The 144,179-nt window shown below is 38.4% G+C and overlaps 5 protein-coding genes across 14 annotated transcripts; 2 read left to right on the top strand and 3 right to left on the bottom strand.

Annotated features, from left to right (window-relative positions):
- Window positions 1-448: 448 nt before the first annotated feature.
- Window positions 449-42,745, top strand: LOC105222391 (ataxin-1). Of its 4 annotated transcripts, none has more exons than XM_049455492.1 (4): window positions 449-1,778; window positions 37,300-39,251; window positions 39,322-39,541; window positions 40,838-42,745. In XM_049455492.1, exons 2-4 carry the CDS (start codon window positions 37,558-37,560, stop codon window positions 41,753-41,755), a joined length of 2,832 nt encoding a protein of 943 aa, XP_049311449.1. In that variant the 5' UTR covers window positions 449-1,778; window positions 37,300-37,557; the 3' UTR covers window positions 41,756-42,745. The 4 variants fall into 4 exon arrangements, with proteins under 4 accessions (XP_049311449.1, XP_049311450.1, XP_049311451.1 ...); XM_049455493.1 differs by lacking the exon at window positions 449-1,778 and adding an exon at window positions 18,978-19,132; XM_049455494.1 differs by lacking the exon at window positions 449-1,778 and adding an exon at window positions 19,020-19,144.
- Window positions 42,746-43,796: 1,051 nt separating this feature from the next.
- On the bottom strand, window positions 43,797-44,523 carry LOC105222390 (uncharacterized). The gene is made up of 2 exons (XM_011199707.4): window positions 44,178-44,523; window positions 43,797-44,114 (listed from the first exon to the last, which is right to left on the bottom strand). Exons 1-2 carry the CDS (start codon window positions 44,455-44,457, stop codon window positions 43,861-43,863), a joined length of 534 nt encoding a protein of 177 aa, XP_011198009.2. The 5' UTR covers window positions 44,458-44,523; the 3' UTR covers window positions 43,797-43,860.
- A 1,552-nt stretch (window positions 44,524-46,075) lies between these two features.
- On the top strand, window positions 46,076-69,599 carry LOC105222408 (serine/threonine-protein kinase Smg1). Its single transcript, XM_049455447.1, has 10 exons — window positions 46,076-46,245; window positions 46,347-46,788; window positions 46,847-49,217; window positions 49,277-52,936; window positions 63,115-63,452; window positions 63,524-64,319; window positions 65,087-65,662; window positions 65,727-66,773; window positions 67,871-68,336; window positions 68,396-69,599. The coding sequence occupies exons 1-10, from the start codon at window positions 46,206-46,208 to the stop codon at window positions 68,599-68,601; spliced, it is 9,942 nt and encodes a 3,313-aa protein (XP_049311404.1). The 5' UTR covers window positions 46,076-46,205; the 3' UTR covers window positions 68,602-69,599.
- Window positions 55,061-60,548, bottom strand: LOC125778361 (histamine H2 receptor). The gene is made up of 3 exons (XM_049455514.1): window positions 59,753-60,548; window positions 59,342-59,663; window positions 55,061-55,896 (listed from the first exon to the last, which is right to left on the bottom strand). The coding sequence occupies exons 1-3, from the start codon at window positions 60,385-60,387 to the stop codon at window positions 55,465-55,467; spliced, it is 1,389 nt and encodes a 462-aa protein (XP_049311471.1). The 5' UTR covers window positions 60,388-60,548; the 3' UTR covers window positions 55,061-55,464.
- A 32,732-nt stretch (window positions 69,600-102,331) lies between the features above and the next one.
- On the bottom strand, window positions 102,332-141,647 carry LOC105222406 (TSC22 domain family protein 1). 7 transcript variants are annotated; one of them, XM_049455470.1, is made up of 14 exons: window positions 141,507-141,647; window positions 136,892-137,451; window positions 136,128-136,822; window positions 127,159-127,231; window positions 126,215-126,255; window positions 122,909-124,496; window positions 122,121-122,383; window positions 121,704-121,932; window positions 120,007-120,201; window positions 118,371-118,433; window positions 118,084-118,196; window positions 117,883-117,963; window positions 114,716-115,137; window positions 102,332-106,019 (listed from the first exon to the last, which is right to left on the bottom strand). In XM_049455470.1, exons 2-14 carry the CDS (start codon window positions 137,431-137,433, stop codon window positions 104,997-104,999), a joined length of 5,328 nt encoding a protein of 1,775 aa, XP_049311427.1. In that variant the 5' UTR covers window positions 137,434-137,451; window positions 141,507-141,647; the 3' UTR covers window positions 102,332-104,996. The 7 variants fall into 7 exon arrangements, with proteins under 7 accessions (XP_049311427.1, XP_049311426.1, XP_049311425.1 ...); XM_049455469.1 differs by having other exon boundaries at window positions 118,063-118,196; window positions 121,692-121,932; XM_049455468.1 differs by having other exon boundaries at window positions 136,128-137,451.
- Window positions 141,648-144,179: the final 2,532 nt, after the last annotated feature.

A 144,179-nucleotide genomic window follows, 5' to 3' on the forward strand; every position in this document is an offset into this window, starting at 1 on the left:
CTGAAGAAATATTTAATTTTAATATTATTAATGAATATTTTCAAATTTATTTCTTATTGGAACAAAAAATTAGTTTACTCAACGATGAACCCAATTAACTTCAATGGCTGCTTTGAATAAAAATCCGAGGCAGAGAAAATGCCGCCACAACCCTTTTCTATGAATTGTAGCATGTTCAACATGTCACTATGGAGCAGCGCAGAACTCTTTTTTGAGCAACAACGGCAACGCGCTAACTCATGCCGCGGGTGACGCCAACGCATTGGTCTGCTCACACAACATAACCACATTTTTATACGTGTGTGTGCGCACCTAGACTGGGGCAAATGTATTCGTTTAATGAGCATGAAACCGGCGCGAGTTCGGCTGCCGCGACCACGACTACTAGCACACATGCTCCGCTGGCGGCTCATGTGGAGCACGAGCCCGAGCGCAAGCCGTACGCGTCACTAGCAAACTGTGGGCGCGCGCCTCAGTTTGGTCGAAAGCTCCCAGCGATAATGTCGTGCTGTGAGTGAGCTGCTGCCATATGAGCGCAATCTAATCGAAGTAAATTATTTAATTGTGATTTGTTATTTTCCATATATACAATAGTAGCTGCATAGTAAAACAACGAACACGGACGCTGCTGGGACGCGCGCACCAATCGCATATATAGTAATGTGGTTTAATTAGAAAATGCTTTCAATATTTGTTAAACGCGTACTTCATATATGTACATATGTATATACTAAGGCGTATTCGATGTGACGCACCGCTAGTTTAAAAAAAAATTCTCAACACGAAGTGCGAAAACGTTGCAAAATTTACATATAACGCGGTGCCTTTGTTGTCGCAGTGCAAATGTGTTAACCATTAATTATAATAATTCTCACAAAACACGCAAAGCAAATTTAGATTCGAAAAAAAACCACACAACACCATAAAAATATTGAAAGTGTTTGACGAGCGACGCGTTTGCAAATCGCGCGGCGGGCGACAAGCAACACATCAACGATCGCGGCTCCCACAGTACGCTTGTGTGCTTAAGCGCGTGCGCCAACCCCGCGCGCTCTCGCGCTTTCCCTCCCTATATGGTGCATCTATGTGTACTCTTTATTAATTAAGGTAGCGCGCACAGCAGTCGGTCAACGCTGAAGAGAGCGCGCTAGTTATTGCAAATACTAACGCCAGCAATCACTCCACCAATTGACGCGTCGCGATCGCCATTGTCCAGTACTTTGGCTCAACGATAGCAAACGCGTGTGCAATTACGTGCGCGCCTTATACGTGCTTGACGTCAACGCCATAACAACCATATTGTGGTCTATGCGTAAATTGTTTGTAACATACCAGCGTCAAGCGCAGGACCATACTACAAGCGTTGGCGTATTCGGGTGCGTATGAACGCTATCAGCGCGATCAATAGTAGCACGCTTGTACGCGCCGGTTAGTTGAGTGTGTTGAGCGACCACCAAAAGCCACCAAATATAATCGTCGATTGATATTGACGTTAGTGTGTAAAAAAACACCAACAACAAAAACAAAAAAGCACTGCCGCAGTCACCGCCAGAAGCCATTGTCATCATAACCATTCTTATCGCCAACACCAACGCGTTTGTTGTTGTTGTTCTATGTGCTGTGTGTTATTGTTGTCAACTGAATAATATTTATACTCATTATAATTCGCCGATTAAGCATTGTTGTCATTTTACACACACACACGCACACATACACAACCAGCTGCATACAGGCACACATGCGGATGGATGGAGAAGTCGTCGAACATGGAAAATCGTGTGAGTAAGCTCTTTTACATGCAATAAATAGTATGGTATAACAACAAAAACAATAATAAAAGCTATACAATTCAAACCGGCATAACAACAACAGCAATTTGATGAAGCGGCCATAGCTGAGACAACGCCAGCGCTAGCGTTCGCGGCCAGAACGCGCTCAGTAGCCCGTTGAAATGCTTATTTATTTTATGCGAGTATTTTTAATAGCTGGCGTTTCTTGTTGTTTTTATTGTTGTTTTTGTAATTGTTGTTGTAGCTTATATTGTTGTTTTTATTGGCGCTCGCGTATACACAATCGTATTGTACGCGCACATATTGCTTTCGGTTTTTGCTTGATTTGTATATTTGTTGTATGTTCGTTGGCTTTAAAAATAGATTTCCGAGTATTTCGATGTCCTGAGGCGCAGCACAGCGACTGAAATGAAATTAAAAAAAAAAAACCGCGACGACGAAAAAACCCAACTATATGGCTGATAGGCGCTGTTCAGTGTTGTTGGGTAAGCGCTCCTACAGCGTCAGTTGGTTGTGGGGGAACCATGCGCGCACATACACACACACACGTCACGCGTATGTGTGTTTGTGATTTGTGGTAGGCGCGCAGACAAATGTCAAGAATGCGAAACGCGTTGAACGTTACGCGCAAGATTTGTTAGCGCAGCGACATACAAACACACACACACATACACAAGCTGATATTTGCCAATGCTTACAAGTGTACTATAATGACATGCAAATGCCCGCACATACATACCTACAAACAGTTGCATTTATATCAGCGTTTATAAATATGGTGGCATTTGCTTACAAATGTTTGCAATCACACATACACACACACACACACCTACGCCGCACATTAAGTCACACAAAGCGTCTGTTTTGTTTTGTACTGTCTGGCCAGCCGGCCGGCCGGTCTTTCGCTCTACTTGCACGTATGTCTGCCTGTATGTAAGTTTATAATAATATTTGCAATCATGCATTTGTACACACTCTCTTACGTCCGTCTGTCAATGATCGCGCCGGTTTTAGATTGCATTGGAAATCGTACACTTAACAAGTTCATTTGAGACTTTGAGTCTTTTTATTTAATAATTTATAAGCAAAAATTATTTTCGAAAATTTTTCCATAAACAAGATTGCCTACATATTTACATATACATATACATATACATATAGATAATGTAGTACAAAGTGTTGTGCAAAATTCCTTGTAGTATGTGACAAATGTATTTAGGTTAGATTGAGTTTAGCTGGCTCAGCAAGAAATTCACTTAAATCAGCAATTAACGGTATCACGGTGTAAATGCAATACCATTTGAGCAATTTGACAAGTCAGTGACTTTACCGCATAGTGAAGGCAACACCGTTGCTGTCTTTTTCTCTTTTATTGGCGTAGATACCGCTTACGCGGTTATAGCCGAGTTTACAACAGCGCGCCGGTTGTTCTTCCTTTTCGGTGTTTAACATCTATTCGAGATCCCAAGTATAGCCAGGTTCTTCTCCACCTGGTCTTTCAAACCGAGTTGAAGATTTCCTCTTCCTTTACTTCCACGGATACTGCGTCGAATACTCTCAGAGCTGGAATGTTTTCGCCCATTCGGCCAACATGACGTAGCCAGCGTAGCCACTGGCTGTTAATTTGCTGAACTATGTCATTGGCGTCGTGCATCCCGTACAGTTCATCGTTCCATCGACAGCGGTATTCGGCGTTACCAATGCGTAAAGGACCATACATTTTTACCGACTCATCAGTTGCTGTCATCGTCCATACCTTTGAACCATATCATCGGCCTACGCCAAGAGCTGTAAACTCTTATAGAAGATTGTACCAACTCGATTACGTTCTGCAGCTCGAATTATTTTCTCCAGGAGAGGATTAAAAAAGTCCCTTGATAAGGGGTCGCCTTGTCTGAAATTTTGTTAGGTATCGTACGGCTCGGACAAGTCCTTCCCGATCCTGACGGATTGCTCAACGTCTGTTTACACAGCCGTATTAGTTTTGCGGGGATACCAAATTCAAGTATAGCGACATAAAGGCACCTCCTTTTCATGCTGGCGAAAGCAGCTTTTTTCCAAGATTTGGCGCATAGTGAATACGAGTATCTGGTCGATTGTTGATTTTCCAGGCTTAAAGCCACAATGATAACCTCCAATCAGTACGCTCGATAGAACCTTGCGCGATGCGATGCTGAGGAGGCTTATCCCACGGTAGTTGGTGCAGATTGTGGGAGAAGTGTTCCCTCCATAATTTCAGTAAGCTTTGGGAATCAGTCAAAAGGAACACCCTGACCAGGGTATATTAATTTTGCGACGATGTTTGTAACACACAAACAGAAACATTATTGACCCTATAGAATTTATAACTATACAAATGTCCGTTCGTCTTTGTACACGTATGTCAACCAGTCCCTTAGCTTTTGAGATATCAATTTGAAATTTTAAAGTCGTCATGAAGAAGCTACCCAATTATCGAAACCCTATATCGACAAACTAACCGATAAACCTAAAGACCTTGTACGGACGAGACTTTTGGCGAGATATTTTCACCAAATCAATCTAGTCGGCTTGGCGGCCAAAAATTAATCATATTTTTGATATGCTATATCCTATCCTATAATTTTTTTTAAATGGCTACTCGAGGGACTCCCAAATATTCTGCCTGCTTTTATTGTGTTTGGCAACAATCTCCATCGAATAATGCCTCCAGTTCCTACTCTTCAAAATCCTTTGGCCGCCCAGGAGGCTGCACATTTTCCAAGCCAAGATCAGCACTTTTTTCGTGCAAAATCAGATTTGGTCTGCTCTAAAAAGAATTTTATTAAAAGTTTTCTGCTGTTTAAGGAATTATTTTCTCTAAGAATACCATCAAATCAAAGCGGTGTGTGAGTTTTCAATATTCTGATGAAAATAAAAATGAAATCATAAATATTTTTTATCAAAGTTAGTTTTATTTAATAATACGTACTATATTGGTCGCCCTTTGTTTCCTACAAGCCCTTAAACGATTCGGCTATTGATCAACAGCAGCACATACTATTTCTATTAGTATTGACGGGGCTGTTCAAACCAGCAAGTTTTTGAGACTCTCCAAATTTCTGTTTGGTATTCAACAAGCTACGGTCTCCAATTTTGATCACAAACTATAGGCCAATCCATTCAAATCTGAACTTCCAGACGTCCCGTCATCTGCACCTCTGAAACCAGGAATATTGCTTTAAAGCCACTGTTGGGTGGTTTTTGCTAACTGCTTTACCATGCCAACTAAAACACTCTGCAGGAGACTCCCCATAAAACCATTACTGCAACTGGTGACCACTTTGAAGCCGGGAATAAAATTTTTTGCGCCTTTCGAATGTTTTGCGTAGATTTTGTAGTCAAACGCGTTGGCAGTAGAGTTCATGTAGCGATCAACTCAAATAAGTCTTGACATTCATCTGGTCGATATATGAAGGCATTTCCCTCGACATAATTTTTTGTTTTCGAAAGGGTTTAGTCCTCGCTGAATGCACTGTAAACTTTTAAACATAATTTATGCCAACTCTAAGCTAACAAGTATGTAAAATTGAAATATACCTGATCCACACTCATCTATAGATTCATATGTGTATTGCAAACCCCTCGGCAAATTTGAATGAAATTTGGTTTATGGTTTACTTATAGTAAAGTCTCTTTAAATATTCACAAATGGAGTACGAATATAACCAAGTTCCATATAATGTTACTCTAAAAACAAATAACAACAATACAATAACATATCTGATAAAGCGGCTTAACATGAAATATGCAGACCAAGTGCACTGAGAGTTTTTTTCGGTACATACTTAAAATTACATTAAAGTCCTAAGCCACTCTGCCAATAAATTTCAAAATTTCTACAGATTAACAATTATTCCACAAAATACTTCTAATTGCATTTCATGCACTTCCCACCAAAGCCGTTGCGGTAGTTTTCTGAAATTGTTGTTATTATGCATTTAGAAATAACCTAGCTTATTAAGTTTTAAATTAGACGTACTGGACTTAATATATACAACTACAAATACAGACATAGCAAGCATTTAGATTACAAAAGCCCCCTTAGTTGACCCGATTGCACAGAGCTCGCAGCTTGCACTTGGAAACAGCTTGGAATTGTTACGATTAATACAACTAAGTGAAAATTCAAAACAAAGCAAAAATAAAATGGAATAATTGATAATAAAAATAATTACTCAGCTAGTTGCCGAGTTTAGTGTTTGCAGGCAGGCGCCTCCAAGCCGCCTCAATCAATTATAAACCACAAATACTTATTAATACACAATAAATACACACTCACATATGTACATAGAGGCATATGTATGTATATGTATATAAAATGTATGCACATATTTATTTATTTGTGCTCGCGCAATAACCAAATCATACATATTTAGATTACGTGCCGCTTGGCTCTGCCCACACATAATCATGCACAGCCTCGATTCACCTTCCCGAACCCGAGTTTTCCCGTGCACAATATATGCCAGTGATACATACTTATATATATATGTATGTACATATGTTGTATGAACACTTTTAAAGGGTGTTCCTTTAAGCGTGGTAACCTTTTTATAAAATAGGCGGGTTTCTGTTGAGGATATGCCATTTTCAGCTTGTTTTAAAAGTTATCAGATCTTCTCGATGTATCAATATTTATACACTGAACAGGGCTTATTAAGTTTACATACTACGAAGTTTGCAATACCCATAAGTAAATTTCAGAGACCGTATAAAATATATTTATATAAATGATCAGCGTGAAGAATTGAGTCGATTTAGCCACGTCTGTCAGTCCGTCTGTCTTTATATCCGCGAACTAGTCCTTATTTTTTGAGAAATCGATCTGATTTGACGTCCGTCATCCATTCGAAGAAGTCCCTCATTTTTCGGAATCGCTCTGAAAATTTGCACTCATGTAAACTGATCTATCCAAGAAGTCCTCATCTGTCGGAAAAGTCTTATGTTTGAAGGGATATCTTTTCAAGCCAATGCTTGAACCTCCGAATAAATTGTTTAGATCGGACTACTATAGCATATAACTGCCATACAATCTGACCTATTGCAGCTTGCAACGAGTACCCGCATGACACTAACACTCTTTGCATGACAAGCTAACCCTACACATCTGACACCCCTCTCCCTATGGTCCAACCCGTCGAAACAGCACGTTTAATGAGGCTACCATTGGATGACGTCGATGACAACTTATCTGAAGCTTACTATCCTAACTGTGTCTAGATAACCGTTACAACAACAAGAACAGTCGATCAAAATTTTCGAGCCCCTGTTAAGAGGATTGTAGCTTCGATGCAGCTGAAGTTGCCATTTTCCTCTTTTTTTATTAAAAAGATTGACAAATGGGGTATCCAGCAGCTTGCCGTGATTATCTTTCGAACGAATGAGCTTTTAGAAAGCTTCATGAACAACGGCCCACTGCCTTCAGTAATAAAATTCAGTTAAAAAATGTACTCTGGAGTTGTAAAGCTCGAATTGGAATAAATCCATAATGGGGTGCTTATAGTTATGCAAGTATGGATCTCAGATAGTCGTCAATAGGGGGCATTCTCATCCGCGGCTGTTTTATTCATATCATGGGGGTCTCATACCCAGCGCATAGCCCTGGGGAGTGATTTTTCGCCTTCTTACTTTAGCCTTCAAACGGATGTTGTTTGGCTAACCAGAAGATACTTGGTCTAAGACCGGTAGAAGAATCTCAGATGGGTCTGATAAAAGTGGATAAGCCAACATTAACGCTGTCGGTTTGTGAATTTTGCCTCAAAAAAGCTTACAATACGAAGACCTTCTTCCGATTTGACCGAGTTAGGACACCGATACTGAAGATATCCTAAAATTTATTCTCTAGTCCAAGGCATTTCAAGGTTTTTTAATATTCAGAGAATGTTTGATATTTTTTTTAACTTTTGTCTCCACAAAGTTTGCAATATGAAGATCTTCTTCTGCTTCATTCGATATCGGTACCGCGATATTGAAGATATCGCAAAATTTAGTCTCTAGTCCAAGGCATCTCAGGGTTTTCCAATAATTGGCGAATGTTTGAAGAAGCTTTTCCTTTTTGGTGGAGTTATCTATACTAAATTACCGAAGTTCAAGTCAAATGATCCAACAAAGACAAGTTTTTATTAGTTGCGAATGACTTAACTGAGAAGTCGTCTCAAATTAAAAGAGTTTTAAATAGAAAATACAGCAAAATTGAAAAATGCAAATATAAACAGAAAGAAAATAATTATAAACTGGGAACTGATTTAAGCTAAAAGCTTTGGTTTGTTTTTCCACTACGAAAAGAGTGACCTGAAGGTCCTCATATTTTGTCGATTTGGTTCTCGGTCTTCAGAGAAGCTTCTTGTTCGGTTGCTCCCGTAGGGCTTAGTGGTATGCAATATCCTTCTACTGGACTCAGGTTCTAGTTGAGTTTTCAGTAATGTATGTTTTTTTTTTAAGTCTTACGACTCTCGGCAGACAATGTTGGAGATTTGAATGTTGCTCGTTGGTGAAAATCATCAAATATTTGGTGGTGGCTTAAGACTTATAGAACATACCAGTTGACAGTTAAAATCACGTCTAATACTCAAAATCTGAGAATGACGAAACCTAAAAACTGACAACTGACAGCTGACAACGAAATACTGACTCAAAGTGTTACATACCTATTCTAATACCCTTTAAGTATGCGCACAAAGTTATAAATATGTAAATATACACACACACACACACGCCCATATGTACCATTTGTGCAATGAGAATTAGAAAAAACATAAACCAAATTTCAATTGTCTTCCTTTGGCAATGCTGGCGCAGCTCAAAGTACCCACAGTTTCAGCACGCAGGCATTTACATATATAGATACATATCTATGTATATGTGTGTATGTGTGTGGATGTCGGCAACTGCATTAGGAAAAAATCTCCGCAGTGATCTCATTGTTTTATAAATAGAACTCTTGCAAAAGCATTAAAACGAAATCAGACGCAAAAATACGGCAAAAACGAAAATATTCAATAAACGGAAAAAAGTGGATGCCAGAGCACAGAGTCGCAGTGTTGAGCGTGATTGTCGGCTATATTTGTATGTACAACTTTGCGTATAAGTTTATTTGAACGATCTATTTTCAAAACAAAAAATAATGGAAAAATTTAAAGAAAAGCACAGGAGAAAGCCAAAACTACGGGCCTGTCTGCGGGTCTGCGGTATTGCCGAAGAACCATTGAGATTTATTTATTTTCCTGACTGCTTGGTATTGCCGTTTCATATATGTACATATGTGTGTATGTACATACAGGCTTTTAGTATATGTACTATGTACCGATTCATACTCATAGGTGCTACTATTTGATTTTTTGAAATAAAATTTTAATAATAATGTGTGTTTGTATGTAAAGCTTTGCGTAGAATTATTTGCGGTTTCGCGTTAATTTTTGTTTGTTTTGTTATTGTACATCTATTTTTGTCACTTCATAACAGACATTCGCACGCGATTTGCACAACAATTTTGCGTTAATTGTTTATGGCTTTTATTAGGGTGGACCGTATTTTACGAGAAAAAAATTACATTAAAAAAAATATTGAAATGTGTGACATTGCTAAAAAAACCAAGTAAGGAAGAGCTAAATGCCGGTCCGAACATTTTATACTCTCTGTGCTAGCTTGCAAGAATCAAAACCTGGAAAACATCTTCTTCACAACAGCGTGCCAGTCGTACTTCCTTTTCGCTGTTTGGTGGCAATTGGAGAATCCAAGTGTAGCTAGGTCCTTCTCCACCTGGCCTTTCCAAGGAAGTGGAAGTCTTTCTCTTCCTCTGCTTACCCAGACAGGTACTGTGTCGAATACTGTGAGAGCTGGTGTGTTTTCATTTATTCGGACGACATGACTTAGCCAGCGTAGGCGCCGTCTCTTAATTCGCTGAACTATGTCACTGTCATCATATATCTCATACGTTCCATCGAAAGCGATATTCGCCGTTGCCAATGCGCAAAGCACCATAAATCTTCTGCAGAACCTTTCTGTCGGAAACTCGTAATACCGACTCATCAGACTTATCATCGTCTTTAGCTCTGCACCATATAGCAGGACGGGGATCGTGAGTGACTCATGAGTTTGGCCTTTGTTCGTCCAGAAAGGACTTTACTTCTCAATTGCCAATCAGTCCGAAGTAGCACCTGTTGGCAAGAATTATTCTGCGTTGGATTTTGAGACTAACGTTGTTGTTGGTGTTAATGCTGGTTCCAAGATAGACGAAATTATCTACGACTTCGAAGTTATGACTGTCAACAGTGACGTGGGAGCCAAGCCGCGAGTGCGACGACTGTTTGTTTGATGACAGAAGATATTTCGTCTTGCCCTCGTTCACTACCAGACTCATATGCTTCCATTACTTATCCAGCCTGTAGAAAGCAGAACCAACGCTGCGGTTGTAGTTGTTGGTAGGCGTGTTTGCAGTCCGATTCTGATCATTTCCACAGTGTTCGGTAGGAATAGGAATGGTTGGGTAACCTTATTTATCAAATCTAACTAAAATTGATCACGAAGTTCTCCAGGTCTAGGATTTCACCCAAAAGTTTCTAATCCAGTCTCGTCATGCTGATCATTTATATAACCACTGCAAACCAGCCATCGGTTAAATAACCGGTTAATTACCCAATAGCACTATCAGAGATTTTGTTAAAGGCTATCTTAAAATTATACAACCCTTCGAAGAAAAATATCGATGTAGAGCTTGTGGTTCTGGCAATCTTTAAATAATTTTCGCTCCGTGTATGTACCACCCTAATGCATATATACACATTGGTATCATAAATTACGAACAAATAAAACACACCCTTGTGTTTATTCATCAACTTTTATAGATTTTGTTAGCATATGCGAATGAGTGTGTGTGTGTATGTATTTGAGCCCATCATGTGAATTATCAAAGTTGTTTAATTTGCAGCCACTAACAGACGCACTCATTGGAGCATATCGCACAGGTGCCAAAAATATGCTCGTTTATCGCAGCTTAATAAAAAATATATACATACTTATATTCATATGTATGTGAATACACACGCTGTGTATTACACACATACTTATAGTAAGTCGATTTAGGAGGTATTTGTAAATAGACGAGCGGAAGACTGAAATTTGTGTTAAATTTTAATAGTGGACGTGAATTTGCTTACAGTGAAAGAGAAAAATAACAAAATAATAATGTTTTTATGGAAAAAACAAATCGCTATGTATTGTTGTACCAAGGATTTCTATATCGTTATATTGCTAAATGAGAAAGTTAAGAGGGTTTGCTCTGTTTTCGTTTATTATCTTTGTATAAATTATATTTATTTTTTCACTTTTTAGGAATTAGAAAATTATATTTTTTGTTAAGAGCTACACTATTAAATATTTATTATCACCATGTTAAGTATGGGAATTTGCTGAAATTTGAGCTTTCTATTGCCGTTTCGCCTAATTGTAGGCAATTGTTTTTCAATATGCTTATTTTTTGTCGAAATGATGAATCGAATAAAGAGTTACATAGGTTTGGCGGCTTCAAAAAAATTTTTTTATTGCATTATTTAATTCCACATTATCTTTAGATTGTTGTTCCAAGGTTTCAAGTTGATCCGAGTAAACGTTTTGGAAATACAGCCACTTAAAATTTTTAACTTTATTTTTCGAACTGATACTGTCAAAAAAGTTCCCCAAAATTGTAAATAAAACGCAAAATATTTAGTTTTTCATCAATATATATTTAGTCGCCTTCAAAGCAATCTTTGACAGATGTAATACGCTTATGCCAACGGTTTTTCCGAAAACACTTTTCATAAGCACTTTTTGGGATGGCCTTCAGCGAATTTTGTTTTATCTCTTCGATCGACTGTAAATGGGTTCCACGGAGCATAAATTTCAGTTCGGGAAACAAGGAAAAATCACATGGGGGCCAAATCTGATGAATACAATGGCTGATGGATGGTATTCATTGCGTTTTTGGCTTTAAATTCGGTCACTATCTCGGTTTGATGGTGCATTATCACCGTGTAAAATCCATGAATTGTTTTTTCCACAATTACGGCCATCCTCGACGGATGTTCTCACGCAAAGAGCTCATTACGGCCAAATAAAACTCTTCATTGATTGTCTGTCCTTCCGAAACAAATTCATGGATGAACCAAACCATAAATAGTGAAGGTATGAATCCGTAGGCTACAGGAATTAAGCAAATTATACATATATCTCCATTCACATACTGTGGATCTGAAGAGCAAGGTTTTCAAAGTCTTTCGAATCTGTAACTCCTGCAGAAGTGCTATTATCCCAAAGTGGGTTTTACGACACCACTTGGTCTATTATACAGCTGTCATCCGCACAATACTAACGTATGGTGCAGTGGTATGGTGAATGGAATTATCGAAAAAGTCCAAAAGTTGAAACACGAAATGAAAATCACGTCAATTAAAGATCTGGAGGTTATCCTTAACATATGAGGCAATGCTTACGGTCAGTCGGCTTATGATTTTAGGCCATTGGAGCCAATCAGACTTCATTATGGGCATTGTATTATACTGAGTAAGACAGATCCACGAATAACTAAGCATATCTATTTCATTCCCAAGTAGAGAAGATTAAACCAATGGTTTTGTGATCAACAGTTCTTATTGCGAAATCTACATATTCACTGACGAATCAAAGGGTGAAACAGAACCATTCTATTGCATAGCCAAGCGGCAATTAAGGCTTTTTGTAGCGTCAATACTAAGTCTTATTGTGTTAGGTTATGCAAGCAGGCAGTAACTAGACTTTTAGTAGGTAACTCGGTTAATATCAGTATTCGGTCATATAGGAATACTAGGAAATAAAAAATCAAAGACAAAATTCTTCTAAGCATCAGTTCATTCAGCTTCTTCATATAAAATAGATGGAAATGATAAGGCAGACGAGCTGGTCCTCTCGAGGACAGCTGAAGGCACAATTCCGTTAGCGCCAGACCATTTTGATTCTTCAAGATTTGTTTGAAACAATAGATCCTTCACAGGGCACTTGCCCTTAAGACCCCACTTACAGAAAATGAGAAAAGTATATTCAGCGAAATGCAGCGTATGCGCGGAGAATGAGGAGCGTCTGTAACATTATCTAATCGAATGCCCAGCCTTCAGCGGGAAGAGAAGACATATTGTACGGCTCCCAATACTCCAACTTAAGAGACATTGGGCAGTTGCTGTGAAAAGAATCAGTTTTTTCCAAATTTACTTAGTTGCTGAATAAGACTTAAATTGGTTACCACCTGGGAGCACAATGATTTCCTAAGTGCGGCAGCTGGTGGTCGGGCGCTCATGAGCCTCCTTTTTCAATCAACCTGCCAATGGATAAATAACAATATTCGGCATATATACATACATACTAATCGGATGTCAATTATATATATGTATATCTGGGTCGATCTGTTATAATTTTGAAAAACTCCCTATTGTCAACTGAAAGCTAAAGGATACTAAAAAGTTCTTCCAACCGCTTTACAAGTTTTTTCCCTCAAATCGAAGGTCTGATATTTCACACAGAACGGTGGCCGTCAGATGACTCTTTTATCTATAAGTTTAAATTTTTTTATTTTCTAGTAAGATATTTGTGCCCTTCAATGCCAATATCTACCCATATTCTTCTCTAAACAAAACAAATAAGCTTTAGAAATTTTGGGAGATCCTGACAATTAGTACTATTTGAAAAAGTGGTAATATTTATGAAAAAAATCAGTATTTTGAGAAGCCAAAGGAATGGAGCTCTGCTTGTCGCTTGGCCCTTAGTTTTTGAGATATTTATATGAAACTCTTGACTCCCTAAGATTCAGGTTATTTGTCGCGGATATCGGACCACTAAGTATACCATATAGCTGTCATAGAAACAAAGCAATGAAAATCAAGTTCTTGTATGGAAAGCTTTTTTTGTGAAGGACTTTTTTGCTTCGGTGCAACCGAATATAATATTACTAATATATTTGGCTACCCGAAGTGGGATTGCTACACGCTAAAAACTGAAAAGTATTTCTTACAAAACATATTTACCGGTTGATGTGTCAATATATATTATACTTATATTTATTTATGAAAAACTTTCCGTGGGTTATCGAAACTTATGTAAGTCATCTGGTAAACAAACAACTTTTAGGCAATCGAAGATCTGGTCTAAAAATTCGTGGAATTGTTTTTGTCACTGGGTGACCTTAAATTGTGTGTGTGCGTGCTTATCGAATTGTCATCTCAAAGTTATTTCGCTTTGTTTTGGTTGTTTTCCCTACTCTCATACTCTTTATTATTTCCCCTTTTTTTTTTTGTTTTTTTACGTTTTTGTTGTATGACTGAATGAAATTTTCGTTTGCCTTTGACTACTGTTGTGTGCCACGTGCCAGTCATCAAAAGCCGCACTTCCCGGCAGCGCCCTGCGAACCTCGAGTGAACTTCGTATTTCTGTTTCGTTTTTATTTCAATCAAAAATGGCATGGCTTTGCCACCGTGTGGCGCATGGCGCACAAAACTATGCTATATATAGATAGTACATACATAAGTGTGTGTGGGTGACCAAGGCCCATTCAGAAGTGTCGAAGCTGTCATCCAGGACCACGCGATGGCGCGTGGTCGTGTGTAAAAATAGTAAAAGCTTTCGCAGCAACAAAAACAATAGCAAAACAACAATCACATCAACAACAAAACTGAAGAGGAAATAAATAAACATTCCGAAAGGAAACGAATGAAATGCTCAAAGCAACAAAAGCTCGATGGAAAAGTATTTGCAGACGACAAGGCAAAAGCAACAAAGATTTTAAGCATTCGTGAGGCATGCGCAAATCAGTTCCGTAGTAATTGTATGCAAAAAGAGCGAAAAAGGCAGCAAAAACAAATAGCAACAAAAGTGAAGTTGGTCTCCATAGAAATCAGCTGGAGGTCACACATATTGGCGCACTTTGTATACGGTCGGCATGTGATTTCAAAGCGGTTGTCATATGACAGCGTTGATTTGCCCTAAATGTACCCACATGCTGATGGAAACTTTTTCACCATTGAATTGATTTGTTATTTTTGTACTTGTATGCATTGATTTTCATAAATTTCTGGAGATGGAATGACTTTCAGTTCCGGAACAACTGTCGACCAAGCAGCTTCACAAGGAAGGCATGAATGTGATCCGTAGTACGGTGCGATATGTAACAAAGTAGCAAATATAGTCTATGAACATTTTACTATATTATTCGCCATGGTTTAACCAATTACAAAAGGACAATACCTAGCTTTCGACTTTAATGTACTCGCATCCATGGAACTTTAAACTATATAGACTATAGATTCGTAGTTTATTCTTCAAATCTACATACGTCGTCCGCTTCAAAGTATAATAATCCCGCTACATATGTGCCCACTTTTTTTCCAATCCTCGAAGCAGTTGTTAAAGTCAATTTCCGGATTGGCCTTCAAGGCGCGAGCGATTCACGTTTAATATCTTCAGTTGAATCAAAACGGTTTCTCCGGAGTGATCTTTTGAGTTTGCGGAATAGCCAGAAGTCATGCGGAGCTAAATCAGGCGAATATGGTGGTGGTGGCTGCACGATATTGGTTGAAAATTTGGCGAAAAACTCAAAAAGATTTAATGCAGTATGCGAGGATGCATTATCATGACGCAAAAACCAAGAGTTGTCGGCCCATAATTCCGGTCTCTTTTTACGAAAAGCTTCCACGACGCATAATACTCAAGTAGTATTCCTTTTCCACAGTTTGGCTGACCGGAAGGAGTTCGAAGTGCACTACACTTCGATAAACGAAGACAACTGGCAACATCACCTTGAATTTTAATCTGCTCTGACGTGGTTTTTTCGGCTTTGGCTCACCTATGCCACTATATTCGGCCGATTGATCGTCTATTTCTATCGGCATAGATCCAAGACACTGGCGATGTGTAGTATTTACATTTTTCAAAGTGCTTAGATTGGTGATGCGAAAATATAGCCTACCCCTTCTAAATGTCAGTCTCACCTACCCGCGGTAACCCTCTTTCACTACGGTTGAGTTTCTGGCGATACCGTCAACTCCGAATTTAGGCTTGGATGCAAAAGGCCAATCACCGCTTAGTTCCCAAAACCGATTATGCTAATGATCCCCAAAATCCGTGTATTCGTTTAAAACAATGTGATGAGATTACAGCAGACAATAGCCTTTGAAAACAAACGACGACCACATAAAATCGGAATTATTACAGCAAAATCCCTAGAACATTTGGCACGAAACGGTTAAAGGAAGTCAAAGCTAAACTGCACCGTCCACGATCGTTCCCACGGTAGTTAGGAAGATTCGAACTTATATTCGCTAGTTACTGCCAACTTGGCAGCCTTCATCAAAATTATTTTGGGAGTGCTCTTTGGTGTTCCTACAACCACGCCAACCTTCCTTGTGTTTTCTGGAACACGTTCTTGGAAGACACTCCAAAGAAGGACCTGTAGGATTTCGCATCTTTCTGTAGAATATTAATCATTTCAGTGAAGTAATAAAGCTTTGATTGTAGTTTTTTGCTTACCAACAGAAAAAAAAATCTGGACTACATTACTCGAACTCGAACTCGAACTGCCGAAAAACATTTATCTTGATTAGAAATTTTTTTCGGCAGTTCGAGTTAACACACGGAGGATCCATCCCTACAGTCCAAAGTTTATCACTGCCGGTTTTTCCTCAATGCTACTAAACACCTTTATCACTCTCTCCTTTCACAAGCAAAACTCAATGTACCGTTAAGCAACCACGTGTGGTGCCCAAATCTGCCCTTGAGGTTATATTACCAACAAAAATAGATTCAACCTTTATTTACTCTTTATATCGATTGCATATTTACACTCCTACACACATATAGACACAGACGTATGTAACTATGGCATGTGCATGATATGCCGTTATCCTTTCATGTAATCTAATCGGCGTGGCGAGGGGTGAGCTGCATTTACGTAACAAGTAGCTAATATTTTTCTTGAAATACGTCGCATATTGTGGCCTGTACCGCTCCATTATTGGATGCTCCAGCCACTGTGAGTCGGTTCGAACCGCCCAACGCCTACACATGCACACACACACACGCGCGCATACAAGTTTACGCACACCGACGCTGCTTTGTTGATAACTGCGATAGAAATTGAGTATTGTTGTTTTTGTGCACATTTACACATTTTTTGTTGCTGTTTGTGTGTTTGCGAAAAAGTAACAACAAAAATAATATGCCTTCGAAGACTTTGTATGCCTTGTTTGGTCGGACGGATTCGGTTACGCCAGCGAGGTGCCACCTCGTTTACCAAGTTCGTCCAGTCGAACGTCATTCTCGCGCACTGCCTAGAAGGCTTAGGCTGTGGGGAGTCGCTGACTGCCACTACTTGTACGTGTGTAATCAAGTATTTATAACTGCGCCCCTCACACGCGCCACAGTCTATGGCCCGTTGGTAGGGACTAGTAGGGCGCACACCAACTGCCAAGAGGCAGCCATCGAGTTGCTATCGCCAGCGAGTGCGAATTCATTTCGCTTCAATTCAGAAGTCTACGCGCCGTGGATGTTGTAAGGCGGCGCGCATGTTTTCATCTCGGTCGGCCAGCTCGTTCGGAGTCATGCTCGTGTGTGATTGCTGATTGCTCAGCAGAAATTATTTCGTGGATACGCAAATGAAAATGAAAACCAGCGACAATGACAACAAAAACGCCAGCAACAATTACAATAAAGAAAACAACAACAACAAATAATAATAATAATAATAATAGCAACAACACGAACGCCACTAGCATTAATAATAACATTATTCACCGCATTTGGCAGTCACCAATAAAATAAATAAATAAAGAACTCCATTGAGGCAACGCTGGCAGGCAGTGGCTAACGGACGGACGGACGAACATTCAGACAAAGCAGCCGACTGTTGTATTGTGCGACTTTGTACTACGACAGACAGACACACAAACACGCACTCATAAGTGGACTTAAGTGGCCGCATTCGCCAGTTCGCAGCGCACGAATCTCAATTCCAGTGGCAATCATATTGTCCGGCACAACGTGACGTGACGTGTGGAGGCGCGCACAACAAAAATCAACAGACACAACGACACAGCAAACATGTTAGCGGTGGCGGCGTCAGCCACGACGGATGCGAATTATAACGATATTCAGCGTGTTGTTGCCGACAGCAATTGAGCTAGTGTGTGTGTGTGTGTGTGTGGTTGATTTGCAAAAATGCAAAGTAGCAGAAAATAAACAAAAACAGAAGCAGAAAGCACATAAAACAAAATTAAAAAAAAAAATTTGAAAAAAACAAAATTAAAAAATAAAACCGAAAATTGCGAGAATTAAAAAATGCAATAAAAAGGCTATAAACAGAAAAATTGTATAAAATATGCGGACACACAGCGTGGACGTTAAGAATGAAGCAAAAGCTGAATAAAGGCAAAAATCTTGAAAAAAAAAATAAAAATACAATGAAAACTCAATAAAACTGTATAAAGCGTATAAATGAATGCAAAGTAATACAATAAGAACGTGCAAAGCGTTGAAAACGCGGTTAGGCGGACAAGAAAGCCGATCGAAAATATGAAAACAAAAAATAAATCATATTGAATTCACACAAAGCAGAAAAAAGGCAAAAAAGAACAGCAAAAAAATTGTGTTTAATTTTTTTGTATTCAATTTTTTTAAGAAAAAACACACTCATAGCAAATGATTGCCTGATGGATGGCCGGTCGCTCGCATTGAAAGCGCTTAGATTGCATAACAAATTGAAGTGTTTATTGCGTATAAATAAATGTGTAAATGTATACAAATTGTGTGCCATGCCGTTTTCAATTTCGCTTACCGATTTTGTATTTCGAAAAATTGCGGCAGGCAAAAAATATAAAAAAAAGTTATAAATTAAAATAAATTGCAGCGCTAAAAATTGCAGAAAATCAAAAATAAATACAAAAAATATTGAAATTAAAATAAATAAATTAAAAAATATTGTAAAACTTACAGTAAATATAAAAGAAGTTATGAAGGAAAAAATATTATATTAAAATGAATTAAAAAAACAATAATACAAAATAAAAAAAAAACTGATTAAAAAAAATAAATAAGGAACGAAAATTAAAATTATAACTTTAAAATTAAAAAAAAAATAAAATTAAAAAAAAGTAAAACAAATAAAAATTAAAATTTTGACTTCAGAATAATAATTCGCATAAAATATGACATGAAGCGCAACAACAACAATTTGCATAATTCTAACGCCAACACAGCGACTTCTTGCACATAGCTTGTGCAAGCGAGTGACGGCGGGGCGTATGAGTGGCATTCAACACATGTACTAAGTATGTATAAATGTAAAACGCAGGCGGCGCTTGTTTCGCCGATTATTTTTTTTGCAATAAGTGGTTGTTATTTTGTTATGCTACCTATTCTTGTATTATTTCCATTTTTTTAATTTTCTTTAAATTTTTTTATTAATTTTTAAAATTTTATTATGCTACCAAATTAACATTTTTTTAATTTTAATTTTTAGTTTAATTTTTCTAATTTTTTTTAATTTACTTTAAATTTATTTTATTAATTTTTTTATAAAGGTGAAAATTATTCTACCAAATTAGTTTTTTTAATTTTAATTTTTAATTTTTAAAACTTTTCTATTTTTTTATTTACTTTAAATTAATTTTATTAATTTTTATAAATGTCAACAATTTTTTATGCTACCAAATTAAATTTTTAATATTTAAAATTTTTCTAATTTTCATTTTAATTTGCTTCAAATTTATTTTATTATTTTTTATAAAGGTTAAACTTTTATTATGCTACAAAAGAATTTTTTTAATTTAAATTTTTTTTTTTAATTTTAAAATTATTTCCATTTTTTTCTAAATTTTTTAATTTTTAATTAAAAAAAATTATTATTTTAATGCTATGTATATTATAATACATATATGTATATAAGTATATTTTTTAAACAATCTTTTTTTTAATTTTCTTTAAATTTATTTTATAAATTTTTTATTAGAGGTTAAAACTTTATTTTGCTACCTAATTAATATTTTTTGAATTTTTAAATGCTTAAATTTTTTTTTAATTTAATATATTATGTTACCAAATTTATTTTTAAATTCTTTCTATTTTTTATTTTCTTTAAATTTTTTTAAGTTTTTTTTTATTTTTATAAATTTATTATGCTACAATTTTTTCTTAATTTTAAAATTCTTCCTAATTTTTTTTTTAATTCCTTATAAATTTATACTATAAACATGTATATATATATCTAACAGTCTGTTATTGTTATTGTTGTTGCTGCTGTGCCTTGCTAGTAAAAAAAAGTAATTATTATTACCAAAACTTCAAACTACGCAGCGTAAACAAATTTAACGCCATACTCGTACATACATATACTTATTACTACAAAAACACACATATACATACATACATTAATAATAAAACGTATAACCATATTGTGCCACGCTTTTATTGTAATGTAAAAACGTATTGTATGTGCGCTGCGTCGTTAGTTGGCAGCGCAGAGCCCGGACACTTCCAGACAAACATTAAAAGTTACACTGATTAGCCATGGCTTTTGGCTAAAAATAGACCGGTTCTGTGCAGCTGAATACTCCAATCAGAAGCAGAAGCAGCAACAACAATAACAACAACAACAGCCAGCCCACAGGCAAGGCTAACCTGACGACGGCCAAGAAAATTCGTTGAGTAGCAACTGTGTGAATTTGTTGAGCATAAAAGAGAGCAAGCATGCGGCCGAGAGCGTGAAAGCACTCGCGTGTGTGAGGCGAATTGTTGTAAATACTTGCCAGTTGTTGGCATGCATTTATTTTGTAGAAGTTGTTTGTTTTCATCTTTCACTTGCTTCGTTTGTGCTTTTTTGGTGGGGTTTTTGTTTATTGGTCAGGATATGTAAGCATTCTTTATCGCATGTGTGCATACAGGGTAAGGCAGAAAAATTTCAAAATCACATAATAGACAATAAAAGAAGAGGGGGATAACATTCTACAATTTATGAATTTATGACAAAAGTTTGAAGAAAGTTTCAGTAATATATCCCTTTTTTCATCCTTTTTTGTTAAATCTATGGCAAGTAAGTCTCAAGCACACCTCCAAGATCTCATCGCCAACTTTTCTGTACGTAATAACTATTAGGAGTACATATCCGTATAAAAACCAGATATTATATATCCATAAGATGAGAAACTTCATTCTTCAATGTATTATGTTTTTCGTCGAGAGAGGGGTTGCTTCTCGATTGACCACTTCTACCCAAAGAAGGCTTATTGGCAAGAGTGAACTTACATTGCATTTACGTTCTGACAGTATTATTAGTATTGACACCTGTTTCAAGATAGGTGACTGTCATACATGCATCATGCATCCAAATCACGGTTAGGGTTACGTGAAAAATTACCAAGTGATCAAATTTGACCCGGACTGGTTTATATAACTGAAGCAAAAAAGTATAATCCTTTTAAGCCTCTGAAATCTTACCATCTTATTATCTGATCAAATTTGACCCGGACTAGACCATATAACTGAGTCAAACTGGTATAACCTTTTTTATGCCGGTTTGTTACGTCTACCATAGAAAAAATTGTATTGAAGAACAAATTTTCTTGAAATTTGAGTTTCCAATTGAGTCACAGCTACGAATTTGTTAAAAATGTTACTGTAGTGTTTAGTGGAGTCTAATTTATCACGAACCCAACTACTTTAGTGGCACAAAACATATAAGGCCGTCAATCATCGAAGTCATCGAAAATCTGTATTTTTCGAGATCCATCCATCCCGATGTAAAGACGTTAAGAAACAGCGCTTCAAAATCATCCTGAGAATCCCAACGTCCCATATGGATCGACTCAATACAATGTTGTTTAATGTTTTGGATATAACAAAACAGCTGAGGATTCTATATTCATCAAACGCATCACTACTGGTGACGACTCCCGGTTAGGTTAGGCCAGATCGTAGGGGTGATCCATCGATTTTGGAGAGAAAATGATCGTTTGTCTTACCCTTAGGGTTGATCACCAGATCCTCATCGATCGACAAATCATTTTGTGCTTACCAAAAATTTAATTTAATATGGTTAATACCAATTCCAGCAAATTCGCTAGATTTGACAAAGGTGTGTCTACCGAGATATTTCAAACTCAGTCTGGTAAACGTTGAGAATGATCGTCGTGATAAGATGATTTCACCTAGCTCATAAAGAGCTGCTGAGCAAGTGTAATTTTACTTTTAGTAGTTCAGATGAACTCTTACGGTTCACTCTGGGACAGAAGCATCTCGCAGTCGCACAAGTTCTGGTTGTTGATCAACGCTTGCTGAGCTCACTGCAGACCGAACGGTCCAATGCCAGAACGCAGGCAGACATTGGAGAACCGACTAGGCTCCAAACGGATGAAATTGATGAAATGAGCCTAATAATTTTCAAATATTGTAGAAACCGATCTCACCAAAAGTGTTTTTTATAATCTTTCATTTTGTATATACCGTTACTTTCGGAAGTCCCTTAATAAATTAAGTCAAATGTTGGAGACAAAACACAAAATTACTATCACTGGTGAAATGAGTTTCGAGAAGCTGACATGTTTGCCAATTCTTTTAATAGAAGCCGTTGGCAACAGGGTGCTTCCTCATTCTTCCCTTCAGTGTATATTTGTAATCAGCGTCATAGCGAAGTAGTGCGACTGCGGCATAGAGGTCAGAATATTCCAGCTAAACACTGTCTCCACCCTAAACGATTAATTCAATATATTTTTGATATTATTGTGGCCCTAAACACACTTGATGTCAACGCTTAACAAATAAATAGTCTGACGTTACGTGCAACCTCCACCCACTTTAGTTAATTTATTACTTACTTACTTAACCTAATCGAAATAATTACCCTGTATGCTACGTTGTAAGTAAGCTCCACTTCAAACGCACTTACGTGTTATTATTTCCAGCTACTGAACTATACTCTTCCTCGTTTTCTTCTTCTTTTGTTCAAGGCCATTTTATTGCCACCAAAACAGCATGCCACACTGTAATGCCTCACCGCATTCCATCACTCACCGCCCTTCACTTCCCTTCACCTGCATACACACGCGCATTTACTACTACCCAACAACAACAAAAACAATAGTGGCGTTGTTGTGCTTACGCCACGTTTACGTTTCGTACGCATAACAATAACACACTTACACACCATGCGGACTCGGCATAGTCGTGGAGTCGGCGCGAAGCTCCACAAAATGCCAGCGGGGTCCGTTGATTCCACGGCACGGTTTGTGGCGTGTTCTTTGGCTTTTCAGTGCCAGAACCCGTTTCCGCAGCTTTCATACATACATACATTCATACATGTATAGTTATCTACCTACATACACATGTATATTGAGCAAAGTCATACTCGTACCCAGTTTTTCCACATACCAAGCGCGCTTTAAGCGTAAATGTAGAAATGATTAAGTTAAGTGTTTGTTGTTTGTAAAAAAGTAGGCATTTTACCAGCCACTGTAGTTGCCATTGTTGTTGTTCTTGTTGTTGTGGTTAATGTTGTGATTGTTCGTATGGTGGCTTCGTTGCAAGAAACCTCTTCAAGCGCACATTGGTGTGAGTGCAAGTGGGGCGTTTGTTGGGCTGCACCAGCGCAGCGGCGTGTTGTATTTGTAGTCGAAAAGATAGTAAACAAAAAATTACGTTACTACTTAGATTATTTATCATACACACTTACAAGATATAATTGTAATGTGTACGAGTAGTTACCCAGTCGTAAATTTGACTGTTTCAGGATGAGCGCTGGAGTGTGGTGGATGGTTCCTGGAAAAGCTGTGGACTGAGCGCTGAACTAAAGCTCCATTTTTTTATAAATAATGTGATATTCTAGATCATTCCATCGAATAAGCAAATAGGTTAGATTAGGTAAATCTGGTAGGTCCAATAACCACACATAGACCAGTTTGGTCCTTTGCGATACCAGATGGAGCTTACTTGCTAAGTCCAAGAGCAGTAGTCATCGTTTAGGATGCCTGCAATTTAACAGACTCTATGACATCACTGTCGCTACCTCCTCCAGTGTATCATACTGTAAGGACCTCAGATGCTTACAGCGTAGCTTTACCAATGCGAGACAAGTGAACAAAAGATGCTCCATTGTTTTCTTAGTGCCCTGCCTAGGCATTTCCTGAATTTTATTAAGCAAATATACGATTATCAACAATATTTTTCACTGTTGGCCGTATCTCAACAGGCAAAAGATAAGACTTTTTGTACGGGTCTATCATAGACACGCTTCACACTACTAATATTAATGTGTTGAGTCGACACATTAAAAGTATTGAGATCTTCTGCTATCTGATTCCAGTATGAAGATTTGCAACCACTGCTTATTTAAGTTTTTCGTTGTTATCATCATTAACAGAGTTGGATAGACGACACGCGTGAAGCAAATTTCCATGACTTCTGAAAGATTTTTAATGATTCCGTAACCGGAAGCACAGAATTTTAAGGAAACAAATTGTAAATTTTTCCCCCCATGATAAAAATTTCAGTCCGAGTCAAATTTGATCAGATGGTATATGTCGATTAGGTTTAAGGATAAACCCCAGAAAAGCTAGTGAAAGAAGACTAAGGACCGACAACGAAATCTCTAAAAAACTCTCGTATGACACAAAATTTTAGACCTCGCTGTCAAAAAAAGGGAGCGAGAGAGAGGTGATATCCACTTACAGTGCCCCCAGTAGTAGCAGTAGTACAGTAGTATTCTAAAACTTTGACGACACACCTTAAAAGATCTCGCTGAATCCAGCACTTCCAAACGAATCAAATTGTAACTATTTTCTCATTTACAAATCCTCCCTACATTCTACAGGTTAAATACTTATCCGTTGTAGCGTACAAACAAATATGTATATTGTTTGTTATTATGTGAACCACGCTTGGCATTCCGTGGTTACCAACGACCAGGAGTCGGCAACGAACGGCTTTGTCGTCATCGTCTTTGTTGTCATGTAGCTGCCGTCCATTTTATGTTAATGTGGGCGCATTGTTAGTTTAATCGTATTTCATGAGCAAATAGGGGGCAGTGACTGTGTCAGCACATGTTGTTGGCTTTTGGAGTCGGTGAAGTGAGCGCAGGACCGAAGGAGTAGGCGGGCGTTGGAGATGTAGTGTAAAATAAACGACGCATCAAAGGTGTAGGTGAAATTAATTAACACTGCTTGGAGAGGGATTTTATTATTTGTATACGAAGTAATGGCATGACTCGGTGAATGAAGTCGAAAGATAACAATATTCATTACATATTTTTTGGAATTTTTTGAGCTTTAGCGGGTGGAACTAAATTTTTCAAAAGCCGTGTACGGGTGTTATGGCCTGGTATCCCGTTCCACTTGTCCATAAACGTTCTTTTTAAATATACTCGCGTCTTTCGACGTTATTCTTATCGATATTAGCCACTCCATCGCTGCGGAAATGACGTCCCAGGGGAGGGAGCAACAGGAGACTCTGTTTTGTTAGATGGAATTTCGGAAAAAGTTATAAAGCGGTAGTTTTAAGTATTCTTGAAAGCTTTTTATATTGATTTAGAACTACAAAATTAGTTTCCGATTGAGTAGATGCTGTACAACATGATAATATGGATCATTAATCGATTAGGCTAGAACTTTTTAAGCTTTCTATATCCAGTGTAATCACTAATCAATCCTTGTCATAATGCACTCGCTAAGAATGTATTCTGTTATTTTCCAAAGGGTAGATTGCAGAGGATTTATGATTCCTTGAAAATATCTTTTTTTAAAAGGGAAGTATTCCAATCCATTAGCAATATAGTTTGTACACATTCCTATGAGTTCGTCGGTTAAAATCGCAGTTAAATGGAGGTATTGGCAAATTACAGAAATCTTGAGACTGAAAGCTTCAGTGAATGACTTTTAATGGCTTCAATGGACTCATGAGATGCTCCTCGAAGCTCCAAATCCATCGAATACACTGACAGATATTTTCTGCCCACCAATCCGGTCGTTTGTTTCCTACACAAAACGCCTCAAAACTGCTAAGATATATGAGGTATACCAAACTTCTGACCGTTTGACTCTCTGGAACGAATTCATGGTAAAACATATCACAGTAATCTAAGAAAGGCATTGTCTTGTGTATTTTCGCTTTCGGCTCAATTTTGGAGCGCATTTCTATTTTTCCCAGTCCGAGTCAAATTTGTTCAGATTACGAATATTCCTTACGTTGAAGAGCTTAAGAAGAGGATTCGGAAAAGAAGTTGAGCGGGATTAAAATATGTGTCTACCTTCTGACATATTTGAAATATTTCAGTGGATATTTAATGGGTATTAAATAATTATTTTTAGCGAATTCCTTAGCAAAATATAAGAAAAAGCAATATACTTTAACACCTCGAAAGGCAGGCATTAAAACGATTTGTTTATCAATTATACTATATTTATCTATACTATATTTATTGTATAGCCTCTCAGCCTCTGTTTTAAAAATAGTAATAAACAAGTAAGGAAGAGCTAAGTTCGGGTATAACCGAACATTTTATACTCTTGCAACTTGCAATGAATAAACCAGAGATGTATCTTCAGTCAATTAAAGATACTGGGACCTAAATATTTAGGGATTGAACAGCTTTCGTTGGACTTGGACAATTTTTGACCATAAGGTGGAACCTCATATCTTGTCGGGGCAAAATTCAATGTCTCTGGTGTATTTATTTATAAATTTATCGCTCTTTCCGTAATTTTTACAGTACCGTTCTATGGGGACTTAGCGGGGTTATCATCCAATTTCATCCATTTTCATACTGTCGGTAGGAGTTTTTATAATATTTGCGGTAGGCGACTTTGGTTGCCCGGTTTTCAACTCGTCTCGTCCTTCTGATCAGTTATATACATACAACCATCTATCTATCTCGATAAGGTTTTGGTGACACGTACAACCGTTAGGTGAACAAAACTATTATACTCTATAGCAACATGTTGCAAGAGTTTAAACACTTCGAGCATTCCTAACCTCCTCCACCACGCCACTGCTGCTTTGGGTTATTCTGAAACATGAGGAAACTTGATTGCATATGACCGAAGAAAAATGTCGAAACACTTCATCTTCACACCCCCGCGTCCACATACAACTACACACATACAGCCACTACTAGTCCGCGGCAAATTACTATTACTACAGAAATATGTAAACCACAAAACGATTTGTGGTTTCTTTTGTTTTCTGATGAGGCGGCAAACGAAAGAGTATAAGAACGGGCAAAATTAAAAAAAAAGTAATAGTAATAACAACAACGATTAAATCGAGGCGAAAGAATAAGCTGTGAAATGGCCACTGGAAACAACGGAGGAAGCTGTGCTGTATTGCTTAACGACAACAACAACGAAACCATACCAGTATAAAATAAAAATAAAAACAAAAAGAAGAAAGTCGTTCATACAAAAAATACGAAGAAGAAGAAGAAAAACAACAACAACAAAATCACGTCAACGATTGCGACGACGCTGGCTGCACGACGACGCCGCCGAAGAAATTAACTTGTTTCAGTTATCAAGCCATGTTGTTAGCCTTGGCAATGACACTACTACTATACTCGTACTATGTAAACGGCCAACAAAGCCACTACGAGAGTAGGTACGACCACAAACGACAGAGCTACATACATACATATGTACAAGCGGGCGAATGTGTGTGCCTAGTAAACAACGAAAATTCAATCGCGAAGCTTTATGGACTTGGCTATGGCTAGATACCGAGTATGAGTGCAAATCGCTTCGTGCTCATACATACATATATAATTATTTATTTACTATGGCTGTGTATGTGTGTGTGTGTTGGGGTTTGTAGCTGACTCCATGGGGTACCTGCATTTAGTAGTGTACTTTGTTATTGCTATTGTTATTGTTGTTATGAAATAACTCGGCTATCGCAAACAAACAAGGAAGCACACCACATACCAGCCAGCGTTCAGCTTTGTGCTCCACACTCGGCACATTCGGCTGCGCGGAGGGAGAAAGTGAACGGAGCGCAAAAATAAAACCGATACAAAATCAAAAACAAAAAAAAAAAATAAAAAAAATAATAAAAGTTCCATATTGGTTGTGACAGCGTAGCAGCAGCAGCAGGGTGTGGAGTGCGGGTGAACTTTCTCTGCAACTATTCAACGGTGAAGAATTAAAAAAAGGCAATAAACGAAAAAAATCGAATTAAGCAAATAATAACACACATACACATAAATACATACCAATGTAGGAATAAAAAAAGCAATAACAATAAAAGCAATAAAAAAGGTACGCTTATCTTGGAAATATGTATGTTATCGCGCCTTGCGGCTTTCAAAGCAAAGCGACGGCGTGCGTTGAAAAAATACTCCAACATTTTATTAGCAGCAAAGCTTATTGGAAGAAAATAATATTTTTTTATTCAAATTAATTGTTTGTATTTGCAAATAAATGGGGCTTTAATAAAACAGCTGCTAAGTTTAGTGTATTTTTCGATAACTCGTGCAGATAAAATAAATGAAAATTATTAAATTTATTTTTGGCGTGATTGGGGACTGATATGCTCTCGTTTTGCCGATTGTCTGTTTTATATTTAGCGTAAGCTTCACAAAAAGTGCCGCGCCGGTTTAAAGCTATCGTAAGCTATCACTCCTAACCACTTTTAGATCCATCTCATTAGAGCAACTATTGGGTAGTCGAGAAAGTCTTTTCGTATTTCTAATCAAACTTCAACTTATTTATACGTTACTAACTATTGATAATATGTAGTAAGCGTAGCAAAGACGGACAATTGACAAAATTACAGGCCAAAAATATAGCGTATATCAATAAGGGATGACTTGATTTTGATAGCTCGTGGCTCGTAGCAAAATTTGAGACAAATTCGAAAACAAACATGAGTTTTCTAATTTGTCTCAAATTTTGTGAGGCTTTTCAGTAAAGTTTACCATCGCATCATGTCACTTTAATACAATGCTTGAAATTTTTCCAAGATTATTGGCTTAATATCTTTGTCAACAAACAAAATTGTCGCTTTTGTCAAACCTTCGTATGATTCTGCAAACGCAATTGCTTCCCCAAAAATTGTTCGTTTGATGCGGATTGTGGTATGGCTCCAACATTTGGTTATTATTTATTCTGAAATGCGACAGGAAATGCCATTATCATAAATAGCGAGTGCTATAACACGATGTTGAGCGACTTTTTCCTAGAATTTGATTAAATCGACATGGAGGAGCGAGTTCTATTTTTATCAAAGCGGTATGCCGCCTCATTTTTTAAAACCAAACATGAACACATTGTGCGCAAAGTTTGGTGACTAATTTCCAGAAGTGTACCAGTCAAATGGTCGCAAGTCTACAAATAACTATTTTCCCTAAGCTTTGAGAACATTCAGTTTGATTAAATATACTGCCAAGGACATAAAGCAATCTCTTTATTATCACTTTTAATGTTCTTAGAAGCTAATTGCTTAATTTTAAATAGGTTCTCAATGATTTCATCTCGTAAAGTAGATGGGAATACGTGAAGCTCCCAATAGCAAATTCAATAATGCCATGTGATGACTTTGACCCGGGCTGGTTCATTTAAATTGATCAAATGGAAACGAATCGATACAAAATCTTACATATAGTACAGTGCTTAATAATCGTCGAGTTGGCATCAGAGGGATTTCAACATTTCTTATAGATCGACTCGAACATATTTTGGTTAATGCTTTGGAAATAAAGAGTGTCAATGCTTGACTCGTCCATTTTTTCCAAAACCGGCGTCGATTAGAGGTCGCAAAAGATATGTTTGACAATGTAGCTGAGGATTATACATTCATCGAACGTATCATTATTGGTGACGACGTGGGCTTATGAATATGACGTCGAATCTATCAAACATTATATCGAATGACGATTTAAAGATGAGCCAAAACCAAAACATCTTCTCCTTTATTGCTGTTTGACGCCAACTGGAGGTTCCAAGTGGTGCTAGGTCCTTCTCCACCTGGTCATTTCAGCGAAGTAAAGGTCTTCCTCTTTCTCTGTTCCCCTCGGCAGTTACTGCGTCGTATACTCTTAGAACTGGAGTGTTTTCATCCATTCGGACGACATGACCTAGCCAGCAAATCCGCTGTTTCTTAATTCGCTGAAATATGTCAATGTCGTCATACGAGTATATCTCGTACAGCTCATCAATCCATCGACAGCGGTATTCGCCATTGCCAATGCGCAAAGGACCATAAATCTTGCGCAGAACCTTTCTCTCGAAAACTCATAACGCCATTTGACAGGTGCACGGTTATGATGAGTGACTTGTAGTGTTTGGTCTTTGTTCGTCGAGAGAGGACTTTACTTCTCAATTGCTGTAGGTGTTAATGCTAGTTCCAAGATAAACGACCACAGAATAAGGTAATTAATACTCTCTTTTTAATTCGAGCCGTTCTTTCATTGTACTACAGTGAGATGGTTGTTCTTACTTCGATGATTGCCATTTTGATGATGAGATGACTACTGTCATAATCTTCTTTGCTTTAAAAACTTAAACTCATAAAGGGTGGTCCATTTCGAGGATCCCTACTCTTTCAAAGGAAAAACACAGAAACTTTAAATAATGGGGAATCTTTTCTATCATTCGAAAGAACATTATTGGGGATTTTTTATTTTTTTTAAGATTGTCACATTCAGATGTTGGCCCTGGCTACGTCTCAGATGGTCCAACCGTTGATTCCAATTTTCGATGACTTACTCAAAGCTTTCGACTGGTACCTGGCGAATGACACGGGTGATGTTTTGCTGGAAGGCCTGAATCGAAGCGGGATTGTTCGCTTCAGACTTTTTGTTTCCCCACATGAAAAAGTCTAACGGTGTGATAACACACGATCTTGTTGGCCAGTCGACCGGCCCAAAACATGAAACTATCTGTCCACCAAAGTGTTCTCTCAATAAATCCATTGATTGATGCAATGTGTGTGAAGTGGCGCCGTCATGTTGAAACCAAATGTCCATCACGAGCTTCAATTTTAGGCATCAAATAGTTGGTCGTCATCGGTACTGTTATTTTTTCTGAATGAAAGGGAAGCTCTTGAATCTCTTCAGGTTGCTCTTCGTCCCAAATGAGTCAATTTTGCTTGTTTACATACCCATTGAGCCGGAAATGGGTTTTTTGCTGAACAAAATTTGCCTCGAAAACATCGGATCTTCTTTGAAATTTTTAAGAGCCCATTTTTTCGTAGTAAAGTTGAACAATTTGTAAACATTGTTCAGGCGTAAGTCTTTCCATGATGACATGCCAAACAATACTGAACAAAAATAACATGACAGCTTGACACGACTCACGAGTGATCTGTTAAAGAAGGCTATTAAAAAGGGTGCCTATACTTGGATAACTCGCTATTATCTTCCATAATTGCAGGGGTGTTCCAGGATTTGTAGACTGTATGCCTAATGCTCTTTTATTACATGTTCAATGAAACTGTCTTTAATGTATTTTTGGAATAAAATCTTTCTAAAAAGTGACTCGCCAGAAAAAAAATAGAAAAAGCTTTCTGTGCTGCCTCCAGCTGCTCGCCATATCTTTACTTTGTGAATTAAAAATAAACAAATTTTTATTTCAAGACTGCAATAGCAACCACTAAATCTTTTTTCCCTCTATAAATTATTAACGCCCTTTATAAATAGTTCTAGTTCATTACGAAATCGGTCATACATAAAGTATTATGCCAAATAAGTTTTACACAATCGCTGAAGTGCTGGGCGATTTCTCGGAATTCCAGCGCCTTCGCACATTCAGAAACACGCACACACATACATATGGATATAGGCATGCATATTGCGGTCAGTACAAAAGTAAACACACAAGAATTTATTCACAGAAACCGACGAAACACAAAATAATTATTATCAAAGAAAACTCCAATCCAAATGAAGAATGAATGCGAGGTTATGAACGGCGAGCGCACGGATTGAACGTGAGGAATGCAACGTCCTGAGCCTAATTGGCGGCTTAGACCCGTTTCACGTTGTTGCCTATCGATCACAACTACAACAACAATAACACGGTCGACGATCTTATGAATTAAGGTGTCCTTGTGAGCGATCGGCACGGCACTTGAGAGTCTACACCTTAAAACTTATTGTGTGGACGTGTTGTTGTTGACGGTTGTATTCTTGTTGTTGTTGGCGGCTGTTGCATGGCTACCCAAAAGGTGCGAAAGAAAAAATCAAAATGCAGTTATGGCTTTTTCAAGCCGAAACAAAAGCAACAATGGGTGAACAAAACGAGGCAAACGGGAGTACAAAAGGAGACAAAAGCCATAAAATACAAAACAATGGCATTAACTCAAGTGTATAGCGCATTCAAATGCTCAAGTATGCGGCAGTTTGAAGTAAATATACCAACACCAACACGAACAACAACAACAAGTAGAAGAAGAAAAATACGTAAGAACAAGAGCTAGAGCAACAACAACAGCCGAATCATCAACACACAACGATGTACAACAAAACTATAGTATGTATGTACGTATGTATAGGTGTATGTGTGCGTGTGCAGTCAGCATGAACTTGTAAACGTTTATAGCTATCGCAAAGGTAGAGTCGGTGCATCGTAGTATCGTACGAGTACAATAAGTGGTAACCGAAAAGGGCCAAAGGTACGTCGAACCGCAGGCAATAACAAAACACACACACGTACACATAGTAAATAATGAAACCAAAAATGTAACAACAACAACAACTCAACACAACTCCCATAACTGCAATCACAGTCGACGGCTGGCCAACCAACCAGTCAGCTAGTCAGCCAGCCAGCCAGCAGTCGATACCAACGATATTGATCGGCCAAACACAACACAACAGCGCTTCAACACGTCCTCCACAGCGACACGCCAACACGATCAGTCGATCGTCATCGCCATCGCCGTCGTCTATGGTAAAGCGGCTGCGCAGCCTCCACTAGAAGTCCAGAGTCTGTGCTACAGCGTGTCGCTCAGACGTCTGCAAGATGTACTCACACCACCAATGAGTACGCTTACACATACATACATAGCTATACATGAGACAGTGGTGCGGCAGCCCAGCATCTGAGTATGAACCTGCGCGCCTGCGCCGCCGATGGAAAAACCAGCATAACAAGAATATTTTTTGCTTGTTGCATATCTACCTGTTTGCTTTCATGCTCCGCTCAGCACTTACTTGAGCAAGAGCGCAGTGTTTGCACGTTTGGTGGTTGAAGATGAGAGCCAATCTACAATAGGCACTGTGGTACAATTAGATGTTAGATGCTGTCTAGATTAAATTGTAGTTTAACAGGAAGAAACATTAATTTTAGTGGCATTGAAGTTATAATACCGTTCAAAAATGAAAAAGTTTTCGTTTAAGAACTTTATTTAGATCGGTTGGTATACATATGTATGTATATGGTAGCTATATGCTATAGTAGACCAATCTGAGCAATTTGTTCGGAGATTCCCGCATTGGCTTGAAAAATAATCTAAGCCAATTTTCGTGCAAATACCTCTTAATTTTTTGATCGTTCATGTTGTATGGGGGCTATAACCTATAGCGGTCCGTTACCATTGGTTCAGAGAAATAACCAGCTTCCAAGAGAGAAAAGGATGCAAACAAAATTTCATATCAATATCTCAAAAACTGAGGGACTAGTTCGCATATACACAGACTGTACATCGACTCCGCTCCACGCTGATCATTAATGCCTATATATATAAGGTTTCTGAAGCTTCCTTCTGAATATTTCGAACTTCATGACAAATTTACCCTGTTCAAGGTATTCAATTTGATTTTTCGTTGTTTCAAAAGCTTTGTGTAATAAGAAGTCTTTCCTTGTTAATGCATACAGGTCTAAATATTGTCAACCAAAGGGCCATTCTTTTCAATTGGACGATTAGATCCATTAGTAGCTCTAGTCGGTTTTTATGCTTAAAATTGATCTAGAAGACTGACTTTGACGGTGGACTACTTGAAATCACTTATTTTATAATTTTTGGGTTCACTTTGGCAAATATCTAAAATATCACTCCATCAATTTTTGAAATCGATATTCTTCATTATTTTTCGAAAGATTGGGGCTGAACATTTGACGATTCAAATATGAGTTTTTGGAAACTTTTTTTCTCAATTAAACTGGACGTTTCACGCATTGAAAAATTTCTGTAATAAGATAATATGTCATCCAGTAAATAAAATTTGAAAGCACTCTGAAATACACTCTTGAAGGACACACCGATTATGAGCAAATCTCTTTTTCTTTGATACGAAATTTTTTGCGGCCGATTTCAACAACCGAAACCCAGAAGGTCTAGCAGGCGATGTTAACTTTCTCCTCGCGGTGATCTCTGGGCTATGCCATTAGAAATGAAGTGATTGCTTCCACTTACGAGACATAAAGATATATATGTACTTAACACAATTTAATGTACTTTAATAAGCGGCGATTCGTTTTGCAAAGTTTTGGCTTCCCATGATCACGTAGTCGATCTCCGATGTCTAGCGGTGGAGAAGATTTTTCGGTATAAACCTATCTCAAATTATTAAATCAAAAAAATATTTTATTACAATGGTTAAATACAGGTAATATTCGATAAAATCGAATAAAAATCGATAAGTATAATATATGTTATCGATATTTTTTTAACTAGAATATAAATAAGTGACTAAAGAAAAGGCAATTTATTAGTAAAGAAAACATATAAAATCTGCAGTTTTTATCGAATAAAGTTAACGAAAAAAGTCACTCTTTGGTCTTGGAATATAATTCTATTTCAATTAGAAAAATATCGATAAATCATATAACCAATAATATCGAATATAAAATCGATAAAAAATAAAATTAGAAATCGATATATCGATAATTTTGTTTATAATACAGATCAGTGAGTAAAGTAAATGAAACTTTCTTAGTAAAGAAAAAACTGTAACCTACGGTTGTTATCGAATAAAGTGATCGAAAAATGTCTGCTACAATTTTGGCCTGCTTATATAATTCATTTTCAATTGGAAAAATATTGAAAAATCATATAAACAATGATATAGATTATAAAATCGATTAATATAGAATATGAAATCGATATATCCATCATTTTATTTAATGTTCGAAAAACTAGTCGAAATTTTAATGTTTGATAAAATGTTGGCTTCGTTTTTTGTAAATCTTTTAACATTTCGAGAGGCTTAAAAATCGATATTATCTTACTTTTTCGATAATTAACTGAGAAATATATCAGAGAAGGTGGTGTGAAAATTTCAACTCCATCGATCCAGTCATTTCGGTGAAATTTTCCTCCCTCTCTGAACTGCCTCTGAAAATAACACTTCGAGAAGACACGTTTAAAGATTTGGAAGACAAATCCAGTGAATCAAAAAATTCTTAGAAAGAAAAACAGTTTTATTAAGAAGCTTTTTCTTCTTATCTTTCGAGGCACGTTTCTCTTGAACAACTCCTAAGGCATATAGAGTTTGGTACTTGTTTGTCGAGAGATGACTTTACTTTTCAATTGCCTTCTCAGTTCACTTGGCAAAAGCGATTCTTTGTTGGATTTCAATGCTGAGCTCATCAATTTTACCTAGCATAACTGTCATTATCTTCGAATAAAGTTAAAAATAGAAATCAAATGGCAATATTAAGGGCCTATTAGCACAATCAGATTAAGAGGCCTACTGAATCTGGAAAAGTTTTCGCCTTACATCACCTTTTTAATTTGAGTTTAAAACTAAGCTTATTTTTTTTTTTATCATCACTAACCTAACAGTAAAAACATACCATTAATTTTAGACTTTCCATCAACACTCAGGACCCAAGAGGAAGCTTTGGTTTTGGATGAAAAGTTTGGTTTAATCATGCAAGATTTAGAGTCCCCTGATTTAAGTTCAACACTGAATTTGTCATGGCGTCTTCAGTAGCCAACTTCAAGCCGCAAAAAACTTTCGAATTTGGAAATTTCTGGCGATTGACGCTCGAGTTAAGGGGGGATTTTTCTTGCAAAATGTAAAATTATGAAAAATTTTCATAGTTCTTTGAAAATTACTAATTAGAGACTCAAACTTAGTATAAAGGGTGGCAAGCAATATTTTTTCTTGGTAATCAAAGGTTTTTTTTTCTAAAAATATGTATCTAAGAACTTATATTTAACTTAAAAAGCCAACTTGCGTGAACAAACATTGTCCTCAAAACCAAACAAGCTCCTCAATACAAAAAATTTAAAAAAAAAATGTACTTGCTTATTCTCCTAAGTTTATGCTACAAATATCGACGAAATGCACACACTGTGCCACTACCGATGCGGCACATGCAGACACTGAGCCAAGTTGTCGCAAACCAGAAGAGGCTCAAACCAATATTCTTGAGAGCGTAACTGAACGAGCGCCAACTGCGAGAGAGCCAGCACGCCGTGTTGTTGATTGGAGTTTTTCATATCATACAATTATGATTAGAGCGCGCACACACAAACAAACACACACAGACGCAGCAACACATACACAGCGTCACATGTGTTTTCTTATAATTTTACGAGTATTTACGTGCAGAGTTTTCAGCTATCAGTTGGCATGTTTGTTTGACTGTTTATTTATTTATTTGTCCGTCTGTCCGTTGGCTGTTAGCTGTTAGCTGTCTGCTCAATCGGTCTACGGAGCTATGTACACACACCTATACACACATCATCGCTGCCGCCAGACATATGTATGTACGTAGTCATATCAGTGTTTGAACATCGGTATGAACTTCGTCTTTCGCCCGTAGGTCGTCCGTACAACAACGGCGGCGCGGCGCGACGCGGTGCGCTGCTCATCTCAACACGTCTGGCTGGTGTACCCATATACACCTATTCAGTACAAGTTCAATAATCAAAGCGTAAAGTCAGCGGACAAACAACAGCGATCGTACAGCGGCGTAGCAACGACAAGCGCACACGTTGAACACGACAATGAAGTACCAAAACGCCGAAAGATCAAAAAAGTGACTAAACGACTAACGTGACTAACGTCCAGCAGCAACTTGCCCCAAAGGTGGTTAAGAAAGATTCTTTGATTTGCGCATGTGCTTCTGATTTCTAGTTATGTGTTGGGTGTGTGTGTGTGTGCTTTTTCGGCTTTGGAGATTTTTTTGATTTTTTTTTCAATATTATTTGGCGGTTATTGTGTTTTTATGATTTAAATTAAGTTCTTGTTTTCCAACAAAAACAACGAAAAAAACTGGTGTCTGCATAGAAATTCTTTAGAATTTTAAGTGCTACATTTATGTGATTATATTGTGCTTTATGGCTGCTGTATGTGTGTGTGCGCGTGTGCGTGTTTTGTGTTGTTAAACTAAGCCAAGCAAAGAATGCAAGAGAAGCAAATAAAAAATACAAAAAAAAACAAAAAAATATAATGGAATTGTGTGTAAAAGAAATCTTGTTTTTTAATCTTCAAAATTACAACCAAATAATTTGTTATTATTTTTGTTTTTTCTCTCTCTTCCACACCAACAACAACAACATTCTACAGTTAATCCGTTGAGGTCATTATTTATTCATTCGTCAATTCTGTGAACTGATTTATGTGCGTGGAATACTTTAAAGCGCCTTGAGCTGCGCAACGTACACAAACACATAGACAACAACACATAGGACGTATAGTAACAGCGAGTGGCTGACGAGCGTACGAGCGCGCGTCGCGTGAGCATAAAGCAGTAGTGTGCGTCTGTGGCTGTAGCTAAAAGCGTGCGCTAAATATTTGTCATAATCATTAACGCCAGTGTATTAAATGTTATCGGCTGTTGAGAATTTTGGCCCGTTGGTCGGACCGGCTGTTGCACTCTCACACCATCCCCATGCCGCCGCGCATCACCTACAAGCGCCACACCATCCGTTTACCGCTGAACGTAGTCCGGGCTATGCGCTGGACATAGTGTCGGCCGCGGATGCTACTGTGCGCGTTTCGGCCGCCCTCTCACCGCCCACCTCCATAGTGCCCGTCACTGCCACCGCCGCCGCCGCCATCATCTCCACCCAGACACCGCTCACACACACGCAACTAACGCAATTGAATGCGTTGCAAACGCTTAAATTACAACAACAACTGCAACAACAGTACGAACAACAATTGAGTAGTTTCATAAACGCGCAGTCCGCGCAGTCTTCGGCGTTAGGTGGTATAACGGTGTTGCCGCATCGGCCGCAACCGCAAGTGGCGTCGCTGAACGAGGCGCGCGAGCAACAGCGGCAGCAGCAACAGCAACAACAACAGCAGCAACATCATCACTACCAGCTACAACAGCAGCACCAACAACAACAGCAGCAGCAGCATCATCAACAACAACAACAGCATCATCAGCAACAACAACAACTACGTGAACAACAGTCAATCAGCGTAAACTTGACGCTGCCCGCAAACGCACCAAAGTACATGAGCTCGCCGCGCGATACCTCAACAATGATGCCGCTAACAGAGTTCACACCGCCACCAAAACCCAAACATGAAGCACACACCGCAATGGAAAATGGCCAGTGCGGCGCCATGAATTTGGTCACAAACGCGAGTAACGCCTTCACCAGCAGCACAAATTACCAATTACATAACGCTAACGCGCACAGCAACAACAACAGTAACAGCAATCCCGCCTCCATTGATAACAGTCGGCCGTCGTCGTCTTCCTCATCGGTGGATGTGGAGAATGATGAGAGCATGTCACCGATTAATGCCACGCAAGCTGCGCGCAAGTTATTGGACCCTGCCGCTTTACTGGCGCACAAGCAACCCACTTACAGCGAAACCAGCGCATCCTCAGCGGCTGCCGCCGTAGTGGCCGCCTATCAATTTAACTACTCACAATTATATGGTGGCGGACGCCCGCCTGGACTCTACAACGCACCTGTCATATTTACAGCACACAATTCGCATGTCCCGCACGTGGTGCAGCATCCCAGCGCTGTGCATAGCGCGCACGCGCCACCAACCGCCTACCTCGGCACATTGGCGACGCACACAGCAGCGGTTTCGCCGAGCGAAAATAGTGTCTACTCCGCCGAATACTTTAAAGCGCTGCAAAGCGCGGTTGCAGCGGGTGTCTTCCAAACGGTGCCCAGTCACACAACGCCCGTCTTTCAAACGTCACCGCTGGCCGGTAATAATGCATCGCCGTCAGCTATCGGTGTGACGAAGTCACGGTTGCGTAGTCCCGCTGCAAGCACTGCGTCAGCGCTGGCGCCAACCGCCTCACCGCCTAGTAAGGCGGAACAGCGTGCGGCGACGTCGACGAAACTCTCCACTGGCACTTACCTGTATGAAAAGGCGAAAAGATCGCCGCCTGATACGCCGGCGGACACTGAGAAGTTCTTCAAGATACCAAGCGGCAAGGAGGGCTCACTCAAGCATCGCATACTGACGCGGCCGTCCAGCGCCGACAAAACGTTACCGACGGCATCAGCTGTGGAAGCGGGCAAGTCGCCTGTTATGCGGTAAGTTGCGCAGTAACTTATTTATTTCAAAGCCAATTTAAAATTAATTTTTTTCTTGAATTTTCCACAGTCCACACAATTCGACGTCCAGCTTTAAAAAGGGTTCGTATATCGAACTCTCGAATGGCTCGCTGCGCCGTGTGGAGGATATGCGCACCGAGGATTTTATACAATGCGCCGAGCGCAGTCCACATCACCAGCTGATCGAGTCCACGGTGGTGAAAATTAACAACAATCCTTCGTCGCACACTGTCGTCATTGCATTTAGTTACGATCGCAATCAGTCGAAGGTAAGCTAATGCCAATGGCACTTATGTTAATCGCAAATTATACCAAAAGTCTATTTTATTGAGGGCTATAGCCGCATAAGCGGTGACTACGCCAATAAATAAGAAGAAGAATGCGTGTAGTAGGCTAGGTCTATTTTGCACTTTTATCAGAAGCGATAATATGGTTTTAAAAATAACTTTGCGTATTTTCCTCAAGTGTTGCCATCAACTTGAAGTTCATTGTCTTGATTACGGTTTTTATCTCTGATCGATTTATGGTACGTCTATGCGTGCGAGACGACACAAGACTTCTTCCGAAATATAAAATATTAATTTAAATTAGCATAGAAGGGGACTCTCTGAAAAATATCGATAAATCACATTAATAATATCGATAAATTCGAATAACAATCGATAAGTATGGAATATGATATCGACATTTTTTTAATTAGAATACAAGTCGGTGCGTAAAGTAAAGTCAAATTCATTAGTAAAGAAGAAACCTAAACTCCACAGTTTTTATCGAACAAAGTCATCGAAGCTACTTTTTGGGCTACTGCAAAGTTGGCCTGCTTATATGATTCATTTTCCATTCAAAAAATATCGAAAAATCATATAATCTTTATTGATAAATATAGAATTCAAGAAAATAAAATCGATAAATATGGCATATGAAATCGATTTCGCGATAAATATAGAATATGATACCGATATATCGATCATTTTATTTACAACTACAATACAAATCTCTGAGTAAAGTTAACGGAAATTTATTAGTATAGAAAAAACTGTAAACTACAGTTGTTATCGAATTAAGTCATCGATAAAAGTCATATTTTTGATCCGCTGCAATGTTGGCCTGCCTACGTAATTCGGTTTTAATTCAATAAATCACATATTATTGATTAATCGAATATAAAATCGATAAATATATAACATGATATCGATATATCGATAATTTTATTTACAACTACAGTACAGATCAGTGAGTAAAGTAAAAGTAAATGTATTAGTAAAGCAAAAACTGTATATTACAGTTGTTATCGAATAAAGATATCGACAAAAGTCATCGAAAAAGTCACATTTTTGATCTTCTTCAATGTTGGCCTGTTTATATAATATTATACGTCTTCAACATATTTTATAGAAATAACTTGCTTGAAGGGGCGAGAATTCATTCATTCAATATAATATATCGATATATTCACTTATCGATACATATTTTTTTCATTCCTCCATACTGTACAGGGCATATTAAGTTTGCCACGAAGTTTGTAACATCCAGAATTCATTAACATGACACTCCTTCTCTTCCAGGTCGACATGGAGGTCGCCACCGAACATCCGTTTTTCGTTTATGGACAAGGCTGGGCATCCTGCAATCCCGAATTGACATACAAAGCTTTCGGTTTGAAGTGTCAACGCTTACAAGTCGGCGACATCTGCATTTCACTAACCAAACGCGAACCACCGAATATAAATATAAACAACAACAACAATATTATAAGTAGTAATAACAATAATAATAATAAGCATATGTATTCACACGACACAACTGCAACAACAACAACAACACGCACGACAACAAATGACAGCCATTGCCTGGAACGTGATCTCCAACCACTCGCATTGAGCGACAACGTGTATGCAGCGCATTTAAAAAGCGCCGGCCTTTGCCCACCACCGCCTACCGCACCATATCCAACAATGCGTGGCGCTCACGGGGGCACAGTACACTTTATGCCGCCACACCTGCTCGCCAATGCACCCGCCACACATCCAGCGCCCTATGCACCCAACAAAACATACCCACACTTCCCGTTCCCTACGGCACCGGCGCAAGCGGCAGCCACAACTTTGCATAGCTCGCGTGCGCAACACGGCGATTTAACGTGCGCGGCGCAACCACCCACGAATAGCAGCACAAGGTCAGCGGATGAATGCGCCCAATCAGCAGCAGCAGCAGCAGCGGCGGCGGCTTCGGCAGCGTCAGCGTCTGCGCGCAAACGTCGCTGGTCGGCGCCGGAGAGTTTTTCCAACAGCGAAGATGAGGACGACGAAGCCGCGCGTTCGGGTGAATATCAACCGCCATTGCGGCAGAAATCGGCGCCGACAGCGGCGGTAAGCAGCAATTACAAGCCTTACATGCCAACGAATATGAATATGTCAGCGTCGGCGGCGGCGGCGGCGGCTGCCGGTCAATTAAACTGTGATTTTTCAACAAACTACAAATAGCAAAAGATCTCAATGTTGGCGTGTGAACTTCAAGTCAAGGCCTGACCTCGTGCGACGTGCGGTGTATTTGGGAATCATCTCAAATTATATACGCTAAATATTCAACAATACTGTATATTATATTATATATGCATATGTATGTATTAATGTGCTTGAAGTCGTGGATGTGTTAGCGCTAGGTGGGAGAAATGGCTTCGAAAAACATTTTTTTTTTATAAGTTTTAAATTATTTCAAGCGGATTTTAGATTTTTATTTAATTTGATGTGGAAAAATATTCAAATCAGGGCGTAAATGTATGGCTTAACACATCTTCGTACAATTTACAGTTTCAGCATCGGCCTTCAGTGTTTCAGTGTAGAAAAGAATCCATGACTTTACAACCGTTAATATTTGTATTTAGTAATATGCTTAGAGAAATTCATATTTATGCGAGTACGAAAATATTTGAGTATTGAAATTTTCAAGTTGTCAGCCATTTTGTCGCATGTTTCACTAATTTTAAGCAAATAACTGTAAAAATAAATAGTTTATAGTTGTATGTGTACATAGTTTAAAACACACCAATATGCACATGTATAAATGTATATACACATACATGTATATACATGAGTTATATAAGTATATAAAGAATATTCCAGGCGATATATACGATATGTATGTATGTAATACCATGTCAGACTGTACATTTGAAATTATAGCCATATATAAATGTAATATAATGTAGTTATTTGTAGTCATTTATATTTATATGCATACATACATACATACATACTTATGTAGTTATCAGTTAAATGATACTGAATACATACATACATACAAACAAGTTATTGCACACGTGCTTGTGCATGTTATGTAATTATTATTTGATTGTAATAAATTAAAAACAAAAAAAAACAATTTATGTAGTCCTGCAACAGTCACTGCAATAAAGACTAAGTTTTCAAATATACAAATATTGAAACGTACTTATTTTTAAAACAAGAAAAAAAGATTTGTTACACTTCACAGTTGCATTTCTTATACCATAAAAGGATATATAAAGGCATTTTTTTATTTTGGGCGATCAGTTTATATGTAGCTGTATCTTCTAGTGGTCAGATCTAAACTATATATACGGATATTATAGGTTTACCCCTAACCATAAATTATGTCAAATTTCGTGAAGATATCTGATCAAATAAAGTGAGTTTTCCATACTAGAACTCGATTTTGATCGTTCATTTTGTATGACAGCTATATATTAAAGTCGTCCGATCTAAACTTTATATTCGGATAACATAGAGTTGCCTCTAACAATAAGTTAAGCCAAATTTCGTGAAGATATCTGATCAAATGAAGAGTTTTCCATACTAAAACTTGATTTTGGCCGATCAGTTTGTATGGCAGCTATGTCTTAAAGTGGTCCGATCAGAACAATAACTTGAATTTGACCGATCAGTTTGTATGACAGCTATATCTTAAAGGGGTCCGATCCGAACAATATGTTCAGATATTGTAACATTGCCTTGGAAAGTGATCTATGCAAAGTTTCGTGAAGATATCTTGTCAAAAAAAGAAGTTTTCCATACAAGAACTTGATCTTGACCTGCCAATTTGTACAGCTGCTTGATCAGTCAATAAATTATCAATCACTTATTGATTATATTGAAACTTCATATAATATAAAATATAGAATATGGAGAATACTACAATTACAAAGCATTAAATCACACTTAAATCTAAATAATTCAACATAACCTATAATTGCACATAAATTTCCAAAATTTTATAACATAGGGTCTACCGCAAGTATTTTTATTTTCAGATATTTCAGGTACATAGGTTAGAAACTAAAGCTATTTCACAAATTATTAAGACTTCTACGGTCAGCTGAACTGTTGGAACTTAAATAATCCTACTTATAGCAGACTATCTAATAATCTATAAGTAACCAACAACTTATGATAACGAAATTTGGTTTTGAAATAGAAACTTTAAATTATCGTTACCTTCAAACGCTCATTATAACTTTGTTCCAAGATTTTAAAAAAACTCTAAATAGCAATTGACCGCGATTAATTCGCTTTTAACGGTTTTATTATTATAACATTACTGCAAACTCGATTTATTTTCCATAAATATAAGCGAAATAGTCAAAGTAAGTGGTTTTCACCGCCTCAATTACCATAACAAGATTACGCTTACCGAGTCCACCGCTTGTGACATAAGCACGTCCATCGGTATTGCTTTGATATGTGGTGACTTTTACATGTGTAATGATGGCGCCAGTACCGCTGCTGGGATATTTCACGGTTACCGACAACGAAGTGGGTAAATCGTAATCATTTACCGCCGATTCGCTCCCTACAAGACTGTCACCTGGCGGCGAAAAAAATGAACAATATAAAAGTGATTATGAACACAATTTCAAGTTCAACACACCATCCTCTCTACCGACACCCAAAGTATAAGTGATTATACTTCTGCCTCGTGGGTGCATCGCACGACCATTAATCACTTCTTGTTCTGATGATATTGTCGCTTTCATTTCCACAGCATTGGGATTTTGCTCCAAAATCTTATCCATCTCCTCGGGTGTAACCACCTGCATGATTACATTCTTTCCATCTTCTAATTGCTCTTGATCTATAACCGCTGCATTGGTAAGCAAGAGGCTAGACACTATAGCCAATAGGCCTATTAAGGCGATGCGCTCGCACATATTAATACCAAAAGCACTTTCACAATTCTTAAGTTAAATTGCAATCACAATTAAATTTAACATTCTATTTGGTAAGCTTATATAGTCAACGCTTCGGATACGTACCGCTTCGAAAGTCATTGTCTATGAAAGTTATCTTTCACGTTTCTTATCATATGACTACGCTTACATTTGATTTACCCACTGACATATCAATATATGCAGTATATCTACGTTTTTGCAATATAGAATATTGAAAGTTTAATTAAATTTTTAAATTGTGGGTATTATATCATTGATTCCCTTATATTGATATCTTTCTTATTGCGCCGGTGATAATACGCTTTCGTCATTTTATTCAAACTCTTATCCGCAACGGTAAAAGTTTTAAATATTTTCGCTACATACATACAGATATGCGTGATCCAACTATATTTGTAATTATTGACTAATTGGGTTTAAGAAATTTAATGGGTGCCTTAATGTGTTTCTGTCAATCCGTATTTACCTTGTGGCAAACTTCCGATCAAGTGATATTTACAATACTCCAGACAGTCGGGCTTACTTAATCTGAGCGGAACCGAATTTTTATTCGACTACGGATGGTGAACTCGGTAGCATTCTTCAAGATTATTTCAGGAATATTTTCCACAACGACCATAATTTTCCCAATGGTTAATCAATTTTTCATTAAGCTGTACAGTTCGAAGCATTATCTCCACAGCCATTAGCTTTCCCAATATCCAAATACTTAATTACTGGTTTTTGAAGTTTCTGTGTAGTTGGTTTACCGGCTTCTTTGCTACTTCCGCTTCTGTGATGAACACAGAAAACATTTCCACGCAGTGAAGACTATTGTAGTTAAAAGCAAAATTTTCCTGGAGTCGATATGCTGCCTGGGCCTTTATTACTTGTTTCGCTTGTGTGCTTGCTTTATTATATAATACCTAGAATTAAAACTTTTAAACATGCGCGGATATTCCAAAATCCATTTTTTAACTGCCATTTCCTTTGATTGAGGCAAGTCTTCCAGTTTAATTGGAAGTTTGATCCTCTCCACTTTGACAGCAGCTCTGACAGCAATTACAGGAAGTAAGCGATATAATATATAAACAGAAAACATAACATAAACAACAACATACATGTAGGCATATTTATATATTACATAAATACATTATAGTGATTAAATGCATGGTTTTCTTTGTTAATGTTGACATTCAAATTCAAAATTATTTATATTTTTAAACCGCCGTAATTCCAGCACACTCTGTGGTTCGTGTCTTTGACACTAATTTTTCGATAATTTTTCCAAGTAAAGCAATTATCGGTAAATATTCTTATCGTTTTAATGTATCGAGTATAAGAAATTCAAATTTATTTCCAAGAATACACAAATTGACAGCTGTAGTGTTCGCGCTTAAAAATGGCTTCCAGTAGAACATATGGTAGCACATTACCATACTTTTTTAATATAAATGACCTCAGCAAGCATTCATAAATAATAACAATAATTTAAAATTAATTTTTACCAAGAATTTTTCTATAATTTTTACTCTTAATGTCGGTTATGCACAAATTCTGTGAAAAAATAGATATTTTCTCACACATTGAATTCCGTTACATGTGGCAACAACACTCGATGTTTCGCATTTGTTGTTTTCGTGGCCTTATCTTGAACTGTCTTTTACATTGGTGTGATTTTCTGCGAAATAAATTGGAGCTATTATATTAGTAACTGTAAATTTCATAAAAAATAAGTATTTAAACGGATGAGTGATGAGCGTAGAATGCAGGATGTTCGATTGGGAGGTAATTAAAATATTTCACTTCTTTTGTTTTGTGTACATGTGCTGTATTCTTATTGTAACCTCCTGCCTACCCGTCTCTTCTACAAATCGTGAACCGTTCAGGTTCGGTCAACAACGTGCGGACACAGCCCCAACATAATCATTTGCCATTGGGCGAAAAGATGCCTACAGCAAAGATGCCCTCACTTATTGTTTCACATATGTACGGGGAAGACATGAAAATATCGAAAATATTGCGGCGTCTGCAATCGGAAAACAATGCGACAGCTGCATTGGAACTTTGCAACAAGTTGGAAATAGGTGTGCGGGCGCAACCAAATGCGACATACATATGCCGTAGCTTCGATTTACTAATGGAAAATATGATTACCGTGTTGAAACAATGTCCGGAAGAGTGTTTGGAAAAAGCAAGCACAATAATGGGACTGATGGGCTATATTAATCGCAATGATTTCCCAGTCTACAAAAATTACGTGATTAAAGCGTACCAATCGTGTAAATCGATACGAAAATACGTGATGCTTGCGTTGAAAACCACATTCAGGTACATTTCTTTGAAATATTCTATTAGTTTAGTTGTTATACATTCTTTTTTGCCACAGTTGCGATGCAGTTAATTTGGATTTAAGTGTGTACACCGAACGCTTACTGGCAGTGCTAAAAGACTACTTGGAAAATGCTGAAATAGCCGAAATCTTTATAGCCGTCAGTGAGACAATTACAGAATTTTCAAAACATTACAAGCGTGCTTTCGAAGTACATTTCATGGATATTGTCGACATTATTGTCGGATGGCATTTAGAGGTCGAACAGCCGGCTAACCTTAAATTACACTGTTCCGTTGCATTACAACAATTTGCGCCATACTTTCTTAAAGAATTGGATTTTACATTTCGGCTATTGGGACAATTTTTAGAGGACATCGTGGCATTGGGTGATGAAATTTCGCATGCGCCATCACCAACAGACTCGCTAAGTGGCGAGGTAGACGCAAAAAATCAACAAAACAAAGTAGAACTGCGTATCGGTTGCTTTATTGGTGCATTCAACTCAATTTTGAAAACCTTAGCGAATCGTGTCGAATTTGTGGGCATGATTGTGGGACATAGTATTGTGAATGAAGCGGCAATGACAATATCCAAAACAGCTGAACAAACACTAACAATGACTTTAGCAAGTGAAGATACCATAATGAATATTAATGACTTTTTCTGTCTACTCTATACGAACAGTTACGATATTATTAATATGGTGAATATAGAAGAGTTAATAGCGCTACAAATGAAACAACTGAATTTCTTTAGTGATGCACCTAAGCAAAGCTTACTTTACCTGATACTTTGCGTGTTTCGGCAGCTGCGCACACAACTGCCACTATCCACCGTCACTTTGGTGTTTGAAACCACACACAATCCGCTGGCCACTATCAAATTCACCAATAACGACAAGCTGCGTCGCCTCTTCCTGAAGGTGTACCACGAAATTTTAATGATAAAAAATGTGCCATTACTGCAGGAGACCTATCGCCATGTGACCGCCGATATGTATAACGCAATAGCCACGCTAGAAGCATATGACGACGATACCGCTACTGGTCAAATCAGTAAAGTGTTGCGCGCTGAGGCAACACTTAATTTCTATCTGACCGCTTTATCGGCCTTGGCCACACAAACATCGTCCATCATCAGCATGTACGCACTATATCCTTCGATTTTGGAACTATTAATTACGAATTGCAAGGCGGGTGCTACACACTTGTGGCTACGCCATCCAACATTGCATAACGCGTTGCTCAGTGTGCTTGTCGTGCACTGCCAGAAGAATCACAATTTTCGGCCGACATCGCGTTTGCTTCGGGAACCACTTTTTGCGCCGAAACACGCTTTAGACGAAAACAACTCACCCACATCAGAGAATTTCAGTTTGATATTACAATTTCTCGCTGGCATTTTGAGCGCTGCGAATGATTTAAACGTGACTAATCTGAATTTGTTGCTCGACTGGGTGAGCTGCATACTCACCGAGTGCCGTGAAAATGCCGCTGTGCTACAACAACACGCCAACTTCATCACCATTTGCAAGTCCATAAGTCAAGCCGTGTTCGCGTCCGCGCTCAAATGCGCCAAATGCATGGAAATCGTGCTCGACTATGCCACAGTCAATGCCGAAGTCTTGGCCTATTTCCGCCAAGCCGCTGTAATTATGCTGGACGCGAACGATGCCTGCGTACGTAGCGCGTTTACCAGCATACTTGGAAAGTTGCCGCTCACCATCTGTCTAACGTCTGATGTCATAAGCAGTGACATTGGTGTGCGCAAATCAGAACTCAACGATCTAATGCAGTGGTATCGCTCCACCGCATACAATGCGCCGTTGCGAAACAAGTACTTCAAACCGTTTCTGGAGCGCCTCGAAAGCGACACCACCTGTGGTGAATACGAACCGCTCTGTCAATATGCCGCTGAAGTCTTCGCCAAGTGTTGGGTGGCGCGTTCACGCGAGAACTGCGCGTCCTACGAGTCCGCAGCCAGACGTAGTTGTAGCGCGTTAGCGCTATGGTTAGAGTACGAAGCGGCGCGCCAGTGTGTACGCAATAAGTTACGCACTACGATAGGTAAACCACAGGAGACCTTCCTCGCCATAGAGGCCGTCATCTCAAAGTATGCGCGTATATTGTCTACAAAAAGTGGTTTGGCAAACGTTTGCACGGCGCGCAAAGTGACGCTGCCGCATTTGATGTCACTACAACGTAATACACGCCTGCTGCTCGGCTTTATCGATAGTTTGGAGAAGCATATCTATAATGCGGCTGAAGGTACCGCTTTCGCCATACCGGCGCTTGAGAAACCCATCAAAACATTCTTCCGCATCAACGCGCACACTTGCAATGAGTGGCTGAATCGCATACGACCGAGCGTTAATCTGATTGCAATGCACAGCATGATGCCGGAACTGGTCATACGCAATGCGGAGGTAAGTGAATTGCTAAAACTTTCACAATGATTTTTCTGACAAGCTGTGCTTTCTTTTAGGTCATACTGCGCATAGATAAACTGAGCGACGTGCAGTTGGATCATACTGTAATCATGCTAGTGTGGGCATTACTCTGCGCGGACGAGTCTTGCACGCTGCAAGGTCTCTATATATGGCTGAAAACGAAGCATCCAAAAGCCGCTAAGCGCTGCGTCTGGATTTTGTATGCTGCCGAGCAAGCTGCCGGTCATAAAGAACAAGCCGCCGACAGCTATGAAGCGTTTCTAGCCGAACACGAGTCGAGTTTGGATGCGCGCAGCAAAGAATTTGTTGTTGACCAGTTGATTTACTGCTTGTACTACACCAGTCAGTGGACGCGTTGTCGTCGCATACATGCGCGTTATAAAAACGGCGAAAAGCCAGACGACTTACACTACGAATTAGCCGAGGCGCTCGTGGATGATTACGAGAGTGAGGCCAGTCGTAGTGACGCGCTGCAGAACGCTATCATGGATTTGACAAGTTGGTCGCCAAACACCAGTGCGGACAGTGAAACCTCCGCGCCGGCGCCCGAAACATTTTCCTACTACCACATTACGCAGCAACTACAAGACGCTTGCGTTGCGCATGCATTTAAATGGGACGCGATGTCGACGCCGCCGCTTAGCGAAGACGTGCAAGCGTGTATACGCAGCGGTGTGCAAGAGTTACCCTATCACAGTCGCATGCGCGTGGGTGAGCATCGCAACGCGCTCACCGATATGCTCATACTCAATCATGTGGCGCAAAAGTTGACCTGCGCGCAGAGCATGTACGCCGAGCGCATGCATGATATGCGCAATACGAACGATACAGAGAAATCAACATTTCTACTGAAATCCTTAATGTGGACGCTCTTGTTCGAGCAGCGCTTGGGCGCGTCGGCTGATGCTGCGCGTCATTATGCGCTGTACTTGGACGTATCGAATAGCGCGCGTCGCGAAGGCAACGGCACCTTTTGTCGCGCTATGCTGCAGCGCTTTTTCCGCCTGAAAGGCTTTGATGAATCGCTCTCGGAAGTGGCGCGCATGTTGCGTGAGAATGAGTACACCGTGAGCGTACATGATGCGGATTTGGTGCGCGGCTTTAGCGAGTTAGCGAAATGTTCCTACGTCAATTCGGCCAATCAAATGAATGCCATCAGCTTGGGCGCTGCCTACTGTACACAAATCATACAACAAGTGCAAGAACAACCGCACGCCACATATCCACCGAGCAGCGCTGACATGCTTCTCACATTAGCCGATTGGTTGTCGCCGCGCGTCACGGGCGCTACAACTGGTCACAACGCGAGCGGCCCACCGGTGCCCAATAACAATGTGAACGCCGCCTTGGCTTTGACGGAAATGCAAGAATTGTTGCAACATCTGCCCGACGTGACGGTGCATTTGGTGAAAGAGAGCGCCGACGACGCGGTTACTACGCTCATACCGCCAGCGGAGAAAGCCATCGGCAAGCTCATCAACGCCAGCATCTGTCAGTCGAGCAATTCGAGCGATGCCTGGTTCGCCTACGGCAATTGGTGCTATCGCTGGGGCAAACGTCTGATGGAAGCTAAGAATACGACGGAAATGAAAAGCGGTCTGCCGCAACGCGATATGCAAGCGATACGCGAAGTGCTGGGCGGCAGCGTCAGCGATGAGGCCATCAACCAGGTGGTGAGCGTGCTGAATGGTCAGCAGTTGAGCAATATCGATGCAGAGGAAGATATCGAAAAGAGTGAGCTCAGTTCCAGCGAACTAATTGAGCAGGCGTTGCGTCGCGTCGACATTTTAGCCGATAAGCCATCGGAGCAAATAGCGAGCATCATAAAGATATGGCGGCAGGCACATCGCAGCGTCTATGTGTACTATGAAATGGCAACGAAAGCTTATTTCAATTATCTATCCATCGGCGCGTCGCAATTAGAGGCGAAGAACACGCTGAGCGATTGTACGCCCGTCACCGTTACGTTGCGCTTGCTGCGTTTGATTGTCAAATATGCCGCGGGCCTGCAGGATGTGCTGGAGGAGGGTTTGCGCACCACACCGCTGCGTCCCTGGAAGGTCATCATACCGCAACTCTTCAGTCGGCTCAATCATCATGAGCCATATGTGCGTAAGAGCGTCGCGGATCTACTCTGCCGTTTAGCGGAGGATCGTCCGCATTTGATTATATTCCCTGCCGTGGTGGGCGCGCATCAGGAATCGAAAGAGTCTACGCCACCGTGCCTTGGCAATACGTTGAAGGACGCTAACGCCAGCAACAATAAAGAGCAAAAGTCTAGTACGCAGCTGTCGAACTGTTTCCGTTCGTTGTTGCAAACGCTGTCACAGCAGGCGCCAGACACTGTTGCGCATGTGCAGCTGCTGGTGAAGGAATTGAAGCGCGTGACACTATTATGGGAGGAATACTGGGTGCATTCGCTCTCACAATTGTACAGTGAGTATGCGGCACTGTTCAATGCGCTGGAAGCGGAATTGAAGAAGGCCGGCGGTACAGCGTCAGAGAAAATAATCGCAAAGTACGCGACTTTGATGAATCACGTGGTCTTTGATATGCAGCGCATTGCCGCGGTCACCTCAAAATCAGCTGACACCAATTATGAGCGTAATTTCCAAGAGCGCTACAGCGCGCTCATCGCCAGCACGATAAATGAGTTGAATCAGCCCTTCAATCCGGCCAAACCGTTCGACGGCTGGATGCGCATTAAGCAGTTGTATGGTGTTTTCCAGCAGCGCTCGCTGCGCGGCTGCGCGTCCACACTTAAAATCGCCGATCTCAGTCCGGTGTTGGAGAATATGCGCAATACGGCCATATCCATGCCGGGCGTCGACACCTACGCCAAGGAACCGGTCTACATAAAGTCGGTGGACAGCGCGGTTCATATTTTGCCAACCAAAACGAAGCCGAAAAAGTTGGCTTTTTACGGCAGCGACGGACGCAAGTACACCTATCTATTTAAGGGCTTGGAAGATTTGCATTTGGACGAGCGCATAATGCAGTTCCTTTCGATCTCGAATTCGATGATGGCGCGCGCCAATATGGGCGTGGACTCATTGCAGCGCGCACGCGCATTCAAAGCACACCACTACTCCGTCATACCGCTTGGCTCACAATCCGGTCTGATCAGTTGGGTTGATGGTGTGACGCCGCTCTTTGCCATCTATAAGAAGTGGCAACAGCGTGATGCTGCCTTAAAACAACAACAAAAGGAGCGTCAAAATACACAACAAGCTGGTGTGCAATCAACGGAAGTCGCACCAGCTGCCACGCGTCCGTCAGAGCTGTTCTACAGCAAATTGACGCCGTTGTTGGCGGAGCAAGGCATGAAAATCACCGATCCACGTAAACAATGGCCACTGGCCACATTGCGGCGCGTGCTGGAGGAGTTAATCAAGGAGACGCCGCGTGATTTGCTCGCTAAAGAGTTGTGGTGCTTCGCGAATACGGCGGCTGATTGGCGCGCCTCGGTGCGCAATTACTCGCGCTCCATGTCGGTAATGTCCGTTATCGGCTATGTGATCGGGCTGGGCGATCGCCACTTGGACAATGTGCTGATCAATTTGACTACGGGCGAAATCGTGCATATCGATTATAATGTATGCTTCGAGAAGGGTAAAACACTGCGTGTGCCCGAGAAGGTGCCCTTCCGCATGACACCCAATTTGGAGGAAGCCTTGGGTATAACAGGTATTGAGGTGAGTCTAAAATATTGTTTGAATATACTATATTTTTGAACCAAGTTTTTTATTTATATATAAAATATTATAATTCTCAACTGATTCATAAAGATTTTACTATGATTTAGTTGACAAATTGAAATCAAATGTTTTTCCAAAACCAAAGTTCGTGAAACGTAAATCTAGTCAGCATCACCCGTTTAGCGACAGTATGATATATCGATAAAAGTATTCGCATTGCAGCTTATTTGTCCGAAACTCAGTCGCTCTTAGTACTTTTCTTGAAAAAGTCTTTAAATTACTGCTATTTACACTGAGGACCTTGAAAGTTCAACTCTTTGTTGGTGTAATAAAACTTAATCGGAACGATTTATTACGATTTTTGGAGGGCTTGTTTTTATTTAGAAACCGTTGACGATTACTGAAGAATTACTCGGAATGTTGTTAACAGAAAGTATTCGTTCACCTTGGGTCTCCTATTGCTTTTACTGTCACTTAGAAGTTCATAGATAATACTTAAATCAGTCTAAAGTGATCATGAAGCTCAATTTCAATAGAAGAAAATACCTGATAGCGACAAGTATTCTCGAGAATATTTTTCTACAAATTTTAACCCATTTTCGGCCGCACCTAGATCCACCGCATTGATTTCATTTCAACTTTTTATTTTTCTTATAATAAAAAAACACTCGATGCTTAACATTTTTTGAGATTGTTACATTGAGCCGTTTAGCCACGGATTCAGAAAGTTGCAAAATCGCATAAAGTTATTGATTTCACGCAGATCTCGTTCATTTTCGACTTGGTGATTTTTCAAATTTGCTGGTCGATAAATCGACCAATGGCTGTAAATGGGTTAAGAAGATACCTCACAGACTGACCAATACATTGGGTAGTCGGAAAAGTCTTTTCGTATTTCTAATCAAACTTTAACTTATATTTTTATATTTATACTAATAAATGTGATTGGTAGCACTGGACATATACGACTGTAACGACATCTGTCGACAAAATACGAAAAGATTTTTTCGACTATCCAATATATGGGATCCTGGTAGATATAGGATCTTACCTAAAGGTGGTTCACGCCCATTCTTCAATTTTTAACACGTTACTTTCGTACCTCTTAAGGTAACAGGTCAATAGAAAATTCCCCGGCCTACCATAGTAAAACATTTCTTTTGGCAAAATTCGTTTTTTTTTTTATTCAGAATTCAAGAGTGATACACTGATTTTTGTAGTACGATTTGTCCTTTGCTTCAAAATAGGTCTGAGTTTCGGCGACCACCTCTTCATTCCGCGAAAATTTCTTCCCAGTGAGCATTCTTTTGAGAATTGAGAACAGGAAATAGTCGCTGGGGCTTAGAACTTGTCCTTAGCAAGCCCTTAACATCCCTTGTTATAGTTTTAGTGATGTGTGATATACATTAAACCTGTAAGGGTAGGGGCGGGGTCAGATCACTCCTCTGGCAACAAGAGGATTAAAAATTGTGGGTATGTGAATTGTGTAAATTAAGTGAGGTTCGGTTAAGAGGTCGATCCTAACTGGGATGTCTAGAATGCCGATTTCTATTGTTGTCCAATAAGAAGCCCTACCATTGTGACAAGATTAATTTTGCTAATGGCAAGCAGTTCAGTAGCCAATGCAGATCCAACTCGTTCCAATACGTCAACCGCCACGTTAATTGCAGCCCCTTTGCCTGAATAACACTACAGTGGTCCTGTAGCCAAAAGCCGGGCTTGAGGGAGAGCACCTTATAGAAGGGTTCCACCTTCATTTCTTGCTTCGTTCGACTCATACATTCAGTTTTTAAGTATTTAGGCATTTCGAAAAATCTCAAGCGGACTTTTTGAAATCAGTTGTTTGCTCTTTTTTATTCCCTGAACGGTTATATTAAGTTTGCCACGAGGTTTGTAATACCCAAAAGAAGGCTTCTGAACGATCAAAATCAAGTCTTTATACGGAAAACTTTTGTATTTGAAAAGATTTTTTTTATGAATTTCGTCATAGATTATTGCTCGAAGTAACGGTACGATCTCCGAAGTGATTGTTTAGATCGGACCACTATGTAATATAGCGCCCTTATATGGTAACTTATATGGAAAATTTTTGTATTTTACAAGATATTTTCACAAAAATTGTCTAAGGCGCAATCTCCGAAGGAATTGTTGCGATTGTACCACCATAGCATAAAGCAGCCATACAAACAGACCAATCAAAATCAAGTTTTTGTATGGATTCTTTTGTATTTTTTAAGGGGTATTCTTCATGAAACCGAAGTTAATGCTTTTAAGACATTTAATAAGCTCTTGAGTGCGATTTTTTTAAATTTATTTATTATAAACATTTTTGCTTTAGTACAATTGGTTTTTCAAAGCTCTGAAATTAGAATATAATTTTGCAGTTAATAAATGAATATAATCACTTCTATTCTTTACCAGATAATTCGTTTAGATATTTTTATAGTTGTTGGTAATTTTTCCATTTTACAGTTTTTTTTTTGTTTTTATTAAATATTACTTCTACCCTATATTGGCGCTTCGCCTCAGTCAAATCTGCACTCCTTCACTTTCACTCTACCTTCCTCCACTTCTTCATTGTTCAGCCCATTAAATCCAAATGCACCGTTATGTTTGACCGGCTCAGCCACTGGTATTGGTATAACGGATATTGTTAGTGTACTATGCCTCCGCGGAGAGCTGTGTACTGAGTCCACGCTACACACGATCAAATCCATACTATTCGGCTTACTGTGATTCGGATTTTTACAACGCAACAAACGCCAATAGGCCCGTCGAAACGTTGTATTCTTCCAGCAATAGATCACCGGATTTAGTGCTGAATTGAACATGGCCAAGGAGAAGGCCATCTTGTAGAGCATCAGGGATATATTGTAGGTACTCAATATCTCCATGCAAACGACCACGAAATAGGTGAGCCAGCAAATGGAGAAGCAGCCCATAATGAAAATCACAACCTGTGAATGAATAGTGAAAATAGTTGCTTATTACTAACATAATGTATAATATACTGTGGGCAAAAGATCGTAAGACTTTTTAATTCAAATTTCGCGCGAAAACTCATTCTTTGAAATATTTTTTTCGACAAAATTTTTTTTAAAATTATGAAAAATGTCTTACTATTTTTTGCTCATAAATATAAGTATACAAAGGCAAATGGATGAGGCGTTCGACAACCGCTTAATACTTGTCTAAATATGTGCTTGTACATTGTCATTATAATGATGTTTTGTGTGTGGCGTATATTTTTATGACAGCTTCATGATTATGTACTATGCATATTTATTGGACAGCGATTTGTTTTATGCTGCATAATGTTGTTGACATCGTCGACCGAAGTATTTTTACGAGTATTTATAGAGGCCATTGATAAAAAAGCGCCATTTCACCTTGTTTTATGAGTGCGATAAGCGCATGTTGCCTATTTACAGGCGCACAAGCAATGTTAATTTAATGTTGTACACCTATTGACACGTAAATAAGTTCACTCTTATATCTGCAAGGCACTCAGTGCTTTTTGTTTATAATTTTCACGCATTATTTTGTTTGTTTTGGCATTACATTCGTCAATAATGTTGAAAGTGAAGATATACAGTATACTCTCGAAAGTAAATTCTCAGAAAGTAAATAATCGCGGAAAAGTAAATCACCTTTAAGATTACACATGCACCGCGAAAAAGTAAATTTTTTAATTTACTTTTCAGAGAATGTGATAACGATGCAAGCAGCGGTTTTACGATGTTGCAAAAACACTTACTCTCTTGTTTATCGCATCTGTTTAGTAAATAAACTTTGAGATATGTACATATGTAAATGGTCAGAAAATATATTGCAAAAGAAAAAAAATTTTCTGTTCATAATAAATACATATGTTTTTCATGTAAATCCATATGTTTTATTGAAGCAAATAAATGAATGAATTTTTTAAGTTTAAAAATGCATTTAATATTAAAAAAACAGATAATTTATGTATATATACCCAAAATACCAATCGATTTACTTTTCGAGAGTATACTGTATTTAGCTATTCGTGTGCTATATCAGTGTACAATTTTCATGTGGTTTTCCAAATATCAGAATTTAGTCGAAAAATACTTTATTTTTTAAACTTCATATAGACGGCGTTGTTTTAAGTAGCTTTGATGAATAGGTTATACGAGTATGTATCCGAAGTCATGTTTCTTTATAATGGGTCCAAAAAAGGAGTCCATCGCATTAGGATAGATAGTTTGAAGGAGTGTAATATTATATTCTACCGACCTGTATTCTATATGCTTGCCATTCTTTAAAATGCATTCTCAGTATTCTAAAATATTCGAAGCTTATGATTTACACGAAAGAGGCTATGTGCTTCCTACTCGGATTTCTTAATTTGTTGATTTTAACATTTCCACCGAGCGCTACGGAATCAAGATGTATATATGTACTACGGCACTTTTACTAGACTTGAAAGCTATGGGTTTCTTTCAGTTTAAACAAAGTAGCTTAAACACAGCCGCTATTTAATTTTTTTCCCTTAGACTGCCTTAGTAATCTGCCCCTCTCGTTTCAAAAGTGCGATTGGGTTAAGCTATGTGACATTGGAAATATACGGGTTTGCCCTGAAAAAAACTCTAGTCTGTTTTGTAATTGTTTGGATCATTAATGTTTGAGCGCGTGACAAAGATGGACGCAAGCTAAAAGAAAATACGCCATATTCTCCACTTTTTCTTCGATAAAGAAGAAAACGCAAGCGAAGCGACTGAAAATGTGAATAGGTTTTATGGTCATGGTAATGAGGCTGTTGTCGATTCCACTCCGCTAAGATTGATGACAAAGATACACCACAAAAAACCTCATGGATCGAGTTTCTGCGTGCCACTGCTGAATTGCACTAAAATCGATCCGTTTCTGCAGAGGATAAAGCTACTGATGAAAAGTGAGTCACTTACGACGACGTCCAAAGAAAACTAACCGGTTGGTAGGGATGACACGAGCAATCACTTTGCATGCCCTGCCAACCATACTCCTCTGACACCCTTCTCCCACTGGCCCGACCCCGTCGAAACAGCACGTTTCCTGGCCCTACCGCTGGATAACATCACCGACAACTTATCTTATCCTTACCATCCTAACGGGATTAGGTACCCGTTACAAAAACAACTACATTGGCAGGGAATCATTTGCTATGAGCTTACTCCCATATCCATAAACTTTAAATTCGAAAAGGTACTGTCAACAGATACGATGTCCGAATAAAGCAATCGCCCAGAAACGGCCAATAGAAGAGGTATGGTGTTTCATCAGTACAACTCCAGGACACATATATCGATAGTGTCTCACCAGAAGCTTTAGGAGCTTGGTTGAGCGGCTATTCTGCATATTAGACCCGATTTCGCATCAAGTGCTTACTACCTGTTCTCTCAATATCGAACGATTTGAGTAAAACTTCGTCTTAAAAGAAGCTAGTGAAATCGAATGCTTCAGTTTTTTGCCAATAGGGACGAGGATTTCCATTCGAGTAACATTATGAAATTACCTTTAAGGTTGTAACATGTTATCAAACAAATGGTGCCCGCTTGATCAATCTATCTTGTCTTAATAAAACCTTCAATATGATCAAATAATGGTGTTCTTTTTACTATACCTTATATTTCTTAAAACCAAATGCTAAATCAGGTTACAGGCTTCTAGAACATAATACAAGTATAAGTTATGGTTAAGCATCTGGAGTCTCCACGGTATGGTACACTAGAGGAGGTATCGATAGTGAAGTCGCAAAGTCTGCCAAGCGCTGATATCCTAAATGATGTTTACTTCTCTTGGACGTAGAATCTGGCTCCAACGGGAGCCAAGTGCTAATTCTAAAAGGTTTTGTCAAGATGACTACAGCAGTAGCTGAAAAAACTGCCTTTCAATGGCGGAACATCTATTTAGTCGCGCAGGAAGTGGAAAGTTCTTAAAGATCACACCATATTAAATATTAACGTATTTTAGACAATCCACAGGCGGTGCTGATAAGAATATTGTTCTTTAACTTTGACTTAAGCAAAAAGGTCTAAAGAGTTTTTGAAAAATTGAAAATAGTTAGGGAAATGTTTTTTTTTTTTTTCAAGTAGCGTAAGAGGACATTGGAAACGTATAAAGATTAGGTTATAAACCGAATGTTTCTTATATCTTGTTGTCCTTCTTAGGACTGTGACCGTATTTGGTACGATACATACACCAGACTGTCTTGGAAGTGACACATCTTTTTATACTGAGTATCACTTTTTAAGCTCGTGTACCTATTTAACTGTCTATAGGTGTGCATACGCAAATATGATTATACCGTGTACATATGCCACACTGTGGTTGACTTATCAACGAAAACAATTCTAATGACAATATGCGCTCAACAATTTCTACATACTATACGCTCACCTGCATCGATTTCCAATCCGGCATACGCCGCGACTGCTTTTTGCTGCTGCTCCAACTCTGCACTTCACGCTTGCAACGCGACTGTTCACACTGCTTGGCGGCCTCACGCATTATACGCCAATAAATCAAGAGCATCAGCGACCAAACGATGACAAAGGCGGGCGTTATGATGCCCGCCATATACCAAGTGGGTAGAACCTGATTGAATTCGCATTCGGTCGCCGTTTTAAATCGGTTGCAAAACATCGGTACAGTGGCCACCGTGGCGCCTATGGTCCAATTCAAGGCGATTATGACGAATGAGACGCGACGCGTCATAAAACTGCGGAAAATTTTGTGTGAAAAAGTCGTGTCAGGTTTTGTGTAAACTATGTATAGACGGCTCTCGTCGGAATCTCAACGTAAACTTACCGCCGATAGTGCAACGCATAGACGATTGCTATATACCGATCCACAGCGATCGTGATCAAAGTCAAGATCGAAACGCAACAGGAGAAAATGATGAGAAAAAATCGCAGCAGACAGAGATTTTCCGATTGGCCGAAATTAAGGCCGACATAGAAGGCGATGTGGTAGGGCAGCGCCACGCCGACAGTAAAATCCGATACCGCTAGCGATAGTATGAACATATTGGAGATTAGGCGGCGCAAGCGGCGACAGGTGGTTATGGCCAGTATGGTGAGCGCGTTGCCAGCTAGTATGCCCACCATTATCAGTACATTGCAGGCGACCCAAAATTTGGTCGACGTTGCGATGCTGTCGATGATGATGTGGCCAGGCGTTACAGAAGACAGTGTTGCTGCTGTGGAGCTCACTGTTTCTGCAGTTGTTGTTACTGCTAAGGCTGTGCTTGTTGTTGTGGTATCTAACAATGTTAACGGTATATTTGCATTTAATTGCAATTCCATTTCGTTGTTTGCCATTGTCGTGTTTGCTTGCTGTAGTTGTTGTAAATAAGTTAATTCGCGTACATCACATTTTTGCTGATCAACGGCATCAAGCATGTGATAATATTTGAATAGCGTTAGAAATGTTGTCGTTGACATTAACAAAAAAAGCACTACAAAAAACAGAAGTGATATGAGACCCTTCAATAGTACTGCCGCACCTCTAAAAACTTTTCCGTGTTAACTGCTCGGCAACTGTTCGAAGACTGCGCTCTGTGTTCGTTGCGAAATCCCTAATCGCATTGCTGATTTTCCCACGCCGCTAATATGCCTGTGTATCTCACCTCTTTCACAAACAACCACTCCATCATACTCGCGATTACGTACCCCGCTTAGTCGGTGATAAATGAATTTCGGTGTATTGTTTCGATGAAAGTGAAAGTGTTGTTTTTCTACATTAAATAATTGTTAAAGCCTTTTCCACGATTTAATTACAGAATGGATGTGGAGAATGTTTACATATAAAGCGCGTAATCCTCTTTCCAGAACTTTAACTAAGTAAAATTTCGATACTTTCAAGCATATATATAAATAATATAAGGGTGATCCATTTCGAGGTTCCCTACCTTTTTTTTTAAAGAAAAAACACAGAAATTTCAAATTAATGGGGAATGTTTATTATCATTCGAAGAACATTCTTTGGCATTTATATTTTGAAGATTATCTCTTTCAAATGGTGGCCGCGGCTACGTTTCAGACGATCCATCCGTTGAGTCCAATTTTCGATGACTCGTTTGAGCATTTCGACTGGTAACTGGCAAACAGCATGCTTGATGTTTTGCCCCAAGGCCTCAATCGAAGCGGAATTATCCGCATAGTCCTTAGACTTCAGAGGTTTTCACAGGAAAAAGTCTAAGGGTGTGATTTCACACGATCTTGGTGGCCAATGGTGCTTCTTGTTGAAACCAAATGTCGCCGAGATCACGAGCTTCAAATACAGGCATCAAATAGTCGGTTATCATGGCGCGAAGACGGTCGCCATTGATGGTTATGTTCTCACTGGCATAATATTTGAAGACCGATGATTCGACCAGGCCACAAACCACACCTTCAGGTTGCCCTTCGTTCCAAATGCGGCATTTTTGCTTGCTTACACATCCATTGAGCCAGTAATGGTCCACATCGCTAAAGAAAAATGTTGGCTCTAAAACGTCGGGTCTTTTTGGAGCTTCTCAAGAGTCCATAGACCGAAGTGATGTCGCTTTGAACTGTATTTTGTACGCTTTCAATTTAAGATATCGACGTAAAATGCGCCAAGTAGTTCCATATGTCAGTTTGACTTGCTGCGAATGGTGCCGAATCGATTCTCCACGGTATTCGTGTACACTCTCCACAGGGTGACTCTCGGGGCAGTTCGAGCTCTTCGTCAGCAATGGTTTGACTTCATATACGTCATTTGCTCAGAGGAAGAAGGTGAAGGTATTGATGGTTCCACAGTGAATGGTGGACATTGCGTGGCTATAGTTTGTAGCGTCCGAAGTTACTTACAGTTTGGTGTACTCGACGTAATTGAGAAGAGGCCTCTTGATATTCCTAAGAGGGGGCTCTGCTTCAAGCAGACGACTACAGGGAAGGTGCCTCGCTGTTTAAATATTCAACAGGAGACATCAACATTCGTCTTGTAATCATTCAGAGTGCATTATTTTGACACGTCTAAAGTTTCTACGACTGTGTTTCTCTACTTTGGCGGTATTTGTGGTCTTATGAGTAGTGAAGGAGCACAGGTTGTCGAATCTGATAATAGGAAATAGTCGCTCGGGTCTACATCTGAAGAATACTATAGATGCGGATGCAAAGCAAAAGTAATGGATTTTTGCCATCGTTTTCACTGACGTGGTTCATTGTCTCGGTGAAACAGCACTTTTTTCCTCGGATGCGGCCATTTTACAGCGATTTCGTCTTTCAATTGTCCAATAACGGTATGTGATAGTCGCTGTTTATGGTCCCAAAATACAGATGTCTAACCTTGCCAGTCGACTGTTGTGTGTCCACTCTTTGGAGCGGGTTCATCGTGTGCAGTCCACTGGGAGGACTGTCAATTGAACTTCGGAGCGGTATGATGGATTTATGTTCCATCCATTGTCACATATCGACGCTAAAGCTCGGGTTTATAACGTTTGAACATATCCAAACATCGTGGTTTTTGGTCAAAGGTGAGCTCGCGCGGCACCCTTTTTGCACAGAGCTTTCTCATATTCGTGAATGATATGATGTACACATTCAGTTGATATCTATCTGGAGAGCCTGCTATCTTGAGTGACTTCACCTTGCGGTGGCCCAAAATTATTTTGTGGATTTTTTTGATGTTTTCGTCGGTAAGAACTTCTTTTGGACGTCCACTGTGTTCATCGGCTTCGGTGCTCATTTCACCTCGTCTAACCTTAGCATACCAACCCTTGATGGTTGATTTTCCTTGGATGGTGTCCAGAAACTCGTCATCAGATATTTTAATCTTTGCTCTGAGCAAATGAGGAACAGGGAACTCTCCTGTATGTTATTTTATTGCCAAAAATAAAACAATAATAAAAAGCGCTAATAAAACACGTATCATAATACAGCAATTTGGAGAGATTAGTTGTTGTAATGAATGATTTGCATTATTCATTTTATTTTTATCTGATGCCTAATCACTAACCAATCATCGCAGGGGGTTAGCCGAAGAGGTACGTGTGCATATCATATGCTTCCAAGTATACTGAACTACAAATGACAACAATCCCTTATTTGTTGTTGTCCCATTACAAACGATCTATTATTTCCCTTAATTCCCTAAAATAATAATTAAATAAATCAATAATAATTTTCTATTTGCATACGTTTTTCTAGGGCACATACCGCCTGGGCTGTGAGCATGTGTTGAAAATATTGCGTAAAGAGCGTGAAACATTACTCACACTGCTGGAGGCATTCGTTTATGATCCCCTAGTTGATTGGACGGTAAGTGACGATGGCACCACGACCGTAGCACGCGCCACCTCAGCGCACGCAGCCGCTTTGAGTTTGAATGCATTGGACGCAGTGGCGACCGGCGTACAAAAGGAGGGTAACACGAAATCCAATGGACCCACAGACGAAGCAACACAGCGCAAACCGACTTGGGAATACACACGGCAGTCGCTCGAAGTGCGGCTGCACGAACTCAAACCATTTTGGACACAATACAGGTGAGAGGAAGACAATCTGAAAGCCAATTTCTGAAATTTCATTTTATTTAATACGCTCTCATCTTCTACAGAGACGATCTGCAGACGCGTTTGTCAGAGATCGAGGGTGCGCTCGATCATTTAATCGAACTGCAAGCCGAGATACGTCGAGAAGAGCAAGAACGCGATCGCATTACCAAACAATCGGCAATGATACGCGAATTGCAAGCACTCGGCACAGCGATGGGTAGTCACGCGCTAAACACGATTACCGATCGTTACAACAGCTGTAAGCGTGACGAAAGTGCGCTCAATCTGATGAAGGAGAATGTGCAAAAATATCAGACGGACACCCATGCTATACTGACTATATATTTCGAACAATTGCTACCCACCTCTGCCACACGCGAATTGTCAACATTGCAATTGCAACTGTGTGATCTACAACAAAATGTAGCAACAAATGAATTCGAATTGCTACACACCCTGCTCGAGCAGAGCGGCCAGGAGCAACTGTATGCACAGTGTGATTTCACACGCAAGGAAATGGATAATACACTCTATCAGCAGTGCCGTTGCGCCCTGGAATGCATTGATCTGTTGCAACAATATATTGGCGTGATGCAATTTTATCCACGCTCACGTCTGTTGGAAAATCATTTGCTCAAATACGAGAAAGCTTACCGTGAGCTCTTGAGCGGAGAGCTCAGCGTAAGCGAGTTGCAGCAGCAAATTGAGCAGTGGCAAGAGAGCGCACCGTCCATATCGACGGATGGTGCGAAGTCCGAAGCCATGCAGTATGCAGCTGGTTTGGAGAAAGTGTGGATTGAGGCGAATATGGAATTGGCCACCGCCATTAGTGATTTGAATGAGCAGTCGAATCAAGTGGTGAGTGTTGAGTATATAAAATTGTTATTATTAGGAGTTTAACCTACATCTCTGATTTATATATTGCGTAAGCGTACTTTAAGTCTTACATACCGCGAATTTTGTCTTTGTATTTTATTCTCGAGGGACTACCTAAGTTTTTGACCATCGTCACGTCATGATTTTTTCCTAACCTCAAAAAACATGGGGGGTCTTTGAGTTCCAAACTCAACTTTCTAAACTTTTTTAAACATTGAAACCTATTACTTGTGGGTTTTTGAGGTCGCTGATTATGAATCTCAGCTTAGATTTTGAAAATTCAAAAAGGCGAACGAAAAATTAAAAGTTGAACGGTTTTCATGACTTACTCGGGAGGTTGTTGTTGTTGTTGTAACTTAACGGTTATCTACTCCCCGTTAGGGTGGTACGGTTTAGATAAGTTGACATCGGGACCATCCAACGGTAAGCCCAGGAATCGTGCTGTTTCAACGGGGTCGGACCATAGGGAGAGGAGGGGTGTGATGTTTAGAGTTAGCTGGGGGTGCAAAGAGGTGGTTAGAGTTATGATTGGACTCATTGCGTGCAAGACATATGTTTGATATGTGGGGGTGCATTCTGAATAAGTAGGAGTTTGATCTGCTACAGTATACAGAACGAAGCTGCACAAGGGTCACTCTCGATTCGAGCTCTTCGTTTGCAATAGGCGGTGGCTTGACTTTATGTTGCGTTTTCGTTTTTGTTTCCATTTCAATTATTAATTTCTTTTTTTTTTTCAATTATATTTACAGTCAATTTTGTTTGATGGCGCTGTTGCCACAATACACACTTTCATCGCCTTAGATCCGGACACGCACACACAAGCGCTGCAATCCTGCATGCTTGAAACGCTATCGAAAGCAACTGATTCCTTCCTGATCTTCGAAGAGTGTGCTTTGGATACACAAGATTACTATCTGCTCAATCAACAATTGAATTTCCTGGAAATGCTACAACAACTGTGTCAAGTGGCCTTCCCAGATGCCGATCAACATTATTACGATAATTTACTCACACTCGCCGAAACGCTGCAATCGTTGCATAATTTGAAAACAGCTTTTCAACAATCGTTGCCCGAACGCATCGTGCGCCTATACATGCAGGACAACGACGATGAAGTGCAAGCAGCTTTGGCAGAAATTTGTGCACATGCGCCGAACCCTGCCGACTCACCGCAACGCATGCATAGCGGCAGCGCCGAGGTGACGCTGCTTTTCAATGAAATTTACGCGCTCTTCGATGATTTCGAAACACGCGTCAAGCTATTAAGACCCACTGTGGAAATAATTTTGGAGCGAATGGGCGAATCCAATTTCAAGCAATTCGTGGTAATGCCAATTTTCAAATGCTTTGTTGTTGCAATATTTATATTTACATTTCTTATATGCACAGGAATCCCGCTTCTTTGCCAACGCCACAGCAACGATCGATAGCAGCTTAAAATATGAAGTAATCGCCAATACTTTCCGTTCGGCACGTGATAATGTCAAAGCATTGCTACACAACGACACACAACAAATATACGATGTGCGTCGCTTTTCAGCATCCATTAACGAGTACATGAACACTATGCAGCACACAATACTCGCTGGCCTGCCATCACTTTTCGCGCATATGCTACACGGCCGTTTGACCACGCTCGCCGCTCAATATCCGAATTTGCGTTGCTTGGAGGCTGCTACACTGTTGAATGCCGAGGGTTTATGCCAGAATCTGTTGCATGCCTTACAGCAAGGTTTCAGCGGCAAGAACTATCAAATGCAAGTGCTCCTCCATACCAAATGGGCTGAACATTGCGCGCTCGTCGGCAGCGCACACTTTTGGTTGAATGAAGCGGCGCTGCAGCAGTCCGATACACAGTTGATGTATGGTTTTCCGAAGGAAAAACTGCTGAAATCAGTGCAAGCTTGCAGTCAGTCATTGAGCGCTTGGAAGCACACAATGATTAAGATACACGAAGATGTGGATAAGTATACGGCTGCCGTGACGCAGCAGCTGAACTGGGCATTGCAATCGAATGGCAGTTTGCTGTCAGTGCAAGCCGACTTTATGGAATGTGTAAAGGCACAGCTGCTGCGCTACAACAGCCTGTTGCAATCGGCTACACAGATATACGATTATGCCAATGCTCTGTTGCAATACGAATTGCTGCAGAGCAAGGACAATCGCATACAGGCTGATAATGCATTTCTCGCTGTGCTGCAACAGTGGCAGGACGCTGTGGCCTCAGTGCAGCAGAGTAACGCAAGTATTACGCCGATTGAGCAATCGATTGTGCAGCTCTTGGATCCGGAGGGTAAAGTGGATCAGTGTTGGATAGAGAATATTGCCGGTTTGCTGGATGAAATGACGTTCGCTTCACAGCGCAAACTGGCCACATTGGAGCATGAGCAAGATGCTCTGAAAGAGGGACTTTTCGAACAAGGACAACAGATGCTGGTGAGTAGCTTGACTTATTTTAAGTATCGCTGTTACGGTTGAGGTGAAAACTGATTAAGTATCCATGAAGGAAAACGTTATTATTTGATACAAAATTATTTAGCCGTTCTGAGCCTCCAATATTCACTCACCATTTGGCAAACGGTTGAGTTGTCCGCTGATATCCACTTTTTATACCTTAAACGTAAGTTTGCCACGAAGCTTGTCAACCCTAGAAGGAATCGAAATAGTTCCTTAGTTTTTCAGATATCGATCTGAAATCTTGAACATGTGCTTTTTTCTCCCAAGAAACTTTATTTGCCGGAACCGTCGATATCGGACCGGTATAGAATATCGCTGACGGATGAAAATCACCGTCCCCGTCGGGTCTTAAGTAACCGGAATGGACCCGGATTTTTATCCGGCCAATTCCTTGAAATTTCATCATTCTTGTGTGGAAATCATTTTTGTTTGAGCCGATTTTCTCGGGAAGTTTACCACAGATTATTGTCAAATGCAGAGCTACTGCCTCCGAACTAATGTTCAGATCGGACAACGAAAACAAAGAGGTGCTATACAAGCAGACTGATCGAAATCAAGTTCCTTGGACACCGTTTTTACTTCTACAGGGTATTATGGCTACAGTGCAGCCAAAGTTAACTTTTTATCTTGTTTCTTGAAGAATTCGGCCTTGAACACTGTCATTGCCTCGACAAATTGATATATTCTTGTAGAAACGGTTGATTTCTTGGACCTTCCTAGGCAGGCAAACGTTAGAAAAAATCAATGACAACATTTTCAAGACATTTGAAGAATGGTCGACTGTTATTGGCAATTATCAATAAAAATAGCACGCAGCCTTCCATATAACGGTACTATTTAAAAGTTAGGTAATTTAGCAAAAATTTTTTTTATTGAGGTTATGTGAGTCCCAACCGTGGATATCACAAATATAACCAGCTTATTGAGTCGCCGCTTCTTTTAGACCCTTTTATATAACCTATACCTACCTAAGCTGAATGGATATTCTTCAGTCATACAAGTTTTTTACAACGTACAACGGATCTCATGATGAATACCTCCTCCTTACATATTTAACATGAATTTCTTCAATACAGCCCTTGATCGACCCCCAAATACGCAGCGAAGTGCGTCACATCTTTAAAGCGATCACCAAAAATGATCGAAATGCACGCGCCACTGCAGCTGCTGAAAGAATTGGCTCTGTTGCGCATGCGCGAGATCTACAACACGCGCTACGCTTATTCCACAATAAATTATCGGAGCTGCAGATGCAATTAATTGCGCGTAACACCGCCGACACCACGCCCACGGAGTTGAAGACCAAAGTACACGAGCTGCTTGCGAGCCACGAACAAAACTACACTGGATTACTGGAGTTGGCGCAACGTTTCAGCAGCGAAGAGAGGGAAGGTGCGTCGTCGAGTAGTAGGACTTCGGATTCGCCTTTGCGCAACAAAGGCAGCTATGCGGCGGCTTTGGAGGGTACACAAAAATCTACAGGTAACAAAGACGAAGCCACGGCCACGTCAGCGGTGGATGACGGTGCTGTTGATAAGAAAGGTAGGTGCTGTTTATAGACTCAAGTTGAATACTTTAATATTTTGTGGCTTTACTTCCAGCTGGCACTGCCAACAATCCGGGCGAGCAGAAACGCAACGCTTACGCCGTGTCCGTTTGGAAGCGTGTACGCATGAAGCTGGAAGGTCGCGATCCAGACTCAAATCGACGCTGTACAATTGCCGAGCAAGTTGACTACATCTTACGCGAGGCAATGAATCCCGACAATCTAGCTGTGCTCTACGAAGGCTGGACTCCTTGGGTTTAAATGCTTAACGAAACGGCTTCGTATGTGGGGAAGCCTTAACCTAACTCAATTCAGCAGTAGCAGCAGCAGCAGCAACAGCTACGGCAACGGCAACAGTCAATGCAGTGAACAGGAACAGTTAGCGGAGAGTAGAGAAACAGTGGGAAGATGGAGCGCGGCAGGACGACCAAGACGACCAGTTGGAGGATACAGCATTATGATCAACCGTTACATACCAACCTACGATACTTAATATATATAATCATATATAAATATATATATATAGACACAACAATCATCATTAATATCAGCGAGCAACGTCTAAGGGGTAACCTGCGTGAGCAGCTATTAGCTGGAAATTTGTCCATATAAGGAAGCAGGAAGTATGGGCGTCGACAACACTGTGGCAGCACCTACTCGCCTATATTATAACAACAACAACAAGAAAAATACGATCAAAACATCTTCGGTATAGCTGGCTTAGACGTTGGACGGATTGTTTGTTGGGATGCTGGAGGGGGTTGTTTTGAAAATTAGAATTCAGTCGGTGTTTTGAGCGTGCGTGCGCTCGATAAATAACCGTTTCACCTTGCTGCCATGCGCCACACTACAAGCTGCGGTTTATGGCGGGCGGTGCTTCTGTGTGTGTGAATGTGTACGTGAAGGGAGTAGTTGGCCGTCATACATGGTGGTGGTGGTGTGTGGTTGTTTCGGGGGGAAGGTGTACGGTGTATGGTTTTTGTGTACGCACGTCGTCTTTGCAGGCTGAATTTTTATTTCTAGATTACATTACTATAAAATTTTAATATATAAACATATATTTTTTTCGTTTTCAATTATGATTTCACTATAAATTTCTAATTTAATTTGTCAGTACGCCTGTAGCATGTAGTCTCTATGGTCAGAGATTTACAACAACATCCATAGAAAACTATTTGGTGACCTAATATTAAGTTGGCCGTGAAATAATAAAAATAAAAAAGCTATACAATACATGTAACTGCTTCGTCGATATAGAACTTGATCTACAATTACACAAAAAATTGTTTGTTTTATTACTCAGTGTTGGAATAGGAAACCAAAGGCTTTTGTATACAGTATTTATTTCCTATGTACAATTACATCTCGAATGTTTAAAAAAGTATTTCGAAATTAGTGTGAGGTAGAAAAGAGTTTTTGCGAGGGTCCTAGAAGAAGAATAGGAATTGGGAAGTGTTCTCTATAACTTAGGAGCCTTCTGAGCTGTTTTCAAGCTGTTTCGAAGCTATGACATTTATATATACATATTTTTATTTTTTTGTAGATTTCGAAAAGTACCGTTATATGGAAGGTATGCGCTACAAAATTGGGCTGAAAGAATATGCCATAAGAGTGAAACTTCAACACATTCTTTTTTTTGTGGTTTTTGTTTTCAATAATTTCCGAAACGTTAATGACACAGTTCCACAGAGATGACCCAAAAAAATTGATCGCCTTAAATTATCCGCGTCTTCTAAACCTATTTTGCCTTACTTAGAGAATATGCCACTGCCTTGAATATAATCCATGCCGAATTTCGTGAAGCAATCTCGTAAATCTCGTCAATCAGTTTGTAAGACAGCTAAATGCTATAGTCGTCTGATATCGGCGTTTCCGACAAATGAACATCCTCTTGGGCAGAAAAGGAAATGTTAAAAATTTCATGCTGATCAGTTACATAAATACATAGGTACATACATACATATATGTTTTATAGGGTACCCGACGCTTTTTTAGGGATTTTAAAATTTCCTGTCAATCTTATTATACCCAGATCAGGGTACAAATGATATTAGTATAAACAAATATAGGTAATACGAGTAATTGTAGAATAAGTAAACATTTTAAATTAATTTATATTAAGAACACATATACCAGTTTTGGTCCTTTCCGATATCAGACGGAGTTCAGTTGCTAAGCCTAAGAGGAGTAGTCATCCTTTAGAAAGACTGCGGCTTCACTATCTATACCTCCTCCAGTGTATCATACAGTGGGGATCTCAGTTACTTACAGCGTAGTCTTGCCAATGGGGCACAAGGGCACAAGAGATGCTTCATTGTTTCCCTGGTGCCCTGTTCTAGACATTTTCTGCAGTCTTCTCTATCTGTCAGGACCATCCTGCGGGCGTGAGTCGCCACTAGTTAGCATTCCTTTTTTGTTCCTACAGTCTTTTCTATTGGGTGCTAATAGGCATTTTGTGTACTTCTGATCTACCGGTTTGCACATGACTTGCCGTTTTGCACTCAGGTATCTTGTTCCATCGTGTTTTGATTTTCTTTACCACGCTTCTGTCAAGAGCGTCATATAGACAATGCATCGGTTTCCCAATGTTGATCACGGTTTCGAATGTTAGCCTTACACAATTCTTGGCAATATCGCCCATTAATTCATTAACTTCGATGCCGCTGTGGCTTAGCACCCAGTTGAAGTGAAGTTGCTTACTTCCTGCAACACTTTCCAGTGATTGCTCTGCTTCCAAAGACACTTCTGGTCGATTTGCGATACGAGGTTACTGCCTTGGCAGCTCCGCGGCTCTCGCAATAGCAAAGACCTCAGCTTGAAATATACTGCAGTGGACCGGCAACTTCAAAAATTGCCTTATGTCTAACTCTGAACAGTATATTCCCGCATCAACTCCATCGTCCTTTTGCGAGCCATCCGTATATGTAGATGTTTAGAGTATTGCGCGAAGCTAACATATCTTTACGTCAGACATCGTTTTCTATGTTTACTTTGAACCTTCTTTCCCAGTTGAAAATTGGGGTCATTGAGTCGGTTTTGGCGCAATCGCCATTACCTACTGAGCTATGCTTTAATGTTCTATATGTAATTTTTCCTGCAGACAGTAGTCGTCCAAACGTCTGTTCACCAGACTACTGCACCGTAGAGCAGAATTGGTTTAATAATAGCTGTGTAGCACCAGTGCATAAGAAAAGGAGAGAGCCCCCAGCTTGTGCCGAGCAGCTGCCTAAACGCATATAAAGCACTGCTGACTTTCCTCACTCTATCTTCCACGTTGTGCTTCCACAGCAGTTTGCTGTTCAAGACTAGCCCAAGTACTTGGTCCGGTCCTTGAGAGAGACAGGTGTGTCAACTTATAGAAGGGAACTTCCGGGGAAGAAGTTTGTGCTTTCTTGTGAACACAAGCAGATCAGTTTTTTTCCGGTCTCAACCCCAGTCCCGCTTGCGATGCCAAGATCTGGACTGTATTGAGAGTGGTGGTCATAATACTGCTACTGATAGCTATCCATTATTAAGACGGCAATGTCGCTCGCATATGCCACTAAGTTCCCTAGCTGTTCATTCACCACTAATGTCCATAGAAGCGGAGATAGCACTCCAGGGACGTAAATAACTTCAAATATATGTACATATGTATGACATACAAGTATTTCAAAATTTGCATTGCGCGTGGCAACCGGCTAGTGATCATAGGGTACTAAGCCGCTTTTTTGTAGCGTCTTATCTTTATCTTATGTATTATATAAGGAAATTTTAGTCGAACTGTAAGATTTATTCAATATACCTTAAAGAAAGTTTGTTATCTCGTATTTTTCATTAATTAAACCAACCTTCGAAAAAACCCTTCAGCCATGAATTCATCTGGTTCCATGTAGTACTGATATAAATTAAGCACTGAAATTGCTTAGACGTCAACGTTTTGAACGTATACAAAAGGAGGTTAACTTTAGTCCAGTTATTCATCTTTATATTCATTCGCCCATAACCGCGTGAGGGGTGTCTACGCCAATAAAGAACAATAAGACTTATTAATCCCGTCAAACCAAATGTATTGTCAATGGTAAATGTAAAAAAAGTGGCGTCTACTTACATTGATCCTGACTCTCCTGGTGGTCTGAAAACAAAAAATCAAATGAAATTCTTAATCAGTAAGTATGCTGTTATAGTCCCTACCTCAGGGAACAAATGACGACTGCCTGAAAATAAAAATCATTTTTTACGTTTTTTTTTGAAATTCCTGAATTTTTTCAAAATATTAAAAACAAAGGATTAAGGATTATATAAAGATAAAGGATTATATAAAGAAAGTTCACACAACATTTCAAGGAAATCGGTTGTACAGAACTTGAGTTAATGCCGGTACCGTGTGGAAAAAAGTAGTTTCGAGAAAAAACGCGTTTACAAAAGTGAGTCTACCTACCTACCGGGCTAGGTACTGCGGCACTAAAGTAACTGTAGCTCTTAAAATAATTTTAATTTTTAAAAATCCTTTGGAGGATATGTCCTTAAGGGTCTAAACTTTAAATAACGGGTGATTTTTTTGAGGTTAGGATTTTCATGCATTAGTATTTGACAGATCACGTGGGATTTCAGACATGGTGTCAAAGAGAAAGATGCTCAGTATGCTTTGACATTTCATCATGAATAGACTTACTAACGAGCAACGCTTGCAAATCATTGAATTTTATTACCAAAATCAGTGTTCGGTTCGAAATGTGTTTCGCGCGCGTGTTTTGTTCAGCGATGAGGCTCATTTCTGGTTGAATGGCTACGTAAATAAGCAAAATTGCCGCATTTGGGGTGAAGAGCAACCAGAAGCCGTTCAAGAACTGCCCATGCATCCCGAAAAATGCACTGTTTGGTGTGGTTTGTACGCTGGTGGAATCATTGGACCGTATTTTTTCAAAGATGCTGTTGGACGCAACGTTACGGTGAATGGCGATCGCTATCGTTCGATGCTAACAAACTTTTTGTTGCCAAAAATGGAAGAACTGAACTTGGTTGACATGTGGTTTCAACAAGATGGCGCTACATGCCACACAGCTCGCGATTCTATGGCCATTTTGAGGGAAAACTTCGGACAACAATTCATCTCAAGAAATGGACCCGTAAGTTGGCCACCAAGATCATGCGATTTAACGCCTTTAGACTATTTTTTGTGGGGCTACGTCAAGTCTAAAGTCTACAGAAATAAGCCAGCAACTATTCCAGCTTTGGAAGACAACATTTCCGAAGAAATTCGGGCTATTCCGGCCGAAATGCTCGAAAAAGTTGCCCAAAATTGGACTTTCCGAATGGACCACCTAAGACGCAGCCGCGGTCAACATTTAAATAAAATTATCTTCAAAAAGTAAATGTCATGAACCAATCTAACGTTTCAAATAAAGAACCGATGAGATTTTGCAAATTTTATGCGTTTTTTTTTTTTAAAAAAGTTATCAAGCTCTTAAAAAATCACCCTATATATGAAAAAAAATCGCATTTTTCAAAATTCTAGAGTAGATTACCACCTTAACCCCAGTAATATTGGTCGAATTCTTCGATTTATTGCAGCTATTAGCCACAAGTGATTTCGTCGTTAATGTCAGGATGTTCGATTGGCTTTTACAAATTTGAAGACATTTGAGGATATTTGAATCGCTTGTCCCTGAAACAATAGGAAAACGTCAATTAAAAGGCAGTTTTGAAAATAAACCATAATTGGGATCGAATGCTGTTCCAATCAAAAAAATGTGTAAGGCCTGTATGTACTGTATATAACTGGAGACCACGAAAGTATCAGGTTAGTAACATTTTTATTATTATACCTACCTATATATATCATACATATGTATATAGTTAAAATTTGGGTTACATAATGGCGGAAATACTTAACGATAATAGAATGTTGTTTATAACGACATGTTAAATTAAAACTATAGCAGGTTAACTTGAAAGTAACTGTGGAAATAACCTCTTGATTGAAGCAGTGGGTCTGACTTCTTCTATATAAAGGACCTGTAAGTCCGGTGACTGCCCTCAACCCCGAGCTCAATCAATCATATGTGTATTGCTTTTACAAGTTTGCCGGTTGATTTCAATTTAAGAGCACCTATCATTAATATACTATAACTGCTTGATCTATTGTTTATGCCACCTTATTGCTTTTATACAAGTTTATTTTATTCATATCAGTTTTTTTTTAATGTATATCAGTTTGTCATTAAAGTATATATTATAGCTGCTGGCTTGATCAATTTCTTCTACCAGTTTTTAGTTTATATCAATTAATTTTATTCATAACAGCTTATTTGATTTCTATCGATTTACTGTTTTCTACCTGCTTATTTGATTTAAATCAGTTTTTTTTTATTTATATCAATTTTGTACCAGTTTTTTTTATTTTAACCAGTTATTTGCTGATATAACAGTTTACTTTATTTCTACCAGTTTATTCTTTTATACCAGTTCACTTGATTCATACCAGTTTGTTCGATTCGGTACAATTTCGTATTTCAAATATGCGTTTACAATAGTCATTGTTCATCGTTACTGACTCCTGACTGTTACTTAGTTTTAAGACATTGAGGATTGTGATGTGACGATTCGTTGTGGAGCCTTTTTGGTTTATTATGTTGTAATTTCCACTTTTCACTTCTGACAAATCGACCTTGTTGCATTGAGAATTTAATATTTTGGTTTGTGCGAATGTTTGTGGTTATATCAGTTTCAGATTATCTAATGGTAATAAGGTTTATTTTTGTCTTCTCGACCCTTATGAATTGGACCGTTGCTATGCCAAAACATATTATTTTTTTCATGCGTCTACTTTGCGAGATACAAGTGCCAGGTCGCTAACTGAAATGAGTGGCTCTTAATGCTCTGCTCACCCATCTGTTTGTTGAAGTTTGAGGCTCTTATTACGGTTTTCAATCCAATTGAATTTTGGTTGAAGTTTTGAAATTCGGTATTATCGATATCAACTCGATCCGTAAAAAAAAATTGATCAAATGTTGTCAAACTTTAACTTTCTTGTGATATTACGGGTTTTAACTCCGTGCCGGTGGGGGGGACTTCTTCTTTATTAGCGTAGACACCGCTTATATATGGTTATAGCTGAAAAAATCCTTTCATCCGAGGCTGCTGTTTCCTTGCCTTTGGGTGCGTTTTTTTCGTAGTGAGTCCCAAACCCAGCGCGCAACCCTGGGGAGGGATGTTCTTTAGCTATCCAGAGGATAGTTGAGCTTAGACCGGAAGTCGGAGTTGCTTGAACCATGTGTAAAATAATCGTTTCTGGCCACTCCCATGTAAATGGCAGTCAGAGAACTTTACTCACTTACGTGAAGTTCTACACATGGCTTCATCCTTCCAGTGATGTTGACTAGAGAATGAAAAAACTATTACTGCTACCAAGCAGTTGAATTGCTTTAACTTCAGTTTAATTAAGTAGAGTGGAAAACCTTAAAAGGGATATATGTTAAAATTCATGGATCTGAGTAACCCTTCCTATAAAGTGTATAAAGTAGGGCGTCATCATAAATGGGCTTTAGGCAAAATTTATGCATTATCTATGGACCACTGTTGAATAACACATACATATAACAAAAGAGGGACTGAGTATAATGAGCGTCTCAGAATTAGTATGGTCCACTTTCGCTGAAGGACATTCAATAGCAATATCGCTCATGTGCGAATCCAACGCTCGCTGAGCTTTCGTGAGGCCCAGCTAGCCCATTGTAGGCTGCAAGTAAATAGATACGTTACTAAAGAGACCACTCGTTTTTCAAGCTCATTATCCGAATAGTTTCCAGCGATTCTGCTTTGACCAAACACCAATTTGAGTTAGTTTCAGCTAATACCTTCGTAGTTGCTCAGTAAAATATTTAAGGAAAACATAACGGTTCATCAAATCATTGTAAGATTGCACTGAAATTTTGAACGTGCTCTTTTCTGCAAGCTACGGTCCATTCAATTAATCAATCATCACGCTTTCAGCAACGCACTTCTCACGCCATTTGCCATTTAATGCGTTGCGAAATACTTGGCACACAGCGCGTTTACAAAAACATCGACAAGAAATGGAAAACAGGGGGAAAAAAGAAATCAGCACAAGAAAATCTACTGCAACTGACATGCTGAAAGTAATTAACACTCTTATCCCCTCAGTTGCTTGTCATTTGCTTACGTCAACCATGAATAATTGGCATTTGAACGAAGTAGCTACAGCGACTACATGGTTATGGTTGTATGTATGTGTTCATATACATATATTTCATGTGAGTTGCTCTGAAAATTAAATATAAGAGATCTTTTTCTTCGGGATCCCGATTATTAGAATAGAGTGGATACTTTTACGTCACCCTCTTTTTAATGACAAAGACCCGCCTCGTAAGTTTTGAGTCGCTTCCGAAAGTCTGATGATTTTTTTTTGAAAATCTTTTCGATGTAATCGCACTTTTGCCATGGACTGTCGAGGTCCACCGTTTACTCATAATAATAATTTCTTCTGCCTTTGTCGAGGTTTTAGCCAATAATATTTGACAGTACAGTTGGTAAACATGCAGCCAACACAGTCAGCTGCGACAAACGACTACAAAAGTCTAAGTGAATAAAGTCTACATTCTACAACATAACAGCTGTTATTTGTTGGAATGCAGCATACTAGGGTTCTTTATTGGCGACAAGCTATCTTCGTTGAGGTTGAGATGTGAGAGATTCCGACTAAAGATTTAAGGGATTTGTTCTGTAGTTCTGTAGTATGAAAAATTAATTGTGTCTTCTAAACATAGCCTCTCAAAATGGAAAATTATTTAAAAAGCATAAAAATTTAACTTGAAAACAATTTCGGGATCCCGACTTTTCGGGACTACCAGAAAAAATTTGTGGTTGATATTTTTGACATAGCTTACACAATATTATTGCTAACATTTCAAAAATTTCGGGATCCCGCTTGTTCAGGACTGTGTTTAATTTCGGAATACAGTCGCTCCAAATGCGATATTTTTATAAAAGACCATATGGAAAGCCTTTTGCACCATTTTAAAATTTTCGGGATCCCGATTGTTCGGGACTACAAGAACAAATTTACGTTTAATATTTTTGATATAAATAGCTTATGCAATATTATTTTTAACATTTCGAAAATTTCGGGACCCCGATTGTTCGGGACTATATTTGATTTCGAAATACAGTCGCTCGAAATGCAATATTTTTAAAAAAAACAATATATAAAATCTTTTGCATCATATCAAAAATATCGGGATCCCGATTTATCGGGATTCACAACATTTTGCGCTCTTTGTACACACATCAAATCCCGCACCACCAGTCGGCTGAAATGCAACTAAAGATCCTGACCAGTAACATTTGTTTGTACTAACCCACCGTTTAGCGGAAGGGTACGACACTTTGTTGCTGTTGGTCATTTGTGTGCCACACTCCTCATAGTCGTGGTCGTCGTTGGAGTTACGAACTTATGGGCACAAAATCGCTGGGTGTGGCGTGTTATTGTGTTTTGGGCCGTGGCCGTCGCCGCCGCCGAAACAAAAACTTTGCTAATTGCTCTTCTGCAAGTGCTGCAACTATTGGATTGTCGTTGCTCCTCGCAGCCTCATAAAATACTACAAGTTTACAAATGTCATTGTGTGCCCCTGTGTGAGTGTATGTGTGTGTGATAATGGGTGTATGTGTAGTGTGTAAAGTGTTTGTCACTGGCTCTGCAGCCATAAACTATGCAACGTTAAAGTGTCGACTCAATGCGAAATAGTGTAAAAAGCTTTTATTGTTGCTGGTGTTGTTGTTGTTGTTTTAGTTCGCTGCATTGTTGTCCAGTTGTTTGTGTGCACATTTATTTTCGTATTTGAGGCGGAGCGAAAAGAATTATTGTAATTGCATATTTTATGGTTGAGAGGTCAAAATAGTAAAATTCATTTAGTTTGTAAATATCTAACTATGTACGTGTGTATGTATGTACATACATATGTATGAAGTACACCATAGTTTTTTCTTCATGAATGTCTGCTTGTATATAAGTGTTATATTTTTCTGTTCAATTTCAATTAAGTTGATTTATTTGGATGCATAACACCTATAGATGCACATATATATTGTAGAACCTTCTAACTACGCCCACTATCGATGAATTAGTTGAGTAATTGACTCTTAATTTGGCTATCATAGGTTCGGATTCCTCCCTCAGTGATATCTAAAAATCCTGTACAAAAGATCCAGAAACGCTTTCATGAAATTCTTTATGGTGCTGGTTCATAACTCAAAGAAACTTATGGACATATTTACTGAAATTGGTGGATGGGTCGGTTTTGGAATTATTCTGTTTCCAAATTTCTTATGAAATTACATCGCTAGTTCAATTCTGGCCATTTTTTTAAAAATAATTGTTGCTTTAAAATTTAGATAGCTTTAGGACATTATTTCCTATAAAATCCAAATAGTTTGTAAAGGGTGATCAATTTCAATTTCACAGAAACTTCAATTCTAATGAGGAATGTTTACTATCACTCGAAACAACATTCTTTGGCATTTGTTTTTTGAATATTATCTTTTGCAATTGTTGACTGCGGCTACGTCTCAGATGGTCCATCCGTTGAGTTCAATTTTCGATTTTCTTTCGAGAACTGGTAACTGGCGACTGACTCTCGTGATGTTTTGCTCCAAGGCCTGAATCAAAGCGGGATTGTCCGCATAGACTTTATACTTCATATATCCCCAGAGAAAAAAGTCTAACGGTGTGATATTACACGAACTTGGTGAGCATTCCACCGGCCCAAAACGTGAAATTATCTGCTCACCGATGGGTTCACTCAATAAATCCATTTATTGATGCAATGTGTGTGAAGTGGCGCCGTCATGTTGAAACCAAATGTCGCCGAGATCATGAGCTTCAATTTCAGGCATCAAATAGGTGGTTATCATGGCGCCATAATGGTCGCCATTAACGGTTGAAGTTGAACGATTTGTAAACGCTGTTCAGACGTAAGTTTTTTTGTGACGAAATGCCAAACAATACTGAACAAAAATAACATGACAGCTTGACACGATTCACGCGTGATCTGTCAAAAAAAGGCTATTGAAAAAAGTACCTCTACTTGGATCATCCATTACCTTACACAAGCAAGGAAGATAAGACGGCGTTCTTTACAATCGTCATCTCACCATCAGAATGACAATCCTCTAAGTAGGAACAACAATCCCACTGTAGTTCTACGGTTCGAATCAAAAAGTGAGGGTTAATTACCTTATTCCTTTGCTATTTGGGTGATTCACATCCTCGTGTGATTCAAGAAACGATATGCATCCCCAAAAATTGACCGTTTGGTACGAATTGTGGTATGGTGGCAACATCGGACCTTATTTCTTTCCAAATGAAGATAGACGCCGGCGGTCTCTGTTTCCAACAAAACGGTTAGATTAGGTGTAGTCCCTTGTTGAGCCATAGAAAAGCAGAATTCCGGTGTTCGAGCCTATAAATTAGCAGAACGCTTAGTAGCCAATACAAATTTACACAGGCGTTTAATTTTCACTCCCGTCAGTTCGGTGGTATGTCTGAAGGTATGCGCTCCCAAGTGTTTAAGTCTTGACCTCCAAAACGCAGGGCAGTCAAGAAGGAAGTGTTGGGTTGTTTCCACCTCATCTTTCCAACGTTACAGCATGGACGCAAAAAGGGCAATTGTCTGTTAAAAGCCCCATAAGTCCGAAGAGGCTAGACTTTTTGAGGGAAAAAAGATCAAAAGATCTCTTGCGATCGATGGTGGTCCAGCGCTGGTTAAGCTTCCGCGAAGCGCAGCTATCTATTTAGTAGTAGAATATAAGAGGATGTACGCGCACAATGTGCCAGATGGCGTAAGTGGAGTGGACACAGTGTACCACACAAGCTGATTTGCACCGCCCGTTGAACGCTTGAAACATGACGGTGCTTATATTAATTTATCACGTCTAAACTTAGACACTTTGCGTGCGAAATTTGGCGAAAATTTTATTTTCGAGATTATTTTTTTAAATTATATTCTTATGGGGGTATGTTAAATCAAAGGTTTACGGCAATCAACACGTAATGATCGTGGAACTCGAAGACATTCTAGAAATATTTGTATGCCATCATTCCATCTGATAAAATTTGATTCGGAATAGTTACCGAAGTATTTTGAAGAGTCTACTTTACCACGAACACAAGTATTTGCTTGGCACAAAGCATTCAGTAAAGATCGTGAAGTCATCGAGAACCCATCCACCTCTGTTAATGACGATAACACCGAAAAAATTAAGGAAATGGTGTCTGAAGATCGTCGTGATGGCATCAGGGAGATAGCAGAGGATCTAAATATTTTTTGTGGATCGACTCAAAATATTCTAATTCATGTTTTGGGTATGATAGGTTCCATTACTAAATAAATGCCAAAATATCTGAGTCTTTTGCATAAACGACGTCGAGTAGTGGTCGAAAAAATACTTGACACCGTAGTTGGTGACGAGAGTGGGTTTATAGATATGACGTCGAAACTGTCCAACAACATTGATTCGCTTCAGTGCCTGAAGTTCATGCCGGTCGGCTTTATACTCTCAAAGATTTGTTGTAAAAAATGTGAAAATTAAGTTTTTTTATTCAGTCCGGGTCATCTTTGATTAGGTGGTATGCTTTTCTAATGGAAACGCTCAAATATGAATTAACTAACGAGTGGATATTTCACTCCGATTGTGCGTCGCTAAAGAGTAGTAAATCCTAGGCCGAGCATTAATAGTTAAGCTTTTTAAATTTAAATATGACTGCGAGGAGCTGATAGGGTACCGAGTTGTTGAATCCAAATTCAGAATAGTTTCAGGAAAGGGTTATCGCTATCTTAAGGGTTAAATTATTGGTAATGGTTATATTGGTTAAATATCAAGTTTTTGAAAGACGTTGCCGGTATTACTCTCCATATTGTTGACGACCCTTTCGTGGCCTAAAATTTAATAGTTTCGACAGGTCCGTTAGTCATTAATAAACTATTATCAATTTCATTAGTATTATTTGGCAATATTTGCACTAAATACAGCATATGTGTGCGTGTAACACGCTACGCCCCTCCTGTACACCATGCTGACTTCCTTAATTTCATTGCAAAAAAAGTTGGACTGTCATTTCTGCAAATTTCGTTAGTGTTTTTGTTACTTACATGAAAAATAGCATTCATTAAGGTTGCTCATTAGCAGCGACAGACGCGCAAAAACGTTTACGAGGGTAGTGCGATAAGTGCAAAGCTTAAATGTGAATTACTTTTATTGTTGTTGTTGTAGTGACAGCATGATTTCAATGAGTGATATGAGGAATGCTGCCGAGTTGACTGTCCGAGGACGCATAAAAATTTGGGCTTCTTCCGTTGGCGTAGACCCAATTGTCGTGGAAGGATTAGAATTGCTGATATACATAGGTATTCGTGTGGTTTTGAGTTCTGGGGTTAAAAGTATTGCTAGTTGAGTTCATAGAGAACACTCTTCAACCCTAAGAGCCATCTTTGATTGCTTGACTTTTGAATAATTTTTAACCCTAAATTCAAAATTAATACTGCGATCCTTTAAGAGTTTCTGACTAATCTTTTGTTAGATATTTGCTTATCGGAAGCACCCGTACTGCCGTCAAACCGGGAGATAACCAAAGTTTGAAACAACTACTTCAAAAATGTAATCCTTACCGTAATCTTGAGCTTCAAGAGTTTTGGAATGTATTAGAAATTAAATATGTGGGCTGATTAGATTAAGAATCGCCGGCTTGGTGAAGGTTTAATCGTTACAAAGAGTTTTGGAACACTTCAACTAGTTAGCATGGAGGCATCTTGTTACCAAGGCTTTCCGAAAATTATTCAAACTTCAAAAAATAACTACCTTATCAAGCTGCCTTCGTATAAAGCTGCTGCTAGCAACCTAAATACTTACACGTCCGCATACGTGGAGCATGTGAGCTATCACGCCCACAACTCTTTAACCTGCTGCCCCCACGAACGGGTGTCAACTGCCAAATCATGCGCCATTACTCACTAATAAAACTCATCGAACTGCTGCTGCTGCTATTTCTGCTGATTACGTTGGGAAAGTTTACCTAAGCATCCGTTGGACAGTGCACATATCAAACCCCTTCCCTTCAACCCATACTTCGACGCCTGTAATTAGTGCCTACATTTATGTGCCACACAGATACTTACAAGTACATATATTCGGGTGTGGGTGTGGGTATAGATGCCGGCCCGGAAACTTCAGCACGTTTCAATAGCAACAATACAAACAACAATGGCAAAAACAACAACAATAGTATGCCATACAAAAAAGCTTAGAAAATAAATAGAAATATTGGGAGCAAAATCGTCCGCAATGCTGCATGCAACCACGTCGTCTGTTACTGGCTGAGACTAAGCTTGTGACCGATACCCGTGCCTCGCACGCTTGTGCCTGTGCTGTCGGTCAAATGACCCTAATCAATGGATAAGCGAATGCTAAAACGAATGCGACTACAAAAATAACTATCCATTTATTCATATGCTTAAGTATTCAACGCTGCTCGGCGCTCAACTGCTTGGCGTGCTCGCCTGACCGCCTGCCACATGACTTATTGATGGCTATATGAGTTGACATGCGGTCCCATGTGGTGCCTACTACATATCTGCGCTTCACCTCACCCACAATCGCACGCTTTGTACTGCTATCACCGAAAGTCCGCACCCCTCACGTTTATTCTTTCACCCACACACACGCGCTTGTGGAACATACACAGTGGTTGTGTGAGTGTGTGTACCGTGTCATCTTCGGTTGTTGCCACTTGCATTTAGCCTTTTCTATTTCCTTTTGCCTCCCATTACCACTTCCACCTCCATCTCGATCCATCCACTGCGGAAGTGCTCGCCTTGGCTCCGGCGCCCGGTAGCCACATTTGCACCCCATCTCCGGTGCGCCAGTGCAGTGCCAGTTTAATTTCGTTTATTCATTTGAGTGACCACGCCATGACATTTGGCTCATAGCATTCAAACCACTCAGCTGGCCAACCAACTGATCACCCGTACGCCAACTAACTCTTCTTTTCTGCTTTCTTCGATTCCTTGGGGTGCTGGGCCAACGCTGGGCGTGTGTGGTCCAGTAAGAATGTGTGCATGTATACATGCAGCCCTGTTGATTTGTTGGTGTGTTGCCTTTTCCGATTTGACGACGGTCGCTTCTTGCGGTATGGTAATCTTATGATGAATGTTTTCCTCTCACATTTGCAAAATTTGTTTTGACAATTGAATATTTTCGCAAATAATATTACATTTATTCTTTCCGTCATCTGGACAGACTATTTATTTCTTCATCCATGCGACTTTTCCATTTGGAGAAAGGGTTAGTTTATATAACAGTGGGAGTAAAGCAAAAAGTGTTTGCTCGGACAAATTGGTTTGAGGTGGAAGGGTTGGTTAAGGCATTGTAGTTTTTTCTCCGAATTTCATAAAATAAAAAAAGAAAATAAACTATAAATGGAATGAAGACATACGAGAAAATGTGGAAAAGTCATTGAATAATTCGAGTTGACTAATTGTAAAAGCTATAAATATGTATCTACTTTACTTCTGACCAAACAGACTGAACCACAAAGGAAAACATTTTACAGTATTTTAATGCAAAACTTTATTAGCGCCTTCAATTTCAGAACCGTTTGAACCACGACAAGCATAGCACTGACTAATCCAATTTTTGTCGCCTGAAATGACCTCAAATGTGTCTATACAATTTTGTTTTTTTCGGTGCCGCTGCATTTTTGGGGGCCATACTCTACATTGTTGGACAGTTTCGACGTCGTATTCATAAACGCACGTCCCGTCACCAGAAGTCAAACGTTTGCTGAATGTAAAGTCCTCAGTTACGGTGTCAAGCATTTTCTTTCTTTAGTGACCTCTGCTCAACGTCTTTTTACCAAAAGATTCAAATCTTTGGGTACGAGTCTAGCATTTACACGCTTTACAGAACATTGACCAATATATGTTGACTTGTTCTATAAAAGCTGTTGAGATCCTCTGCTATCTCTCTGACAGCAAAACAATGAATTTCAAACAATGTTTCTTTAACTATTTTTGATGTTAACGTGATTAGTCGAAGTGGTTGGACGGACTAGGACGAACCTGAGGCACGTTGTCGGTGACTTCATGACCATTAGTGAATGCTTCGTGGCTCTCAAATATAGAGTTTGTCAATAAGTGCGCTACAAAAGAAAAGAAATTCTTTATTCCTGTGAATGTATATTCGATACCATTATGTACGGAACTCGATTTATTTTGCCTGGCCACCACGGGCACGCTTTCAGAAATTCAGGCTCCGTATCCAATTTTCGACGGTTTTAAAGCATAAATCGGCCGATACTGCTGCAATTTCACGAATTTCGTACGAAGTTCATCCACCGTCGCTGGCTTGTTGGCATAGATCATAGACTTGACGTAGCCTCACAGGAAATAGTCTAATGGCGTCAAATCGCCACATAAGTGGTAGCCATCGTGAGAAAAAACTTTCACCAAACTTGGTTTTCAATAAATCGATTGTGACATTCGGTGTGTGACTTGTGGCGCCGTCTTGTTGGAGACACGTATTGTCCAAGTTCATATCGTCCAATTCGGCCCAAAAATATTCGGTTATCATTGAGCGGTATCGGTTGCCACAGTAACGTGCCGGTCGTGATTATCACGGAAGAAGTACGGCGCAATGAAACCGTCAGTCCATAAACTGCATCAAATCGTAATTTTTTCGGGATGCAATGGTGACCCATAGAGTACGTACGAATGTACTTTCACAGGAATAAAGAATTTTAAGAATGTTTTTGTTTTATTAAAAAAAAAACTTTTGTAGTGCTCTTATTAAAAACCCCGCTTTTAAAGTTGAGGCCACTGACTCCGAATTTCGGTAGTAATTTTTAATGATTTGGTTTCTTGTTGGATCGTATATCATTTCATGATGAAATGGCAACCTTGCTGAAGAGAAATATCAAAAGGGCGGGAAAAATATGGCGTCGTTTGCTATCCCTATCGGTCTACTTTTGTAATGCCCTATTGAAAATCCTTTATGTACCTGTGTTCGTGATAAAGTAGAGTGTCCAAAACCAAGCAACATTTTCTATGATTCTGCAGCCTTTATTCCATTATATGCTCAAAATTTCATTTCAGTTCATTTTTTTCAAGGTGAAAATTCTAAGACAAACTGTTTGCGTTGTAAACAAACAGCTGTCAAGCACACACTAAGAGATATGTGGAGATCAAACTTCACTCGAATATTAAAAAAGGTTGTATTAATCTAGAAAAAAAATGTATCCATTCGGTTTGCACGCAAAGCTCAGATGTATCAGTCCGAGTTAAATTTGATAAGATAATATATTTACATTTTTTTTACAAATTTGAGCTGCCGTATGTAAACTCGGGTTGCTATCGACATTTTGAAGTATACAGGTTTTATTAGCCATTCGCAATACATAATTCTGTTATAGCAGCCACTTACTTGCGTCCGGCAACTATACTTGAGTGGTCTTCCACAATAGTTGTGTTGTTTTGTTAAGGTTAGGTTACGTTATATGGTTATGGCTGTCACGCCATACATAGACCAGTAATACTAGATGGATGTTGAGTATAATATGAGTTGCAGTTTACGTCGTGCAGGACGTCAACCTAATTATGAAATTCCATCAGCCCCTTCAACTGCGGAACTACTACATATTTAAGATGATTTCTAGTTAAGGCCGGACAGAAGCAATGGAGTGTTCCAGCCAGTCTCTCTTGTCTACTTGCCCTGCCCTGTAAGTTAGTTGTGACCTGTCCACCAACCGTCCTGTTGTGAATCGTGACCATGTGAATAAAAATCATGCGGTTTTTCCTTCGGAGCTCTTGCAACATGATCTTGGTGATCTTCTGTTTTGATAAGAATTAATGGAAATTTAGCACTTGATAATTGGTATGAGTCTTCTTCATCTATAGTACCTCAAATTCGCGTTATTCGACAACAATACCCTCAAACTCACGGTGTATATTAGCGAATCTATTTTCTAAAAATAAAAAAGCTGGCATACTTAGGAAAACAAACAACAATTGAGATCGATGAAATCTCATTGCACGTAAAAAAATGTTTGTTTGTGGGGTTGTGGATGGAAATCAATATCAATGGATGTTGACTTATAATGACTGTTCAGAAATGAATGAAAATGGCTTAGACGATTGAGGCGCCTGCAATCCTACACCGCGAACCAGGCTGTTCAGTTTTCGTAACAAAAATTTGATAGATGTCTGATAGGAAAAGGAGCAAATATTGACTAGCCTCTATGTTTCTAGACATTTTTCTTCTTCTTTATTGGCGTAGACAGCGCGAGTTTACAACAACGTATCAGTCGCCATTTCTGTTCGTTTTTAGCACCAATTGGAGATTCCAAGTGTAGCCAGGTCCTTGGAGATCCTTTCCGTAGAAAACTCGCAACGTCAACTCATCAGTTGTTGTCATTGTCCATTCCTCTGCACCACATAGCAGAACGGGGATGCAGAGTGACTTGTAGAGTTTAGTCTTTGTTCGTCGAGAAATGACTTCTCAATTGCTTACTGAGTCCGAAGTAGCGTATGTGGGTAAGAGTTCTTTGCGTTAGATTTCGAGACTGACATTGTTGTTGGTCTTGATGCTGGTTCCAAGATAGACGAAATTATCCACGACTTCAAAGTTATGACCGTCAACAGTGGCGTAAGGGTTAAGTCGCTAATGCGATGTCTGTTTGTTTGATGACAGGAGATATTTCGTTTTACCCCCGTTCACTACCAGACCCATTTGCTTCGCTTCATTATCCATTCTGGAGAAAGTAGAATTAGCGGTCTAAATATAAAACAATCAACAAAAATAGCAACAATTTCTGCCAGGACGGGAGAGGGTAGTGAATGAGGACTAAGGGCTAAGGACTAAACAAAAATATCTTCCTAATACTCACACTCACGCAAACACACATTTAAAACTCAGTAATTTAATAAAAAAAGTCAAACACGAAAGAGAGGCAACCCAGCCGCATGACGCACTTCCGCCACAACGCAAAAAAAAATATTAGCACAATGTGTAAAAAGAATACAAAGCTCAAGCACCGTACACATAATACCTGTCTTACGCATATCCTTTCCTACGACATTGGCATGCCGCGCACGTGTGTGTGTGTGTGCTTGTGTGGTAGGGCCACTGCCGCTGCTGTTGGCACCGGTTAATTTATGAGTTCATATGTAATTAAATTTTTCATTATTAAGTATTTTTTCGCCATTCTTCCTTTCATGTATGGTGCAAGTAGTGCCGCCGTAGAAAAAACCGTTATGCGTGTAAGAGTTGGATTTGCGAAAGGAAAAAGGATAACGCTGAATAATAAAAGATTTAGCGGCCAACAAGTGGCGGAAAGGTAATGAGCGTATGACTGTGTGTGTGTCTGTGTGTGTGGACGGAAGCAGTTGCCTGCGTTAATGGCGGCTAAATAGATTTAAGTCATGAATTATGCAGTTGCAGTTGAATGGAAGAGCCGCGCCGTAGTCAAAAGCCACTCTGATATTCATGTTCTCCATATACAAGTATTTAAAAATATAATTTCGATGGAAGAATTCATGATTTATGAGTGAAGATGGCAGAAAAAACAACAAGAGAGAGAGTAGGAGAGGTAGAGTGGATTGTGTACTGACTACTTTAGATTACACAGACACTTAATACAAATAATTATAAATTCAGTGTTTATTGGGCTTAGTAATGCCGAAAATTGCATCTGCGACACACTTCCTTCCTTAGACTACAGGTAAACAGTTATGAATTTGCTAAAGTGTTTATTAGTGACAGTCTAAATTCTTTTATCTGACTCATGTGCGCAAAGTTTTGAACCCAGACCGTCGACTAAGTATTCGTTTAATTTCCCAGATGTTAAATTTATCAAAATCTGTGGTTCATGACATTGTGATGGTCCCAAAAGTGCTGACTGACGATCAGAAATTGCGGGGGGTAGAAGTGTGCCAAGAAAATTTTACAGTGCATGAAAGTGACCCTCAATTTAAATAACATAATCACAATTGAGGAGTCATGGTTCTTTGGATATGATCCCGATGAAAGGCAAGCATTTTGCGACGACAGAGGGGATCCAAGCATCATGCACCTCGGCTCGCAAGGCTAGTCCGGAGAATGACTTCTGTGACGCCTTCAATGGAAATCGTGCTGGCAGCGCTGTATCGATGCAGAAAGCGACTATTTTGAAAGTTTTTAAATAATTGTAACTATTGGTTCGATACTTTTTTTTAAATCGATTCAGTCCTATTACTTTCCGGACAAACACTGTACATTTGAAATTCAGAGAGAATCCTTGTCGAAAATTGTTTCAATCAGGGCAGTATTTCCCTTAGTCCCTGTATACCTAATATTTATAAAGATTTTCGAACTTCTGGGTGACTTTATTCCGCATATATCGGCCAATGTGTTAGTTGTCTTAATAAAAGTGAAAGGGCGTATTTTACTCATAACAGTGTATCTTTGGCCTCAAATGGATAAAATTGGGCGAAAATTTGACATAGCCCCCATATAACAAATATGCGAATTTCGGCTGATTGAATGTGAGGAACCTTAATGAAACTCCGGGGGCATTTTATTAGTCTGAGACATTTTAGTTGTACGTAGTCTTTGTTGAAATAGATAAAATCGAATCAATAATACTCTCAACTTCCATAAACTATTTATAATGATTTTTGTTTCGGTTCGATCAGTGAGTATTATTTATATACATATAAAATTTCTTCAAAATATGTTCTCAAGTACTGTCATAACCCCCAATACATATATTGGGTTGTCAAAAAAGTCTTGCGGTATTTTCGCTAGTTGGCGCTGAAAGCGCGTAGTTCTAATTTTATTCGTCGCATCGGGTCGTGCTATACCTTTTTGGAAAGCTCATTTCACGCGCTAACACGTGTTTGATTGATTGTGGTTTCTTTTAAGTCGTTCGTGAGTTATAGCGTCGCAAACATGGAGCAAAATAAAGAGAAAATACGGCATATTTTACGGTACTACTACGATAAAGGCAAAAATGCATCTCAAGCCGCCAATAAAATTTGTGCAGTTTATGGACCCGATACAGTTTCCATTTCCACCGCACAACGATGGTTTCAACGTTTTCGTTCTGGTGTAGAGGTGGTCGAAGATGCGCCACGCTCCGAAAGGCCTGTCGTCGAAAATTGCGATAAAATCGCTGAATTGGTCGAAAGAGACCCGCATAGTAGTAGTATTATAAACCATTTGAAGAAGCTTGGAGTGACTAAGAAGCTCGATGTATTGATTCAATAAAAATGCCGCAACCTAATATGTACATACACCATAGAATCTATTACCGTCTTTCCACTAGAATTTAAACCGTTCAGGTTGGTCAAAAAGTCGGATATTTTAACTAATCTGAAGGGATAAGTTTTCTTAAAAACTTAGTGGCTTATCGCTGAATTAGAATGGAATTGGTCTATACCTTAGTCCAAACCTCATATCCCTAATATAAGGAATCCTCTGGTTTATTTATTTTGAATTGTGACAATTTCAGTCAAAAACCGAAACTACAGGTATGATACCCTTCACTAGTGCATTTTTATAGCATTAAAAGCTTAAAAATCTTTATCTCGATTTTGATTGCTCGGGTTTTATGACAGCTGTTCCTATAATGGTTCGATATTAGAGGTTTTCACATATGTGCAGTTTCTTGGTGGGAAAGGCTCGGTTAGATAATTCCTCAGCGTAGCGAAGGATCCCACTTAGACTGTTATGTGCAGTGTCAAGCAAAAAACTGCTATAGTTAACTATCAATTAACGATAAAAGCCGTGATCTCATCACAAATGTGCCTAGTTATTTTATCTATATTTCCGCTGTTGCATTGGGATCTCTAAAATTATGACATCCTAGAGGTTTCTGTCTTGATCTCATGTTCCTCCATACAGCTGATGCGGCTGGCATTCAGTAAGAAGTTCAATCTTACCGCATGAATCCTGATCGGACAGTGCTCAGTTAGAACTTCGGCAACCATTGGAAGATAGATCTTACTGAGAGCGAAGAGTGCTTTAGATCTATTTTGATTTATCCTGGGCCAGAAGAACCTTGCGACTGCACAGCTTGCTGAGATAGACCTGCAATACCACTATAGTCAAAAACCCTAAGCAGTCTTATTATAAAATAACTCGATGCTAGGGTTAAGGAGTTTAGTCAACCCTTCGCTAGTCTCCAGCGTCCAGTCAGCGAAGGCAAGACTAATAACGCTGCCGTGTGCAAAATGTCAGATCCCTATCGCAAAAACCTAGGGCCTCCTATTCAGAATATGAAAAAGTCTTTCATCCAAGATTTATGATATTTTTTTATTGTCAGATTCACAAAGATATCTGATTTAGGCATCCTCAAATAAAATATTAATTTCTACTTATTTTTCAAATTTTATTCAGAGCTGTTAAGCATGCAGCCTGAAGGTCTGCTTCTGAGTCTCGTTAGTAAATCTCATATATATAACGGGTGATTTTTTTGAGGTTAGGATTTTCATGCATTAGTATTTGACAGATCACGTGGGATTTCAGACATGGTGTCAAAGAGAAAGATGCTCAGTATGCTTTGACATTTCATCATGAATAGACTTACTAACGAGCAACGCTTGCAAATCATTGAATTTTATTACCAAAATCAGTGTTCGGTTCTTTTCTTTTTTATCGACAAATTTTGTTCAGCGATGAGGCTCATTTCTGGTTGAATGGCTACGTAAATAAGCAAAATTGCCGCATTTGGGGTGAAGAGCAACCAGAAGCCGTTCAAGAACTGCCCATGCATCCCGAAAAATGCACTGTTTGGTGTGGTTTGTACGCTGGTGGAATCATTGGACCGTATTTTTTCAAAGATGCTGTTGGACGCAACGTTACGGTGAATGGCGATCGCTATCGTTCGATGCTAACAAACTTTTTGTTGCCAAAAATGGAAGAACTGAACTTGGTTGACATGTGGTTTCAACAAGATGGCGCTACATGCCACACAGCTCGCGATTCTATGGCCATTTTGAGGGAAAACTTCGGACAACAATTCATCTCAAGAAATGGACCCGTAAGTTGGCCACCAAGATCATGCGATTTAACGCCTTTAGACTATTTTTTGTGGGGCTACGTCAAGTCTAAAGTCTACAGAAATAAGCCAGCAACTATTCCAGCTTTGGAAGACAACATTTCCGAAGAAATTCGGGCTATTCCGGCCGAAATGCTCGAAAAAGTTGCCCAAAATTGGACTTTCCGAATGGACCACCTAAGACGCAGCCGCGGTCAACATTTAAATGAAATTATCTTCAAAAAGTAAATGTCATGAACCAATCTAACGTTTCAAATAGAACCGATGAGATTTTGCAAATTTTATGCGTTCTTTTTTTTAAAAGTTATCAAGCTCTTAAAAAATCACCCTTTATTTGAAATGACTTCAATAAAAAATTGTCTTCTTTCTATTTTTCAAACATTATCTTAATTACTTTTTGTTTTCCACGCACATATATTTCATATGTGTGCGTAATATGTGTACATATTTACATTTGTATGTATTTGAGACAACACCCATATAAATTAACCCCTTGCTGCTAGACTCTTTGCTTTGAGGCGCCTAATAAATTTTGTTTTAATTTTTTATCTCCACAATTTGATTTTAAAAGAGACACATTAATATGTATGAGTACTTTTTGTCATACACACATACAGCCATACATAGCAAATTTGCATACAAAATATATCCTTTAGCTATGGAAGGAATGCGAAATCAAAAAGAAATTTTTCATTAAACCAAGTAATGACGCTAAATGAGAAATGAAAAATGCCTTAACAAGAAAAGTGCCGAATCGAACGAGAGCGTGTACGAGTATGTGTGTTGGGGAAAATACAGACCAATGTTTGTTTACGAGTGCAGTTTGGAAAATCCGCAGGATTTTTGGCATTTTTCATATATATAATTTTTTTAAATGTAACAAATTTTAAGTTCTATGGATCGATTCATGATTTAATAGGCCTTGGCAAAAAATGGTCATACAGAGATTGAGGTGGTAGATATTGAAATCATATGTACAAGTAGATAACTTAGAGCCTCATAGGAAAAATATACAAGCGATTGACACTAACATGGTCTGAAAGTCAAAAGGGTCAAATTATGGCATTTTGGCATAGCCGAATTCATTTCGATTGATTGTTATTTTGAGCTCCATTTAAAAAGGCTTTGGGAATATTTGTGATTTGGAAAAGACAAAATTTGTAAGCGATAATGTTTTTATAAAAGGTTATATGATTTAAAAAATCCTCCACAGCTTCAAGTCCTTTCTCTAGATATTCTATTAAATATATGGTGAGATGGCGCACGGCAATATCCAAAGAGGTCTACCTTTCCTTGAGACAAATATTCTGTGTAATATGTCATAAATTTCTTCTTCTGCATCTTTATTGGCGTAGACACCGCTTACTCGATTATAGCCGAGTTCACATCAGCGCACCATTCATTCTTCCTTTTCGCCGTTTGGATTCAAAATTAGAAATCTGAAGAATTAATTTAAGAGAGAGATGAAATTCACTTTACCATAGATTTTGAATTTGTTCCAAAGAATTGGTGATTAGGATGGTTACTGCGAAGGCCCACACTTGTACGCCCTTATAACATATTATTCGGATATCTCAATACTAGGTTGTGAGAAAGAAACAAATCGAACAAAAAAAAATATACTTTTTGCTGAAACAGACTGGTGGTATTGGGTTCTTTAACCGGAAGCATGTAGACCATAAGCAGGAGTTCCACAGGATACCTCAAGGCACGGTAACGTGGACTGTTTTCACTACATCTTAGCGACCATGCCGGTGCGGTGTAGTTGATGACCGGCCGGCCGGTTCTCTTGTGTGTTGTAAAACAATATTTCTTTGTCCTTTCTTCAGGAGCTTCTGGCTAAAGGATTAAAGATTTGGTTGATACTCTGTGCTTTGGTAATAATCGCGGTCGTATGAGGAGTGAAGGAGTACAAGCTTTCAAGTGTAACGGCTAAAATATTGCGGTTGTTGACCGTTGGAATTTTAATGCCATCAACTGTGATGTTAAGATCCTTTGTATAGTTAGTGAATATGGCCGCTGTGTATTTAGTGGGGGTGAGTGTCAGGCTCCTTACAGAGAAGAAACGAAAAAGATCCGAGACTTAGCTCTTACTTTCCTCTTCTTATTATTTTAGGCCAACATGACGATTTTCAAGCACAGTTTACGGTTCACGCCCGCAGTTGTGCCAGGTGCCGCTGGAAATCTAAATAAATTCTAATAATCTCACAATATAAAAAAACTATATATGCGTATGAAACGGATCTGTATTATGAACCAAATTAATTTTTGGTTGTCTTTTTGTCCGCCTATACGTCGGTGCAATTGAGATAAAAGATGGCAAAGGTGTTCCTTGGAACTCTAAGAATGTGAGTGAATGTATAAGACTGAGATCTACGTTTTGTACAAATACTATAAAAATTCTACGGATGATAGAGAGTCGGTGTGAAAATTAGACCGAATTTTTAGACCCAAGTGTTTATAGTTACCTTTTTTCGAAAATATCGGTCAATGTGTAAGATATGTAATTGAAATTCAGAGATAATTCTATTCTGATAGTACTGTGTCTTTGTGCTACAATTGGGTTGAACTGGTCAATACTTTCCTTAACCCCAATACCAAATATAGAGATTTTCAAACTTCCGGTTGACTTTGTACCGCATACATAGGCCAATATGTGACTTAGTTTAATACAATTGAAAGAACGTGGTTTTCTTATAACGGTTCTTTGTTGTACTTAGGATGAAAAAAATTGGGTGAAAATTCGTCCTAGACCCCATATAACTAACGAGCCTTATCTACCTGAAGTTACTTCCCTGGCTTTAATCCTTGCAAGTTGCAAAAGTATGAAATGCTCGCTTAAACCCGAACTTAGCTCTTTCTTACTTCTTCTGCGTACGTATTGCACGTTGTCATCAAACAGCCCTCGTATTCCTTGATTTATATTCATATTATTATATACATACATATATATATTGTATTTATATATCACATATGCGTGTATGTATTTAAAATGTTCTACTTATATGAGACATGCGTGTAGGTCGATTTTGTGCGTTGCTATTCAGGGGGTGGATGCATGTGAAGGACCCGCAGCCACAATAGACTTTCAACGCGCAATTAGCAACAAAGAAGAATCTGCTGTTTGCTTTAGGAAATAGCCGCACAAACAAATATACTAAGAGCACATATGAAAGGGCATGAGGATTGCTTAATCAGTTACTTTCACATTGGCTTGGCTTCTCAAAGGGTTCGTAATGTCGCTTTTTGGCTAACAAATTTTATTACATTTTTCCCATTGTTCTGCAGCAGCTTTTTTCGACTGCTCAAACTGGCAATCAAAGAGCACACAGGAAATGTGTTTGCACATTAAACTGACAATCAGCAGGCCCCCGGAGAGGGTGGGTGCCTTGGCTGCCACCGCATACTTTCCTAAGCAAATTCATGGAAATTCAAATAAATTTTCCCAAAATTTCCATATGCAAACCCGCATAGGAGCGCCAGCATGCGCTTTGATGCACTACTATTTCTTCTTCTTCAGCTGGGTCGTCTTCTAAACGGTTTTTGCATAAAATTCGACCACATTAAAGGTAACTATGCAAATATTTGTGGGGCGCTGTCAGTGAACTCAACAATTAGGGGGTGAGACAGGCATGTGAGCATTCAACCGCTGACCACTAACCACGCACACACACATTTATACTTATGCGACCTCATATGTGTGTGTATCGGGGTTTGGGTACACCCTCGACTGCTGATATGGCAACGCTGCGCAAAAGTGTGGACCACCATCACAAATGATCAAATGAGCTATAGCTTCTATTTGAATAGTTACAATTGTTGCACTTGTTGTTGTAACGATTGTTGGCTGACGAAGATTTTCAAATGCTAACGTAACCTCTAAAACTACCATTATGCCCGCTGTCCAGCAGTAAGCGCTTATGAGCACTTGAACAGCGTTAACGAGTGCGTGGGTGGGGTGGAGTACTGCGAGCCGCAAGATTTCGTTTGAATGCCGAGTGCCGACGTGTTGTTGCCCTTAATTGTTTTGGTCGAAATTTTGTTGGTTTTTCGGTTTTTGATCTATGCGTGCTAGTGATATGCAGCCAGGCATTCACATAGAAACGAGTGGGAACAACTAACGTTCGCTTTGAATTTAGGTTTTGGAAAAGTTAAGCAACTTAAAGAGAGTTCTTGTTGTTACAGAGAAGGTAGAAGCGCGTTATTCTATGTTCCCTAGTTGAAGAATGTAATCTAAAGAGTTCTAATGCTTCTGAAGGGTTAGGCTGGGTTAGGCTTAGGTAGGGCAATAAGCCACGCATATACAAGTTTTAGTCCTTTGCGATACCATACGGTGCTCAGTTGCTAGGTCCAAACGGAGTTGCCATTCTTTAGGATGACTGCGGCTGTCGCGAATTTTAGCGAACTCTGCGGCTTCACTATCGATATCTCCTCCAGTGTATCCATACCGTGGGGACCCCAGATGCGTACATCGTAGTCTTGCCAATAGGGAATAAGTGCACAAGAGATGTCCATTGTTTTTTTGAAGGGTTTATTAACACTTACTTAAAGATTTATCAATCGAAAGATTGGTAGATTGCATTTGCATTCGCCGGTTTAAGACCTGATTATCGACCTCTTCTAGTCTTCTTGTGGCTTAGGTGAGGTTAAATGATCGCTCCTAATAGGGATCACAGTTGGAAAGCTTAGAAAAGCCAGCCGGTCGGTATCGATAACTCCTTTAAAATTGATCATAAAGATCCTAATAAGTCGACTTAGTGCTTTGAGCGGGCTTTGTTGGGCGGCAAATAATAGTTTTCGTTATGCCTTCTGGTTTAGATCTGCTTCCTGGCTCGGTTCTGCCTACTGGTTCGGCTATGCCTTCTGATTCGACTACGCTTCCTGATTTGGCTATGTCTCCTGATTCGGCTATGCCTCCTGGTTCGCCGAAGGTGTGACTTCTAGGATGTTTCTACTTCACTTTTCTCTATACAATTTCGACAATTCGCGTCCGACTGGATTTTTAGTCTTACTGCATGGATGCTTATTGGACAATGTCTAGTAAGAACCCCTACGATTGCGACAAGATGAACTTTTCGAAGGGCAAGCCTTTAAGTAGATCTACCTTCTATTCTAGGCCAGAAGGACCTTGCAGTCTCCCACGACCTGATTGTCGACCAACTCCTGCTAAGCGCACGCGAGGTCCGTAGGTTTTGTGGTAGAACGAAAGATTAATTTAATGGTGATCCGATTCGTTATCACTTTGATGTGAGCGAGGTGCGGGTGTTCGCTTTTGCTAACTCAACGGCTTTGTAGCTTCCGGCACCGAAAGAACTACTCAGGGAGTCTGATGATGAAGTAGCATGATGATATTTTTAGAATTCTTTAATTCCCTGAAAGAAGAAGTCTACAGCAACCTTAACAGCGGCTACTTCTGTCTAAAAAACACTACAGTAGTCCGCTAGCCTAAAACTAAGTTGTGGAGAAAAACTTTGCAGAAGACTCTCCTTTACACTTCTCTCTCCCAGCGACTTCTCATCGTCCATATATCCTTCGTCGGTATGTGAATAGATAAACAGCCTCGAGGTGTAGCTTCTGAGACGCAGATGTATTTATTAATGGTAACAGTAGGGATATCCGCTAAACTAAATATGAAATTTTGATTGAGATGGGCTAAGCTGTAATCCTTCATCGAAATATTGCCGAGTTATGAGTAGAAAAACTAAGTAGCCCTTCTTTATTCGATTCAGTAGCTTAGGATTCAGAGGTAGAAAATACATAATTAAATCCAGTTTATATGAAAAAATCCGGATCCAAATCCTAAACATCTGCTGAAAGCTGGGGAATCCAAAACTTCGAAACATTTTTCTAAATTCACAAAGTCGAACTTTAGTCGCTCTTCTCGTATTTTCCTAAGCATCCATTTACACGTGTTTATTTGTACCTTACATAAAATGCGCACAGTTTACCCCCAACTTTTTGTTAACCAGCATTTTTCGCTGCAATTATCCTGCAAAGCGCACTACTCTCGTTTATTTAGTGACCGACCAGCGTTTGAAATACACAGTGTTTGTCCAATGTGGGAGGGCTCGTGGAGACAATCAGTACCTCTAGCATTTCGTTCGCTTTGTGCTTTTTGTGGCCGGTATGTGTGGAATGCTTAATGAAGCCACATAAATCAAGTTAAGTACCAAAAATGCTGTGGTCACACTGGACTCGCTCATGCACTTTACCACCCGCTTACCGCTGTGCCCTCCTCATCCCTTTCTTATGAGTATAGTATAGAAGTTTTCAAAAGGTTGCTAGGTGATTTCTATTGTGGCAAGTGCTTTAAGCTGATGGGCATTCTGATTTGTGAAAGAACTAAGAGAAATATGAAGGAATTGATTAGACTTTTGCTGTATTATAGTCATGCATGTGGTTTATGAGATCGGAATTTATGGAGCAAATCAAAACATAATAATACCCTGCTGCAGCCTCTCCAGCCAATAGTTGGTGCCTAGTAAAAATCTAAAAAAAAAAAAACGAGCTGGATAACGCTCTAAGGGCATAAAACGATGGGCGATATCGGCTAATGTAAAGGTAAATGCCAACAAGACGCATTTGGTACTCCTTACTAGGAGTTACAAAATTCGAAGGGCGAGAAGGAATGCCTTAAGAACATGCATCGCCAAGATCATGTGCAAGAGAAGAAAATACGTCATTTTAGTCGTCCAGCTTTTTCTAAAACTCGTCTTCGGTAGGAGCTTCGTAGTTCAAAGGACGAGATGAACTATCAAAAGGCTCTTAAAGTTCGCAAAAAGTATGACTTCCAGTAGTATGTACAATACTTCTGATCATCTGTAGCCACTCCGTATCATATCGGGTTTGAAACGTATTAATTAATGCCATATTTATTAGTGGGTTGTGAGTCTTTATTTTTAGAGAACGGGGTCGCGTCCACTTTTAAAAAAGGTTTTAACCGCAAATAACCTTTCCAGCACCCTTGTACCTAATAACAGTTTTGTATCCTAATTTGTGGTTTAGTTATTGAACGTTATATACATATGTTTTTGCTTAATGATATATAGCAGGCGTGACAATAGTCCGATTCCGCCCATCTGCAATACCAACCATCTTAAGTTACCGAGAAACCTGTGTACCAAGCTTCATTAAGACATGTCAATATATACGGCCGGATGCACAGACAGTCACCCGGAATTTTACTCGCCTCGTCGTCTTGATCAATTATATGTACATATTCATATGTGTATAACTTTATATCTATCTCTTTCAGTTGGAGCTGAAACAAACAATCGGTAGGTAAACAAAATTATAATAATTTAAAAAATATAAATATTATATTAAATAAACAAAAAAAAAAGCATGTTGCTGCATTCAATATAGAAAAATAAATAATTTAATAAAGAAACCAAAAACAAAAAACAGACAAAAATTTACTTGAAATAGTTGGACAATATTTGTTTACAGGTGAGTATGCTCCAGTTTGTATGGCAGCTACATGCTATAGTGAACCGATTCAGTCGGACATGGCTAAATTGACTCAGCTCATACATATCATGTTAATCATCATTTTGTACATATTTTATAAAGTCTTTGATTTTTTTGTCAGCGTCTTACAAACAAATGTAAAAATACTTTTTTCTCCGTTTCTTCCAATTTTCCAAAACTCCCCTCCAATCCTGTCAATTTGATACTTAAATCAGCAAAATCGGCTATGATTTGCCGAAATTACGAAGAATCATAATTTTCTTCTAATTTTCCAAAACTCGTCTTCAACCCCTTTAATTTGACACCAAAATCATTAAATCGGCTAAGGCTTGCCGAAAATACGACAAATCGCCCTTTTTATAATTTTTTCCAAAACTCCTCTCAAATCCCGTTAATTTTACACCAACAGCATCAAAATCGGTTAAGATTTGCCGAAATTACGAAAAAATTCCAATCTGGTCACCCCAGCCACACGGCGGCGCAAACAAAAAATTGCATTTCCCAAATCGCCGATTTGCACCAGGCACCCAGAACCGCCCAGTAGGTAGCTGCCGCAAAAAAAAAAAAATTCTGTAGACTACCTCAAAGGCGCAGCAGTATGAGCTGCGTTACCGGCATATGCAGGACTACCGGAACTGAAGGCTGATGCCACGTTTACATGAATAACTTCCATAATTCAGCACCGATTTCGATCGTTCAAGCACCAAATGAAAGGGCAAGCCAGCAGCAATACAATCAGTTACAAATGAATATTAACAAATCACAATAAGAAGAAATGTTTTCAGGAATATGCGAGCAAGCAACACTGTGATGAAAAACTCGAATTTTGTATTTATAAAACAAGATGAAACAATCTTTGTGCTACTAATAGATTGAGATACTTTTATATGTATAGTCTGCAAAATAGCATCATTTCAAATTCACTACATTCCGCTGTATTGCTATTTTTAGAAGCGCTTCTTTCACACTGAATTGCAATGTTTGCGTACAAGATGAAATAAAGTGCGCTATAAAATTATATTCTTAAAGCGATTACCTTTCATTTGCCACCAACAGCATTGAAATCGGTTCAGGTTCGCCAAAGCTATAGCGACTATGCATTATCGATCGCATATTCTGCATTAATACTGCATTATCCACCATTTCCCATAGTTGCGTTGACGCTATAACTTTACTAAAACTCAGCCGATTTCAATGATTTTGGTGGCAAATGAAAGGTGATCGCCTCTTGAATACATAAATGTATGCACTTACTTTCATCTGTTACGTAAGCATGGAAATTCAGCTAGAAAGAAGCTATTCAAAAACATGCATTAACCACGAATGTGTTGAAGTTGAAATGTTGCCGTTAACAAAATATACTTATGAAGCGTATTTCTAGTGATTGGTAACACGAAGATCCTTTCATCTTACTTTATTAATATACAATTTTAAGTTTTTTATCATGGAGTTACTTCGATACGTTTGCTTTAAAAACATTCTCTATTTGTAGTTTGTTATATTTTCTTAGTACCTGATCGTGTAGCTGCACGCTTGCCCTTTCATTTGGTGCTTGAACGATTGAAATCGGTGCTGAATTATAGAAGTTATTTATGTAAACGTGGCATCAGGCTTCAGTTCCGGATGTCCTGCGTATGCCGGTAACGCAGCTCCTACTGCTGCGCCTTTGGGGTAGGCTACAAAAAAGTAAAATTTTTTCCCGCAGCTACCTACTGGCTGGTTATGGTTGCCTGGTAGAAATCGAGGTTTTTGAATCTGCAAAAAATTGAGCAAACGTGCCCAAAGTAACCAGAAGTGGACCAGAAGTGGTTTTCTTCGTAATTTCTACAAATATTAGCCGATTTTGATGATTTTGGTGTCAAACTGACGAGATTGAAATGGAGTTTTGGAAAATTGAACAAAATGAAAAATAAAGTTCCTAAATTCGTAAATTCGACAAATCTTAACCGATTTTAATGATTTTGGTGTCAAATTAAAGGGATTTTAAACAAGTTTTGGAAGAAATGAAGAAAAAGACGATTTTTCATAATTTCGGCAAATCTTAGCAGATTTTGATGATTTTGGTGCCGAATTGACAGGATTGTATAGAAGTTTTCAAAAATTGAAAGAAAAATAGAATTTAAAAAAAATATTTAAATAATTTTACCCTTTTATTATGAATAAGTAAAAAACTCATCATTTGAATTATTTTTGTTGCAATTTATTTAATCTCTAAGTTAGATTTTAACATTTAATTATAATATCATTTATCAATACAATCTTTTTTATTTCGCTTTTTGGCTTATCCCAATAGTATCGGTAAGTAGGGTTTAAATATTTTTTCTTTTTGTTTTTCTTTTGAGTTTTCCTTCTTCTACATTTGCTTATGTCTTATGGCTAATAATACTAGAGTTACCGTTATGATGTGTTACATACAGTATGCGAAATCGGAGCTTGTGTGCTTTTTTACTTTCAGATTTTGTTTTTAATGTTTGCTTAAATATATTTTTATTAAAAAGTTCAGCGTAATTTCTTGCTTTCATTTCATTTTCGTTTTTCTTTAATGCTAATAATTTGCTGAGCAATATACTATATTATTTTATTGTATTTTATTTTTGTTAAATTATTTATTTTTGAGCATTTTGTTTTGGATTTGGGGTTTATATTTATTTATATATTATTATTATTTATTTATATAATTTTTTATTTTTAATTATTTTAATTTCTTTATATTAATTTTTTTTTTTTAATTTTAATAAATTTTTTAATATACATGTATGTATATGTATTTATTTTTGTTTTTGTATTTTATGCAGTTTCTATTGGGAAGTGCCTTATTTAGACACTGATACATTTTGTTGCAATTTTTTTTATTTTTTCTTGGTTTTTGTTGAGAAGTTTGTGGAATTATATATTAGGGTTGTTCAATTTTGGTTTATTTTATTTTATCTTTACTTTCTGTATACTATTATTTGTTTTTAAGTCTATTTTTATATATCTTTTTTATTTTTAAATATATTTATTTTTCTTAAATGTTTTTAAAATTATTTTTTATACATTTTTGTATGTATTTTTACACATGCATTTTTTTATTTTTATTTTTTTATATTTGTTATATTTTTTATCGCCTTTGCAAGTATTTGCCTTTCTTCTGCGTTCTGTATTTTTCTTAAATATTTTTCTGTATTTTTAAGTTAAGCTATTTTACACTTAAAGCTAATATTTTTATTGCACTTTAGTTGATATCTGCATTGTTGCTATTTACTATATAAAAAAACTAAATTTTATTTAATACACATAAGAACAGCTTTTATATTTTTGATACATAGAAATATATTTTTTATGCTATTATATAAATTACTATTTTTTTTTTAATATTTTTTTAAATTTTTTTTTATTATTTTTTTTTATTTTTTTTATTATATCATATTTACAGCTTAAGTTTATATTCGCCTTTAACATACTTTTTCATTAAATTTTACTCTTACTTGCTTGACAACTTATTAAAATAGTCAATTTGCATTAAATATAAATTTTGATTAATACTTTCATATATTACACTGTTCAAACTACGTTATATAATATTATATATAATATTTTTAATATAATTTTTTTAAAATTATTTTATTTTTTAATTAGCTACAACAAAAATGTGTTGGAAAACAACTCACAAAAACAACTTTTTATTACAAATTTCAAAATTCACACATTTATACTTACACCTTTTTTAATATTAACAGAAAACAAGCAAATATCTTTAAGCCAAATTTCTTATAAAATCGCTATGTATATGCGTGAATACCACTAATGGTGCTTAGAAAATGATTTTTACATTTGCAAACATAAATGTATAAGTTTTTGTTGTACATATATACAATTTGGTTTTTATATATGTATATACCGTCATTTAAAATGTAAAAAAACGTTGTGTTAACCAATATGTAACCAATATATAACTAATATATAACCAATATATAACCAATATATAGCTAATATGTAACCATTTTATAACCAAACCTCTAATTTTGTTTCATTATGAGTGGTTTCTGGTATATCGTTTTTCCTTCGTCGGCAAACTTCTGAAAAGTGAAGTTACGTTATTTTACATTTTAGGTGACGTTCTATACTCAGCCATAGCGTATTAGTGGGGTTTCTCTAATACTTCGCTGTATTGCGGAACTGCACATCTATTATGAATTCAATATTTCTAAATTATTTAAATTTACATACATACACTTACTGTTAGAGACTATAATTCTTAGCGAGTTGCAGGATTTCAGCGGCTAAGTTGGTCTTTTCAAACACATACAGAAATATTTATATACAATTTAGGCAATCTTTCTTCTTTTCTCTTTACTTTTACTACAACTCTGCTTCGAAAACTTTCATATGCTTTCAGAGTCATAAGCTCACTGCCTAAGTTAGCATCTTTAGCAGCTTTCTACGACTTTCTTCCACCGCCAAGTCGGTTTCCAAGCTTTCGAAAAGCCCCGCATGTTCGTATACCCTTTTCTATACCGTAAGTTTATCAGTATTTGTTTTAGCATAATTATTTTTTGTTGTTGCAGCTATATAAAACAACAACAATATACATAATTAGTACGCATACATCGATTATTATAGCTAAAGTTTACTATATCTAGTTAATTTTCTGACTAGTATTTAGTACCCGAACACATACTCCAATCTTCGCACTGAAGATCCGAAAAATATATTTTTCCCAGTTATCGCTTTTTATCTACATAATTACAAATGCACATCTATACCCATATACAGTTACAAATATATTCTAATTTTTTAGTAGTTCTAATTATTATACAAATTATTTAAGTAGATTTTGTAAGGCTAGTGCTAGATACCTGTCTTTTCGCTATAATAATCATGAATCTATATTTGATTATTATTTAATTTCGATTTTTATTCTCCTAAGTTATGCTATGTATGTACATTAGTATATTGAAAAATATTGGAAAAAGTGCAGTAATTTTTCTTAATCAACAATCCAAAAAATCATACAGAAGTGTTTTTTACCTTTCACATTTTCACCCTCTGAGCTTTCATCATTATTTGCCTTTGCTGCTAACAAGCTTTCACTTCTAATATATTATGGGAGCTTTCACTGAAGCTTTCAGTTGTAAAATTATGGGTGCTTTCATCGAAGCTTTCGCTTGCAATATTATGGGAGATTTCACCGAAGCTTTCACTTAGGAATCCTTGATCTATGAAGTTATAACAAATTTTTCTCAACTCACTGACCAATTTATAAAGGTTTTCATGTAAAATAATAAAAATCAAAGCCCCACATGTTAGGTGAAACACTTAAAAAAACATGAACTTATAAACAGACTTTATCTAATATCATAATATCGAGCTTTCAGTAAAGCTTTCATCTATGTAGTGAAGCTTTCATCAATGAAAATGACCATGAAAGTTATTACCTTGTCTTAAACGTTTGAAACGTTTTTATGCGTAAGAGTGAAAGCTCCACATGTTAGACAAAGTATTTCACTGATGTTTTTACTCGTTGAGCTTTCATCCTTGAAGCTACGAACCATTAACAATACCCCTAACGCTTTTTATACTGAGGCTAGTGATCAATTTTGAAACGTCTTTATGCGTAATAATCGGAGCGAAAGCATCTTACGTAGGATTTGTAAAAAGATTCTTGATCCAATGCCATACCAAGGGCCTATCTGCTGTATCCATACATTCAATATGACCTCATCTTAGGAAAGAAACTCTCAGTCTATTGCTTAAAAAGTCATAAAATAGAGCTGAATCATCTTACATTTTGTATTACCACTTGGCGGGACTGTAAGTATTTAATTAATATAGATAATTCTGTGCCTAATAGTGGGATCTTGGATATCTAACCACCCAACCAAAATCTATCTCTACTGTACATATTTTAAGGGGTATACCGACCCTTCACATCGGTTAATTCACAAAATTATAATTTAACTCACCGCTCTACCTCTTCTTATTCCTCTTGCTTTCAGAGCTTTCTGGTATTATATACTGTCTTCGAACCTTCGTAGAAACTATCGAGGAAGCACGATCCAGTTTCTGCTAATTAAACCCAATAGTCGCGCTCCCACACCAACCCGCTTCTCATCCACGCTTAAATCGGCGTCGGCATTAGCGTATAGTCTTGATGCAAACTCGGCTTAACTGTATCGTACACCGCACGACTGGCATCATCGGGTAGTGCATAGACATCGGGTGGCACACAGAGTGACTGTAGCTTTGATATGTATGAGTCGAAGGGTTCATGATGCGCATAACCAGCCGGATGATGCACGGTGTACGGATGATGTGGCGGCATTGAGGCGCCATGTGGTGGCGGAGGCGGCGGCGGTGGTGGTCCCAACATACCCGGATGAGTGCCGGCTAAATGATGGGGTGGCGCTGCATACATGGACACAGCACCGCTAACTACATTTGTGGGCGCAATGGAGGCTGTGGGTAGTGGACTTGGTGGTATGAGTGTGGGATGCGATGGATGTGGCACACCGTAAGCGCTGGTCAATTGCTGATTACTCAACACCTCGGCGGTGGCGGGCAATCCCGCCAAATTCGAGGATAAACTATTGCCGAGACCATCACTAGAATGACCGCCTATGCTGGTGCTGCTCACATTATTGCCGCCGCCTCCGCCACCGCCTAGTGGACTCGCGCTCATGCTTGTGCCACCATTGCTGCCGCCGGGTGGTGGTAGTCGTACGTGTTCAAGTAGTGTGATGACGTTGTTTCGTAAACTCTCGTAATAGGAACTGGATGTGGGTGGACCGCCGCTGGACGCGGTGGAGGAGGTAGTGGTGCTGATGCTGACGCTTGGCGGTGGTGTTAAATAGCTGCCGCTATGACTATGGCTGTGACTGCCTATGGTGCCGGCGTGACTGCTGGCGAGGGAGTGTGAGATGTTTGTGCTGGCGAGGGCGTTGTTGTTGCCTCCGGTTCCACCACTGCCGCCGAGGTTGATGTTACTGTTGCCGTTGGCGCTGTTGCCGCTGCCGTTGTGATTGCTGAGCGGGGACGCGATTGAGGCGCTGGAGGAGACGCTCCCAAGAGCTGTTGCTCCTCCAGCATTGATAGTCACCGCAGCGAGATTACGCTGTTGATGAGTACTCAGCGGAGAAGCCTCCTACAGAGCGCAAGCGTGCAAAGAAAGAAGCAAAAATTGAAATATTAATTATATGAAATGATATGGAAAGTGCTTAGTAGTTAGAGGTTGCTAATTAAATAAGTATAAAAAACGGATGTCTGCTTTTTAAAGAGGGTTTCTTTCTCAATTTATAAAATTCGAATGTCTCTGCTTATATTTTGCCTACACTAACTATTTTTTATTGAACTAACGTAACATCAGGAGAATGGAGCCGTGTAAAAGTTCACACAAGTGAGGAAAGTTCTCTGAGCGGCATTCACTGTGGAGTCGCCGTCTATTTTACATATGGTTCCAACAGCTCACGCCTTCCTTTCTTAGACCAAATATTCTCTGAGTTGAAAAAAAACATCCGTTTGAGGGCGGACTAAAATGAGAAGGCGAAACATCCCTTTCCAAGGTTGTGCGCTGGGTTTGGGACCCGCCACGTAAAAAAAAAAAACATCAACCAATGAGAACAGGCGAAAAGGATTAATCAACGACGACTTCGGGTTTTCTGACGCTCGCCAAACCGTAGACAAGCCTATCTAAACTACAAGGCTGTAATCTCTAATATACAACAGTGAGATTCTGTGGAGTGAAGGATATTTCCTAATATAATTTGCATGAAAATTCGAGGAAAATATGTATCAGCTGAGAAAATTTGACTAGCGTGGCTGGCTCGAAAAAATTGTATGCCGAGAGGCAAAATATTGGACCACTTTTTTCAGCAATTGGGACCATATATCAGCAACAAGCCGTCGAATATTCGCTTCCAAGATGTCAATCGTCTCGGACTTAACTGCGTAGACAAGCGACTTCGCATAACCTTAAAAAAAATAGTCCAGCGTTGTTAAATCGCACGATCTTGGAGGCCACGCCACAGGCCCAAAACGCAAAATAATGCGCTCACCAAAAGTTTCCTTCAATAAGTTTGAGTTTTGTCGTCCACATCCTCAATTCAGGGACGAAAAAGGAATTAATTATGGCCCTATAGCGTTTCCCATTGACTGTAACATTATAGCAAGAAATATGGACCTATAATTGATCCATTGGCTCTCTGCCCAAAGAGTACACCACATTCACCATACCATGTGTTATACAAGTATTCCTGATATGTAGTGTGTATTTGGTAGCTTTTTGCTTACGATGTGGGAAGTTTCTCTGGCGATTTTTACCATCGAAATAAAATTGAACAGCTTCTAATGAAAACACGGCCACGGAATCGTTTAAAATGTTGCAGAAGTATTTTGGGGAGTCTAGTGTTTCGTTGAGTCTTCGAAAACTTGCCTCATGAGTCGTCTGTCCTTTTTTTTTAATGACGATAACGTCGAAAAAGTTAAAGAAATAATGCTTGAAAATGGTCGTGTTGGAATCAGAGGGATAGCATAGGATCAACAAATCTAAAATTCGGGGGAAGGTCCTAAAAGGGATAGCTGAGGCTTACAACAAGAAAAATTATTTTTTTTTTCGAAAATAAATACTTATATTAAAAATAAATTTAAAAAAATTAGGAATATGTTTATGTTTTTCAGTCCGGGTCAAATTTGATCAGAAAAAACTTTGGTAACTACTTTCATAGGAAAACTTTTAGGAGCCTAGGCACCACAGATGAGCAGTTTCTGTGGCTGAATTGCTCGGGTTTGGTTGGATTTTTGTAATATTATGTTATTCGCCTCGATAGGTCTACTTTTATGATTTAAAGAGTATATATGTTAAAATTGGCCAGATATTAACTACGTCTCCAAGGCTTGGAAAAAAAACCCGTGAAAAGAGGATTACACTCACCACCTGTTCGTCGATTTCAAAGTTGCTTTTGAATGCACGAAAAGGAGCTGACTTTATGTCCCTATGCCTGAATTTGGTATCGCCACCAAACTAATGCGGTTATGTAAACTGATGTTGAGCAAAGCAACAGCTCCATCCGCATCGGGAAGGACCTCTCCGAGCTGTTCAATACCAAACGAGGTTTCAGACAGGCGACTCCCTATCGTGCGACTTCTTCAATCTACTGGTGGAGAAAATAATTCGAGCCTCAGAGCTTAGCCGAGGAGGTAACCTCAACAACCGCGGCTTTAGTTCTGTTTTCTTCAAACTGAATAAGCAAATGGGTCTAGTAGTCTTGTTCGAGGACAAGACGAAATATCTCCTGTCATCAAACAAGCAGTCGTCGCACTCGCCGGTGAAAGTGAAGGAAGAGGAAGACCTATACTCCGTTGGAAAGACCAGGTGGGAAAAGACCTCGCTACTCTTGGAATATCCAATTGGTGTTAAACAGCGAAAAGCGGTGTCTACGCCAATAAACTAATAGAATGCTTCAAGAGCAATAAAGAAAATTTTTTAGGGCTTTGGATTGTGTTTGATAAGTTAGAAGAATATAAAGTTAAGCAGCAAAATGATTTTGTGGTGGAGTGTAAACATATTTTCTTCAAACAATTAGTTCTTTTTGCGGAAAAGGAGACTAAGAGAAATCTAAAAAGCTATTTGATCTATTTCAGTCTCTACGTGGTTTCTATTCAATTGACAGCAACATAAACACGCTTAAAAAAATTTAAAATCCTTCAACTAATGTAATAAGACAGCTATTTAAGAAAGTATATACCATCTACATAGCTACGTGTATATCTATCTATAGGTATATGTAGGTGCCTGTTTACGATGCCTGTCTGCTGAAATATTAAATTACTTTTATATCAGTCAATATGGTATTGGCATACCATCAAAAGAATTAATAAAATAAAAATAATTCGAATTAATTAGGCATCTTCATATCGCAGGCTGTCATTATTCTTCCACATCATTTAATAAAATCATCTAATTGAATTTAATTCAATTGAATTTCATACAATTCAATTCATACACGAGTCGTTGAGGCGTAATAACGATCCGATAGAAAAGTGAGGCACCTACCAAATGGGCCAAATAATAAAAATGAAGTGCTTCGCCCAATGGGGAGCGCACACAGATACACGTGTATACATGTGTTTACCGTTAGCAAAGACATGAATAGCCACGGCCAAGTAGAAGAGAGGAGCAAAGATACTATATACCCTGCTTATACCAACAATGAAGCAGTGCGAGCGAAAAGACCGACTGACGAAGCAAAGAAAAAATGCTGAAAAATTGCAGGGAGTAGAAGAAAGAGGAAGAAAAATGAAAAAATCGAAAAGAGCGAAAAAATAAAGAAAAACACTGAAGAGCTGCTTGAACATAAAGCGTCACACACACACAAATGCGCACAAGAATTTAAGTGGAGCGCAGGAAAAACACAAAAAAAATATGTTCTGCGACGCCCTCTTGCGCGCAAGTATATAACGTAATACATGGCTACACACATACACACGCAAAAATATACAGGAAAAGGGGAGCTGGAAGGCAGTTGGTCTGCGCTGCATTGTTGTTGGCGCCAATTGCGCTGTGGGGGTTGGCATGTCGGCGGTGGTGGGCCTTGGCACGCTGGGATACACACCACAGTTTGAGCGCCACATAACGAATACACACACATATACAGGCATGTATATTCCAGTTTTTATGTAGAAAATGCTGCGCGCTCGTTGGTTAAGCGCCAGCGCAGTCCAAGCGCACGGCGCCTCCTCAACGTTGTTGGCCTTATTTTCCCTACCAAGTCGCACACAAACAGCTGTACATTTATATATGTATGTATTTGTATAAGCGCTTGTATGTGTGGGTGCGTGTAGTTGGCCACATGGGAGGCCAACAAGGTTACACACAACTTGAGCAATTCTCATGTGACTACGCAGTTGGGAATGTCGGCTGGTACACCTACATGTATGTATGCATGTGTGAGTTTGTAAAACATGCGCGTATGTATAGGATTAGTTGTTGTTTGTCGTATTGAGGGCGACTGAATAGGAGCGAATTGTAATGAAACCCGATTTGTTGATTTGTTTACGAGCGAAAAGGGACAGCTGACTACAAGTACAATAACGACAACAACAACAACAATAAATACAGCTAGCAACAACAACAACAAAATGAAGCAATCGCTTTAGCAAACTTCGTGTATACTCCGATGGCAGGTGGGGTTAGCAGGCGCACATGCTGCTATTTGTGAGCAATTGCATATGTATTGAATGCATATATATGTGTGAATGCATGTGTATATGGTACATAGGTGACCACTGGGGATAGGGTCTGTTTGCTCACCGCCAGTGCAATGCTTGGCGCGCATGCACACGCCGCCTTTAGGGATTTATGCAGCTGCCTTCAGACTCACGCGCTGCCAACCAACACTTGCATACATGTAAAACATATAAACTCGCACATATGTATGTATAAATAAAAGTGCGCTTGCATTTACTTTGCCGAGGGATGTTGCCGCACTGGAAGTCCTTTCTGCGGCCCAGCCCTTGCATGGAAATGCAACCAAATTGCATTAAAGCTCACTCATTGGCCGAAATGTTATTGTTGTTGTTGGCAATTCTTACTACATAAGTATTTGGTTGTCAGCAGAACGCCATTTTGTTGTATGAAATCACACATACATACATACAAATAACCACTATTATATGGCATCTGTGCACTCGGCTGATTGCCAGTCACTTTTTTCTTCATTTCTTGCTGTCGCTGTATGAGTGCATGTAGCTGTGTGTCTGTGCTTGCAGTGCTCATGCAATTCATCATCATTGCATTTGTTGAATTTGTTTACCTCATTTACAATGTGTATTTGTGTAATTTGTATTTACGCTTGCGTCTTAGCCCGCGGCGTTTGCAAACTTTGAAAAATTTAAGCAAAATGGAAAAATATAACAAACCTCTTTTTCAAGGAAGAAAAATTGCTTTGATCCAAATGAATAGCTATGGATATAACTAGGATAAATGTTGCTTGCAAAAATAAAAAAAAAATTATGGAAATTGTTTTTTGAATTTGATTAGAATATGTTACAGACTTGCCACTTACTAGTACTACAAACTAGTAATTTTTGCTAAAAAAGTGCGGTTATCCATGATGTTTTTCTACCTTAAATATAACTCATATACATATGCAAAATTATATATAGTATATTCTTATATTATAAACCCAAAAATATGCCTTTTCACAAGTTTAAGCTTACTGAAATCAACTTATGGATTTTGTAGAAGCTTTTCATGGCAAAAATACGCCAGACTCAAGATACAGCTTTAGCGAAGCATACACGCTATTGGAAATCAATTTTTCTAATTAGAATTACAATTTCAAACCTAAAGCCCTTGGAATCACAGCTCTTGGATCTACAACTCTCTTTGAAATAGCGATATAGGCGGTTGTTTGGAATAAGAACTCCGAAGGACTATTATTTAGGCTAATATTGGTTTCTTAAAGAGCGAAAATAATTTTTAGCAAAATAATTGAATTTTTAAAATTCTTAATTCATTTCTCAATATCTTTGTCGTCTCCCTTAAAATAATCCCCCTTGGCCCTAATAGAGATTATGCCATAACGGGAAAAAGCAAGAAAATAACTTCGTTCTAAACTTATTTCTCTTTGGCTTTACTGTTCTATGGTAAAACTTTGCGCCACTGTGTGCGGATACTTCATTAAAGACTATTAATCTCAGCAAGACTTCCCTTTTAAACTTTATACTTTGTTCATAATTTTAAAATTATTCATATATCCCTCAAAATCTATTTCGTCGCCATCAAAGTCGTCCCGCTTAGCCTCAATAAACTTCTGTCAATCTGTTTCCACACCTCGAAACAGTTGTTAAATTCAGTTTCTGGAATGGCCTTCATTATACGTAGCAATTCACGTTTAATGTCTTCAATTGACTCAAAACGGTTCCCCGGAGCGTTCGTTTGAGTTTGCTGAATATCCAGAAGTCGCACGGAGCTATTATGGTGGTTGCGGCACGATATTGGTTGAAAATTTTGCAAAAAAAACTCATGAAGAATCAATGCGTTATTCGACGGTGCATTATTGTGATGTAAAAACCAAAAGGTGTCAACCTCTGCCTACTGCCTCTTTTTACGAAAGCTTCGACTAATAGTATTCCTTGTTGACAGTTTGACCGGTCGGAAGGAATTTGGAGTGTACCACACTACAATAATCGAAGAAAACTGTCAACATAACCTCGATTTATGACCTTCTTTGACGTTGTTTTTCGTCTTTGGTTCCCCTTTGCCACGATATTCGACCGATTGGTCGTCTGTTTCAGGATTGTAAGCATAGATTCAAGACTTATCGCCAGTAAAATAATACGTTTCATGACATTCTGGTGATCAGAAAACATTGCTTCAAAGACGTTAGTGCGACTCTGCTTTTCGAAAAAATTTAGTGATTTTGGAACCAATCGTGTTTTCACTTTTCTTATGCCCAACTGAAGAAGTTCATTTAATGGAATTCACACATCGTAAAAATCGCCGAATGCACTTTATGTACTTCAGAAAGGCAAGCGTATGCTAAACACTAAAGATTCTTTTGATGTGACATTTGGCACAGATGACACTATGACTGTTAGAAAAAAAATATTTCGACGAATGGGTTTTTGCGCGAAATTTAAGTTAAAAAGTCTTACTGTTTTTTGCCCACGGTATTATACTACTTATTCGAGTTGTCTAACTTTTTTTTAGGTTAGTTAGAGTTATGTGACTAAGCAGAAAAAGTATGGATGGCAATTAAGGAAGTTTTCAGCTGTATTTATTTTCGAAAAGTCCAATGTAAGCTTTCGAAAAGTCGAGGTGAAATGTTAACGTGCAAGCCAAGTGAAAGAGGGAGAGATGGTTGTAAATAGTCATTATCATATTATGTTGAAATTCACATATTCTGTGATAATGGTAAATAATCAATCACGATGTAAATTGCCTTTAGATTAAGATTGGTAGGAGTATGGTCCCACATGCTTCCATTGGCAACATTTATAAATTTAGATCTTAGCTTGAAAGACCGGTTAAGCAATAGTTCGATTTCTCTTTGCCTCTCATTAAAAATTGCCAATCGAATGCTTTGCGAGCAAAATACAGGGAATTTGACAAGAAGCATGAAAATAATACAAAATGACCGTTGTTTTTGAAATGAACGAAATTATCTCTATTTTCCATCTTTACAGAGCCGGAAGTGGACATAACTTTATTGAAATGAGAGACATAATGAAAGCTTGAGTCTGCGATACACTGTGAGAATAAATCAAATATACTACAAATTCCATTCGTTAACTCTTTAAATACTCTTAAAGCCTCTGTGTGCTTACACATATGTGTGTGCGCCTTAAAATTTCAAACAAAATGGCGTGCCGTGGAAAATTCAATACTTTCAACAACAATTCGACCCAGAAGTGGGACTTTGACTTAAGTTATTAATAACTTTACGCCGAAACTTTAGTACGATGACGAATGCAAAACTTTAGCTGTTAGACTATAAACTTTCTGCTCCAAATTTTGCTAAGCAAAACAGCGCAGACACAGCGCCGAGGCCGGCGTCGACATTGACGCCGGCGGCAACGGTACAAGTCCATTAACCGCAGCGACCAAATGCGACTAAAGCGTGTGAAAGTGTTTTAAAGCGGGCGCGCGAGAGAGACAAAGAGAGAGAGAGAGCGCGCCATGAAAGTAAGTGGGAGCGAGCGAGCGATTGTCGACGAAGTTTGGCGAAAAGTGCAAGAACTTTTCATAAAAATTAATTGATAAACTTTGATAAAAGCGCAAAACTTGAGTTAAGTAGAAAGTAGCGCCCGACGGACGACGGCTGTGTAGGGGCGAGTGAACCCTGGGTGCGAGTTGTTGTTGTTGCAGACTCTAAAAGTATGAGTCATTGCCAAGTCAGACAGGAATTTTCTAACACTTTTCCGAGACTGAACGCCTTTAGACGCCAGCTGTCCGCTTGTCTGGTGCTCGCGCCGTGCCGCCTACAGTCTATCGTGTGTGTGTGTGTGAGGGTGTTTGCGCGCTCTGTACTTTGGCAATAATTTAAATAACAAAAGTTGTTAAGAAGAAAAAATTAGAACTTTATGTTTGGTGTTTGGATTTTAGCGGTGATGGCGCTGACGTAGACGTTGGCAGCGCAGTTAGCGCGCTTCCTACTAGGTCATATGGCAAAAGTTAGCGGCCGCTGAGCAAAAGTTAGAAAACTCGAAGTTTTGAGTTTTGGTGCGAAAGTTGTTGCGCCTTTTGCCAGCCGCCGACGACGCCATATTTTTTAGTGTTTTTCGTGTTGTTGTTGTATTAATAAAATTTGCTAGCTAGCTCTTTCGCACGCATTGTCTGAGAGGGTATCTACTTTTCAACCTGTTTTGCGGTTCGGTGGAAGCCGGTTTATGTTTTGAAATTTCGGCGACGACCTTGAAAAACTGTAATAAGAAGTTTATAAACAAAGTCAAATATACAAATCCAAAGCTACAGGCAAACAAATTTAAACGAAACACACACACGCATGCATACATAAATGTTCTATAATATAAATATATGGAAGAAAGTGGTCGCCTAAATATTTAAGGCTTAATGAGCGCTTCAAATGTGGCGCAAAGGTCAAAAGGTCAAGCACTTAAGCAGTGATACGCCGCCTACTCCGAAAATCATTTCGAAATCATTCTTCCAGCTAAACTTTTCCAAGACTTTTGGACCCTACTTTAAGCTCCGCGCTACCCGGAAATGCTACAAGACCGGCGCAATGACCTCCAACTCACTTACATACAAACATACATATGTTGCTACATACTTATAAGCTACTGATATTTGTTTGCCTCAACGAACCTGAGCCTACGTACCCTATCGCTGGTGTGCAACTGTGATTCCATGGCATTTATGTCGGACTTGAGACGCATCATTTGCGATTCGACGCGCGCATTCTCCCGTTGCAATTCCGAGATTTCCGCTTCGAGCGTGTTCAAGTCCTCACCCACGCCGCTGCCATTGCCGCCGCCGCCGCCATTTGTTGAGGGCACGTTATTGTTGTTATTCGCGTTATTTGTTGCGTTATTGCCATTACTGTTGTTGTTGGCGGTATTGTTGCCTTGCAAGCTGTCGGGCAGTGTTGCAGTACCGGTCACCGACGACGAGACATTGCCCAGCGCAGCGGTTGAGCTCACCACCGAGGCGTTGTTGTTGCTGCTGCTATTGCTGAGATTACTTGAAACGGAAGCGGACGAGGAGACAGCGGAGCCGACACCGCCCATCATCATGTCGATGCCTGTGGAGAGAAGGGAACAAAGAAATATAAATTTGTAGAATTTTAATTTGAAATAGTTAAGTAAATTTTTATTAATTTAAAAAAAGTTGTGGTTTTAGAAATTACAACAAAAAATATATGTGCGCGTGTGCTATATTTTAGTTATACCAAATGTATTGATATATTTTTGGGTACAGTCTGCGCCAAATACAAAGGTGTAAATAAAATTGTTGTAAATGATAACAAATCAGTTTTAGTACACTTTAGAATTTAGTACTAAAAATTATTTTAGATTAGCAGTTATGCTCACTTAGCACTAATGAATCAAAAGCGGCTTCACAATTGTTGTAACTAAATCTGTACTAAAATAAAAAAATTCTTATTAATTCTATCGGTAAATTAATAAATACTTTTTGGTAAAGGTAATATTGCGAGCAATATGTATATGTTTAGCAACATTTTTACCTCATTTACTGCTGAAGATATGGAAAGAAGATCAAAAAGTTGCTTGCACGAAATTTGTTTTTTTTAGCTTAGCAACATGTCCGTAGCAACAAAAAATATGCAAATATATGGTTACATTTACATATATTATGAAACTAAATGTAAAACAAAATTGCAATGCTGCCTTCTCATGGAAAAATATTGCCAGCAATATATGTTTCGAAACTTTTTTAAAATACATATTTTTATACAAAAATTTATTCATTATACTGAAATATAAACAAATAATAAAAAAAAATTAGCAAAACACAAAATGTTGCTAGCAACATGTGCTTAGCAACATGTTTTTGAAACTGATTTTTTGCCAAAAATGATTGATGATGAGCCGAAAGTATAAGCAAAAATATTTTATAAAATAAAAATAAAATGTTGCCAGCAGCATTTGCTTAGCAACATATTCCCATAAAAGAAAATTGACGGCACCATTTGTTATATAAAAAATTAACAAAACAAAAGATTTTGCCAGCAATATTTATTTAGCAACATGTTCTTCAAACTGACTTTTTTGCCAGTTTGCCAAAAATTATTGATGAAGAGCCGAAAGTATAAGTAAAATTTTATTACAAAATAAAATTGAAATGTTACCGCAACATTTATTTAGCAACGTATCTCTAAACCAGATTATCTTATAAAATAAAAAAATGTTGCTAGAAACATTTGTTTAGCAAAATATTATTAAAATAGATTTTTTGCAAAAAATTATTGATTATGAGCCGAAAAATATTTTATAAAAAATGTTGCCAGCAACATTTGCTTAGCAACTTTTTTACACATTATTTTTTCTGTAAAAATTATTAATTATGATAAAAAAATATATTTAAAAAATCAATAGAAAACGTTGCTAAACACTTAGTTCTTAAAACATTTTGGTTTTTTTTTGCAAAAAAGATTGTATACGCAAAAATCAATCAAATTATTTCACAAAAAAAATTATCTTTTTCACAAAGAAAAAATTGATATGTTACTGACAACATTTTCTAAACAATATCTTTTTGGAAAAATTATTAATTATGAGCCAGTAAAGTGAGTTTAGAAAAGAAAACAAAAATCTTGCTGGCAACATTTGATTAGCAACATTTTCTAACACATTATTTTTTCGCAAAAATTATTAATTATGAGCTAATAAATATTAGTTTACAAAATTAAAAAAGAATGTTGCTGGCAACATTTTTTAGCAACATTTTCCAACACATTATTTTTTCCCAAAAATTATTAATTATGAGCTAAAAATCTAAATAAACATATTTACAAGAAAAAACAAAAATGTTGCTAGTAACATTTGCTCTGCAAAATTTATAGAAGAATTCATAACAATTGTAAATTATATTTTGTTTCGCTAAATTATGCTTGCAGACCGCTTATTAAATATGTTGGTGTACTTTATAATAAAAAAGTTGGTGAAAAATTGTTGCTAACGCAAATAATATGAATAAGTGTAAGCTTATAAGTAACAAAAAAGGTGGACTGAGCATTAGAGCTTACCTTAGTCTTCATGTCAATCGATCGGTGGGTAGGTGATACAGTATGGATCGGTACGATTCGGTTTTAATGTCGTTACGATATTTAGATATAAGGTACTGTGTGTATTTTTTTATAATTATATTTTTTTTTTGTTTTTGGAAGCAAAGACTTTTCAAAGTGAATTTTTCTTTTAGAGAGTGGCATTTGAAAAATCTTGAACAACGTTGTGTTTGCTATACATATACTTATACATATTTATATGTATGTATGTATGTAGAAGTGTGTTTAGTATTGGTTTTGCTAATCAAAATGCTCATTCTATAGCAGATATTCGGCACCGATACAAAACGTCGCGTAATCTAAACACAAATAATCCACATGAAACGAAACGTATAAGAAAAAAGAAAGAAAACGAGAGAATAATTAGAAATGAATATTAGAATTTTTGTTCGTATTGTTTAATTAGAGATAATTAAAAGTTAATTAGTGGAGTAGATCACATACAATTACTGCATTTGGTAAGAGCTTAGCACGTTGCTAATTAATTACTCAATTACTTACTAGAAACCTATAATAAAATATTTCGAATAATATGCTTTCTTGGCGTAATAATAAATTACACTAAAGATATTCTTTCAAAGAAAAATTGAAGTTACTTGATTAGCACACGCACACATACGAAATCGAAATCGAAACCGAAACGGAAAGCATAAAGTGATTTCATGTACTTTTAAGTGGTGTTCGAAAATAAAAGCAACACATGTTCGAAAAAAAGTTATGCGAGCCAATTTTATTGCTTACCTGTATAGCCCTTGGGGTAGACCATTGTAACATCGTCGAATTTCGGTTTCTTCATGCCTTGACTGGCAGCGCTGCCGCAACCTGCAGTTCAAACGAGTGTGGAAATGAGAAGAAATTGCAAGAAATGTAAAGGGTTAGTAATTTGCGCCACAGTTAATGAGTTGGTTCGCAAGACATTACCAAAATGTTGAGCATACGCACCGTCAAACTTCATCGCAGTCGCCGCAGCGACGGCGGCTTTATGCTGTTCTACGGTGCCGCCGGCCTCGAGTACGCGCATTTTATTGCGATTCGCGATGGGACAGCCGGAGGCGCTGTAGAATGGAGATGGAGAGGTGAGAGAGAGAGAGAGTGGTTAATTATGCGTATGCAGCGTGGCAAGCAGCGAAATTGGTGTTAATATGTGTGTTCTTTGTGTGGAGTGTGTATGTATGTATGTATATATTTGCATGTTTACATATGTATGTGTAGCTGTAAGCAATATTTACCTTCTGTGCGATAAGAATTTGCCAGTGGAATGACCAGAACCGTCACAGCCGGGTATGGGGCATCTGGAGAGAGATGAGAGTTCGAGTTAAGGTTAATATTTTCGGTGTATTAAAGTAAGATCCTTGGATCTCAAAATATTTTATTTGTTAGAGTAAAGAAGTCCAAAACCTCAAAGAAAATATATTAAATAATCTGTAGGAATCAAAACATTTATTTCTTTCTGAAGTACGTAATAATAAAATATGTTTTCTAATAACTTGATAACCGCTAAAAATATTGAAATTCACATCAATGACTGCTAAATAAGGTGAATTTGGATGAAGAGCCACTGACGAAGCTCCATGTACATAAGTCGCTTGAAAATGAATGCAGAAGCAAGAGAAGATAGGCTAAATAATAAATCCGACGAACCCAGCAACCGTGCTTTTAAAAATATTCGCTTAGCTATCAAAATTCAATCAATACCAGAATAGAAGTTTCAAGATTGAGCTCTCAGACCTTAGCTCTAAATGGCTTTTGTAATTTTTTTTATAGTTTATGATTTGTTGGGACTGCTAACGTTAGTTTCAGCTGTGTCTGTTAGTTTGCCGAAAGTAAGATTGTCAACTTCAGCCTTGTAAAAGCTGCCCAACGGGGGGGAAATTCCTTTTACGTTTCCATCTCATCCTCCAAGGTTGTCAACTCCGGTTGGCTCATCGGCTTTGCGGTTACCAGCAATTCCGCCATGACCGGTTACCCAAGAGAGTCTAATGATGAAGTAGCTTGATATTTCTATTGCGGACAGGCACTCATTGACCCTACCCTGTGCGCCTAGCGAGCTCAGCATTAGTATTTCTGCTCTGCTGTTGAAAAGAAGGCTCACCAGCTCAAAACAATACACAATTAAGTTGCGGATCAGGAGATGAGATAAGATGGAATGTTTGCAGGATATTCACGATCGCCAAGATCATGGGCAAGGTCACCACAGAAAACACGCATGCTGTATGTTTACAAGGTCTCGAAAAGACTAAACTCACGGGCATCACATGCGAGCCTAATGGCCACTAGTAACGATGACACATGCAGAAAGTGCAAGGAAGTAGGCATAAAAGATACGCTGGAACACCTTCTCTACTACTTTCCGGCCTTATATAGAACTCGTATTCTTCTTATTTATTGGCATAAACACCGCTTACGTGGTTATAGCCGAGCTTAGAAGGAGGATATAAGGATGAAGTTATATGTGGAGAATGGAGTCATGTGTAGAAGTTCACGCAAGTGAGGAAAGTTTTTGAGCGCCATTCACTTGGAAACGGCTTTTCTTTACATATGGCTTAAGCAGCTTACGACTTCCCGTCTTAGACCAAGAATTCTCTGGGTAGCTAACAACATCCGTTTAAAAAGGCGAAATATCCCTCCCCCGAAAAAAAGAACCCCGAACGAAAGGAAGAAAACAGCCTCGGAGGACTCGTCTTAGATAGCAGTATTAAATGGGATCACCACCTGGGGTTACAAGCGATCTGTGGGACAATGTATGGCATGACAGCCAGCCTGTATAACTTGACCTAACTTAATCAATGTACATACCTACATATGTATATATAGACTATATGTATACCTATGAGTGTCTAAACTGTATATGGTTTAAGTACTCACCTTAGCGGCTCTGAGTCCTGTCCGTCGCGTGGCTTGCTCTTCGGCTTATTGGCGCGCGGGCAACCCGATAAACTGCGATGCGATGAATAATTGCCGGTAACATGACCCGAACCATCACAGCCGGGCGTGGGACATTTCAGTTCTTGCGAGTGTGGCTGCAGATGATTGCGATCGCTGCGCGTACAGCCCGTCAAACTGTGGAGGTGGATAAAAAAAAATTATGAAAATTTTCTTAGAAAGACATTTAGAGCAGTCAAGCAATAAAATGAAGAATTTTCAAGAATTGTAAGGCATGCAATGAAAACTTTAAAACTGCGAAACTCGAAGCTGGGGAAGCAAAATCTATCAGTATCTCTGTCTAACCGAGCGCAATGACGGCTGATGTGTTTAGAAATCAATCGGATGATAGCAAAAAATACGCTTGTGTCCATACTGAGTTGAGTAGTGAAAGTTTGCTTTCGGTTTAATAAATTTATCTGGCAAATTGCAAGCTTATCGCTGGCTGCAGGAGCGCGCACAAAGAAAACTAAATTGAGTGCCAGCTATAAGAGAGTATCTATGCGGGTGTAAAGGTTCGTGTATGCACAGTTAGAAACGGATAAACCCGTTTATCCAACTATCAATTGGTCAGCGTACGCCTGAGTGCGCACTTAAAAGTTTAAGTGTGCGAGTCCGTCGCTCTGCCGACTGTCCATCCGCCTGAATGACTGCTTGCTCACATAAGCGCACAGATTTGTATTGCAGCATTCGATTCGTAAAGCCTGCATTAAATTGGATTTCGATTGCCGTCGACGCGTTTAGTCTTCAGTTAAAGGTTTCTCCGGCCGCTCCAAACTTCACTCAAGACAAAGGCTGGTTCAGTTAATCATCGAACACATTAAAGAATTTGGCTTGCTTTAAAGTCGTAATGCTGGACGTGAGTGAGCTTTGCATTAACTGCCTTCATCATCGGTTAGCTCGTAAACTAGTTTTATGCGACACTGCGCTGCTCTGCCGTCACCAACTCTCACCATCACAGCAGCACCTGCCGGTCGCTTTGCGCTCGTGTACGTCCACTCGTTTGTTAGAGTAATTTCAATTTATTGCCACTCTGTCGTTTTGGGGCCACACATCTTTATAAATATTAAAATCTGTCAAAAAGGACACAATTTTCCAATGCTGCAGCCCCATACTCTGCAGTCGGCACACATTTTCATTAAGGTTCGACAACGTCACTACACACAATGGTCCTTTGTCAATGCGAAACACAAGTCTACTCAACTCAGCTCGTCTGATAAGTGTCATTATTGCATATTTTAATATTTTCCATAATATTCGTAGATATGACGGCACACGAATGTCCTGCCAAGCGCTCAAGACAAGGACATTTGCGCCGGTGTGCTCTTTTCATTATCGTAATAACGAGACTAGTGTCCTTTCCGGCGACTGTTGCCACTTGCGTCAGAAACACCACTCCTTCACACACACACAGGCGCTCAAAGGGGTTGGACAAACTATTTTTCAGTGGACAAAAATGTTGCATGCGCCACCATGAGTAACGGTGGTAACGGTATGTCAATACACATATGATGGTATAGGATACAACAAAAATGTTAGTAAAAAGGATGCTAAGCACACGAATATGCAAACGAACTCAAACGAAGTAGCAATAAAGTAGCTGTTAGTAGTAAAGTGATTTGACTTGCCATTCGACTAACCTATCCTTTGTCTTGTCGTGCTGCGGTATATGCTGTGGCGGCGGCATGGAGTAACACGACGCTGGACTGGGTGAGTAGCCGCCCGATACGGGTGTCGGATATCCGCCGGGACCGACAGCAGTCGCATAAGGATTGCTGCATTGATATGCGGCTGGACCGTAGCCATGATAGCCGGCTGGGGGATAATCAGATTGTACGACCATGCCATAGCCGGGATGTGGGGAGTAGCCTAATTTTGCAAAGAAGAAGAAAAAACACAGATTATTAAAGCGTAAGTAAGTAGCAAGCTGCAAGAAACTGAAATTATGGCTTTGGTAAACAGACACAAATCTTTAAACGTAAATCTTTGAACACAAATCTTTAAACTCAAGACTCAAATCAACTCAAATCCTTGAACTCTTCAACGCCTCCACTTACCACTTGGATCACGATAGCTGTCGATGTAATGCGAACCGCCGCTGTCCGGTGTCGATTCTCGACTATATGGACGCGGTCCGCCTATGTGTCCGACCAGCCCGAAACCGAGTGGTCTTGGTGGTCCGCTGAAATCGACCGGTTCCATTTGTGGTGAACGTGGCGCACCGTTAGCGCCGGTCGGTGGTACACCTGGTCCAAAGCCTTGCGGGTGCCCGACAACCAGACCGTCGGGATGTGTACCGTACTGTGGGCTCGTGATAATACTGTAAAGATTGAGAGAAAAACAAAGCATAGATAAATGAAAGTGTCGAATTTTTCGGTTTAATTTGAAAGGACTTGGCGGGGAGGGATGTGACTCTAAGGTTGAGTGGTATATGTGTGAAGTGTTAGGAACTATGGCGTGCTTGATAAAACTAAGTGTGCCTAGTAAAAGCAGTGGATATGTATGGTGTCTACAACTGGAGTCGTTTTAAGACTTGTTGACTCTATTAAGCAAGGTATGAAATAAAGTGGTTCAAGCAAAATTTTCAACATAGCCTAACAGGCCTCAGCCTTTCTTGAATAAATACCGCACAGAAGTAAAGTGTTACTATTTTTAAATTTCAGATTTCTTCAAGATTTCGAAGCTATTCTTCTTTAAAAGAAATAAATAAAATAAATCCCAACCAGTTCCGACCGTAATTCCGGTCTCACGAAAAGAATAAAATATTTTATTCCACAACAAGTTCTTGGCTGTCCAAGGCATTTTCCACCTTTTAAAAATGTATTAGTCCCCCCACTCCGCTTACCTGTGTGGCAGGCGTGTGACGCTCAGATCCAACGTTTGTCCCTGGGGACTTGGCACTTGAGGACTGGCGATGTTGGGGCTCGCACCAGGCTGTGGACTGCCAGCGCCCATGCGCTGACTGTACTGGTTGTGTGATGCTGGCGAGTTGAAACCGTGCGGACTGGACGAAGTCACCGAGGCGGAGGCTGATAAATCTACGACCGGAGCGCCAGGTGGTGACGGTGAACCGCTTTGCTTCGGTTGCTGTTGCTGTTGTTGCTGCTGCTGCTGTTGATTTTGATAAGCGGCTGCGGCGGCTGCTGCTTGCGCTGCTGCCATTTTTACCGACAAATTAATGGCGGAAAAACCTGGCGGTAAAGGACCCATACTTGGATCATAGTGATACATGGGGCGTGGATATATTGGACCACCATTGGCGAGTTCATCGTGTTCCGCTTTGGCCATTAACATTTGTTGTTCTTGCAAGTATTTCTGCTGCTGCACTTGCAAGTCGTCTGCGGACTGTGGCAGATAGTGATACATATTCGAGGGTGGTCCCTGACGCTGACCATTACAAATGGGATCGTAGCGTTCGAAAGCCGTCGGCATACCGGCTACACTGGATACGCCCGTGGCATCAGCATAGGCGGCTGCAGCGGCGGCCGATGAGAGCGATGTGGGTGGGTTGGTATCGTAGGCGCGTGCATTGGGCGACATCGCATTGGTGGGTGCACCATTGGCAGTGAGCATTTCCTGTCCATAAGCAGATGTGGGTGGTTTGCCGCCACCTAGACTGCCATCACCAACGCCGGCGCCAGCAACACCATTCCCCATATGTTGCGCATAGCGCATATGCTCGTAGTGATGTTGTGTATCGTCATGATGACCATCGGTGCGATAGGCATCGGCACCGTTCACGGAAGCACCATTGCCAGCGGACATCATTAGCGATGATGAGTCTTCGATGAATGGACCGCGTTGTTGATGCATTGTGTGCTGTTGTTGTTGTTGATGTGGATTATGTGGACTTTGTTGTTGCGCCTGCTGTTGATGTTGCTGCTGATGTGGGTCGGCCATTGTATGCGTTGGTGGCTGCTGTTGGGGTGGCTGCTGTTGTTGATGCTGTTGCTGCTGCTGCATGCTCACGTAGCCGGATGCTTGAAGTGTTCCGGTCGCACTTCGGACACCACTCAAGTGTGGCGCGTGCAAATTATCTGAGTTCGTTGTGGACACAGCGCCGGCATTGGGCGCATTACCGTTAGCCGAGCGGTCTGTTGGACCACCGCCGGTGCTGTCCGCATTGTTCATATATGGATGCATGGGACTTTTGTTGTATTCGGACTTGACGCTGGCGACCGGACTGAATTCCGATTTGATAATTGGCATTGCGTTGCTCGCCGCACTTGAGTTCGTCGTCGAGCTCGAGCTGTGGCTGAGTGTGTTGTGGCTGACGGAAGTATTACTATTGTTGTTGCTGCCGGTCGTGACGTGCCCACTATTGTTATTAATGCAGCTGATGTTGTTGTTGTTCAAGTATTGATTTGAGGCGATTTTTAACTTTTCCAAATGAGGCAACTCCTTCGGCTCGGACTTCAGCGTGTCTACGACAGCTGTGGGTGAGAAATGGAGAGTATAAGAGTGGGCGCTTTCGATTTTAACTTTGTGTGTGCAAAAAATTTGGAACATACAACAAAAAGTAATGAACAAACAAGGTCCAAATTGAAGCATTTTAAAAAACACGAGCTCGAAACTTCAAACTGAGGGGTAGAGATTTTTAAAATATTTACAAATGGAAAAAATGCCTCTCATAAAGGCGACAAACCTGCAACCTCACTGTGTAGCTCCTCTCGCAGGGGTTTCAAAGCATCTTTAGCCTCAAGTCTCTCACGAGCTGCATTAGATTTGCTATCTGTCGTGGTGTGACTAAGCGTAATAGTTCTCTTGCATAACACCGCGTGTTGCTCTCTTTTCGCGGCGCGTTTTACTGCCTTCGGACAACCGGATAGACTGCGATGTACACTTCGATGTGCCTGCACATGACCTCGTCCATTGCAACCTGGTGTGGGACACTTGAGAATTTGCTCATGTAAAGCCAATACTATACGTTTGTAGGCGTTTGGGAATACAAGCATAAGCCAAAGAGGGTGAGAGAGCGATTGGTGGGGAGTGAGAGAGAATGTTTGTATTAATTTTCTGGCAAATAATTTCTAGACTTATCACAACATCGTTCTACTACGAGTACGAGTACGTTTACGACTATGAGCATTTGGCATTCCATAGAGTTCAGAGTTAAAGTAATCGGCACTCAGGCGTTACCGAGCAGCCTTCGTCAGAGGCAGAGTTAAGGAAAGTGATAGTTGGCTAGTTAATAGTTGTTTAGGCGCTTCGTAGTAATAGGCATAGTCACAAAGAGAGTAAGAGAGCTACTGATGCTTGATCAATGCCGATAGCAGTTAGGCGAACATTATAATTAGTGAGTAGGAGAAGAGTTACAAACATTTATGTAGAGAGTTGCGTCAGAGGAGGCTGAGTATGTGAAAAGTGGGCACATTTACTAGATACCAGGTGCTGTGGTATATATTTATTTTCTTGTTTTTTTTAGGATAATTTTTTTACATTTTGATTGGCTAAATAATCTCTACCCCATTGAAAGTAGTTCCGTGTTTCAAAGATTAATATTAATTATATATTAAGAAAAAAACAAAAATATTGTGTAAAAAAAATTATTATTTGACATAATAAAAAATAATTTTGCCTAAATGAAGATGAATAATGATGTGCGTTGGAGAAAAGTGTGCTTTATGGATTACCAACTGGTTTCAATTGAAATAAAAACGAATAATTTTTACAAAGCGATCATAAAATATATAAAATAAAAAAACTAAATTAAAAAATATAGAAATATAAAACAAAAACATTAAAAAATATAGAAATATTAAAAAAATATAAAAAATATTTAAAGAAATTAAAAAAAATAGAATCATTAAAATTGAAAGTCTGCAAATTTGTTGAAACTGAATTTTAAAAATAAAATAAAAAATCATGTTAACAAAATATTTAAAAAAATTCTCATCAATAAAATAACTACTAAATTGTAGTAAAAAATTATGAAAAAAAATCACTTAATATTGACTTAGGCACTTTTTCCTTTTCAGCCTAGCTACAACTGCTCAATACAATACGCAGCACTCATTCCAAAACTAATACAAATTGCATGCATTAAAGAGAAATAATAATTAAAATAACAACACTCATACACACATGCAAAAATTAAATAACGGTACATTACAAACATACAATCTGTTAAAAAATATTGTTTTTAACTTACATTCCGAGGTGACTTTATCACGTTTTGGACAACCAGATAAGCTATAGAAGGAGTAAAATAAACGAAGGGTTATGTAGTTTTAAGTATAAAGCCAGCGTTGCAATTTCGGTTTAAATTCATACTGTAGAAATTGCTTTAGAATACTGATTTTCAAAACTATTAGATTTTTATTGACCTAAAAATAACGTAAAAATCTTTTTACAACAATTGGGACTTTTAAATTGTCATAAAGAGTTATGATTCAGCAGTTGACAGTTGACAATTGACAGCTGACAACTGAACTTTTGCTGAATACCATGCCTAATTTAAAAAAAAAAAAAAGTTTTTTTATAATTACTGCAACTTCTTGCTAAATATATGAAGATTATTTCAAAGTAAGGGTTACCATATTGCCAAAAAAAAATTTATATAATATACAAACATATATATTTTTTTTAATTTGTAAATAAATTGTAAATGTTTACTGAGTTAGTTAAACATATTACAAAGATAGAGTTGCCATCCTGCCAAAAAATAAACTTAAAAAAATATACCATTTTTTTTAAATATGTTTGTTGAATATGATCTTTAAGTACATATAAAAGTGTGTGTAGAGCTTAATTTTTAATTGCATATCCGGTAAATATTTTTTCAGTTTTCAATTCGGTAGTTGAAAATTTTTCTCAAACCGGTTTTTAGTTTTAACTTTTTTGATTAATTTTAATTTTTAGGGTTTATTTTTTTAACTTTTTTTATAAAGCTTACTATGTGGTATGAAAAATTCCAAAATTATTTTTAACTAATTTTATCGGCATTAAAATATAAAAAGTAATAATTTAAATATTAAGTCAATTATTTTTAAATACATAATTGGCAACCCTGTTCCATTATTTTTCAAAAATTGAGCAATTTCAACAGTGTGAACTCAGTATTGAAAAAAAAGTATTTGACATGCGTTTTTGTACCTGCGATGGTGTGAGTAAAGCCCCGTGATATGTCCTTGGCCGTTACAGCTTGGCGTGGGGCACTTGGTGCCATCTGCAACGAATTTGGGAGGAACGGTATAAAAACTAAAAGCAAAACTGACGCACGAAGGCACATAGAAGAGCACAAGAAATGACAACCTCATAAATAATTAACAAAATACATAATTCAGAAATAATTCTCAGAAAGTCTTAAAGCGAAAATTCAGATAAAATAAAAAAAATAATAATAATAATAACAAAAAAATAACAAAGAAAAAAATAATAAAATAAAGTGCAATAAACACGCGTTGGCAACTTTATTAAATATTCTTCATGCCGACTTTGAAAAGTAACAGAAATATGCGCTGGATCTTCAAAATTTTATGAGCAATCAAAAGCAATGAAATGTAGCAATGTTTGAGTTTTGAATGGTTTGCCGGATATACATATATACATATGTATGTATATATATAATTATAAATCATATTATGAATATGCGTGTATCGTTGCTTGTACATGTGTGCGTGTTAATTTACCCAGCGCTGTCAGTCAGTCGCTAATTTTTGCTTTTTAATTAATTAAAACTAAGCAAATGCAGACTTGACAAGCGAAGCGGCGCGAGTAGATCACAGCTAGTAACACACACACAAACGCAACGGCAGATATGTGGAAACACACATATACACATACATCTGCACATTCTTAAGAACACTTGCCGTCGCAAGAGAGCATACTCGAAGCGCTTTTTTTCCTAAATAATAAATTAAAATTTGATGGAAAACAGCTTTGCATTATTTACACGCACACAAGTAAACACACACAAATATACAAAATAACAAATTTACAAAATAATTTAATAGCGGTAGTGGCGGCATATAAGCAAAGAACAACAACAAAAAAGAGTCTGTCTGAGACGTGCTTACATTCGCTAATTTCATACAGGTTTTGCTTTCTACGTATGAATGTGTGTTTGTGCATGTGTCTTTGTGTGGGGTGAGAAAGGGTGACATTCTCCACAATGTGCTGCGAGTGTGAGGTTGAAAAAAGTTTGTGGAAAATGTTTAGAAAATATTTGTGTCTATTACGTGTGAGGTTAAAGAACACGGCATAATATTCAGATCACATGTACAAGTACATGTACACATATATATGCTTGCTGCCAGCAGACAACGCATGGTTGACTGCCAGCATATTACTTCGAGTATGTGTTGTGTGTTGGTATATGTGCGCTAGAAGTACCTGAGATGCTGCTGCAAATGCTTAACTAATTAGAATTTAATGAAAATAAGCAAATATGACAGCGGCAGTAGACTTGGGGGGAGAATTTAGAGTTGATATACTACACATATATGTCTATACATATATACATACATACAATATGTACAAAGTTGGAGCTATAAACGCTAGTTTTTTACGCAAGCGAGCAATTTTGAGTTTTTAAAAACTGTCGTTGAAAAATTGTGCGCAAAATATAGCTAAATGCAAGAGTTGAGCATTATTGATTTAAAATTTTCAGAGCATGCAGCGTTAGTTAATGCAGAAAATACCTTCTAGAAGTTTTTATCATTTGCAGAAAAAAATTTAAAGGATGTTTTCTAGTTTCAAATACTGAAAGTGCTCAAGTTAGCTGAAATTTTAACTGGAAGCAAGACGATTGATAAAGCAGCATAGTTATTAATAGATTTTACCAGTTATTGTTTCAGTCGGAGAGATAACTTTTTCTCGTATTATATAAATTAAAACTTATATTTATTACATATGTTTTTAGAAATGCAGAAAGGAACAATTTCTTTTAATATTTTAGTAAAATTTATTATTATAACGCGGACAATTTTCGGCTCAGATTTTTAATACTCATTTTTTGCCCAAATATATTTAAAAGTAGTTTTTGTATAATGAATTTAACCGTGACAAAGATAAAAAAATCTTCAAGTATTCCCTTCTGTTTCTTAAGAATAAAAATGTTGTAGAAATCAAAAAGATAGGAAAATTTAGTATGACAAAGTATAGCCGCATTATTTAAATAGTTTGGAACGATACTTCAACATAAAATAGGTGAAAACACACAAATTAAATAAAGATTAAGTAGTGATAAAATATTAATAAAATATTTTGTGAAAGCCAGTTTTTAGAAAAAACTAGAGAAAAATTAAATTCTAATTTTTGAAGAAAAAAATATTAAATATCTTTTAAGAAAAATAACAAATTTGTTTTGTACAAAAAAAATATTGAATACTAAAACAAAAAATATTTATAAATATTCTAATTTCAAATATACAACAAATAGTGAAGAAATTTAATGAATTAAACATTATAATAAAAAAATTTATTAAAAAAAAAAATAAAACAAAACATAACTAGTTTAAAAGACATCTACTTTGTTTTCAAAAATATTTTTAATATTTTTCCAGAAAATGATTAAAATTAAAAAAAAACTGTTTAAAAAAAGTTTACTTTGTTTTCGAAAAACTTTCTTACAAAAAATATGAAATTAAAAGAAAAAAAGGCAATTATGTACTTCAATTTCGAAAGTTTCCAAGTTTTGAGCAGCACAACAATCACACAAATTGTTTTAACTAAATAACACTTTTATTGGTACAAAAAACGTTAAAATATTTTTTAAGAAAAAAAACATATTTTTTCAGAAAAACAGTCTACATATTTTAATTTCAGTTACATAATAAATAGTGAAAAAACATATTTTTAGCAATTTTTTTATAGAAAATGTAGTATATGTGCATTAGAATGGGCCAAAAGAAACGAGCCTTGCCCCATAATTTTTTATTTTTTTCTTACAATCAGATAGAAATATTCAAATCTTGCTTCCATCTAATTGAAAACATATTTCATATTACAGGTTTTGTAGGAAATTGAATGCTCTACCAAAAAGTTGCGAACGATTTTTTCGTGAACTTAACCGCTTAAAAGATATGAACAGTTGAAACTTGATAAATTCAAGGAAAAATTTGTTCTTATGATTTTTGTAAGTCAATGAGAAAAAATCGTTTTTTAAAAGAAAAAAACTATAAAAAAGCAATAATAAATTGAAAATAATAATTTGTAGTCTAAATCACATATCTTTGCATAAAAAACTTTTCCAAAAGGATTTAGTACAACTTTGAAAAAAAAGAACTTCGCTTTATCCCCAGTAATATCTGCAAGTTATAATCCTTTTAAAATAATATATATTCGATGAGATGAACTTAAAAAGTTTTTGCATACCAAATTTTAAAATGTGACATATGAGCATATTTGTACATCATGGCTTAAATCGTCTTAGCTACTTTACCACCTACACACGCATATGCCACCTCACTACAGAAAATTTCGCTTAAAATGTCAATCAAATAGATATTTTCTCTTTTAATTTATGCTTAACATGCACAACAAAACAAAAATAATACGGGAGCATAAATATGCTATTAGCTGAAGGCAACACAGAAATTACTCATACGACGTGACGCACCGCCGTAGAAAAGCCGCGGCATTGAATTTCATAAACTAGGCAGAGGAAAGCTGAGCCTAATAAGCATTGCCGGCAGCTATGCTTGTACAGCCTCAACTAATGACTTATTATTTTCATAACGTGCAGTGATGTGGGTGCTATCTACACACATATGTATACATATATGTATTTGCATGGTGGATAAACAAAATCGGAGTAGAAATTATTGACGCATGCCTTGCTGTGGCAGCGAGTGCAAAACTATTTAAAAAGTCATTCAAATTATGGCAACGAAAAAGCTAAAGTAACACCAAATACACACGAGCGCACTTTTACACACATATGTGCACACACACACAGGGAATGTAGCGAAATTCATATACATGAGAAATTACTTTGAAAATCTACTTCCGCAATTAGTTGCTGTTTCTGGTGTTTTTGCCATTGCTTATGGCGTTGTTCTTGTTGTTGTAGTGCTTAATGTAGCTAGCTTAAGGCTTAATGGCAGCTAAACATTCATGCCTGATAGCATTAATGCCGACATAATGACAAAATAAATATGCGAAAGTGGTTTTTAGTGCGACGTGCCACACACACATACTCCCTCCATCTGCCACAACAAGTACTCGCAGCACAATAATAACAAAAAACACGCTTCATAATAATAATTTCTAAAGCGTCTGCTACTCTCATCCTGAGCTGCTGCCGTCGGTTTTTGGTAAAAAGATGAATTTTCTAAATTGTAATAGGCACACCAGCTCACACACGTGGTGGCGTATTTGTAAAACGCACGTACGTGTCTAATGTGCACTAATGACGCCTCCGTCGCGCTGCCTGTCTTAGCTGCGGTGGAATAAAGGGTTCGCCCAACAACTTTCTTGCGCTTTGCTACAACTAAACACCGGTTGAGTGCTGAACAATGGCATTAGTAGTCAAGTGATTTGCCTCGTGCGTTATTGGTGTAAGTGTGTGTAAGGCGAAAGGTGCGGTGTCGGCTTAAATGCCAACAAAATGCGCAAATAATAACAATTCTTATGATTGTGATAACAATTTCTATTATTACAGCACTTGGGTGCGTGCATGTGAGTGTGTGCGTACTTTATATCTCATTCTTCTTATTCTTATAGTATGCACTTGTAATGCTTCTGATGTGAGTGTCTTTGGTTTGTTTTAAAGGAAGTAAAGGTGGCAAGCTGAGTTTTGTATTGAGTAATCAAGTTAAAGTAGCTGATGTGTGGAATAGAAATTGTATTTTAAAAAGCTTCTAAGGACTGTGTACTTAAATTTCGTTTTCAGCAGAAGCAAAAAATGGAAAACATTATTAAAATTTAACAAAAAACAAAATATTAATAATAAATTGTTTAATAATTTAACAAAACTACACTCTTCCATACCGAAAAAAAAAAAAATTCTTCATTAATGTTAGCAGAAACTGATAACATACTCATCATCCTCGAATTTTTTTCTTAAATAGTCGTAAGGAAACCTATACGAATGTTGTATAGCGAAATTGAAAGAATGAATAAAGACCACCCGATACAAAAATCAACCGTGTATCCTAAAAATAAGTAAAAAAAAAACGTTAACAAGAAAATCCTTAGCGTCGATTGAACCGAAGCTGTAATACGCTCCACATATACAAAAAAAAACTCCTTACAGAACTTGATTGATTGTTTGGTGCTATATACTATAGCCATTCGATCTGAACTATATCTTCAAAGATTGGTCTACTGGCCCACACTATAATCTATGCAAAATCGATTGAAGTTATTACGTCAAATGATGCTGATCGTTCGGTTTGTATGGTGATCCGATCTGCATAATTTCTTTCAAGATTGTAGCAATATTTTGGACAATTAGCCATATCAAAAGAAGAAGAAGATACCTCTTCAAATAAAAAAAAGTTTCCCATACATGGACTTGATTCTAACGGGTGATTTTTTTGAGGTTAGGATTTTCATGCATTAGTATTTGACAGATCACGTGGGATTTCAGACATGGTGTCAAAGAGAAAGATGCTCAGTATGCTTTGACATTTCATCATGAATAGACTTACTAACGAGCAACGCTTGCAAACATTTTAATTTTATAACAAAAATCAGTGTTCGGTTTTTTTTTTTTTTTCGGACAAATTTTGTTCAGCGATGAGGCTCATTTCTGGTTGAATGGCTACGTAAATAAGCAAAATTGCCGCATTTGGGGTGAAGAGCAACCAGAAGCCGTTCAAGAACTGCCCATGCATCCCGAAAAATGCACTGTTTGGTGTGGTTTGTACGCTGGTGGAATCATTGGACCGTATTTTTTCAAAGATGCTGTTGGACGCAACGTTACGGTGAATGGCGATCGCTATCGTTCGATGCTAACAAACTTTTTGTTTGCCAAAAATGGAAGAACTGAACTTGGTTGACATGTGGTTTCAACAAGATGGCGCTACATGCCACACAGCTCGCGATTCTATGGCCATTTTGAGGGAAAACTTCGGACAACAATTCATCTCAAGAAATGGAACCGTAAGTTGGCCACCAAGATCATGCGATTTAACGCCTTTAGACTATTTTTTGTGGGGCTACGTCAAGTCTAAAGTCTACAGAAATAAGCCAGCAACTATTCCAGCTTTGGAAGACAACATTTCCGAAGAAATTCGGGCTATTCCGGCCGAAATGCTCGAAAAAAGTTGCCCAAAATTGGACTTTCCGAATGGACCACCTAAGACGCAGCCGCGGTCAACATTTAAATGAAATTATCTTCAAAAAGTAAATGTCATGAACCAATCTAACGTTTCAAATAAAGAACCGATGAGATTTTGCAAATTTTATGCGTTTTTTTTTTAAAAAAAGTTATCAAGCTCTTAAAAAAATCACCCTTTAATAGGTCCGCTAACGGCGGTTCCGACAAATGGGCAACGTTTAATGTTTCATTTAGTTACTGACGTGCTGGCCTTCTGTAGCGACGTGTGTAAGATTTCAGCTCGAATTTCAAAACCTGAGGGACTAGTTCGCTTATATACTGACAGACGGACGGACATGGCTACTAAATCGACTGCGCTCGTCATGTTTATTATTTATGTATTACACACTTTAAGGTAAACTTAAATATACTTTGTTTTTAAAACAAAAATATATTGAAAAAAGTAAAGAAAGATAATTGTAAAAATTCACGAATAAAAATCACTTTTGAAGTCTTTTACAAAACAAAAGAAAAACGAATAAATTTAACCAAAGTTTCAAAAAAATTTAATTTGTAATCAAATTTCGTGTTCGAAATTGGTGCGAATGTTGGAAAAGGCTTACGGTGTTTCAGTATTGTCAAAAACACAAGCCTACGTAGGGTTAACATATTCCCTGATTTTGACCTTCGGTACTGATTCCCTGATTTTCGTGGAAAATGCACTGAGCCCCTGGTTTCTTCCTGAGGCGGCGAATTTCTTAATTATTATTATTTTTTTGAGCGAGTGCGTGCAAAAAAGTGAGCATCACAGCGTTTTAGTCCACTTGGGTGTTTTGAATTTGCGCGCCACGCGTAGGATGCATTTACATGAATCATATCATTTATGGTTGCGTTCCAAAACTTGACCGAGTTCAATTCGCACAGGTTTTTTTCTGTATAAAATTCCGGCATATGCAACGGGATTGACTTTGACTGAGACCGACTGAGACCGATATGGTAACCCTAAGCCTACGAGTAGTGCAAAGCCTTCAAACACGGTCGAGAGATTGTTGAAAACATGCCTCGGTTTGGACGACCTTCAAATGAGAACAATACTAAAAAAATTAAGAATATGGTACTTGAAAATCATCGGCAAGTGTTAGAGATGTGACAAGAGAGCCCGTCATCTTTCGCGAGTCCGTTCGAAGGATTTTGATGGATAATTTGGATATGAAAAGCGTTCTTGCTCGACCCTATAAATTAGAACTTTTTTCAATCAGGTCTCTTTGGACAAGCTTGATCGTTCGAATTCCGATTCCATATTCATGGCTAGCATTATAACTGTCGATGAGGTGTTTTACATGCAAACAAGTCAACAATCATCGGAATGGAGAGAAAAATACGAGCCGAAACCAAAAAAAAATCACGCTAAAGCGGTTCAAAAATTAAGGACGCTCATTGTTTTTTTTTGATGTCTGTGCTTTGATTCGTCATGTTTCGTATTGAGGCGTGAAAACATCCGTCGAAAACGGTCGGAATAGTGGAAGAACAATCCCAAACGTTGGCATAAGTGTATTACATTTGGTGGTGATTACTGTGAAGGCGACTAAATCAATATTGATGAAAAATTAAATATTTTGCGTTTTGTTTACAATTCAAAAAGCGCATATTTCCCCACAAGGTTTTCTTAACGTGGCATTTATTAATTCAATTTAAATTAAAGAAATAAAATTTCATTCAACAATGTAATAAATATGCTATACGCCGCAGGATTTCTGATTTAACAAAAGTTTTTTGGAGTGCTGTTAGTTTTATTTGGGAAAATGTTGCCTACATTTAGGACAAGACAAAAAGTCGTTAAAAAGGTGCTGATTGGTAATGATAGATACTTAGAGGTTGTTGTCGAGAATATTTTAGATTTGGAATTTTTAATATTGTTTGAATTAATGTCAATATTACTTAACCCGAAGTGGGTACTAACAAAATTTTATGGATTTGAGAAGCAAATAATCACAGCTTTTTAGTTACTGAAGGGCGTACGAATTTTCGGTAGAAGGTTGGCAACACTGCTTTTTTAATTTCAAAATTTATTCTAAAAAATTTTCTACTCGGACTTCAAATAATGTGGAAAATTGTACATATATCACAAACAAAAAAACTGACTGACTCATTGATCAGTCAATATATAATTTATGAAAAAAGGACAAATTAGTTATGCAAACTGTATTCCTTGAATTGAACAAAACTGTTCCAAGCAAACGACGGATTCAAACCAATATTAAAAGTTAAATGCTGGTCTTGCATTGAACTTAAAAATAAAGAAAAAAACAAATATTATCAAACTAAAAAATCAAAAATAAAAAGTATTTTATCAAACTCCTTGGCTCCGTGAATCGGTACCTCTTGGCCTGGAAAAAAATTAACTGTAAATATATTATATACGAGTATACACATATGAAAACTGCTGAAAAAAGAATACCTCGAGGGAGTGATAATACTAGCTAAGAAACAGGGAGTACTGTAAATGCACTTTTGGTACGCTAAGCTATTTCTCTCAGTGTATGTATGTGCCTGACTAATGTTAGTGTTTGTTTCGGGTGTGCACAGTGATTACGAATTGGTGATGGTTTGGAGTTTAAACTCAATGCAACAAGAAGTTAAGCACAAGTATACGCCGATTCAATGCACAAAAATCATACAGGAAAAACATAACCTCAAATGAAATCATAAAGAGATATTGAAAACCGAATTATCAATATAAGGAAAATGACTTCAATTGGAACGAAAATTGCATACAACAACAATAAGTAGTAATAAAATATTAATATTTTGCATAAAAAGAGTGCAGCTGCGCGCGGCACACTGCGGAACTACTTACCGCCACGATTGATGCTGCCCGGCGAGTAGGTCGGTTGTGGTACGCTAACCGTCGCGCCAACACCGCCGTTACTATTGTTACTGCCCACAGCTGTGACCGTCGTTACCACGCCCTCGCGCGCTATATCCTGCATCACCGATGCCGCACGACTGCCCACACCGGCTGGTTGCAGTATGGTGTAGTGCTTGGTATCGGCCGCTGTTGCTGGACCACCAGTTGAGGCGGCGCCCACTACGCCTGGCGTGCCAAGCGCTTCGTTATGCTTATGCAGCTCCACGCCGTTCGCCAGCGCGGGCTTGAGCTCTGTGATTTTGCTATCTGCGGCGCCGATTTGCGAGGCGATATCGAAACCGTTGGCATGGCCGGGCGTTGTCGGCGTAGGACGCGCAGGCGGCAGCATGGACATTGTGTTGGAGTCGGCCAGCGCATGTGGCTGATAGCTTAGGTATGCAGCCGAAGAGTCATTCATGTTGGTGTAGATGGGGTAGTGTGGCGGTGGTGGTGGTGGCAGCGAGGACGCCACTGATGTCATAGCTGTTGCGCCCGGCGGATAGGGTATGAGACCGTTGCGTTTGATATCATGTGGCGGCTTAAAGGCGGACGCTTGCGAGAAGGCTGTGGTACGTTTACGCTCGTCCAACGTTGTATGTTCGGCATGCTGTGAATTGATACGCGCCTGATCGTTTTCCTTTTGTCTGTGGAAACGTAAGAGATCAGTTTGAAAATAAGTTTCTTTGTCGGTTGGTAGCGTTTGTGTGCCATACTTTTGTTTCTCTTCGAAGAGATTCTGAAATGGTGGCGGATTCTCGTCCTGATCCTGCAGACGGTACAGATTGTTGCGCGCCTCCGGTGGCCAACTGCCCGAGAGGCTTTTGAGTGCCGCTTGTGTCTCACGTATGAGCGTCTCGTCGTCCTGGTCGTCGGCGGTCGTTTTTGTCGGTGTGGTTGTACTGACCACCGCTGCTGGTGTCCTGTCTGGTGAATGCAAGGTGGTGCTTGTGATATTGTTGTTACTGTTATGCACTGAGTTTTGCAGCATAGCAATGTCGTGCGGCGTTGTGTTTGTTTTATTCATGTTGTTGCTGTTAATGTTGCTGCTAACAGCGCGCTTCTTCTGTGGCAGCGTTGGCAATTTGTCATCGCTTTTGTTGTTGTTATTATTATTATTGGCCGTTTCATCATCGCGGCTGGCGCGTTTTTTACGCTTCACCGCCGTTTCGTGCTCCTCGGTTTTATTGTTGTTGTTGTTATTATTGTTTTCAGCCAAAGCGGTCTCCTTGGTGAGCGGTCGTTTGGACAATGCCATGACGAAATCGGTACGAATCTAAATACATTTTCGTGTTAAAATTGAATATTTCGACATATTTTGGTATAATTATGTAACATTTAGTATATGCTGTTCTTAAAAAAGAAGCTAAATTATTGTGGAAAAATATTCTGTGCGGTTATAATAATGTCAGACTATAATTAGAAATAGTCAGTGTAGCTTTTGGAACTATTTAAATAATCCGGTTAATAAGGAAATCATTAAAAAATTTAATCGAAATCACATAACTCAAAATAAGCAATTTTTCATTAAAGTTCCTGAAATAGTATGTACGATACAATCATATGTATATTGGATTTATTCTATACACTTTATATATATGATTATTCTATGAAAAGCATATGCAATTTATTTTTTTAAGTTGAGACCTTAATTAAAAAAATTAAATATATTATGAACTTGTATTACTATTATCTTTAACATAAAAATATCTGCCCAATAATATTATATACATAAGTAAGATTTTTGGTTTATTAAGTTCCATGAAAAACGGAAAGAAAACTGCGTTGTTTAAACTAACTTAGTTAATTCCATTAAAATTCTATGAAAAGCCAAATCTTAAACTGGAAAAATATATTGAAATATATGATATGGTGAATGCTATACAGAATTAAATGTTTTCTGGTATGAAAAATATTGTTATAAACAAGTAAGAAAGGGCTAATTTTGGGTGAAAATGTAAATTTTACACTTTCGGAAGGATCAAAGCCGAGGAAATACTCGCAGACAACATTAATTATTTGCCAAAAAGACAACCTGAACAACGTTTACAAATCGTTCAACTTCACTAACGAAAATTCACGTTTCGTGAATAATGTATTTCTTGCGCTTCGCTCAACGTAATCGGCCTACTGAGCATACTATTCGCAACATCATCAACCATCTTAAGACGCAGTGAAGAAAATATAGCAGCCGTAGCTGAGGGTGTACACGAAGACCGTCGACGAGATCTTAAATTGAAATCATACAAAATACAACGTGTACAAGAACTGAAGCTGCTCGATCTTCTCAAGCGACATCGCTTCGCTCTATGAGCTCTTGAAAAGTTCCAACCTCTTCGAGCCAAATTTTTCTCAGCGATGAGGCCCATTTCTGGCCCAATGGATATGAGTACAAACAAAATTGCCGCCTGTTGAACAAAGAGCAACCTGAGGAGATTCAAGAGCTGCCATTTCATTCTGGGAAAATCTTCAAAGAGTGATGATTTCGAATGATAATCAACATTCCCTATTGAATTTGAAGTTTATGTGTTTTTTTGAGGAAAAAATCAACCATAAGGGGTATAGACTGTATTAATTCGTATTCAGCCCCTTACCAAATTATGTGTATGAAAACATTGAAATATCACACATATTGTCCAAATTAGGCACATCTTTTTTTCCAAGTACAATGATGACTGGAACATTCGTTGGCATAAGTGTATTGCAGCGGAAGGGAATTACCTTTTAATTTGATCACAGTAGTATATTCATCTTTGGAATGATTATACAGCGAATGATATTTAAACTTATTCCCGTGTATCAAATTCAATGACAGTCAAATCCAAATAATATACGATATGCTCTCATGAACAGCCATTTTTAAATAAAAACAAGAAAAAACGTTAACTTCGGTGCATTTCTTTTAGTAACTATGTATTCAGTTTGTATGGAAGCATATAAGTAATCCCGTCTGAACAATTTCTTCGGATATTACATTGTTGCTTTAAAAAATAATCTATACCAAATTTCGTGAATATATCTTGTCAAATGTCAAAGTTTTCCATACAAGAACTTGATTCCGATCGTTCAGTTTATATGGCAGCTATATGTTATAGTGGTCCGATATCGGCAGTTCCGACAAAGTAGATTCTTGAAGAGAGAATGACGTTTGCAAAATTTCAAAACGATATCTTAAAAACTGAGGGACTAGTTCGTATATAATACAGACGGACGGACGGGACGGACAGACAGACGGACATGGCTATATCAACTCAGCTCGACATACTGATCATTTACGTACAGTATATACATACTTTATAGGGTGTCCGACGCTTCCTTCTGGGTGTTACAATCTTCGTGACAAACTTAATAAACCCTGTTTAGGGTATAAAATATTGTAATATATTATATGTGGTGCGATGATTTCCTATAGTATGGGAGAAGCCATACCTGTATATATTTCATAATACTAGTATCTTACAACAGATATAAAGTGAAAAGCGAAAGGTTAAACTTATTGAAGAGGGATTGAAAGAAAAAAAAATTGAAGCCAAAATGCCAACTGTTGTCGTTATGGGCAAGATCTGAGGCGAAATATTTTAAGGAGCTTTTTCCAAATTTCATATTTTAAAATTTTGTATAGTCATTTTTTGCGCTATTTATTGTTTTTCCTAGTTCCTTCTATTTGTTTTCTTGGGTACACTGATTTTCTGGATGCGCTTCTAAAGCAGAATATTTCGAATTTATAGACTTATATATTTCATTGTTATCAATTTTATTTAAAAATTTGGAAAATATATAGAATAATCCATGAAAGTTTTATCACATTTATTTCTTTATATTTATTTACTTCCACAAATTATTATTTATCCAATTTTTATGAAGAATAAGAAGAAAATAGTAAACTTGGATTCTGCTTCTAAAGCCATTGGATGAATATTTTCGTAAATATATTAAAATTTTCGTTAAGGGTTACATACAATTAGAATTGTCAAAATATCGAGTTTTTTTAATTTTATAATACGCACATTTCATATCGTTCCGGTGAATATTTTCGAAGTTACCCCAAATTTGAAAAGGCGCGCTGTAAAAGGAAGTACAAGGACAAACTTTGAACGCGTTTTTTCTCAAAAAGATGTATTCAAAGTCGGTGACTAACATTACTCGAAAACGGCTATACCGATTAGTTTCAAATTTTAACACGAGCTTCTTAAACATGTTTTTTTTAGTAATTATTCGAAGATTTTTCTTACCGATATTTTTTTTTTTGAGAAACCACCATTTTGTCAACAAATTTTATTTTGGTTATTCTTTCGGTTTGCTTTACTAGATTTAATATTACTCTAACGAAATCTGTTCAGTTTTATAATTTCAGAGGATCCGGTTCAGAGATACAGTGGTCACTCCAAAACGTACTTTTTGAGAGCAGCTCCCGGAGATCGGCTGTAGTTACTTTCCTAACAAATATTTTTTAAATATTTTTATTTACTATTACAGGTCTTAAAGTATAGTTAAGAAATACCATAATATGTCTACTAATTTTTGGTTCAATAAATTTAAAAGTTTTCTACGAAAAAGTTCTGGAAAATTTACTTCCTTCTAACTGCAGTTTAATTGCCACTTTCAATGCCTTAAAGTATTTCGAGAACGTAGGCAATACTTTCCTCTATATTTTTGTAAAAGTAAGTAAGTTTCAGTGGCTAAATTTTAACTATGTTTTTGAACTCAAATATCCAAAAGCGTCTTAAGTCTTCGCTTAAGCCGCTCGTATAATTTCAATAAGGGAAAAATTTAAGTTTCAAAAATTTGTAGTACTGCCAAAGTAAGTTTATCACTGTGGATATGATCAAGTCGTAACGACACTGTGTCATTCACACCATCGACGAACTATCAAATCACATAAAACTCAACATATTGCTTACAAAGCTGTGAAGTAACTGTAAAGGGATTATCTAAAATATTTTAAGCAACACTATAGTTTGTTTGTAGAAATATTTTTTATAAATATCTGAGAAATTTTTATTTAAATATTTTTTTTGTAAATATCTGAACGTTCAAAAATTTTGTGCTAAATAAATAAAGGTGTGTTTAAACAACTAAAACTGTATATGCGATATGCAAAATATTTTCGAAATTGCTTTTTTCAAACACAAACAAATTTTAAAATTTATGTAGAAATTAGATATATATATTTTTGATTCTTGTTGCATTGAATTTTCAAGCATCAGCTGGGATTGCTTTAAATTTTTTGATATTTGCGTTGTATTAAAGGCTGGTGAGCAATAAGAGGATTGGAAAAGTATGTAAAAATATGCAAGTTTGCTTGCCTTAATAAAATTCAAGTTGCTTTACCTAATGCCGTTTAGTGTTGGAATGCGCTGCGTAGCGAAAATTTTGTGGTGTTAAAATGTGTTGTGGGATCACATGAACAGCATTTTTGAAAATTGTTTTTGAATATTTTTGGAATATTTTTCAATATTTTTAAAATTTTTTAATATTTTTGAAAATTTGTTTAAATATTTTTGATAATTTTTGAAATTTTTTTAATATTTTTGAAAATTTGTTTAAATATTTTTGATATTTTTTAATATCTTTGAAAATTTTTGGATTTTTTTTGAGTATTTTTGAATTTTTTTGAAATATTATTGAAATTGTTTAATATTTTTGGAAATTTTTTTTTTGGTTTTTATTGAAAATTTTTATTATTTTCGAAAATTTTCTCGTTTTATTTGTTGCTAGTTTTACTTTCAAAATATTTTTGTTAAACAATTTACACTTTTAGGCGCACACTATTTTAAGTAAAATATTTTTTGATTTTCAACACTATCGTTTGCACCAGCGTTTTGTTTGAAAACTATGCCGCCACCAACTTTACGCACAATAACGGTGAAAACAACGGAAAAGGCTGGCAAACTCGGAGCACAAACTTTGTTTGGTTGAACTTTAAAAAGTTGGCTGCAAAGTTTTCCAAGTATACGGAGTGCAAGACTCACGTCGATGCGGTCGAAACTTTGCCCAAACTCGCCAAACGACCGAACGGAAAGTTTTTCGCGCCGCAATGCAAAATTACGCGCTCCGCTTTTCACTTTTTAATCAACTTTTTTTCGCCGGCTTTCGCGACGCTTATCATTGAACTACTTTGCCGCCGAACAATTATATGCGCGTAACGGTTTTTAGTGCCTACTTCCGGTTCGAATGCCAACGCACAGGCACACGCATACCAATGCACAGCTGGCTGGCTGCGAAATTTTTTATTTTTCGCGAATTTATACCACACGCGACTTTGAGGTCACCAAAGTTTTTATGATAATATCGGCGATTCGTTTGTGCTGGTTGTTATTGTTTTTCTTGTGTGCTTGTCTTCGACTTAAGTTTTTTACAACTTTATACTTTATTATTATTATTAGCTAACGGTACTTTCTTTTTAGCGAACTCCGCAGACTGTCTAGCGCTATTCATAAAGACACTGGCTTTGTAATAAATTTTTTGATGGCAAAACTTTGCATTTACCGTTAGTGTGGGTACAATACGCGCCGCACACGACCGACTGAAGAATGCGTTTCGGGCGAAAGTCAATTGGAGCGCCTGCCGTATACACGCCAGCTAGTGTTGCACACTGCTGGGCAGTCCGAAACGCACACACTCAAACTAATACACTAACTCAAATACACACATATATATATGTAACTGTATATGTATGGGAATGTCCACTAGTGTGTTTGTGTTTTTTTTATTGCAGTTTTCAGCTTTCAACTGTCAGCTCACAATTTCAATTTCAGTTCAGTTCAGAGTTTAGAAAATTTCACCGCGAAGGAAACTCCAAAAGCGCGCGCGTCTCTACCTGTTCTAAGTTCGCAGCTAACTGGCATCAAACTACCCGAGCAGAGTTTTCCAAAGTTGTCGAACTTTGCGAACGCAATGAAAATTGCAGCCAAAATTTGCTGTTGTTGTTGAAATGTCGCGCACACAGCGCACCGTCGACGTCCTTTCGTCCACACTCGTCGTACATTTCCCCAGTCGGCTTTGCGTGTTGTGACTTGACTTCGTCGTCGTCGTCGTTTGTTTTTCCTTTGCTACACCCCAATAGCATTCGTTCGTGCGTTGTTTGTGCGCTGCTAGCATATATAAACATGCAGTGTTGTTGCTATTATTGTATGCTTGGTAGTCGTTTTTGTTGGCATTGTGTCGTTCGTGTTGTTGTGGTTCGTGCGCCCACTTCACTTCGTCACTGTTGGCATGCCGTGCGCGTTTGTTGTTTGCCTCAGCCCTTCGTGGGTTTGGTGGTGCGTGCTCGCCGCAGCTGTATTGAGTGGGGTAATTGCCTAGAAGTATGCTACACATTGCAGGAAGCAGCGTGGCATGGTCAGCTGTGCTTTATCGGTGTAGCTGTCTCTCTTTGGCACATTGTCTGCATGGAATTGTAGGAAATTTTGGCAGCGTTGTTGGCGAAATGTAAACAAAAGATTTCACAGGGAGCACAGTTTTCGGAGTGGAGCGGCTTGTGTTACTTTTCGGAGTTCTATCAGTTATGTAGCGGGGTATAATATTTTGATTTTGCTTTTAGTTATAGGTTAGGTCTCTTTATGTCGACCATTTTTTTGTAAATATAAGGTAGGTCCCTACTTTAAGCCATACTATGACTATTCCTACAAAACAAAAAATAACTAACCCAGCTGACTTATGTAATTTATTTTTGGAAGTCTATTAAAAATTAGTGGAAAGTATCGTGAGTTATTTCTAAGGGCTGTAGAAGATCGCGTAAAGTAAACCAATGTATTAATGTTACCTCAAGATCTTTATACAAATATGTATATATTTTTCCCAGAGTTCCGTTCAGTGAACACGTTCTATGAACGGTTTCTTGCACCTCAACTTAAACTGTCGGCTCCACGTATTGGCTGATCTTCCTCGTTAGCGGCTCCCTTGAGGATTCTAGTCAAATGCCGTTCTTATGAAGTCACCTTAAGGTTTTACCAATGTGTCCCCGATCCATTTCCATCAACGGCGACGAATTTCATTATGGAT

The sequence above is a fragment of the Bactrocera dorsalis genome, chromosome 4, assembly GCF_023373825.1.
Source record: "Bactrocera dorsalis isolate Fly_Bdor chromosome 4, ASM2337382v1, whole genome shotgun sequence".
NCBI classification, from domain to species: Eukaryota; Metazoa; Arthropoda; class Insecta; order Diptera; family Tephritidae; genus Bactrocera; species Bactrocera dorsalis.

Coding starts and splice junctions, on each gene's coding strand:
- LOC105222391 (XM_049455492.1), top strand. CDS start 37,558: ATGTTATCGGCTGTTGAGAATTTTGGCCCGTTGGTCGGACCGGCTGTT. Junction 39,252..39,321: donor GGCAAGTCGCCTGTTATGCG/GTAAGTTGCGCA, acceptor AATTTTCCACAG/TCCACACAATTCGACGTCCA. Junction 39,542..40,837: donor ACGATCGCAATCAGTCGAAG/GTAAGCTAATGC, acceptor CTTCTCTTCCAG/GTCGACATGGAGGTCGCCAC.
- LOC105222390 (XM_011199707.4), bottom strand. CDS start 44,457: ATGTGCGAGCGCATCGCCTTAATAGGCCTATTGGCTATAGTGTCTAGC. Junction 44,115..44,177: donor GGGTGTCGGTAGAGAGGATG/GTGTGTTGAACT, acceptor TTTCGCCGCCAG/GTGACAGTCTTGTAGGGAGC.
- LOC105222408 (XM_049455447.1), top strand. CDS start 46,206: ATGAGTGATGAGCGTAGAATGCAGGATGTTCGATTGGGAG. Junction 64,320..65,086: donor ATGAGCAGTCGAATCAAGTG/GTGAGTGTTGAG, acceptor TTATATTTACAG/TCAATTTTGTTTGATGGCGC. Junction 65,663..65,726: donor CCAATTTCAAGCAATTCGTG/GTAATGCCAATT, acceptor TTATATGCACAG/GAATCCCGCTTCTTTGCCAA.
- LOC125778361 (XM_049455514.1), bottom strand. CDS start 60,387: ATGTCAACGACAACATTTCTAACGCTATTCAAATATTATCACATGCTT. Junction 59,664..59,752: donor TATGCGTTGCACTATCGGCG/GTAAGTTTACGT, acceptor AATTTTCCGCAG/TTTTATGACGCGTCGCGTCT. Junction 55,897..59,341: donor CGGATTGGAAATCGATGCAG/GTGAGCGTATAG, acceptor ATTCATTCACAG/GTTGTGATTTTCATTATGGG.
- LOC105222406 (XM_049455465.1), bottom strand. CDS start 137,433: ATGGCATTGTCCAAACGACCGCTCACCAAGGAGACCGCTTTGGCTGAA. Junction 121,933..122,120: donor CAGCTATCGTGATCCAAGTG/GTAAGTGGAGGC, acceptor TTGCAAAATTAG/GCTACTCCCCACATCCCGGC. Junction 118,197..118,370: donor AAATTCTTATCGCACAGAAG/GTAAATATTGCT, acceptor TCCATTCTACAG/CGCCTCCGGCTGTCCCATCG.